Source organism: Varanus komodoensis, unplaced genomic scaffold (genome assembly GCF_004798865.1).
Source record: "Varanus komodoensis strain SLA01 unplaced genomic scaffold, ASM479886v1 scaffold43, whole genome shotgun sequence".
In the NCBI taxonomy this organism is placed as follows: Eukaryota; Metazoa; Chordata; class Lepidosauria; order Squamata; family Varanidae; genus Varanus; species Varanus komodoensis.
This window is the reverse complement of record NW_025335985.1, coordinates 1,419,078-1,541,519: the sequence shown is the minus strand read 5'-3', so window position 1 is coordinate 1,541,519 and position 122,442 is coordinate 1,419,078. Positions and strand designations below refer to the sequence as shown.

Here is a 122,442-nt window from a genome sequence, read left to right as displayed (position 1 = left end):
AAAATTTAAAAGAAGGCTATTCAGTGGTTGGACACCATGTCTGTTGCTATTTTTCTGACAAAACACCATCTCTAGGCAATTTCCTTTCCAAAACAGAAGCGGCAGTCTTACTCAGAAGTTGCTTGGCCACATGGTATGGCCTATGTACATGTGGATATTTGCCACCATAGGCATAGAACATTGTCTGATTCAGAGAAGAAAGCAGGGAAGTCCTTGTGCGTGCTCTAAAGCTGCTGAATTGCAGCTTTTCAGAGGAGTATTTTGGGTACAACCAAGAATCATTGGGATGCTTTTTTTTTCCGAGGGGGAGATAAAACAGTTTTTCAGCTCCTCTATATTACACAAAACTTGGCATGCACAGAGTTTAATAAATATGGCCATATCCAATCAAAGGGAATTTGCCTCTTTAATTTTATTTTGTACTGATAGTTCATGTAGGAGGGATACTTTTGAGATTTAATTATCTTAATATTCTTGTTCCAAAGATCAGTGCTCAGGGAAAAATGGGTAGCCAAAAGAACTATCTGTTACATTTAAGTATTAATTAAAGTTAGTTTTGACACTAAAGTTACAAGAGATTGTTATCATTTATTTAGTTCTTTTGCTAACATTTCCTTCAACTTTTAGGAAACATTGTTAATTCTAGTATGTACATTTTTTCATATTTGTGAGAGGTATTACACACACCAAAGGAGAATATTTTAGAAACAGACCCTGCCCCCACCAAAAAAAAAAAAAAAATAGTCAAGTCCTGCTGCTACCATAATCACTGGGACCAAGCTTGCATGTAAAAAGAGGGAATAAATAACAGTTAAGTATAATAATTAATTTGAAATAGAAGAGCCTAGTCCAGCAAAAATGTAGATGTTGCTGATGTACAACCAGTGCCACTAAATTTAATTAATGCATCTGTTGTGCAGTTGTGAACATCAGCATCAGAGCTGCTGATTTTCTGGCATGATGCTTCTGGATTCAAATAACAAACAAAAATTAGTTGTGACACTTTAAAGTGTAACAAGTTTATTACAGTGTGAATTTTCATACTTCTAGGTTGCGAAATAGACAGCTAAGATGATGAATATAATATGTTCCAGTGAATATCCACAGTTTGGTGAATGGCAGCATTCACACAGGAATATTGAAATAATAAGAGTTAGCATAACTGTGTTAATTAAGTTAAATAAACCAAACTGATCCTGCAATCCCAAACCAATTGAGTAAACCCAATTGAACTCAGTGAGACTTAATTCCAAGTAGATGTGTAGAACTGAGCTGTCAGTTACTAGAGACTGACAAGGGTCTCAAACTCAACTTACCTGGGGGCAGTCTGGGTGAGGCTGGGCCGCATCAAGTACTCCACCACCGTGGTGGGGGTGGGCCACTCATCCCGCGTCGCTCCCGGAGGCCGGCCTGGGCGCCGGCGGCGCTTTGAAGACCGCAGGGCCTCTCCCCCATGCCCCTCCCATCCCGGCAATTGGCCTGCGGGCCGCGAGTTTGAGACCCCTGGTATAGATAGTTATGGGTCCAGCTGTACCCAACCCTTCCAGATGTGGTACTAAATTTAAATGCACCAATCTCAGCTTTTCAGTGGATGCATCTGATGCAGTAAATTAATCCCAAAATAAATCTTAGTACTCAGTGTACTACGGCTTAGTCATTTAGGCTGCAGCAGCATATATTACCCCTCTTCTAGATTTAATTTGTTAGTGGGGTACCAAAATATGAGCATTTTTCATCTGAACAGATGTGAAAGGGAAAAAAATTAAAAGATAAGCTGCCACATCTCTCTCAAGTGCATATACAATTTTAGAAATATTAGGCAAATTAGCTGAATAAACCATGCTTTTATAATTTTAAGTCATAAATCTTTAGGTGATTAATCTTTGTGGTGAAGTAAGTGTATTTAATAATTTCTCAGTGAGAAATTTATGAGTACAAAAAAAAAGAAGGCTCCCAAATATCATTAAATCATCAGTTAGTCATTTTAGCAGCTTTTTTTTTAATCATTGCTATTCATTAAGCAATAATGTTAGAGCGTATGTGAAAAACTTTCTGTGATTAGCTTGAAACTAGGCTGTTGGGTGGGGTAGAAATAAACTATCTGGGGAAAGCACTCTTGAGCGTGTTAATGTAAATTTCTTCCAAGTAAATATGCTGAGGATTGCAGTCTTCCTGTGCAATCCTATACATGTTTACTCAGAAGTAAGCCTCACTGTGTTCAATGAGGTTAGGCAAGTATGCAAAGGACAACAAATTGACTGTGCTTTTTCACAGTTAACTCGCATAATTTGAGTACACCGAGTGAGGCTAAGGGCAATCGTTGAATGAAGCAGTTGATCTGCAACATTTATCAGAGCTTGTTATATCGACAAAATAGCAAAGAGCTGCTCTGGTTATTAAGTGGAATCCCCACACCTTAGGTCAACTGTATAGAAAGGCCTTTAAAATCTTGCAGAGATACCGACTTTTAGTTGGTTTCTAGTCAATGAGATTTTTAATTCTTCATCACCACAAGAAACTTTTAGTATTGTTTCTTCAGAAGGAACAGTCCAGTGACCTCCATGCTCAATGCATCCAGTGGGCATATCCCCAAGCCACCCCTTACACCCTGCCAGTTTTGGCTATCAAGATGACATGCATGGAGGGAGAGGGAAGGAGACCGGAGCACTATTTAATACAGCTTCACCCATTTGCCCCCGACCCCTGCCCCCCACAACATGTCCCGTCTCAGGCCAATTTCTGACTTGGGAGAGGTTCTTTCCACACTGGTTGCCAGGGTTGGAGCCGGGACACCCAACGCATCCTTTGTTGCTGCACCCCCAGTAATGTTCGGAGGTCTCGGCGTGCACCTGTGGTCACCTTTCTCTTTAAAAAACATAAGGCATTTGGCAACACAATGAAAAACTTCACATCTTCCAACTCTAATTGTTACGATTTTTTACTGAATTAAATCTTGATTGAGGAATTATGTACATGAATTTTAATCAAGTCCGCTTAAGTTTACATAGGTAGAGAAAAAATACTTTTGAAAGAAAAAAAGCAGATTTCCTTTAGTTGCGGTGGGGGGGGGATGTTTTTGTCACAGCAGGACCATCTTAGGAGAGTGAGTCTTTGCACACGTGGGCATCTGTAGAGAGGAGAGAAAAGCAGGGGTGTGGCTTTTCCCAGAGGGGGCCAGTTGTCCATATTATTTGTAGATGTTTGCCTTTTGATTGCAGCCTGGTTAATTAGGAGTACCCTGTTAATCAGTCTAGTAAGTTAATTGGCAAAATGCTACAGCCCTTATAATTATATTGCTAATTCTTCAGCCATCTGTGTTAAAAGCCCGCGTTGTATATATGCGCATCTATGCTACGCTTGGGGCTGTGTGTATCCTGTGATTTCACTCAAACACAGGAAAGCCACAGTTTTGCTTTGGCTGTCAGCCTGAGAATCCTCAACTTGCACATTTTCTGTCCCTCATGATTGCTGCAAAAGACTGTAAGGCAAGCATGCCACATGTTAGGCCTGCAGAGCTCAACAGGGTGATTTGCAAGGCTCCAGCCACTCAAATTGGTGGTGTCATGATGAATCCAGATGGGATGGATGCTTTTTAATGCCCCACACTGCCAGATTGGGAAATCTGGCCCTCCAGCCTATTGCATGGACACCCCCTCTCCTCACCGACACCTTTTAAAATACATTCGTATTTTAAGCCTGGGGAAGGCTGCAGTCGCAGTGAAGCTTAGTACAAGGTTGGGGAATTGGTCTTCTGCACAGTTCACTGCTTTTCCCAGTGACAGTGAATAAATTATGTAACCTAAGCTAGTATTGGCATAATTTGCACAGCTCACAGAGTATGCATTACTTTTATTTAAGTTTTAAGTGCAGACTACCCACTGTCCTGTTATTCAGACTTAGTGATAAGTATAATCATGACTGCAGGCGCAGACCCAGTGCCCTCTACGTCTGGGTGTGTATATTTGTGCATGCACACGTGTGTAGCCATAAGGAAGCCCATGGTGGCAGCCTTTGCTGCAGTTGTGCCAGATCTTGCATATTTCACCACATCTGTGAAAACTGGATTTGACATGGGTGTAAAACAAGAACAACTTTCTATTTGGTAGCTATTTATTCCTGATTTGCTACCCTCTTTAAACAAGGTGGAAAAGAAATCGAGACAATTAGAGAGAAGAAGATCTGCTTTTTTGCAATCCCAGGTGCCTTTAGTAGGACATAAACCCCTCTGAAATCAACAGGACATGAAATTTGGATTTGAATTATTTGTGGAAAATGATACCAGCCTATTAACAGCTCAGATTTTCACACATTCCAACAATTTAGGCTTAATACAGTAACCTATGTTTTGCATTTTAAATTGTGAAGCTTCATATAAACCTTTTTTGAAAAAGCACATGGGATGCTGGACAACAAGTATTAAATTAGTTATTGCTATTATTAAACTGTACTGCATTGTAGGACTTCTCTGAATCACCCAAACATACTTTAGGAGATAGGTTTCAAATGTAGAAGTCAAAAGAGCTTTTGGAAATTCTTTATTTGGCTGTAAAGTCCAAGTGCCCAAATTGCAGGGGAAGTGGATGCTAATATATTGCTTGGAATTTGGGAGATCTAGAGTAAGCTCCAATGCAGGGTAAAAACCTAGAAATCAGGAGAAAGGATGTGCATGTGGAAGTATATGGGTGCATGCTGGGAGCTCACTGCTTTCAGCATCTGTAATTAACCACCAGGAAACATTTCCTTCCTTTAAAAAAAGTTGATGTGATTAAGAGAATCTTTCTGCATTTGAATTTAACATATATATATGACAACCTTTTCATTGTTTTTGCCACTTGGAGATTGATACTTCAAAATGCCATTCATCAATATTGTAATTTTAGGATCAATAAAACATTTTAAAGCATAGCATTATCCTACAAAACAGCTTGGTGCTTTTCCTTATATCTTTACTCCTTTTGGAAACTGTGGGTAGTTAAGTTATTCTAGGGAATATAACACTGACTTGTCTTCTGCATTGCAAATTGTGTTGTGTCTGTTTTATTTCAGCATTTGCTGTATGTGTAAGCCTCCACCCAAGCTGTAAAGCTCTCCAGTGAATTCAGAAGAGGGCTGCCTAAATAAATTGAGAAATGTTAGGTAGAATCGTTAAGACATACTAAGGCGTTACTTTGCTGAATCAGACTAAGGTCTGCCTAGTCCAACATTCTGTTTTCAGCCAAATGTTTCCGCAACATTCAGGAAACCTCAACAAGCAGTGCATGATGGAGTCAGTGCTCACCCTTTGTCTACGCTGCCTGATATTCTTAGGTGTTTTTACCTGTGCAACATTCTTAATTAGGCAGGGGACCTATGAAATTTTGCTGATTTTGCATTTATTTCCTTTCATTGTGTTCCTTATCCATTCACTCTCATCGTCTCTCTCACACACATACACATTTATTCACACTGTTTGCATATCTTTCACATATTATTCTCTCAAGCGAACCCCCATTCATTCATACTACTTATCAGTCCCATTCATTTTACATTCTTTCATGCACACAAGTCTGATCACACTACAGAGTTCACACTGCCTGATGAGTACTGAGAGTTCAGTCTACTTTGGCTCTTCTTCACAGCCCCGTCTGTCCATAAATCTTGCATGCTGAGAGGTTTTATTTTTAAAACTTCTAAGCAATGAGAACATTGATTCCAGTGGAGGCTTTTTTCTTTTCTTAAACCTCATCCATGCCTTGGGGAGGGGGATTTCAAGCAAGGAACAAGTGAGGAAGGAGCTTTAATCCTTCCTGGAGCAGGCTGGTCCTGATTCAGATAAGGAATGTGTGCAATTACACAGGAGTAAATTAAATAATGAGTCTTGGCCTATACCCACACAATGAGAAGAATGTGCTGTTTGGATAAATATTCAAATATCTCAGCAACTGAGCCACTGGTATCTTTTTTAAAAAGAAGGCTAATATTAGACTTTGAAGGAACAGAAGGCAGATACCGCAAAAGGAAATTTTAAAATGAAAATTAGCTAGGTTATAATATTGGGGCTTCTTGATTTATTCCCTCATTCAGGACTTATCCCCCTCAAATCCCTTCATGGTCTCCCTTATAGACATATACCTAGAATGAGGCAAAGCAGCAGGTTGTGAGGAATTCTGAGTTGGAGAAATGAATGGTGAGAATAAAAAGATTAAAAATACCTTCCATACTACTAACTAAAAGCCTCATTTCCCCCAAGGTTTTTTATTTTCATTTGTTGGTTCTAAAATACTCATCAGAGCCTTCTTAGATGGCATTTATCTTCTAGAGCTAGATGGCTTCTTGCAAAACAGAAAGCTAAAGATGGTTCAAACAATACTAGCTATATTGACCTCAGATGTCTCTTTCTTGATTTTGATCTTATTTTGGAAGATAAATTGTCTGAAAATTGGTGCAACACTTTCATACACAGGCACAGCAGCTCTTGTCCAGATAAATTGTTATAGGATCAAACAGTGCATGGAAGGGGTGATATGAAAGGCATGTATGGACATCCCATTTCCCATAAAGAATGGGTGCAGAGCCTGAACAAGAATTGGAGGGCAATAGACCTCTGTTACAACCTTCCTCTGCTCTCCCTAAGGAAGAATCATACCACAAGTGTCCTATAATTTTACTCGATACCTTTCAGACTACATTCTTGCCTACCCAATTATCCACAGCAGGCTTTGACCTTAAAAACACAAACTAGTCATCAGCCTAATTTTAAGCATGATTATTACTGAAATTCCAGGCTGGTTTTTTTCAAACCACTTCAAGAGGCATCACTTCAGTCTTAAATACACTTCTTTCGAAGGGGTGTGTGTGAATTTCAGTGGGCTTAGCCAATAAGTGCACTGAGGATCACAGCACATCACAAAGCAATTAAGCTTATGTTTAATTTAAGGCTGCACTCTGGGTTTGCACTCACGATTGCTAGCAGCATTCATAAGTTGGCAGTGAAAAGCTGGGAGACACACCTTTTCACTACTTGGAAGATCAAAGGCAGGGGCTGTCTTTGTTGTCTGCCTTGATCACACAAAACAAAGGGGCAGGACCTGAACTTTATATCCGATGGGGAATACAGCTCTTTCCCCTTCCCCACTTACCTTCTTTTCAGGCATTCCCTTTGCCCCACTCACTGCTATTGGAGTCCACCTGGAGTTGACTGAGAATGGTAAGGAGGTAAATTCAAAACAAAACATGACTACCAAGACTCGATCAAGCATAAACCCTAACACCACTTTTATTGTGTGTGACTAATGTGACAAGGTAATTCATCTGAATTAAAATATGTTAAATATGTAGCTACAGTGATCTGTCAACCATACTATGCCATTTCAAATCCTGACTTTTGAAGTTTCTGAATTTGGAAAAAAATCTACTTACCCCTTCTGAAATTGATCAGTGGGTTCATGCAGGCACCATCAGCCTTTGAAACACAAGCTCTGAAGGACTGCAAGGTCACTTGCAAATATTCCATCCCGAGGCTTAGTAATCTTCTCCATAAAAATTCATACAAGCTATTCACCAGGGGATAATAAACTTTAACATATATGCTATTTGTTTTGCAAATGGTTGGCACATCCCAGAAGGCACTGATTACATATAACTGATTTTCTTCACAGTATGTATTTATACATTTCAGATGATGGCAAAAATCATAGTAACATTGGAACCTCAAAGTCTTCAGCCGCTAAAAGATCCTGGTGTAGAATATCTGATCAGTGCAACATGCGGGACTGTATTTTACAAGGCTTGCTCATACTTCTTCTTCTTCTTATTATTATTATTATTATTATTATTATTATTATTATTATAACATTTCTGTGCCGCCCCTTGTAAAAACATGCAATTGGGCTCACATGTTTGGTTTTCAAGATGACCAAAAAAAGGACGTAGGACTAACTGAGATTTGGCTTTGTTTATCAGTAGCAGTCATTTTTCAAAATGCCTCTTTGGGTATTAGATGAATTTTGAATATTTTTAAATGGAAATCGCCAGACTGAAGGTGATCATTAAAGCCAGCAGACCTAACACAACATCAGCTTTATCAATGGTTATAGCAAACTTTTGGTCTGAAGGTCTTGTGAGTACACTGTAAGTGTCTTGACATGTACATAGGCATGTGCGTTATAATTCATTCTTTTAGCAGGAACAATTTTCAGCACAGGCTGTCTTAAATCCAGTGAATCAGTTCATAGCCAGACTATTCCAGAGTAGTTTCCTCTCTGTTACCCTGATTCTAGCTAAATGGAAAAGGAGGTATTGGTTTGCTTCCTAGCAATTGCTGGATGTCCAGGGTCTGACAGATAGCATTGTACGGGATGCAAGTCATCTGCTCAATTAATCTACTTGGTGGAGACAATATGTCCAGTCAGTGTTCTGGTTGTATGTGAATGTGGTGTTGCATGAACACCGATCAAAATATTTATATTACCCTGGGATGCTGCTATTCCCATTACTGGCAAATGTGCTGTTGCAACTAGTACTTTAGCCTTGGGTACCAGGTTGAAAAAAGCCCCTGGAGTTGTTTCACCTTGTTACTGTGACAACCAGTTACTTCCTCTGCCACTAACTTTGGCCAGACAATGGGAGGGGTGAGCAAAAGGACCAGGAGAGGTCACTGCTTACGTGCTCACCGTGCTCACCGGCTCTCTTCCTGCTAAACAAGCAAATGCTGAGAAACAGGGAGGTGTGCAAGGGCACCTATTAAGGGACTGTAAAAAGGGAGATCCACTGAGGGAGGTGGCCACTGGGGATGTCTTGCCCAAAGGCCCTCAGAAACTTCAGTCAGCACTGTTCGCAGAATTTTGTGTCACATTTTTCCAGAACTAAAGCCCAAGCATCCACCATTGCATGCAGAGAATCCGCAAAAGAAAAATGTCTTCAGCTAGTCCCTCAGAATCACTTACTCCCTCTGTCTCCAGAGTTTAGACTGACTGTGCTGTTCCTTGTGTCGCTAAAATGGCACCACCACACAGAAGAGGGAGCGAGGAGACTGCAGCAGGCTTGCACAAGTAAAGACATGATACTGGTGGAATCTTGGGGGAGGGGACAGGACCCCAAAAACAATTGAATGAGGAGTAGACATGCTCAGTAGCCACAGAATGCTTGCTTTTGTGTAGGGGAAAACGGGGTGGGACTGGGAATGGGATGGTGTGGCTGGAATCATGAAAAGATAGCACTCTGCCCTGCAACATTTTGTTGCTGGTTCCATTTGTATTCTGATCAGTATTCTTGAGCAGTAGAACTTTATGTTAGAAGCATTATTCTCAGTTCTGCTACTTTATAGCTGCATGGACCAGTAATATCCGTGTTGGAAATGCCTAGCCATTTGCAGATGCTAAATATTAATGTTCATCATGTGGATACGATTCATACTAGAGGAAGCAGTGCTATTTTGAGTATCAGGTGTTGCGGTAAAATCTACTTGTGATCATGGTGTGAAAAAGGATCCTTTAAGGTTGATCCTTTCAACCATTTTTATACTTGTTCTCTGTCATCATTTGCATGGGTTGCTGCCACTTGGGGTTCTGGATGTTCTAGTGGGGATGGCTTGCCACTTTTTACAACCATTTCCAAAAACAACTAACAAAAGCCACATTTGAACCTCCTGATGCTCCCTAGTTTGTCCAGCTGTTTCTTCCAAGGACCCTATGCTTCAGCCTAGTTCTAGAATAAAAACAGTGGCACTTTGGATAGTCTTTCCAAAATTCAGAAGATACAAAACTTCAACACCTTGTGAAAATTATGAAGCATAGCTTTGCAACCTTTCAGTTTCCCATGAAGATTTTGTGAGGAAATGCCTTCCAAAAAGAGAAAGGATAAAATATAGATAAATTGCCAATTAAAAAAAAAATAAAAGAATTGATGTGGGGGGCAGAGAGGAAAAAAGAAATATCAAGGGAAGGCAGCAGTCACAAAGAAGTCAGTCTAGCTTAGTTATTTTCCTGACTTGAGTTTCGTGCAGAGAAGATGGCCCAAGAAAAAGAGTATCTTGGCTTCCTAATTTTATGTTGTTTGGAAGATGGGGGTTGAGAGCAAACTTTCATTTCTACAGGAATCCAAGTTCAGTAAAACTTGTCCTCTTTGCAAAGACTGGTGTTCTGCCTATTTCTTATGCTTTGCTTCTGATATCAGTGGTATAGTCAGCACATTAGGAAATTACAGACATGAAAGGGCCAGGCAGTTCTAACTGGATAAACCATTATGCAAAACTGAGAGTTTATGCTTTAGATGAATATTAGGAATAAAAAATGAGATGTGGCCTATTCAGGCTTCTCAGCAGGTTGCGAACTCTCAGGGGTCCTTCTGAGCTACATCAGACTGTAGGGGTTAGTCACAAAGAGGCTTCACTGTATGACTGTAGCTAATCAGGGTTCATGCAGTAAACACAATGATATCACAGCAGCACTGTGCAGCAAAATCAATTTGGTCCTGATTGCCCAAAAATGCACAGACTGAGATAACATTGTGCCAGTCGGTCCATGGATTTCTAGCTTTGGCTGACGTGAGTGTTCGTATTTTCATTTGTGTTGCTCAAACTCAAGCATGGTGGATGGCCTCAGAGTGGTATACCTCTCTGCTTCTTGCTGTTGAAGAACAGGAGTTAAGGTGAGTAGTGAATAGCAAATCCTGCTCCAAGACACAGACACCTTGCATATAATATCAAAGAATGTGGCACAGAATTTTGTTCATGGTTTAGGGAGAATGAGCCACTGGCAGAATTCTGGGGAAATGATGGGCAATGTTCCATCACCATAGCTGCCTCTGCAAAATGCAAACCACATTTCTCTGACCAGAATGGAGAGCTTCTGACACAGCAAAGGATAGATGTAAGAAAGTCCTATTCAGTGTGAGGACCACATAAAACAAAAGTCTTGCACAGGCTAAGGAAGTTCACAGACTGCTAGAGCCCCACCTCAAACACTCAAAGTTGGGTAGGAAAGGATAGCCACTTGTGAATCCACAAAAAAGGAAATGCATCACCAAAAAGGTAGTTTGCATGGTATTTCTATATTAGTATATTTGATATTCTAATTTATATGTATAGATGCACATTTAGGAGCAGTAATTTAAACAAATACAGTACGTCCCACCATAGTGCAGAAGACTTGCCAGGTGACTTACCTGTTCAGGTTCGAAACTGTTTTATAGGCTATAGATCCTGTGGTTCTTTAAGGCAGATTTGGACTCAACAGCCCGTCAAATTGAGGACTGTAGAAGAGGATACTTGGCCATCCTACTTGTGATGCTACCAACTCCTTGGTGCATGGGATGTGGTATGTCCAAAGATGGCCTGTGACCTTCATCATAGAGGGGACATGCTTTTCTCACTCTTTTCCATGCTAGACAAAAGAGACACGGAAGGAAGATTGGCCAGGGATATCCTCAGACTAAGACCACATGCCTTAAGATGATGTATTTCTGCCTCTCTCATAATACTAGAAATGAGGTTGTCCGAAGAAGCTGTCTGGTGGGAGATGCAAGGCAAATAAAAGGAAAAACTTCTTCACACAGCTCATAGTTAAGCCATAGCATTCTCCTGCACAAGCTTTTGTGATAGTCATCAATCTGGAGGGCTTTCAAAGGAGATTTCAAAGGGCGTTCATGGAGGACAAGGCTAGCCATGCCTACTCGTCTTGGTGGTGCCTCCAGTACCAGGGCAGTGTGCCTAGGTAGTCCAGGTGAACATGACGGGAAGTGTGCTGCTGGACCTGTGTCTCGCTTGTGGGTCACTTGTGCTCAGCAATCGTGTTAACAGAGCACTGGACAAGATAGACCCTTGGTCTGATGCAGCACAGCTCTTACATTCCAAAGTCCCTGAGAAAGAGAAGAGGAGGCAAAACTGCTTGCCGGTCCTGTTTTATTTCCAGAACAGGCTCAGAACCCATTGAAAAATAGGTCCCAGACCCATTCCAGAAATGCTTCCTCCTCACACCTGGACTATGGTTCTGCCCCATCCTCAACTGAGCCTACTGTGAAAATAGGCACGTTCTTTGCACGTGCATATCCTGCATAGGATACAAGTTAAGCTGAAGCAATTGCAGATACAGTTTGGCCTTGAGGCTGACACGCTGGTTTGCATTTTAGTGGTGGTGGTTCAAGGGAGGGAGGTGAATTTGTAAGGCACTGGACTAGGAGTGAGAAATGGCATCACTTGCCAGTAAAACGCTACCTGATCATAGCTTCATGAAAACGTTGGCATCTCTCTGTTAAAACTGTTTTCTCTTGATAGTTAAGGTTGAGCACTGATGCCTTCTGCCAGTTTGTCTTTTTCCCACTTCCAGCATAGAAGAGACATTGAGGGTCAACGTGTTTTTTTTTCCAAAACTAAACTAGAAGGTGCTATTTTCTCTAATAGGAATCGTTGAACATATTGGTAAGTTCAATGGCTCACGGTTCTTGTATCCTATGGGATCTGGATGTAATATGGATGACATCACTGAATGATTGATACCAAGAGGTTGAATGGCATGCTAAATTTACTTGAATTCCTGGACCGCTGTTGTTGAAGATTACTTCAAACAGCAAAGCACCAGGCTTGTGGAACTCCTAATATGTGTTCAACATGCATGTACCTCATGTCATTAGTCAGATCGCTTCAGTTTGATCTTGCTGCAGAGTTTTGCATGCTGCTCTCCCTGACAGATCGCACACTTTGTCCACATGATTGGGATGCTGTTACCACTGCACACTTGATGAGTTCGATTTTCTTTACTGCAGTACCATTTTATCTGAATACATTACCTGATCATGGAAGCCACTCACTGGATTTCAAACTGTAAACTGTAAAGAAGTCAGCTAAATTATTTTTTAAAATGCTTGGAAACCGGCCAACCCAGCCAGTTGGAGAAGCCTGATTGTCACCTGTAACAGTAGTCAGTAATCATGCTTGCCAAAATTGTGCAAAGTTAGGATTGACTTCATGTCAGTGTGCTATCATGATGCAGCACTGAACACAGCCAGTTTCCTAGAACTGCCAGTCAATACCCCTGAAGTTCCCTCCTCACTATCCATGACACAGTGGCTTGGAGTGCTAGTTCCAACACTTGCACAATGGAATACTTCACAGAGTGTTGTTGATGAAGTTGTACTTGGGTGGGTTCATATTTTCACTGAGCCGTACAAGCATTATTATGTTTAACTGAATTGTTCACAAAGATGTACTTAATGTCCCCAGGATCCGAAAGCACTGCACATCTGCAGACAATTTTAGAAATACCATCTCTAGTGAGTATATTGCACAAGTCCAGAGTGGGAACTAAAGTACAGCAAACGCTAGCAAAAAATAAGAGAGGCAACTCTATCCACAGCCTAGTCCAACTAAACATAAACAGGGGAAGGTAAGAATAAAGTAGTCTATTTTCAGGGCCTTCTGATAAACCTGCAGTGATGGAGCCTAGCAGACCCCCAAGAGCACTTTTTTTCAGAGGTGTGAAGTTGCTGTAGAAAATGTTCTGCTGTGTGGTCACCCACCTAACTGCTCTCACAGGTGGGCAAATGAGAAGGGCTTTTCCTGAAGTATGGGTAGGCTTGTGTGGGTGAAAATGGGCCTTCCAGTAAATTGATCCTAAACTATTCAGAGCTTTAATGGTCAAAACCAGCACGTTAAATTGGGCTTAGAAGCACGCTGCTGGTCAGTACAGCCAGAATAATATGGGTGTTATGGGATCAAATCATCTTCACAACACTCAAGCAACCCCATTCTGCATTAGCTGGGGTTTCTGGGTTTCCCTAATCCTTATATGGGACATAAGGTGACCCCATATACAGTGCATTACAGTCGTCCAGCCTGGACATCTCTCATGCATAGATAACTGAGCTAAAGTCTGCCCTTTCTAGACAGAACCATAGCAAACATCCCAGCCTCAGCTGGTGAAGGCACGTCTGGGTACCACAGCTGCTTAGTACAGAATCCAGGAGGACTCCCAAATTATCCTCTTGGCCTTTAACAGGGAGCGTAGCCCCATCTCAGACAAGCTGCAAACCACCAGCCAGGGAACTTGGTTGCCCAGTGTACAATACCTCTATTTTCTCTGGCTTAATTTTCAGTTTGTTTACCCGAATCCACCCCAAAACAGTCTTCAAACACTGCAGATTTGTGAGCTTGGCAATCTCCCTGGAATGTGTAGATGGGACACATGAAATATCACTTTCCCCTGGATTATTATTCCCTGGAATAGCAAATATAGATGATTAAATATCTATCGGTTTGGAAGCAATTTTCTGTGTGCTGGGACTTGTTGCGTCCAAAAGAGAACCTTTGTTTTGCTGTGCGGTTCACGCTCAGACCTGCTGTTCACTCGTGATGGGCATTCTTTATGAGGAGGAGCAGGTCAGGAAGGGGGAAAGAAGCACCATGCTTGATACTTTTGGTTACCACTGCCTACTTCTGCTGGTGCCAGAGGGGAAGGACCCTCTCTGGACAGCTGAAAGATTGTATGCCAGGTTAATGGTTAAGAGGCAGAGCCAAACAGTGGATGATAGAATGGAATTTGAAATCTGCTGTGGGGAATGCCACAAAATTTGCTTGAATAGCAAAGTGGATTTGGTGCAAATCATTAGTTGCCCCAGTCTTGGATTTACGGAATAAGCATCTTGATTTCATGATCAGGTTCCAGTCAACACAACTGTCTTCCTTTTTGCCCATTCTTAGAAGAGACCAAAGGATGAACATCATGCAAACAGAGTAATATTTGCATTCAGATGGCCTCGATCATGACCCTGCTGTCGGGAGGTAGGTCAAGTACATTTGCCTAATCTTGGCTGTGCATATTAATATTGAAAATTCTGGAATTATTGTTGACCATTCTAATCAACACTGATTAAAAAGACTGCTAGCCTCTGTGTGTGTGTGTGTGTGTGTGTGGAGAGAGAGAGAGGGGGGGGGAGAGAGAGAGGGGGAGAGAGAGAGCGCGAGCGTGTTACTAAGACTTTATGTTGGCAAAACCTCTGCAAACAATTGCCTGACCTGTTTTGATGCAGCAGTGAGAAAGGAACCTTGGCTCCTCCAGTGGGTGTTGGCTGGGGGAGGGGGGGAGAAGGGGAGCACGCAAACCTCGGGGGAGCAGAGCCTTGGGGGAGATCAGAGGAAAAGGAGAAGACTGGGGAGAGAAGCCAGAGGGCTGTGGTGACATACACACATACCCAGGGAGTGGAGAGATGAGGACAGCTGACAGAGATTAAGTAGACATTAAAAAGTTAAGGGGGTATTAACCTGAGATTATTGACCTGGTCTGCTAAGAGCCCCCGATCCCTACTGCAAGCATCAGAGAACTGCGGCACCCCATAGAGCTGTACAAATATTTTGCTACTCACCATGTCTGCAGGACTCCACTTTGGAGAAATCACAGGTAAAACCTTTCCTCAGGCAGCTGAGCTCACTGGTGGCCGAGGGAGGTTTCAGGCAATCTGCTCCATTGCTGAAATATTTTCAGTCATCTGTTGTACCTGATTAAAATGTATAACCGCATGGCGATGAGTACCGAGAATGCCAGTTAGCACAACACAGAAAGAATATGCGCATCACATCTGTTATATATATAATTTTTAATCAAACTCACTTCTAGGGGGAAACAATTGAGAACATGCTGCAGGAAAGAATATTATGCTCCCAAGAAAGGTGATTCAGATCCCATCCAAAGAAAGAAAGAATGTTCATACGAATTTGATTTGCTCTCCCGAGGATGGTACCTGCCCGCCATTGAGCATTGGCCTTCATTGCCCATCATCCAGCCATCGACAGTGTTGACTGGGGATGATAGGAAACTGGGTAGCTTTGCAGATAATATTGGGATGGAATCGTGGTCCATGTTAAAGGAAAATGTAGTTGTGAACTCCTGGAAGCCAAGGGTAGGTTGCTAGGTAGGAAGTTGAAACGCAGAACTACCAAGATGACTACCTCCTCCATGTCCGGTCCATATGGCTGCAGAGTACCACCAGTATGAGTCAATATGCCTATGTACACCACTTCCTGGGGAAGATGGGTGGGATTGCACTCCTGCCCCAGTTGTGGGTTTCTTACAGGCAACTGACCAGCTACTATGTAAACAGAATGCTGGGATTCATTTTGCTGGGCAAGATTCACCTCAGTCTGCTCACATCTGCTTTCTTTAGACTTAGCAGTAAGTAAGGAAACTTTTGCACAGAATATTTTCGGTTGTCAGGTACATAGCCAGAACAGTAGCACCACTAAATACCTGTGTGAAACTGGTGCAAGGAAAAATGTTAAATCCATTGCCCAAATTCCCCTCAGTACTCCAGATTTAGAATTTTAATCCTCTAGAGAGGTGTCATGGTAATTTCAAAAGGGAATATGACAGTGTAAAGAGTTTTCAAATACCTGTTGCATCCTGTTGTGATTGATTGCACTCTTTAGAGTAAAACTACAGAGTACAAGGCAAAACCAGGTCTGTGTTTATCTCCTAATGCCAAAATGGCACAGAGAAGAGGTGGGGAAGGATGCACAGGAACAGGAGGCATATAAACTTTATTTATCCCAGTTATCCTTCACGAACCCTTCCCCCAGGACTGCCCTACCCCAGCCTGGACAGTTTCTGGCCTTCAGGTCTATAGGGGAGAAAGGAGGAAACCACTCGTGGGAGAAGGTTTCAGAAGGAAAACTGGCAAGCCAAAGAATTAATGACTCCACTGATTTGCTTGCTGCATTAGCAGTATAAGGCAGACTTGGCGCTTGAGAGTCCAGTGTTTGCTACACATGCTATGGCCTGGTTCAGAACCCAGGATAGGAGCCAGGATTGAACTGTGGGTTGTCATTCCATGCAGGTCCTGTAATATGGTTTAACTAAGGGTTGGTAACCACCAACAACCCCAGAAGAGATTTATTGGTTCGTCAACTCTGTGCTGTTCGTGGTTAACCACCTGTAGTTACACCATAGCACATAACAAAAATCCATAGCAATTCAACAACAACCGATGCTCAGACCATACTTGGGGTTGTTAGGATAGGGGACGCGTTAATCCCCTTGGTGCCTGTCAGTTCTTCCCTACCCTTTAAATGCCACCTCTTCTCACAATTTTGGCATTGGGAGATGAACCAGGTCAATGTGTAGTTCTGCCTGAAGACTACTTTTCCTTATGCTCCAAGAGCAAGACAGTAGCGTAGTTCTTTGAAAATACTTGGCTCATCTCCCCATTTCACAGATGAGATTGTATTTTAAAGGGTATAACTGAGCTGCTATTTAGGGAGGCTGCTATTTAGGGAGGATGCTGTACTTGTGTTTCTCTTTCCTCCTCCTGTGTTTCAGGCCACGTGTTTCTTCCTCGGGAGCACCTAAAACTCTGGTTATTATGTAGCATTAAAATGCACAACAAATGCTCTTAAAGTATACCTCCTTGGAGTTGAAACTTGAATAGATTCAAGAACCAGCCTTTGAAGCGGGCTGCTGATCTTGTCCTCGCTCCTCAAAATCTTTTCCTTCCTCTCCAAAATCCAACAGTAGTATCTCTGAGCCACTGACAAAATTTCCAGGAAGAGAAGCAAAATGCAAAGAAGTAATTACTTTTTTTCTGGCTTAGTGGTACACTGCACAACATTAGCAACTATTATTCATTCTAAGAAGAGTAACAATAGCAGCACCAAACAGGCACACGGCTCCCTGAGCAAATTTTTTTAAAAATAATTCCTTCACTCGTCTTAGCAGTTTTATTGCTCTGTGAGAACTGGCATCACAGCCCATCACTGAAGCAAGTACTTATCCTTTCGAGCTTAAAACATACCTGAGCCCTCAACAGCATAACATTAAATACAGAATTGCAACGATCTAGTTCTTAGTGAAGCGGGAATTAGCAGAACTGTGGGATACTCTTCTGAATATCTTTGGAACTGGCACAACAGCAGGAACAAAATGACTTTGGGTCTTTCCAAAAAAGAACTCCTGGTGTATCCATCAAAAGAAATTGTGCCATTATTTTGTCTTTTTATTTTGAATGGATCTATTGTGGAGAGAGAAAAGACAGAAGAAACACTGGAGAGTTCAAAGATGAAAATGCTCTCTGGAACCCTCCAGCCACAAGAAAAGCCCATGAATCAGGCAAGTGATTTCATGACGATTGACTTTTCTGCAAGAGGGAAGGTTTAGGTTAGACTGGGCTTAAAAGCTAACCTTCCTGCCAGATCCTTCTCCCCAATGTTTCTGGAAGTTGGAATTGTTTAATTTACCTTTGCACAAGCCCACAGAGCAATTGGAATGACTCACTTGCTCTCAGTCAGTCACAGCTCCCAGCAACTAAAAGATTGAAGAACACCCTGACCAGTGAGCTATATTTCTTAGCCAGCAAATAACCAGTGAGTCCATTCTTCCTCCATCTGTCTAGGTTGTATTTCCACAAGTCCTCTCTCTTTCTCTTTTATGTTGATGTTACAGGTTAGCTTTATCTTAACATCATAATTAACAACACTCGAACACTCTTTGTCTATGAATTTCATTGGGCATCGCAAAGCCTTGGAGTTTATGAGAACTAACTTCAAACCTGGAAGAAGCCTCACTGAACTCAGTGGTACTTATTTTAAGCATGCATGCATGTCATTGTCCTGTAAGTATCAGATCTCCAAAATATCCACGAACCTTCTCCCTCTTGTTTAGCCTGCTTAAGGAAAAGTGGCTAAATGGGACAGTTTAAATCTCCCCTACCTGCGTGTGGTGCTCTAAATCCAGACTGGGGCCCCATGCTAACATAAAATAGTATGAATCAACTGCAAGTTGGCTGTTTGTATGTCCACAGGATCCCTCTCCAGGTCCTTCTCAGCTTGGGAGGAGCCGTTCAAACTCACCTTAGCATAGAATCTTTGACAGGATTCCAACAACCTGGTAACTGTCGGGAAAGCCTCGATGGCAGCCGCAACACAGAAAGCCAGGTTCAGTCAGGAAAGACCCCTTTTGCCTTGAATCTCAGCAGTTTTAATGAAAGATCACCCAGGCCCCCTGCAGTTACTTTCAACAGCATGCTGCTGGGTGGACCACATTGGCAATCACCCCAAAAATGCCAGAACGGCACTTGGGAGGAACTGTCAAAGACACCCCTGCATCCTTTGGAGCTGCTGAGAGCTGGATTTTAAAAATTAATAATATTTTTTTAAGGTGAAAGCGGCCTGTCAAGGTGATTTTCATGGTGATTTTTGCAAACCAAATCTATGCAGCGCCAAGCTTTGCCCCCAGCTGTACCTAAGGGGGGGCTGCCTATTGGTCACCCCTTTAAAAATAAGATTTAAGTCCATTTTGAGTGCCGAGAGATTATCTCCATTTTTCTTTAATGCTCCCAATCATGTTTGTGCAAGCAGGGCTGACTGGGACAGTGCAATGCTTCTCAAACAAATGGACGTTGTGGAAACATTTGGGTGGGGAGTCGCTGGGGTACGCGTGATTTCCAGTGCTATCGTATTTGCTGGTGAACAGTCTATCTGCATATAGACTAAAGAACCAAAAGAAAACGGAATTAGTGCTAATGCACCCATGAAAATGGAAGATAGAGAGGCAGAAAAAGATATGTAGTAACTCTTGCACTGAGATGGCAAAGTAGCATTTGACATGGAGCCAACCAGCTTTCCTGGAGGCCGGAGTCTTTGTCTGGCAAGCCTAAGGAGCCCTTCAATAAAAGAGGAGGGCATTCAATGCCTGTAATTGGCCGGTCCTTGAATGGCTGCATTGTTTGACTTGCATAATTATGTACTTGTTTATGTTGATGGATATTTTATTTTATTTCTTGCCTGCAAACCAGAACTTTTCCATCAAGGGAGCGATGGGCCTTTTAGAAAGTTAGTCCCCAGGAGGCAAACAGGTCAGCCTTTTTCCATTTTCTCAGAGTGACCTTCTTACCACACAGCAAACAAGATCAATTCTGAAGCAAATGGAATGAGATGGAACCGGTGATCTCCCCCAGACTGCAAATGCAGAATTCAACTGATAGCTGCGCAATTAGAGGGGCGAAAAAGCCCCAGCAGAGTTTGCTTCATTCACCTTGTGACTGCAGCTGTCTTTGCTCTGCCCAGGCGAAGTCACAAGGAGGGACCGATGAGAGCATCCAATGCTGTTAGCTTTTTCCTCTCGCTGGCACCTCTCTTGGAGGTCAAAGAACAGTGTTCCTTGCAAAGGAACCAGAGCAATTCTTCCATTACTGCCTCAATGGAAGAACAACCCTTTCAGGGAATATAGACCTTGCCTCACGAGATGAGTCCCCGCCTTTCTCTTTTATCTAAGGCAGTTAACTCTCAAACTGTGAATTGGAAGGAAGAAACACATTAAGGATGCAAGCCTATGCATGCTTAGACAGAAAAAGCCCAGCATGCCCCATGGCAGGGAGGGGCATGCTGGGAGTTCTAGGGCTCTTTCTGTCTAAACATGCATAGGCTTGCACTTTAAACTACCAAACGCTTCTGTGAAGCCCAAGCTGCAATCCACAGAGCTTGCACAGCTCTGCCCAATGCACTGTTCAGTTCTTTTCCATGGCTGGTGTCAAGGGTAGGCATAGCTGGGGATCCACGAAGGACCCACACTTCAGAGCGATGCATTGACAAAAGTCCCCTCGAGTTGCTCCTCTTCTTCACCATTGCTTGTTTGCCTGCCTCTGGCTCCAACCTATGAAAGAAATGTCTAAAAAGAGGCTGCTTCTTAAGCTGAATTCGGCTCTCATGCATCAGATGCTGGATTTTTTAATTCATTTGGGCATATTTGCCTATTTCACACAGGAGACTGCTTTGTTATTTCCTTGTCTGGCTATGTATTTGCAATGCAGATGTTACATTGTCTGATGATAGAACAGACTACTAAAAACATCTACAATGAGATATCAGGACATTTAAATGAGCCTGGAAATGTCAGATGGAGATAATTCTATCCAATTAACTACCCCAATCTTTTCTTCTGTGCTTGTTCCCAATCATATGCAAAGCAAATTCTTTTTTTTTTTAATTCTATACACATTCTTTCTAAAAACAGACGTTGTATATATGTGAGCCCTGTATTGCATAAGAAACATATATTAAATTTTGGCAAGCATGCAAGATGACTCATGATTTTAGAAAGCATTCAAATCATGTGTCTCAGGTTCTTTATTGAAAACAAAGAGCAAAATCTAGGCAAGGGGAAACACCTTGAAATCCTACTGATATCAGCAGGAGAGCTGACCATAGGTAAATCCCTTCTACTTCAGCCAAGAGTGCTTACCGTTGGTTAGACTGTGTCTAAAACTCATCATTTCGAGTTGCACACATGACTTCCCAACTCAGTACTGCCTTTCTATTCTCAGATGATGACATCCCCCACCCACACACACTGTCTCACACATACTCGTTGCGTTGTTTAGATAATCACATTAGATACTCTCCAATACTCTCCGTGATGCAGCTCTATCATACATTATAGTAAGCTACATTAGGAACTGCCTGTGAGCGGTTAAATTCCTAAACCGGGGGATGACGTCTTTGACTAAGCTAAGAACATACAAAGAGCCATGCTCAATCAGGCCGGCGGTCTATCCAGCCAGGCATTCTGTTCACAGACTGGCTGAGTGCCTGACCGACAAATAGCAATGTCAGAGAAATCTACAAAGGAGTTCAAATTTCTGTGAATCTGACTAGCAGATTCTGCCACAGACCAGCTTTTCCTGAGTCGCACAGATTCTCAAGACATGCGGACCATTTTTAAAAAACATTCTATAATGTAACACAAATTTAGTCACAGAAAAATATGAAAAAAACAACCACCAAAGATACTTATTTCCCCCATAGGCTAAAGTGGGAGGAGGGGGATTTGCATGTATTTTTGGAAGTGTGAATTTATGCAAATGCATGCAAATACATTTGAGCAAACTCTGGTTCCATCCATGAGCACATGATGTAAAAAAAGGCTTGAAAATTCTCAAAGCTCAGAGAGAACGGATTTTACAGGGTCTATAGCTCCCAGTAAGCGGGACAAACATCCAATGGGGTCATTCCGAATGAGCACATCACCTCACGCCACAGTGACTGTGCACCACCTAAACCATGACAGTCTTGAAAAACCCAAATTCGATATGTTCGCTGTATTTCCATGAGTGACTTCATTCTCCCTGAGTTGGTCCACTTGCATCCCTTCCACTTCAAACTGCAAGTGAGTGCTTACGTGGATGAAGGCCTCTCAGGTAGAAGGTCTCTTCTCCCTCACAGCTAATTTCCTGGAAGAGTGGGGAGTTCACATGGAGGACCATTCAGCCATCTGAATCTCCACCTCTTGTCTGGCATAGCACAGCCTAGCACAGATTTCCCTTCTCAGTGAGATTTGGTCCTAATTACCTGGCTTCCACAGCCTGCTCCCTGAATCCACAGAACTTGATAGACAGGTAGGTAAGTAGATGGGTTGGTGCATGGATGGGTGGAAGGACTGGTCATAGATCTGCTGTCTCTAGGATTTGGGGAACTATTGACAAAACATCCTCACTGAGCCCCCTGAACAAGAAGGGGCCACAAGCTGAGAGTTCCCTCATGCTCCTACAGATCTTCAGAGCAGCTCATGTAAAGCAAGAACAGTGACAAAGCCGCTGGGCTGAGTCGCTCTGCCAGCCATGGAGCCCTGAGACAGACCAGAGCAGACCCAACCCTCTGGAAGTGGCCACACAGAGCTGAAACATCCTTCCCAGCAGCTGGTGTTCATGCAAGAGAAGGCGATCACTGGCTAGCGGTCACGATGGCTGTGTATCAGCTGCAGTATCGGAGGGAGGCCCCCTCTCAAGCCCAGTTGCTGGGGAACACAGGCAGGGGGCATTCGTACCTTGCCTCGGGGCTTCTCACCTGGTGGCCACTGTGGGAACAGGTACGCCTTTGGTCAGGGCCAGCATGACTCGCCTTATGTGCTTTTGGAAGCTAAATATTTTCTTCTAAACTTGCTTTATAGCCATGGCTTGATTTCCTCCTTCACCAAATCAATACAAGCAATTAAGGCTCATAAAGATTTTAAATGCAACCGTTTGCTGGCATCAGAAAGAGAGAGGAAAAAACCTCTTATTCCAAGCTTCTTGATTAAGAACCCCCCCCCGCCCCCCCACACACGTTTATAGATATTTATAGTTGTTACTTCTTTTTCTGCATTCAAAACATCCAGCATTCACTTGCACCACATATTCCATCTCTCCAGCCCCCCAAAACCTATATATAAAAGCCTTTGAAAAATATCCAAACCTTTTAGATCCACTCCATCCTTGAAAATGAATGTCATGCCCCTTAGGCTTAGCACTGTCACAGCATAGCTTGGGTAATGCTCATGATTATCACTCGCATTCATTTTTCATAAGAAGCGTACGTCTCATCAATCCTCTTAATGGCTATAACTGTGAGAAATGAATTACTGGAAAGTAAGAGATCAGTACCAGGAATATTGTGTGATTGATGCTCCGTGTTTGTTCATCACATTTTTCTACTTTCTTCCGCATCTCAAAGAAGGATGGTCACAGGTTGGCTTCCCACCATTCATAATTTCTGTGGCATGTTCCTATTTTGAAAGCTGCATCCAGAATAAAGAGAAAGCTCAGGGCTACTTTACGCATTACCTTTTTTGGCATACACTTAAGGATCCCAATCCAACCATGTGTACTGCAGAACCAAGTACACTGAGCAAAAATGATACTTTGGTTCTCAGCAGCTGAGTAGCTGTGAGCATGTCAGGCATAGATGTGTCCTACATTGCAAAGGACAGTCCTCTGTTTGAAGTGCTGTCCAAGAGGATGGTCCTCCCTTTGAGGGTGTGCTTGTGGTTCAGGCAGCAGGAATGCCAAAGATCACTAAATTGCTCTGTTAGTTTGGCTCAACGATGAATCACTGCTTGGACAGTGTTCTCACCAGCCACTTGGTTAATCGCACGTGTTAACCTTGGCATTTCAGTCCCACAGTTCAACCTTTCCTCTTCACCTGCTGTTGCATTATGGGAGAAGTGGGCTGATCTCTACACCCTGCTTGAGGGCTACACAACCTATTTGGTGCCGAGTTCTTAATATGATTCTGGCTTGGGGCCAGGGGTGCGCACACGCACACGTGCACATCCTTGCTGTTCAGAACATTTGCTCCAGCTACTTTTGCCACTCCCCCCAGCAGCACTTGCATTAGTAGATGCTCCAGCAGTGACTCACAGAGGGCAGGAGTCAAAACAGCCCTCGGAGAGAACTGTTGGCGTGTTTTCAGACGGAAGTCGGGTAGGTGAAGGAAATCTGGTTGGTTGTAGCAGATCTGATGACAGCAGAAATGCTACCTTGGTTGTGACCACAGTTGAAGCTTCAGAGGTGGGAGGGGGTCCTACTTCGGAATGGGTCACCACGTTCAACCAAGTCCCCTCACTGCAAATGCAGCGATAGGGAGAAAAGCTCCGTCCAGCTCTTCCGTACTGTACCCAGCAGTACTACTCATTTACTTTGAAAATACTCTTTGAATATGGCAAAGTATTCAGCATATAGCAGCCCCCACTTTCAGTTTTATGGGACCCCTGTGTCAGTGGGAATCCTTTTATTCTGAGCTCTCCGGGAGCGGTCAAACATGGTGCGGATGGAATCACCCACCTCCCCTGCTTCTGGCATGCAGCCCATTCTCCCATCACATTCTGCAGGCAGTGAAGGCTGGCCCCACCACCAGTCCAGGTTTTCGAGGGCCCTTGTGGAGGGCACCCTCAGTGACGCTATCCTCTCACTGATTCTGCCACCGGCTCTCCTCCACCTCCTCCTCCATTTTCTTAGCATTGCTAGCCCTCGCACGCTCGATAGGCAGAGGATCGGTGAGCAAATAGGCTGTGGCCCTAGCTTCTCCTGCTTCTCACTAGTTATGGCCACTATGGTTGCTTTGGCGAAGAGCAGGAATAACCCCAAAGGACTCTTGCCAGTGGTTTCCTCCCCAGCAGGTGCCGGGCTATGCCTACCCCGGTCACCCCCCTTGCCCGACCCTACTGCTCACTGCATTGCAGAGGGAGATGAGTGGGGTGACAGTGTTTATGGTGGAGAAGCTTGTCCTACCACGCTCAAGATCCCCTGATAAGGTCTGGAGGACCCCCAGTGTAATTTCCCCAGAAACAGTGTGAAGTGCCTTAGAATTTCAGTCCTGCTTATTCTACAGGACTGAAGAAGTGTTGTGACTTCAACTGGACAGAAAAACATGCAGTAATTTAATACAAGGGACACATTTTCTTATATTACAATAAAAATGTAAAAGGGGTGGCGGGGGGGGGGGTGAACAAAAGAGCCAGATCTCAAACCCACTGCAGGCATATTGATTTAAGCTCCTGATAATGGTTTTGGAAGTATCAGTTGCATTCTGCTGTACAGCAGCATCCATCCACCCTCCCAAGCTTGAGAGGCAGGGAAGTGCCCCTTTTGGAGGGGGTGCTGCCCATGGACAAAACACGGGCTGGCCCTGAGAAGTCACTTTGCTCTAGCCCCTGGCTGGCTGTTTCCAAGGGAGAGCAGGTAGAAGTAGTGCCATCAGAAAAAGCAGTGGGATCCACAGAGAATACAAGGGCCAATGGGTAAAATATCACAGAAAGAGATCCTAGATGAGATTTCATTCCTCAACCCTCAGAGAGCTAGGGAGAAGCAAAAAAGAAACGACTGAAAATGACCATTTTCTATTCTACCTTTAAAATGCTGGAGCGTATCAGCCTGTCACAGGGACTGCAGAAATGTGTTAATAGCTTGGGGAGAGCTGTACTCATGCACACAAATTGTCTGCATTTTTCATCATCCCAACTCTTCCCCTGAAATTTCTAAACAAGGCTAAATTCAGGAGACAGTCTATTTCGGCTGCGAGTGTGTTTCTCACAGGAGTCTGGTGGCATCTGTCGTTTAATGCCAGAGTGCAGAATCTCTGCCCAGTGGGACAGACCCAGCCTACCTGGGGGCCCAGTGCAGCCCTTCCAAGGTCCACCAGGGGGCTGCATTTCCTTTCCTGCCCAAACCCTCTTTTCCCCAGCCACCTCAATTTGGGGGTTTCCCAGCCTCCCCTGACCCCCATTCTTAAATATTCTGAAATATCTCTTCCAAAGCATAGTTATGGCCAGTAAGAATGCTAAAAACTCAAGAGGTGTAAGCAGTAAGAGTGCTGGACTTGGATCTCGGAGATCCGGTTCTAGTCCCCAACTCAGCTCACTGGGTGACTTTGGGCCAGTCATTCCCTGTCAGCCCAACCCTACCTCATGGGGTTGTTGTGAGGATGAAATGGAGCTATGTGAGCCTCCATGGAGGGGAAAAGGTGGGATGTACATGTGACAGAAGCAGCAGCAGCAGCAGCTAAAATATGCTGCATCTGGGGACTAATGTTTTGCCTTTGGCCCTGCTAAGTGAGGCCTGTGAGGCCTTCTCTCACATGGAACTCAGTGAGAAGAGGCAGAAGAGGTTCCGCACTCATGTGGTAAGTGTCTGAATCAGGCCACATGCCAGTTGCTGTAGGTCTTGAGCCAGAACACGAGGCCCCGCACCAAAAGGACTATTGGACGAAGAAGGAACTGCAGGCACCTCAAGCTCGATCGGCTAACTTCCCAGGCCATAATTCTCCAAACACACAGGTGACCTTGGAGAGCCAACCTCATGCCATTTCCTGCTAGAAAATCCCCACTGTTGCTATGCTCCCTCTGCACGAGTCTTCAGGGATGAAAGAAATCTCTCCTTGTGCAGTGATAAAATGGATTGCTATCAAGCTGTAATAAGAGCTGAATTATTGGGAGGAGAGGCAACTTTATCCCAGTCAGAGTTAATAGCAGAAAGCCAGCAGTGGAAGTATGATGGATGTATGATTGTGTTGCCTCTCTGCAGAAGCACCAATAAAAATTAACAATCCTAAACAACCATAATGAAATTCCTAGGATTTGCAGAGACTTTTTGCCTATGTGCATTCGTGGGCCACTGAAGCAAAAAACACAGAATGAGGTGGCAAAGCTAAAAGAAAGGGTTACATTTAGCTTGCTGTCATGCTAAATGTGATCCTTACAGTGCCCTGTAGCTACCACTTGCAAAGAATGTGTGAAATAGGCAGGTTGTGTTAGATGTGGGACTCAGTCGGACAAACCTTGCCTTGCCTAAAGGGAGATTGGAGTAGAGCTGTGATTTGAACAGGGAACTTGCCAACTTGTAATTCTTCACATCTCGGTTTCTCCACTGCAACAGCCCTGAGCAGGTAACTGAGAAACTGAGCAGGGCTGAATCTGTGGGCTTAGAAGTATTCCTTAATATGAAGAGGACAATTTGTGGCTCTGAAAAAGTTGTAGAACTGCAACTCCCATCTTTCTTGGCTACGCTGGTTAGGTCTGTCTGCTCCCACGTCTAAATATGCAGAAGTTCTACAAATCTAAAAGGAGATTGCTTCAGTTGCATGGGAATTCAAACAATGCTGCTCTAAATTGAGGATGCCATATTTTAGCATCCTTGCCACAAATATCTGTGAAGCACTAGACGCAATGGCACTGCTATGTTTCCAAGCACCATGCTCCAGGCAGTACGAAGACCCAGGGTAAGTTTCCACATGAAAAGAGGCTCCTGGAATCATTCAAAGATCTCTGCAATCTATTTGTTTCCAAGGACACATCTCCAGAATGGGCTGGGTGCCAGCAACCCCCAGACACAGCTGGTCTGTGAAACGGCATCAGTTCCTTCAGTGGTGATCAGGTGTCTCGGATCCTTCCTTCCCTGACTCCTTTCTGCTAGCCAGCTACAAAATTTCCGTGTCCCTTGGGTAGAGACCCAGCTAAATCAACACCAATGAATCTTTTCCTTCAGCAGGGCCCCCACTGAAACAATTGGGGTGCGTGTGCAATAGTTACGTACAACCACCCCACCATCAAGGCCATTGAACAATCATTGAGCAAACTATTCAAATGTCTCGAAGATAATTCTGAATATTACAAGGATATTTGCAATGACAGAATTCCATGCATTTGATGCATTCCCCCCTGTTCTTGACAACCCGTCTCATGACTTTCCAGTTTAAAGATATATAATTTGCTAACTGCAGAATAGCCTATAACTGATTTATGGCATTCTTTCCTCAAATTCAGCAGAAAATGATTTATTCCTCTGGGGAAAAATTCTTATTTCTCTGTAGGAAGCTACCCTGTCCCTTTTGGGCCAGATGTGACCGCTCAAGAATTCTTAGAGGAAAACAAGATATCCAACTGCTTAGGGTGCAGCTTTTCTCCAACTTGACAGCCCCCAGATGTCATGGGGACTGATGGGAGTTTCAGTCCAACACTTCTGGACAAAACTAGATTGGGGAAGGCTGTTGTAGAGAAAGAATTAAGGAGCTTTTGCAGCAGGAAAACAAAAAATACGTCACAAATGTTCATAGAAAGTCACGATTCTTCTGCTGTAAAATTGAAAATTAAATGGCTTTACATTTCAATTAGCAGGAGACTTGCTAAGCTCCTGAAGGGATCATTAGCGTTAGTGATAAAACCAAGACGTTTCAGTGACTGATGACACATTAACCCTCAAGAGTACAGAATAAAATGATGATTTCTGAAAACTTGAAAAATATACACTGCTAAAGGTAACATCAGAAGAACCCATGTGGAATTATTTCAGATTTCCACTAAGGTGGAGGTTTTGTTGCCGGTATCATTATTTGATTCTCAAAGAGATGACAACACCAGATATCAGACCTTACAACTAAACCTCTCCATGCCCTTCATCCCACTCCTACCCTACCCCATTCCCAAAATGATAAAAGTTCCTTTAAACTTTCATGTAATGCCCTCTCTTCCCACCAACCCCCATCCCCAGTACAAAGCAAAAGTCATGGTGCACAAACATCAAACATACTATTGGGACCTCTTAGTGATAATTCACAGATAGCCATTCCTAGGCAGCTGAAGCTCAGGGCTTCTTACATGTTCACAGCTTCTGCTTTCAGTTAACAGCTCAGGAACATCCATTCCTGGGTTGTTATTGTTTTGTCTGGATCTGAAACTCTGTGTTGTTCAGGGGTTAAATTACCCAGACTTAGCTCAGCAACAAATCATAGCCAATTGTTGAGTTAACTCTAGCTTGTTTAACCCCTCAACAGCCCTAGAGTTCCGGGTTTGGACATCAGGATAATAACTCAGGAACAGGGTATTGGTTCCTGGCTTTTTGACTGAAATAAGAAGTGACAAGGAGGTAATACAGTCACGTGCTGTCATGTGGCTACAACAAACCATAGGTTAAACACCCCACATAGTTAGCTATTAGAAACTGTGAACTGTACACTGAGTGTGATCTAATAAACAGCTTGTCTAAAATATAGACTAGTGTGTTCTTGAAAGGAATAGCTGAGAGAGAGAGAGAGAGAGAGAGAGAGAGAGAGAGAGAGAGAGAGAGGGGAAAACCATGAATGTTTAATACTGGTTGGCTGTAAATAAGTCATGTGGAATGGAGTTCATAGCATACAAAAGGTGCATTGGAACAGATGTAAAATAGTGAATGTTGTATAATATAATACAGAGAGATACTTATAATATCCATAGTGGAAAAGACAACAATCCTTAGAAAGAGTAGCTAAATATTGGATTAATGGGCAAATGAAACCATATTAAATTCAGGAGTTCCCTTGATTTAGCAAAAACAGGCTTGGTCGTACCCTCATTATTCAGGATACACAATTATTGCTGAAAATCACTATATTCCTGGCCAGCAGGGTGTTGGAACTTGTTCAGCCCAGAGAAGTTCCCAGGTGGATGGAGCCAAAGACGTCTGTTGGGCAGTACAGAAATGTCAATAATAAATACAGTGAATAAGGGGACAGGACTAAAATTTGAAAAATATCAGCATATGGTAACATCAATATCCTTCCACCAGTAACTAAGCCTTGGAAGATACAGAGAAGAGACCTTTTTAAAGATCAACAGACAAATGCTCAAGGAGATCCTTGAAGAGCTACACACATTCATATCTCTAGGACCTGATGGCCTCCATCCTAAAGTATTGAAGGAACTGGAGCAAGAGCTCTCTGAGCCAATATATATAATATTTGAGAAAGCTTGGCGAACAGGGGAAGTGGCATCTTTCTTCCCATCTACAAAAAAATGGGGAGAAAGATGAACCGGGGAACTATAGATCAGTTGGTCGAACTTCAATCCCTGGGAAAGTATGTACTGGAGGAAATCATTTTAAAAACAGTCTGTACAGACCTTGAAGAAAATGCATTGATAAGCAGAAACTAACATGGATTTCTTAAGAATAAGTCATGCCATACTAAGATAATCTCATTCTTCAGCTGGGTCACCACCCAAATGGACAGAGGAAATGCAGTGGACTTTATTTACCTAGACTTTAGCAAAGCCTTTGACAGCCACATAACAGCCTAATAAATACCAAAATATGGTCTTGACAGAACTACTGCTAGGCAGATCCACAACTGGCTTCAAGATGCATGGATCTACTGTTGATCATCACAAAGCAGGATGATCAACAGTAGATTCTCAACATGGAGAGAAATCATAAGTGGAGGGCTCAGTTCTGGGACCAGTATTCTGCAACATCTTTATCAGTGATCTTGATAAGGAAATCCAGGGAAAGAAAATTAAATTTACAAATGATACTAAACTAGGTGGAATAGCTAACACCCCGGAAGACAAAAAGAAGATCCAGAGTGACCTAAACAAGCTTGAATGCTGAGCAGAAAACAACAGAATGCAGTTCAACCAGGAAACATGTCAAGTTTTCCGGCTAGGCAAAACAGCAGCAGCAGTAGCAGCAGCAACAACAACTGCATTGATTTGAGATGGGGAATACTTAGCTCAAGAGCACTGAAAAAGAAAAAGACCTTGGAGTTGTTGTAGACAACAAGCTAAATATGAGCCAGCAGTGTGATGCAGCTGCAAAAAAGGCAAACACTATTTTGGGATGCAAAAAATAGAGGCATCACTTCTAGCAATAGCCCTCTACTCTGCATTAGTCAGACCTCACCTGGAGTACAGCTTTGTTTTGGGGATCCAGGTTTAAAAAGGATGCCGATAACCTGGAGAGTGTTTGGAGAAGGGCAACAAAGATGATACAGAGCCTGGAAAATAAGTCGTATGAGGAGAGGCTGAAAGAACTGGGCCTGTTCAGCCTTGAGAAAAGACGACTATGAGAGGACAGGATAACACTCTACACGTACCTCAAACGCTGTCACAAAGAAGAAGGAAAGTACCTACTCTCATTCATTCCGGATTGTAGGACACGGAACAATGAACTTAAACTACAGTGCCCCAGGTGCAGGCTAGACAGAAGGAAATACTTCCTCACTGTCAGAGCAGTACGACAGTGGAACCAGCTGCCAAGAGAGGCTGTGTGCTCTTCCGCCCTAGATGTATTCAAGAAGCAACTGGACAGTGATCTGATTGGGATGGGACAACTGGTGTCCTGCACTAGCAGGGAGTCGTACTTTTTTTCCTTTTTTCGATTTATACCCTGCCTTTTTCCTACAAAGGGCTCAAGGCAGCTTACATCCTCCTCCTCCTCCATCTTCTCCCCTCAACAACCACCCTGTGGGGTAGGTTGGGCTGAGAGTCTGTGACTGGCCCAAAGTCACCCAGTTGGCTCCATGGCTGAGCGGGGACTGGAACCCGGATCGCCTGAGTCCCAGTCCCATGCTCTTCACCACTGCACCACACTGGCTCTTGATGGCCTTCCTGGTGGCTCGGCTGTTCTGTGAATCTGTGACCATTCCTCAGCGACTTCGTAATACTCAAGAATGAGCCAGTGCTTGATGCAAGGCAATCGCTCTTGTCCACGCAATGATGCAAACCGGGGGATGCAGCTTGCTATTTACCCGCTGTGACTGTTTGTTTGTGGCTCTTCTTTTACAGAAGGACTTCCCACATTTTTCCCACCCAGAGTTCCGACAGTGTTTGCATGTTGCTATTATCTTCCCACCGAGAAGATTTCTGATCAGTCGCAAAAGCACAACACAAGATGACTTATTTCTGCTGGATGTGGAATATTTTGCAATGCTAAAGCTTTGCATATCTCATCATCATCCATTCTGTGGGGTTCTGCTTTCAGCTGACCAAAAAGGTCTGCCTGTGGAAGGTGCCTCTGCCCAATTTGGGGGGATCCCCCTTCTTAGCCCCTTCTTAGCTCCTTAGCACAGTGCACCCCATTCAGCGGGATCTCCTCTGTGCTGTGGGGAGGTGGTGGTTGGGAGCAGGGAAAACTGATTTTCACCAGCGCAGTCTCATGTGCCTGAATATGGATCCACCCTAAAACATCCCTTTATTTTAAATTCTGACAAACTGCAGCTTTATTAACCCATTGGAAACGGAAGAGGCCTAGCTGCTGAGGAGGAAGAAACAACTTGTTGGCCTTGGGATGAAGGCTTAATACCTCCTTCCCTCGCTTGGTTATGAGGTTATGAGAAGGGCAGCGCAACAGCTAATGGTGGGTGAACAGGGGAACACGGCAGGAGGAAAAACATCCCAGGAACCTGAACTTGAGCAGCATTTCTGATTAGCAAATGGCGCCTTCAGACAAGAGGCCCCCACCCACCCGGTCCTTCATGGTTTTCCACGTAGGCGATTAAAAGCAGAGAGAGGCCCTGCACTCAGCACAGGACAGGACAGGAGGAATGGGGCAAGGAAGCCACAGAGCTGCAGAGGTGGAGCCATTGCTCTGGTTTACGCTCACAACAACAACCCTGTGAGTAGGCTGAGCCATGACTCTGTGACTGGTGAGATTCATAGGCAGGTGGGGAGTAGAATTGGGGTCTCCAACATGCTCGCCACACACCTCCCTGGCTCTCTAGCTGCCTGCCTGCCTGTGGCAATAACAACCTTCCTGAAATGCTTCTGTGAAGAAAGGCACTGCTTGAGCTCCACAGCTCTGCAGCTTGTGAGGAAAAGTGATTAGAGCTGTGAGGCCCATGTTAGGGCGTGTGGGGGAAGGTGTACCTTGAGGGACACAGCATGGGTTCAAAGTCGAAAGCAGGGCTTCCTGCAGAATTAGGGCTCCCTTTGACCTATCCCGTCCCCTAGGAAAGCTACCGAGGGTCTGCTTTTCAAAGGTCGAGGAACAGAGAGGAAGTTCCCCGCCTATGGAATGCGCTCCCCAGAGAGGTCCACCTGCGCTGTTGTTATTTGTTTTTCGGCGCCAGGCTAAGACCTTTTTATTTCAACGATATTTTAATAACTTTTAATCTCAGTTTATAGGTTTTAATAGGCAGCCAGGGTGGATCTGGATTTTATCTGTATTATGTTTTATTTGATTTATGTAAGCCATCCCGAGGCTATGCGATGGGACGGCATACAAATGCTCTAAATAAATAAAGGTATACCTGCATTGCTGCCTATTGAGTCAAGTCACAGTCTTCCCTATAGTCTTCCTCATGACACACTAGTGAGGTGTACCCTCCTTCTTTAAGTTCTAGCCATTTTTTTTCTCAAGTTGTATCAGTATGTATTAAGCAGCATTGGCACCTTGGATGAAATCCAGTGTCCTCTCGGCACCAATGCCTACGGGGCCTCCATGCTGTCCCCTCTCTGGAAACCTGTGGGACCTCAGAACTTGAGACCTAATGCTGGGATGGAAAGGGGAAAGGAGCTGCCAGAGTGTTTAGTACCTCTCTTCTCCATATCTGAGCTAAGGGGCCACACGATCTTCCTGAGCCAGCCATGTCCGATCATTTAAATTTCTGGTCTGAGCAAGATTTTCCTTTGCGTATTATTTCCTTACAAAAGATCAATGCATTTGTTCCATCATGTAGTCTACATTTCCAAATAAAAATTATTCTTATTGGGTTACTGCTGCCTAGACTGCCTCCCACTCCCCAAACTCTGAACATTGTGAAGAGCAGTTTGGAGAGGGCTTTAGGGGCTACCTATGACATGCTGACACCCAAATGCACCAGCCAAGAGTCTCACCTCAGGGTCCCTTGCAAGACCATGACCTGAGCCCAGATTGTGTGAAAAGCTCAGGACCTGGTATCCCCTGGAAAGCTCTGAGTTTGCAATTGCATCATAACGTTTTAGTGTCCCGAAAAAGATTGCCTTGTTTGCATCTCTTGGGTACACTCAGCTTTCTTGAATATCGTGTTTCTGTAAAACTATTTGCACAAGGCAAAGAGATGAAGGCCTCTATTTCCCAACCAATTTTATGTTTTAACAGCTCAAAAACCATCAGCGACTCCCCTTCCATGCTCCCACAGAAGCAAAGTCAAATATAGAAAGCAAGCTCTCCAACCTGACTTGCCTATTGTTTTATTATTTTAATATTGTGCCTCTCAGGCTTTTCACCCCTGCTCTTTGCTAGAAGGGGAGAGCATTTCAAAGCATCTCTTTCAACTTGCACTTTATTTCCAGGAACAGACACACTAGTTCATGTTTAACTTGGTCCTTTAGGTTAAATCATTGTGACTACCATGGCCTTCTCCACTTTTGGGTCCTTTCCCAGTATCTCTGGAAACACAGATTCTTCCTTTTCCGCTTGGATGTGTCTCCCCTTTGCAGGCTACATGAAACAGATTTTTTTTTTCTCTGATCCTGAAAGCAGTCTGGCGGGACAGCCAGTGGCTTTCCTCTTGCATCCAGGGATGTTGAACCTCTGCCAGCCAGATGTTGAGGTTCTGCTTCAGAGATGCACTGAGGGACCGTGCTCCAGGAATGGGCTGGACCAGAGGCGAAACGGACCAAGGACAAGCTACAAGAGCAGCTGGCATCGTTTAGCTTAAAGTTGTCTTGTTGATAGCGACTCTGTCTTCCAGCATTTCAGTCTTTCAAACAGGGAGAAACCTGTGCACAAGCTGGGAAACCACCAAATAATTGTTGATTTAGGGAAAGGGTGGGGCCAGGAAAATGGGGCGTGGCCAAATAGGGAACCCAGGAGGGTCACATGGGGAGCGGAGGCAGGCCAGCTGCAGGTAAATGGTCTTCAATTTGCCTGGCTATTGTATATTTGGTGAGGCTGCAACACTTAGTTGATCAATCTGGCAAAAATAGTGAAGGGTGGGATATAAAAGCTTTAAACATTGAAACAGACCAAGTCAGAAGGGGTCTCCTGGGCCATCTAGTCTAACCCCCGGCTCCAGCCAGCTCTGCCTATCATGGACACGTCCAGCCTGTCCTTGAACAGCCTCACCAATGGGGTTTCAGCCACCTCCCATGGAAGCCCATTCCATGCCCTGGGGTCCTAACCATTAGGAAGTACTTCCTGGCATCCACCTTGCATCTTAGTTCCCTGAGCTTTGCTCCATTGGGATGTGTCCTGCCCTCCACTGCAGGGGGAAAAGGGTCACAACCCACCTCTGCGTGACACCCCCTCACATACCTGTATTTCGCTAACAGGTGCCCTCTGAGTCTCCTCCTCTCCAGGCTGAAAAGACGCAGCCCCTCAGTCTCCTCATACGGCTTACCCTGCAAACCAGCCACCATCCTTGTGGCCCTTCACTGCACCAGTTCCAGCCTTGCTGCATCCCTCTTGTAATGAGGGGTCCAGAACGGAACACAATACTCCAGCTGCAGGCGCACCAGGGTCGTACAGAGTGGCAGTGATACCTCTCTCGATCCAGGAGTCACACTTCCAGCTGTGCATCCTAGGGTAGCATTTGCCCTCTTGACTGCTGCGTCACACTGCTGACTCACGTCAGCAGGCAGGCAGATAGATCATTGCCCACGCTTTGCAAGAAAAAGGCCGCAGGTTCAGACCCTGGCATTTGCGGGTCGTGTCTGGAAGAAGCATTGGTGAGCATTGCGGAGCACCACTGTGCATCAGTGCTGAGCAGGCAATACTAAACTCAAGTGAACAGCACTCTGATTCAGTTTAAAGCAGCTAGTGAGACTAAAGTTCAACTAATAGCAGCTCTAAATAGTGAGGCAGGATCAGTATTATCATCTTCATATTTATATGCATCATCATTTCACAGAACAGCTGGATTATTTTTAATCTAAGTATTTGCAGAAACTAGGACTGGGTTTAGACCACACAACACCCACATATGCTCAAGGGTTGGGTGTGGAGTGTCATGGAACCACAGGCTGTTGTCATGTTGCCTGAACTCAGCCAAGATAACAAACCATGGAGAACCACCCACAGTTCACAACCCAGCAACAAGCCATGGGTTTTCTTCCTGGGTTGTTCATGGTTTTGAACCGTGTTTGTTAGCGTGGTGGGTTGTGGGCAGCGTGCTAACTCTTTTGGCAATAATCCAATAAACAAAGCTATCTTGATGGTTGTCACCTCAAAAAATGCACTCTAAAATACAGATAACAATAAAATGTCATGGATTCTTTTCCCAGAAATTGTACAAACTTGTCTTTGCCTTTCAGGGAATTGTTTTCACATAGAATACTTAATTGGCTTTTCAGCCAATTTCTCATAAAAAGTAGGATTTATACTTCAGTTGTCTATAAAGCTGACAAAAACCATTAAGCAGGCATCTCCTAGCTATTAGTGTGCTTTAATCAAGCATATTTAGCTATTAACTAAAAAAAAGCAGAGGAATTACCCTCTCTTTATTTGCTGCCAGAAAATAATATTTCTGCCACGCCCCAATCCTTTTCTGTCTGAAATAGTTGATTACTTCTTGTAAGGTAACAAGATTCTTTTAAGGGCCCACATCAATCAACACTTGTGTAAATGGAATAAGGTTGTGTTGGTCCACCCAGCTGGCAGTTTATGTCACATGCTTTTGTGTACATTTAATGCATTAAAAAGTATGGTCAATGTTCACTGAGCAGGAGAACATATAAATATTTTTTCCTAAGTACCACCTTGTGTGTTTAGCATTGCGTCTCAGTTTGTAACGTAAAAGCCCCATTTAACATTGAGAAATCCAAATGAAACTTGATATGAACTCTGTTCAGAACAGAATTTTATACTTTAAGGACAAATAGCAGCTCAACTCACATTCCTGTTTTCAAGCACAGCAGGCAAAAAAGAGACTAAAATGTACTGTAATGTGCTGGCACAGAATTTGGGTTTCTTCAACTCATAGGTTGATTTTATTAAGGCAGTGTGTTTTGTTTTATTCATTTATTTATTCTTGCTAAAATGCTATACTGCACAATAGCTAAAGCTTTCTGGACAGATCATAAAAACAAATCTATAACATACAAAAATATAATGTCCACAGGGAGATGTCAAAACACCAAACTTAAATATGATCAACAGTCATGAGGGAATATTGACAGATGTTCATGCTGCCTAGTACATCTGAGAACAAAACAATTGACCAGCATTGATCATTCTCAGCATTTACTAGTATGGCTTGACAATTTCAGAATTAATCAGGTATTTCTCTTGCAGAATGAAGGATTGTTCAGGAAGTTCAGCTGAATATCCCACCTTTTTTTTCCCCTCTTGTGAGGACCTCAAAGTGGCTTGCATAGCTCCATTTATCCAGGGCCGTCTTAACAGCATGATGGGCCCCGGGCAAGCAGTGCACTGGGGCCCCTACGACAACTACAACGACTGTTAATTTTGGAAGTTTTTCAATTTTCCAAGGGTTAACATACACAGATTAGTATGGGGCTCACAGGCAAGTGCCCATCAGGCCCATGCATTAAGATGGCCCTGCATTTATCCTCACAACAACCTGTAAGGTCGGTTGGGCTGAATGTGGGCCCTCTTCTTTTTTAAAAAAGCAAGTAAGTTTCTAGCTATCATGGTTGTGGCAATATGCTTGAAACAATGTGGGGAGTGACCTCTCAAAATCTCAGCAAAATGGTTGAGACGGAGGCACCCATGCCCTTCACAGTTTCCTGCCCTTTTCCAGAACAAGCTGAAACAATAACTTATGCAAAATAAGACACCCTGCAAATTTGCCAAGTTTGCATTCTTTATACAGGCCACCAAACCTTGCTTGTGCGTGCGGCTGCATGTGCAGAATTTGGTTAGCCTAGAAGCACAATTTAAAATTTTAATTTCTCAGTTTTTAGCACACAGCAGGGGAACTGGACGACCCCGCATCCATTTCGGCTTTTCTTTTGCTATGGGAGCTTTTTAGGAGCTATCCATGGTGCTGACCTCCATCCCCCAGATTGATTCATCACCATGGGGCATCGCTCCTATAAGGTGGGAAAGAATTGTGTGATGGAGGAGGAGCCCCACAGAGTTGGGAGTCGTCCTCCCCCCCCCCACCCCCCAGCAGCAAAAAGTACTCACAGCCCTGATCACAATTCGTTGGCAGAACACATGCTCTGCATATGTTAGGACTCAAGGCTCAGACTCTGCTATTTCCATTAGAAAGGGCCAGGGTGCTGGGAAGGACTCTGAGTGACATGATTCTCCAAGCAAGCTTCCCATCATTTTCTACAAGCAGCCTAAGCTCAGCCATTCACTCCTGCTGACTTTCACGCACCCCTTGCCAGATTGATGGGGACTGGTCTGGATGGCCGGAAGAGCTGCCTCAATGAGAAGACGGCTGTTTTACATCTTCTGAGACAACCTGCCACACGGAGAGCCTCCAGTCCTCTGATGCACTGCCTGTTTGCCCCCACCCCTCCTGGAGCTCCTGGTGCACCAGCTCCCGTGCATCCATGAAAGCACCGCAGTGGATGCCTCGAGCCAGAGGAGCGACACCCGTGGATGCTGGTAGTGGAAGGAGCAGCATCCATGTGGCCCTTTGCCATATGTGCACTCTGAGTGGTAAGGGATCAAGCCCCAGGAGATGCCTTCCATGTGCCTCCACAGGAAAGCACCCATGTGGGGGAGCCAAAACGCCACACACCATATCTGAGCAGGCCATACAGAGAGAGGAGCGAGAGAAGAGATGGGAGGCACAGTCCCTGCAGGAGTCGTGCTGTGTCATTTCTTCCTTTCCCATTCATCCTTTTTCTTGTAAGTTGTGGGCAATGCTGGGAGGAATTTTTGCCCCCTCCCATGGGTCAACATCTTCTCTGCAGAGGTGTGTATATGAACACACACACACACACACACACACACACACCATGGCATCTGTTGCGGCTAAACAGCACCCAAAGGGCATAATTAGCTTGCTTGCAAGCTAGTTTTGAATGTTTTGGTGCTCTGGAACTGCGGCGGAGACAAATTGAGAGTCAAAGGATTCAAATTAACATGCAAACAAGGTAATGTTGACATTTTTGGCACTTGGTAGCTGCTGTGAGTACCTTGAAAAAAATTAATCAAATTCAGGTAAATTTGGGGTGGGAAGTGGGAGGGGTTGCTGGAGATGTGCGCCGCTTGCAGCCCATGTGCTGTTCACCCACTGTCGATTGTACGCCTGTGGCCAAGGACTGATTGCATTTGAGCTGCTTTGGGAGACGTTTTTGTTGAGCAGCAGGCCAAAAGAGCTTCAAATACAATTAAATGCATATTGTTGCATCCTCATCAAAGCTTGGCTACATGCAAGAAGCATAAGGGCATTCTGCGTCCCAGAAGTCCAAAAGCTGCCATTCCCATCTCTCTTCTGGGCCGGCCAGCCCATCCAGGTGTCATGGAACAGAATAGAAGGATCAACTCGTTTAATTTTTCTTCCCCATCCAGGCAGCACAAGGGCTTGCAGCGTGAAGGAGAGGCCGACAGAGCAGTGGCTTGCAAGGAAGCAGTTCAAGAAAGCGAAAACCCAGCAAGGGCTCCCTAACGAGGAATGACTAAGCACTGAGTCAGAGGAAGCAATTGGCAACAGGAACAGACTCTCAAGGGCTGCAGTGGAACGGAGCTCCCTTTCAATCAATACCTCTTGCGCTGCCGATCTCGATCTCGTTCCCTTCCGGCTTCATTCCACTCCCTATTCGTGCCCCAGCTTTATTCTCATCCTCTTCCAAGTCTGTATCCCTTCCCCCATCATATTCACAGTCATTGGTTGACTCACGGCATACCAAGCCCTCGTCTTTTCAGTGGCAAAGTATCTGGGTGAACTTTCCATTTTTGCCAATCCTCCGGTCCGTCTTCGTACATTAAAAATGTGAATGTTTCCCACACTGATGATAGGCCAGTATTGGAAGGCTTATGAACAGCTGCTGCTTCCAGTGTTACCAGCTATTTTGCTTCTAACTGGTCAAATCTCCATTGTTAGAAGATGTGAAGCATGTCTGGAAAGACAACCCGAGTGTTGCAGGGGGTTTCCAGATAAGAGATCACCTTTGCTAGTGGCCACATCGTTTGGGGTCAAGCTAGCTAGCCTGCATACGACTGCTAGAGCTAACCTGCATAGTTGCACTCGCCTGCATAGCTATACATCAAGCTAACATCTCAAGTCCCCTTTGCTAAGCTGGAAAGGCCTGGGGCTGCAGGCAGATGGGTGACCACATGTGGAAGCAGGAGCATGGGGTAGGACTTGATGGAAGGCCCTTCTAACTTCACTTCTATTCTATTTCATGCCTGAGAATGAAGGCTTTATCCTCATCACAATGGTGTCCACAAGCAGTGTGCTCTACTTTCACCCCGTACGAATGAGTGGTCATCTGTGCAGATACATCCTGCCTAGAACCAGCTGCCTGGAGAGGTGGTGGGCTCTCCCACACGAGAGGCATTCACTAGAAACTGAACAGCCATCTGGGTGGGATGGTGTAACTTGGTGTCCTGCAACAGCAGGAGGTTGGACAAAATAGTCTTCGTGGCCCCTTCCAACTCTACTATTCTATGATTCTGTGATTCTATGATATCCTAGCCTAAGCACTCCATGCTGTATCTCTGGCAGTAAGCAGGGGTGTGTGACTCATGGCCTACCAGATGTTTTTGTCCTGTATCTCCCAGTATCTCTCACTCTTGTCTATGCCATCCAGGGCTGAATGGAGTTATAGGCTAAAACATCTGGAAGGCCATAAGTTGTCCACCCCTGCAATAAAAGCTTGGCTCTGCCATTTTACACACACACACACACACACACACACACACACACCTGCCTATCAGGTACTTCAGGTTTCCCGCATCCTCCATAAACACAAGCATGAATTCCTCCACACACTGGTTCTGTCTACCAGGAACACATTGGACACCCACCCCCCCGATCTCACTCTTTACACCCCTCTTCCTGCTTAGTTGAAAAATACCCATGACCCATCCATCACCCCCCGTGTTCCTCTACACGGATGAAAAATCACCATCTCCTGGTGATGGGTGAGGAACCTGTGGCTCTCCGGGTGTTATCAGACTACAGTTTCACCAGTTGAGGTCTCTGGACCACCCCAAGATATGCAGGGTCTTTTTTTTTACCACTCCAGGGTCATTTTGGTTGTGTTTAGGATCATTGTCCCGTTGGAAGGAGACCCTCTGCCTCCGCCCCATATCCCTGGCAGGCCGAAACTGGCTTTCCTCTTGAATTGCCTTGCATTTGACTCGATCCATCGGGTCCTCAATCAGAGTCCCTGCTAAGGAAAAAGAGCCACATAACATGGTGCTGCCACCGCCATCATCTTTCACCATAGGGATGGTGTTTGTTCTCAGGGCAACAAGCACTACTGGCTTTGCATCACACCGAATGATTTTCCATTCAAGCCACCACTCCGATTCCACGAGTAAACCCCACATAGGACCTCTTCCCTAAATTAAATGCAAGAAGAGGACAGAGGAGAATTAGCAGCCGAAGAGGCCTGCAGAAAAGTATTTCTACATCATCCAGCTGAAGGCAAATTTTGCTGTATCAGACAGAAGTAAAAACACAGTTTTCTGGCTGGATTTGGGAGAGCCTGCCCACATAGCGCACGTGAACACCAATGCATCCACAGCTCTCTATCCAGCAGAGGCCCAAGAAAAGAAATGCGGGCTACCACCCCAGTCTTGGTACTCTGCACATTTCCAAACAAGCACGTCTAATTTCCCCCCTTCTTACAGCAGGCAAAGGAGGCCAGGAAAACACATGCATACAAAGGCTTCCTGATTGCACAAGGCACTGAAGAAAATTAGCAATTAAAAGCAATTACATTACAGTGTGAAGTTAGAGGAGGTTTCATTAAGAGCAATTTGGCAATTTCCATATCAGTTCATGGCATTCATTAAGACTGTAAAACATGCCTTTTCTAAAAAGCTCAAGAGACCCTAATGATCCAGTCTCATTCTAACAATCACCATCAGCAAGGTGAGACTGAGCCATTATTAACAAGCTAAAATTAACATGGGGGCCCTGTGGTCTACTTTGGCGTCGGGTAGTCGAGAAACAGGCATCTGCACCAGCCTTCCCAGACCTGGCATCCTCCAGATGTGCTGGGCTACAGCTCGCCTGACTCCCAGCCAACGTGATCCCTGGCCACACTGGGGAATGTTGATCTGCCTGCAATAAGGGCACAAGGTTCAGGGTGACGTCTCGTAGGCAACCCCGCAGAAGAGCAGAACGTCTACCTAATCAGATATCCAGGTGGCAAGTATGCTGTGCCTGGAATCTGTTTCCAGATGATCCCGTGTCCACCACCCACCAGACTTAAAAAGAACAGCTTTCCAACTATGGGGTTTGTGGAGTACATTCTGGCTTTAGTATTGATTTATTATATTTATATCCCCCCTTTCTCCCATTGTGGAACTCAAGGTGGCTTCAAGAAGGTTCCCAGGTGGTCTCCCCTCCAAGCTCAGGCCAGCCCCAGATCTGCTTAGCTTCCACATGCTTTGCGCTTCCATGTACATACTGCTGCTGTCCCTGCTAGCAAAAACGGTGATGCAAAAGGCAAATATTCAGGATGAGTTTAGCCCAGCCAAGTTCAACCATTGGACTCCTGCAGAATCTTCAAGTGGACACTTGCCTGTATGAATGACCCATCACAGAGCCGAGCCAAGGGCTGGAGGCCTCAGGATGCCTTCCAAGGAGCCTCCAGGCATTCATATGGATGGACGGGCCACCCGGCTGCATTATTCAGGCAGCCTTGTCGGACATATGAGACAAGGCTTCTCTTGGGATCTTGGGCAATAATGTACCCATTTAAGTGGAAAGCTGTCTCGCCTCTGAGTCAGGCCCCTGTCAGGCAAAATCTATAGCTAAATGCTAGCTTATGGATATGGACAAACATGACTATATATCCACAGCTGGGGAACTTAACGCTCAGTTTAACATCCTGCCTTCCATTCTTTGCATTCCTGTTTCTCCTTTTAAGGAAAAGTTCTGCCCTATATGGACAGGGCTACAGAAACTTTAGCCAGTATCTTTTTAAAACATTTCAGTATAGGAGGTCAAGAAATGATCAGTTTCTATCCTAATCAAGTGTCAAGGTAGGACTTTAGAATATCATCTGATTTACATGCTAGGAGATGAGAAAAAAAGAAAGAGAGAGAAACTATAGCAAGAATTTATTCACTTGCAAAATCACATGAAGCAATTTACTCTCAGACAGACAGATGATAGATGGATACATATCCCAATTTAATTTATATCCTATATATTTTGGTTCACATATAATCTGGTGGGCCATATATCACAATTTACAGATTTTAATTTAACATATTACATTTTAACCGCATAATAAATATGGGGGGTCCCCCCCCTTGGCTTCGTGACTGTCAAGAACAGGGGTCATGACATGACATGGCAGGCGTAACTAGTACCAGTAGAGAGATCTTCAAGACCACTTTGGTTCTCCAACCCGTGGTAGACTTTTGGGGTGTGTCTCGGGATAAGTGATACACTGCAGAGCAAAGGTATTGAACTGCTGGCCAAATGCAGCCGACTGGGGGTGCTGAGACAGGCTCCCTGTTCCTCCAGCTGATTTTTTGGTGGATGCCTGGCTTTTGTACAGTTCTTCAGTTCTAGAAGGATTCAAGGCCTAAGGCTGATTCATGGGCAAGAAGGGCTTTCAGCTAAAACATGCTACTTTTCAAATATTTCTTTGTCTTCAGCCAACCACCACTGGAGTGCTGCCCCAGAGAAAGTATCCAAACTGAACTCAGCCCTTGGGAAATAAGACCTTCCACACTCCTGTTATTCCAAAACCACCACTCATATTCAGGGATTTATATTAAGTTTGTGGTTGTGCTTTCCATATACAGTATATCCAATCCTGTATTTAAGAGAAAAAAACAACACACACACACACACATCATCTTGGGCCACTGATTTTTCTTTGCTCATCATCAAGTTGATCCAGTGCTCCAGCCAGAGAAACCTGAGATGTAAGAAATTTCCTCAATCAAGACTACAGTTGCTCATCTTGCTCTGTTGATCTGAGGATATAAGGCCACCTCCATCTGATTGCAAGGAGGCCCTGGAAGTGCTCCTTCACCCAACGGGTAATCAGCTGGCAGAATCTGGGGCCACCCTGCCCTGATGAACATCACAGATGGGGTGAAAGAGAGAATCAGACGGCAACCAGAATGATTGCATGGGAGGCAGAAGGGGGTCAGAACAGGGCAGAAACTGGGAACACACAGAATACACCCCCAGATAAAGATAAGCTCAGAAAAAGAGTATTAAATTTGCATTAGTACAATGCATCTATCACTAGATGGGACATATCAGCTGTTTTAATAGCTCTTCTTTATGCTGGAACTGCCAAAATTGTTTTTAACAGTTGTATATTGGAATTTTAGGTTGCATTTTGTTGCATTTCTTTTGCATACCACCCAGAGTGCTTTGAAATGGGATGATGGCGATGGTGGTGGTGGAGGAGGGGAAGGAACTTATCTGGTACTAATGTCTAATGCAATTCATGCGCAACGATTACAAAAAGGGAAAAACATCTCAGAAACACATACAGCACATTATTAGAAATACCAAATCTTGCACTCCGACATGGATAAAATGTTTAGGAGGTCCATCAGTGTATGCTTCCTCTTTCAATAGTCTGAAAAAATCCCAGTGGGAGACTTTATTTAGTTTAGGTGATCTTTTTGCACGAGAAAGATAGCATAAAGGAGACAAACATCTATTGGAAAGTCAGTGGCACATCAGGACATTCATGGCTTGGATGCGAAGCTACAACCGTCTGCTGGTAGAGAGAAATCAGCAAGACTCTGCACACAACACAATTAAAACGAGGAATAGACTCTCTACAGAAGGAAATTCACCTTCGCACAATCTACTAAGGTCATAGACAGACTCAGGCAGTTATAGATTTTTTTCAAGTTGAATCCTGTGTACAAGTTTCAGCTTGAAAAGAAATCTATCATTGCCACAGTCCATCTCTGACCTCACTATACAATCACAGGCACACACAGAGGAGAGAATGTATCTTTTATATATTGAGTGCATTGCTCTTAGATATCCTGAGAGGTGGCAATACACATCTGCCATAAGCAGAAGTTTGAAGGAACTACAGCGTTCCTACAGTGTTTCCCAGGGCACCATCTTTATTACTGAAACCATCCAAAATGGATCAACAAACCAGCCATTTATCAGGATTCGTGCAAAATATTAAACGTTCTCGACTGCACTGATGGCTTTATGAACTTAATAGCAACGTTGGAGGGCAGATATGCCTTCTAATAATTTGCTTCCCAATAATATTTGGACCCAAAAGTGAGATGGATAAATTCTGTTAAGAGAGCCCCAGCCTTGAGTTTAAAAGAGCCAAGCGGGGCTATGAAGGACAAGGTTTTTTGGAGGGTATTCATTCATAGGATCAGAGAGGTCAGCATGTAGCAATTACATATACGGGCATTTTTATTTCCAAATATTTCATCTGTAAGTGAACTATATTACGGATTGTCACTGTAGCCTGTCTTTCCACTTATGCTGCATTTGCTATTCTTATAGTTCAGTATTATTTTTGTTACCGGCATATAAATAGATTTCTGTGCTTCCAATGTAAACAAAGGGATTCAACAAACCTAGAGAGGACAGGCCTCTTCAAAACGATTACCCAGTCCACCATCCTTTCATAATCTTTCTCCTTCACTTTTCCTGTATTCTCAGTTATTGTTTTCCGCTTGATCAGCTGTGGATTGCAGCTCCTCTGTCGCGCTTGCATGCAGCAGCTTCGGCTGTCTCTTTCATGTGCAGGGCCATCAGCCTGCCGAGATCCCGTCAATTTAGCCTCCTCCAGTCACTTTAGCACAGACTTGTTTCTGTATACTGCAGTGCCTCTGATGCAGAAACAGGATAAATTTTTGTGAGGCCCATGGTGGAAGGCAGAGGCTGTATGCCTTTAATGCCTCTTGTGGAAACCATAGGAAGGGCAGCGCATCAACAAGGATTCCAGAAACCAGAAGTGGGGAACCTCAGTCCGGGGACCAATTTGTCTCCAACTAGGAGGGCAATCCAAGAGTAGAAACCTCTTCCCCTGGCTCTACCCTCCATTGCTTGCTTACCAAATACTCAGTGGTTTCCTGACTTCGATGCAGTGTTTCCCCTTTTCTCAAAGGTGGTGGTGGTGGTGGTGGTGGTGGTGGTGATTATCATCATCTTTTACATTTCTATGCCACCCATAGATGGAGTTCTCTGGGTGGCTCACAAGCATCATAAAATCATACAGTTGGAAGGCCATCATGTCCAACCTTGTAGGACTCCAGTCTCACATCCAAATTCTAGCCAGACCTGACCCTGTTTAGCTTCCGAGATTAGGCAGGATCAGGCACCTCAGGTGAAGCTAGGTTGAAATGCCTCTCCTAAATTTAAGATGGCGAATGCTGGTATTTTCAGACCTACTACTAGAATGCAGCCCAAGAGCATCTCTGAAATTGAGTTGAGCCTTTAGGCTCAAAGAGCTTGCTAAATAATGCCCAGAAGGGAGCAAGTGTGATGCAACGTGACTGAGACAACCAAATCAGTCAATAGAAAGCTTTCTTTAATAGGAGAAATAACTAATAAAAAAGGAGCCCCTCCCGAAAAATAAGCGTGAGTGGAAGCATGGGCTAAGTAAAAAGGAGTGGGGCCAGAAGCTGGGAACAGAAATTAAGTTGCTGGTGCTGGCATGCTTGTTGCACCAGTCCCTGCAGCACATTCAGGCCCCTTTCTGTGGCTTAGGGGTTGTCGTTGCCACCCACAGACCCAGCCCAGATCCCTTCTGCTCTAGCAATACTCTTTCTGTTCCCAGCTTTCCAATTCCAAGGCTGCAGTCCTTTGAAAAAGCCCCACTGAAAGCACGGGACTGCTGCATTCATAGGCATGGAATTTTTGCTGTCAGGAAAGCCAAAACATTGACCCAAGCATCAACTGGAGATGCACCAAATCAGCAACCTTCAGAGACAACAGTGACTCTTCCAAGATAAAAACATCATCTACTAACAGTGATTCAAGTTTTCCAAGTGCTGACTCTTATGTGGCTGGAACGAAATGCTAAAACATTAGGAGAAAAGACTCAGAACACTGTCCAGTGAGGATGGACTATACTCAGTGGGACAGACTGATCCTTGGGTGTGGGGGAGAATAGAAAGCCAGTCTGTGTGCATGCAAGATGGAATGAGTGGCTGGAATCCTGACAAGAGTCATTCCAGAGGGCAGCATTTCATTGCTGATCCCAGGTAAATATCATCGAAATCCCAGTTTGGTTTGTTACTCCTGAACTAGGGTACATTCCAGACTTGGAAACATCTAAATACTCCCTCAGATCAGTCCTCGCTCCTTCAGTGCTTGAATCTCCATTTTCATTACGATTAAGCTGCTTAACACCTCACACCTCCACATCAGAATTCTAAGTCTCTCTTAGAAGCTCTTCACATTTAAAAAAAAAATGAGAACAACAAAATTTCCAAGTCTGTAATCCCAGATTTTGTTTCCACGGCTGGCTTTCCACAAGTGATCATTCCTTCATAATATTCAACTTCAAGTCCAAGGGATGCATTCCATTAGAACCCACCCACACAAACAGCTCATATATTTCCCACCCTGGTCTTTCTATTTTAATTTCTAGAATGTCCCACAACAGAAAACTAGTGTTTTAGGGCCAGGAATGTTAGCTGTTCTTTTTAATATGCAAATTATTTTTTGCTTTGGGAGAGCATGCAAATAATGACTTATATCCAGCAATCAGACTTCCACTTGCACAACCAGACAATGTCGGCAATTTCCATTCAACCAGTAGATGATCAAGATTGGATGCAACCCTTACAGTCCCCTGGACATTCAACTCACTAACAATTGCACCTTTAAGCACTGCAGTCTAGAAGAAATTTTCGTACACAATTCTCCTGACTGCGTAAGCTGGACCACATCTCCTATCTTAGTTAAGTGGGCCTTCTCACTGAAATGGATCTTTTCAAAACCAGTGGAAAACTGGAACCACAAAGCAAAAGGGACACAGAAAGCAAGCCTGGTCCTAACTCAGGTCTGAACTTCAAAGTTCACATGGAAAATTGTGTTGTGACCTGAGGAATGCACAGCACAGCTACTCAACAGAATGTCAAGAGGAGGAGGAGAGATTGTATCTTGCAAAGACTGTAGAGTTTCTGCAGTAGATACAATTGTGCAAAATAATCACACTCCTCTGCTCCTATCAGCAAATTCAAAGGGGCAGCCTTGCTCTTTCCTGTTCCCCAAAGGAATTCCTCTGATAAACCCGAAGCCCAACAAGTTTGCATTACGAGCCTCTTGGGAGCAGCAAGTCTCATGAGCGCAAAGCTAGTCAAACAACACTTCAGTCACTGGAAAAGCTGATTTTCTTACATTCATTCTAAAGCTAAGTCCACACACCAGAGACGTAAAGGGCATTAGATTTTATTCCAATATCTGCTTGAGACACAAAAGCAAAGCCCAGGGATAAAAAGCCATTTAAGATCCGCTGGTGAAAGCTCCGCTTAGGTTTACCTGAAGATTGACAAGACTGCTGAATTTTAATGAAAAAGTGGCACCTTGTGCAGACACCTGACACTATGTACGTTCTTCTTATCTATGTCAAAGTGTTACATCTGCATACAGGGCTGATGTCAAGGGTAGGTGTGGCTGGGCACAGGCCAAAGGCCCAAACTCAAATTGAGCCCCCGTGAGAGGAACCCACTGGAGTCCGTCCTCTTTGCACTGCTGCCACCTGCTTGTTCACCTCGCTCTCACTCTGATGTGTGCAATGGTTGCGGCAGGAAGGAACAGCACTGGATGTCTCAACCTGCACGCTCCCCGGCTCTCTACCTGTCAAGCAAGCAGTAGCGACGAAGAGAAAGAGGTGGAGGAACAAGAGTAGCTGGCGAGCACAGTGGGGAGAAGGCAGCCCCATGGAGGGAGGGAGGATGTCTTTCCCGAGGGCCTACAAACCCTGTCTGAATACCTTAACCATGGTTAAAGCTTGGCTATAAATTAGGGTATATAACCTTGGCTTGAGCTGGGTTTCTTAGCAATGGTTAAAAAGCCAGTCCTGATTAATAGTTTCCCAGCCCCACCTGCCTCCTCACTTGGCAATGTAACAAGCAGCTGTTACCCCCAGTGGGGACATATCTTTGCCTAACAAGTTCAACAATGGCGCAGCTGTACCTTCGGAGCCTTCTTCAAAGCAGAGCCAGACTGAAACATGCACAGCACGAGCTATTGGTGGAGCTCAGACACCAACACAGACAGGCGCTTTTGGGGAGGTGTCTGTAGGGGTACCGTGCGTGTGGTCAAACTAAGCCATGAACAAAATTGGACTGCATAACCTAAGGTACGAAAGATGTCCCATGTATGCAAACATGCCACATGCTGACTTGTTTCTCTTAACTTGTTCTGAAGCCAAGCCTTCCCTGTTTAAAGAACAGCATTGAGAAAAATTGAATTAAAGCTGCTCTCCCAAGCATACTTTCGTGCCGAATTAGTGGAGATTCCTTTGGAATACATATATATTTACAATGGCACAGAAGCTGCTTCTCTTCGTCTGATCCTGGCCCTTTTCCTAGCAAAGCACTGGGATGCTTCTGGTTGGCTGGCTCCCAGTGTGACTCAACTAGAAGGGCTGTGCTGCTATTTCATCTTTCCCTCCTTCACAGATTTTCTGTGGTAAGAAGCTTGAGTCAACTGGTGGGAAAACCCTGGAAGCTTCCAAGTGGAAGATACCATCCAGATCCCCTGTACAATGTCATGTTTGAGGCAGGATGATACCAGTTAAAGCTGTGCCTGAAATTACCCTTGGCACCAGCAAATCCTGATAAAATATCGAAAGCACAAATCCAAATGCCCAATAGGTTGAAAAAGCAAGAGTAGATCAGTTTAAATCCAAATGGTTTAGTAGTTAAAAAGGGCTAATTTACAGAACATGGATTTATAATCAAGCTTCCGGTTTTGCACTTCATATATTTTCTGAACAAGGAAGTGTATTGATTTGCTGTTATAACAATTAAACCTAGTGATTTCTAACTAAATAGAGTCTATGTATTTTCTAGGATCACATAGCCCACCGCATGGCACTAACACAGTATATATACATTACTGCAAAGGGGAAATCAAGGATTTCTCTTTGGCTCTGCCTGTACATAGATAAGGGTGCTATGCAAGATTGCATCTCATACTTGAAAATGTAAGTGCTCCAAATTTTTGGAAGCAAGGACTGATCATTACCGGGCAAGAATTCTCCATGGAGATGGAAATACACATACTCTTTGATTGGCTATCTAAACATTCATTTAGCTAAATGCAGTAATGCATGAATTTTTGAAGACAGAAATCTATTGTCCGGGTACACTCCTTTCACATAGAGAACCAGTGTGGCACAGTTAGAGTGATGGACTGAGACTTCGGAGACCTGGGCTTGTGGAATATAAATGTAAGAATAGTAAATGAAACTTCAGCTCATTGGCCCTATGGAAATGTCTTATGCCTGGCCTAATGAGCCAGGCCTTTGCTTCCTCTGCCCTTCATCTCCCTGGCTTAGTGCAAGGTTATCTGGTTTGTTAAGCCAGAGTTTGCCATGAACCTGTAGAGTTGACACCACAGTTTCTTAAAGAAAATGATACAGGGGATCTGGCTTTCATTTTCAACCATGTTACATATCAAACTAGATGCAAGGAAGACTTGGTGACGGAGCCCAAGAACTTAACCAATCTGTAGTCCACCGAAGGGGAGATTCAACGCAGTTGTGTCTGACTAAATAACACACACACACACGTTATTTGCCTCCTTGGGAAAAGGTTATAGGCATTTCTGTTTTCCTCCACAGAAAACGCAGTGGTAGGGAAATAATTCAGGGGGACACTCTGCCAGCAGTGGGGTCCCAACCAATTTCAGGGGATGGCACTGCTTTGCTGGGAAAAAGAAAAGAAAAGCAGGTAGGTGATTGGATTTCCTGCATCTCATCCAGTTTGACTCCAAGGGACTCTTAATATCACTAAAATCAAAACAAGAAAAATACAAAGATTTTTTACAATTTATCTACCCTGTGAAAAACACTGTGCCTGAAGATCCCTGGTATATTTCAAATATTCACATACATACAGATCAGAAAGACGAGCTAGACGAGCTCAGTGTTATTCAGACATAGCAAGATTAATTTTTTCTCATTATCTGTTTTCTCAATAGAATGGCTGGATTGGGCCTTCGGTAGTAACTCAAACAATGCGCTGCAAAACAAAAACCAGCAAAAGGCTTCTGTGGGCCTTTTGCACCTACCTGCCCTGCCTCTACATGCACGCTTGGATCCAAATGTGAGCGCCACATCCCATGTCCCTTCCATTAAACCTCTGCCAGCTGCAATGCCACAATCTGTGGTCGGTGGCTGTGAGTCTCCCAGTCATTCCAACTACACACAATGCCCTGGCAGAGCAATGGGCCGAAATGGCAGCTCCCCAAGGCTGGCTCTGCCAATTGGCTGAATTGGGTGGCCACCTCAGGCTACCGGTGCTCTGGGCAGAGGACCAGGCTGCGTGTGTCACACCGCCTGCCCTGTGTCCCCTGAGCTAACTGCTGCCTCCAGGCACGCTGTCCTGTTGCCACGGCTGAAGCGAGCGTCTGTACTTGGGAAGGACCCGCCACTCTGACATTTGCCTCAGCCAGCACAGCATCTGGGGCTGGTCCTGCAGCTTCCCAACCGCCGCTTGCATCCCCTGAGACCAGGCCCAAGGACGCAGGAACGCTCAACACTAATCAGTGCCAGAGACTTGCAAATGTGGCACTGCTGCCTGACCACCATACGGCTCACTGCCCCGTGCTTCATTTTATTGGTTGTACATGACCCAGGAGCACAACCAATATCTTAACTGCTTCTGATGGCTCTCTGCCCTCCACAGAATACAGGAGCACAGATGATCAAGCGTGATTTACTTGTACATGGGCTTTCCCCTAATCCTACAACTTGTTCCTCTCTCTCTGCAATCTGAGGATGGGTCACAGGGTTGGCTCAGATAAATGCAATACATTCCTGTCCAAACATTAAGCACTTGAGAATTCGGTTCAAGCTCGCACTCGTACCACATTGATTAGACTCTTGGAAAAAAGCTAGCAGCTGATCGGCCCATTCTGGAAGGATGAGGTCTGAACTCAAGAGAATAAAAGTTGCCACAAAGAGCATACCACAATCGCTCCTTTTTAAAAAACACAGACTTTACATTATAGTGTTATACAAAGCTTGCTCTCAGTTGCAAATGTACCAGCATGCTTTGATAGGTAGCAATTTATATAATTACATATGTAATATGTAGCATTTCCTTGCCAAGATGCAGCTATCAAAAATAATGAAATTAGTAACTTTTACCAAGAAAACAGTCCATTAATTCTCATGAGGGATTTCATACACATTTTCAGATATGACAGATGTTTAAGCCCACCAGAGCTTATTTGTATTCCTTGACTGCTATTTGCAGAAATAACATAATCAAAGCAAACTACAGGAAATTCTGCGAGCTGTGTTCATAGAAGGGCTGTGTGTGTATTACGTTACTGATCCATAATTTCTTGCCACAGTGTGAGCCATCACGCTGAGAGATTACTGAAGGAAAGGCAGGAAGGTGGTTGTAAGCTCACCAGGCACTGCTCCCCTGACCCTGGGGCCTGAAGAGGGACGTGCTGTCTCTCTGGCCTTTTCCCCTCCTTTCCCCCACCCAGAACCTGGTGTTGGGATGCACTGGCTCCCTGCATGTGATTTCTATCCCCACCCCCATTGCAGGCTGGACTCCCAGTGATGGGGAGGCATTAAGAGATGGCATGGCTTAGAAGTGAATGAGAAACGGCACTGCCGAGTAGGGCAGGACGAAAATTAGCACCCCCACCCTAAACTTGCATGCATTATATCGAGTGATTCAAACACAGTGATTCGGATCCAGGATTTGCCTTCTTGCAAATGGTCCCTCTGCCCAATATGGGCGGGGGGGATCTCCCTCCACCCCACCCCACCCACCAGCAGGGTCACCATACTCTGTGTGATTTTGAGGGAGCCCTAGGAGCCACCAAGGGGAACAGTTCACTTCTGCCATCACGGCTGGCCCAGCCTTGTTCAGGATTCCACCTGTTGCACTGAAATACTGGTCTCTCCGCCTTAGGGGACTTCTTCAGAATCTCAGTCTCTGAACATGTCAATTGATTTTAACACCCATTATGCTGATATAATGCTGCATCTTTAACTCTCCCCACACCCCAGGCCCACATAGCCAAAACCAGAGGGAAGTCAAGGTATGCTGTTTTGAAACTTTTACATAAGGGCCACCAGCCAACAGTCCTCAGAGCTGAACAAAGGCATTAAACATCACTTATTAAAGAGATGATTAACCATTAGTAAATGAGAAGCAGGGGACAATGCTGCAATGAACAGCAACAAAAAAGTCTTGGCAACAGACGCAAGTCCCAGTTCTTCAAATCTAGTAAAGCCTGGTAGATTTTCATCTGCTAGGGAACAGGTCTGGTATGAAAGAATGAAAACGAGCAAGAATTCCTGAGGGCAACTCCTGTCCCGATGCCCCAAAACAGACCCGTATGAAACTTAGTGCAAATGTAATAGGGGTGATCTCTCAACTGCAATGAAAAGGTTACAAGTAGGCTGTGATTTCACTCTGCTCCAGCATCAATTTACCCTACCATAACCATAGTTACATGGCCAGCATGCATATTAACCATATGCATGCTAACCATTAAGGTTAGCCAAGTGAGCCCATGTTTAACCAGCTTCAAACCCTAGTTAAGGATCTGAATCAAGTGAACAGCCTTTACTGAAGTTAAGATCCATGGTGATGTAATGCTCGACTAAGGTTAAACTGGTGCTGGAGGCAGATGGGGGCGGGTGAGGCCTCAGTTTGTTCACAACCTTTTAACTGCTGTTTAGTGATCACCACCATTTTCTCCATAGCAGCATTTCTTTGCAACATAGCCGATATATAAAACATTTGCTAAAATCAAAATAGATTGATTTTTAAAGTTCACTGGGCAATTCAGAAGCAAGAATCTACTTCCCACAGCAGAAATGCCGTCACAGGGTAGAATATATGTAAGTTTCGGCCTGAGAGTTGCTTTCAGTCTTGGACTTGGCGCAAGTGGTTCTGGTCCATTGCCATGAAGAAGGTGCACACTATTGCAGTGATGAAGAGATGTGTTCCTTCGTAGAGAAGCTTTGGCGAAAAGACGCTCCAGATGAAGAGATGGTAGCGCAGACCTGTGACCAAGATGATGTACACCCCAACTGGGATGGAGCGTAGCAGCGCGTAACAGAAACAGCCGTGCCCCAGTGCGGCAGCATTCCTGGCAAGAAATTAATACATTAATAAGCCAATGATACAAAATGCACTCTTTTCAGGTTGCGCATGTGCCTTAAGGCCCCATCCTGCAATGTACTTTGTGTCAGTTTAAAAGTGTGCCAGCATCACAAAAAGCCTCTGGGATCAATGGAAGGTGAAGAATGTTTAGAAGGCAAAGACAGACCTGTTTCTAATATTCCACCCTGCATAATAAAAAATTATACAGGGCTATCATGTGGATCACAAAGTATAATATATGCAGAAAAGTGGAAGATAATACTCCAGGATGCTGATCCCAGGGTCCCCTACCTTTCTGTGCCCCTGGGCACATTTGGGAATTTGAGAAACTGCTGCGGGCACCACCACAAAAATGATTATTTAGGGACTCACCCCTTTGGAGTCTATCGGTCACCCCTATGGAGACTGTAGCACTGCTTTAATAGGGGATTGTCTAATTCAGCCAATTGCTTTTCATCTGAAGAGGATTCCTGCAAACCTTCCCCTCTTATCTATGGATTGTGTCATTCTGACTATGAGAATCTGCAGATGGATACTGAGTACAGTATTTGTATATGAGATATAAATTTATAGCAATAAAGGAATTGTGTCTGACTGTCCATTGTGCGAGGGCTATGAAACTGAGACAACTGAAACTTGGATACTAAAGCAGCCTTTCCCAATCTGGTGGCCAGTTGGACCACAACTCTGAATTCCCATCTAACAAGGCCACTGACCAGGAATTCTGGGTGTTGCAGTTCAAATATGTCTGGAAGGCTCTGGGTTGGAGAAGGCTACACTGAAGGGATCCTAGGTACCATTCCAGGGTTGTTTCTTAAGGTGCATCAATTAATTTTAATTAATCTAAATCTGTCCATATGGTGGAAGCCTGAACTAACACTTTTGGCCACTAGAGACAGATTTCTCGAACCAGCATGCAATGTGTAGTCCATTCAGTTTGAAGTCAGGGAAAGTTAGTAGGCTGAGGAACAGAAATAGGTTTCCATCTTCTGCCACGAGGCAGCTTATCCCTCAGGGGAATGGAGCAGACAGACCTCTCTCTCAGGGGATAAAGGTGTGCACCTTCACAGGGGCCTGCCTAGAAGTGCCAGTTGGTGCAGTTTTACTCAGACTAGGTGGGACAGTGGATACCAAATGCTTCATTGAAACCATCTACAACTTGTTCCAATGCATGTGAAGCAGCAGCTGGCAGAAAATAATACATGTCTTAAGCATTTGTACTGATTAAGAGCCACTAAGTCTCTCCATGCTTCTGGCACTTGAGAGGCTGCATAGCGCTTTGCTTCTCAGAAGCTTGTGACGGAGTTGCTGCTGCTTCTGCTGGTGAGTCTCACAGCAGGCCCAACAGTTTGAGAAAATGCTTGGCAGATGTCATGCGACAGTTACCAAAGCGGTGCCACGACTGCCCCCGCTGCACACCCACAGACTGCCACACGCCAATGCTTCCAAAACTGTGCATCTATCATTGTGGAGAGATATGTGCATCACAGCACCATGTAACCCACACCAGAAAGAGAAGGCTTTGATTGTTGCAGCAAGGCAAACCAGAAAGGCAAGGAGTAGCAGCCTGTGCATACACACACAAGGAGGGTTCTCACTGAATTGGGGAGCAGGCAAGAAGCAAAGGGAGCTGCCACCCCACAGGAAGAACATTTTGCAGCAGTGGGTCTCCCAGGAAGTTCCAGGGATACCATTGTTTCCTTGAAGGAATGTCAAGGGTTTTACACTGAAGAAAACCATAATGGCAGCCCAGCTTCCCTGAATTATTCAGTATTGCCGATATTACCTGGCAAAATGTTGCTACAGAAAGTATTGTCTGGGTTTAACTGGGTTAGGCACAGCCCTGACACAAATCTGATTTGTTAAGTGAGTAGGCAAGCAAAAAGTCTTGCTTTTTATCCCTGGTATCCCTGGTTGGGAAAGAAGAGCAGTGCAAAGCAGGGTTTTACTATAAGAGGGCAGCAACCTCAAGTTCAGCCCAAAGAAAAGAAGTGCCACGGTACCAGGAGCTGAAAAAGCGATGCTTTTCTGGCAGCTAGCACATACCAGGTACAGCTGAAGGATTTCAGAGACTTCTGGAAGAAGCCCTCATGAGCGGGGCCCTGCTCACAAGAGGCCCTTTACTCACGAACAGCCTTCCTCTGCAATTAGGCACATCCCACCGAAAGAGTTGTCATGTCTCTCCCGACACCACCATGCGCAAGGGCCAGGTAGCTGCTCAGCCCAGTTCAGATGTGGACTCCCCTCTCTCTCACAGGTACAGAGCCACAGACATCCCCCCAGCTACTTCAGTCCCCTCTTGTGCCAGATTCCATTCTCCTTGCTTGGGCTGCTTCTCCCAGAGAGCTACCTCCAGAAGCTTTGGCTTTTCACCTGGAGAGGATTCCTTCCAGGGCACCATGCCAGCTGTGTGTGCCTGGGGTGCAGTACCGGTTTCCATATGGCAATGCCACGTTCCAATGGTGCTGGAGTGGTGCTTTGTATAAACTCAGTGCTGAATCTGCCCCAGAAACCTCTGCAATATGCTAACACTTCAGGGCAGGCAAGCTAAGGCTCTGCAGTGGACAGGTCAATTATGCAGGAAGCACATACCTATATAATATGATTTGGATGCACTCTATGGCCTGTGTAATGCACCAAGATGCTGGTGCATTAACTGCAGATAGTAGAGCACATTTCAAAAGGTAGTAACCACAGGGACATAAGAATTAGCACAACTCAAAGCTTGTTCAAGCTCAAATTCCATCCTGAAGCTTGAGTCCATGTCAGATCGCAAGCTTCATTCATTCCTTTGTTTATTGCATTTATATACTGCCCACTAGCCAGAAAGGCTCTCTGGGCAGTTAACCTCTTCCTCTTTGCAAGACAGTCTGTGCATATTTCCATGTGTGCATATACCTATTTAAATACATGCATTCATCCCCCATGATCAAACTGTGTGCGTTCATACATTTCCAAATCTATGCATGCGACCGAACAAAATTCCTTTGGGCCACTAAGCACACTGCAAGCTCAAAAATGGATGATTTGAACCTCAGATTACACCTGAACAATAAAGAGCAGGTAAAACAAACAGAAAGAAAAACTTCTCAAGCATCCCTAAGAAACCTCAGAATCACCTTTTCTACAAATCCCCTGAATTCATTTCCATATGCCTTCCAATATCCAAAGTTTCAAATTCATGCAAAGGCACAGACACAATCACCAGAATGCTGTTACCAAAATGGATGCTGAAAGCAATGCGGTGAAAGAATGTGCCACATTGCTAGCCACATTCTTCCCCCAAGCTAAAGGCAGTGCATGAGGGCCTGCTGCCTATTATTTCCACAGCAGTCCTGGGAGATATTTTGGGCTGAGAAACAAGAGCACTGCAGCATATAGGTGTATCTCCCAGGCTCCCCTGTCAATCCCAAGCTCCAAAACTTGCTACCAAGGCAAGCCTGGGTCAATGGACCCTAACCCTCTTCACTGCCTCTCCTCTAGCTGGAAAATATATATTCAGACAGGCCTGCAGCAGGTAAGCCGGTTTGTGAAGCATGGTGTTTTAGCAGGCTAGGCCCTGTTTCTCTCTTTTATTCTTGTGCTGTTAATTGATCTGTTTTAATTAAGGCTCTCTGTTTTAATCTGGATCTTTACTATTGTTGGTCCTCTTAAGTAACATTTGTGGCAGCAAGGCAGGAAATAAACAAACCTTGCAGAGTTATTTATTATCATTAAACTGCCAGGGGGCCTGCAAAACTGAACAATTGCCTGGTGAGCTTCATGACTGTGTGGGGATTTCAACCCAGATCTTTCCACCGTATCATCCACACAACAAACGAGCTTTCCAAAGAACTGAGCTCTGAGGACACCTGGCCAACCGAAACCCTGTGGCCCATCCAAGGCCTGCAAGAAGGCACACGTCCCTGAGGCAGCCTCCCACTGGATGGGAAGCTGCCAGCCCGGCTCTCCAGCTGGGAGAAACCCAGCATGTCCAGGAACAGACTGACTGACCAGGGAGCATCTTTGCCTGAGCTGAAGAGGCTGGTTACTAGTAGCTTGGGGATTCCAGTGGAAGTTACTTCGTAAAATATGAACATGAAATGTAGTGTGGCTCTTTACTTGGACTTTAGGAGGTTTCCTTGGAGCAAGGATGTTGAGCCTCAAGCTAGTGGCCTTATTTGTGCCACTCACAAGCCAAGTTCAGCCTGCAGGGTTTCTGGGATTATCAAGCGCCGTCCCCTGGCCCCACCCACTTTCCTCCAACTGCCAATCATTTGGTGTCCTCCTGGCTTTTGTGCAGCTCCCCCCACCTGCTTCTCAAGTCTGGCATGCTTGAGGCTCAGTTCTTGGCAATACAGGCCAAACTAAGGATTTCCCCCTATTTTGTTTCACAACACCAACCACCAGAAGGCAGATCCCCAGAGGGTGTCTCCAAACCTGAACACAGTCCTCTGGCTGAAAGAGCCTCGCCAGCCCTGCCCTGGGACTGGAACAATTTGATTGTGGATACTGTTGAGGAGAAAAGTATGGCACGTTATGGGTTTGAGCTTCTTCCCTCCCCCTTTATGGCTTGTGGAGTTAGCAATACTACTCTGGTTGGTGGGGTGGCAGGGAAGGGCTTGGAATCAACAGTCTGGGGCAATCCCATCACACTCTGTAGCATTCTAAGCTGTCCTGTTGGTGTCCTCCTGTCCCCAGCTCCTTCACTGCTTGTCGCAGCTGACTGCAGTAGCAAAAGGGGCTTTCTTAGGGAAGGGACCAAAGGGAAGGCCCTGTCAAGGCTTGGTTTTGGTGATCCTAGAAAAATTCAGCATTTTTCCTGTTCACCTTCTCCTTTCAACACACAGCTTGGAGCTTATCGCTGGAACCCTTACGACTTCAATCTTCATCTAGGCTTAATACACTGGCTTGCAAGTGACTTTAAAAAAACAAAACCCTGCCATGCAATACTGAAAATTAATCTAGGTTACTGGGTTCTGGTAGGTTAAATAGTCTTGATTCTTTTAACTATATATTCTTTTAAAAAAGCTTAATTCATACATATTGCAAACCCAAGTACCCTTCACTGGCTGATGGCATCCAACCAGTTTCCTTTGCTCAAGCTTTGAAACTGGAAATGGGTAAGAATGGTGCTCCACATGGGTTGCCAGGGAGATTTCATGCAAAGTTACTGGACAAGATTTTCAATTTGATACATAAGGCCAAATAGGAAGAAGCCAAAGAGAACCTGCACTGCTTTTGGCAACAGGCTGCACTGTTTCATGGCAGGAATTACTTGGGTTTCTTTGCCAAAAGGTGACAGACCAATCCTACTTCATTAATAAAAGGCTAAACAGCTAAGTTCGAGGCCACCTAAGCTGGCAGAGAAGCTGCCCTTTTCAGTTTGAGCCATTTGGCTCCCTCCTAGCCAGTAGGCCGCTGCCAATTTGTTCTTCAAGGGCTGAGAGGAAATAAGCTGTTTTCTCCAGTTGCTCAGCATGACAGTGCCCCCACCCCACCCCGCAACACACACACACCTCAAAGAGCACAAGAGGATAGCTGTGAAGGAACAACAACTTCGTAACTTTGATTCGCTTCACAGCTCTAGAGCTCATCCCCAGTTGTCAGCAGGGAGACTGCCACCTGCCCAAGCTCCTTAGCAACTGGTGTACGTAGACACACCACTTCTGATAAGGGAGACAGTACCTGGCCAGCAAGAACATCCTCCTCCATAAATTTGCCCAATCCCCCTTTAAAGCCATCCAAGTAGGTGGCCATCACTACTTCCTGTGGCAGTGAATTCCATCATTTAGCTGTCTGTTGAGTGAAAAAGTACTCCCTTTCATCTGTCCTAAATCTCCTAAACTGGTGCAACTAACAGAGCAGGAATATAAAAGGACGCTAAATCCATTCACTCAATTGCTCTCCAATTGACCAATTCAACTCATGCTGCTTCTGCTTTGACATTGTGGGGACAGGTCTTGCTCTGGCTTAAAAATCAGAGGTGCATATCACTGTTGCACATTTCCCGAATTCAAAATATGTGTTATGCCATTTCCTGCCATGGCTCTTGGAGAAGCTTTCAAGATACATGTAACAAATGTTTTCTTGGTTAGCTGTCACAACAATGGAGAGGGCTTCTTCTTTTTGGGGGGCGGGGGAAAGGAAAGATGTGAAACACCGAGCAATTGAAATGAAACAAGACCTCTTGGATGCTGTGCTTTGCTAGGGTTCCCCCCCCCCCCCCGCTATTAGCCTACTGATGGGCCTAAGTCAGCTAAGCAGCTCTCCATGTGCGAGACTACGTGAGAAGCATTCACACTGGAGTGAATGAGAACTTGGAATTTGGCGGCCGCTGCTATGGGACACTTGACAATACCGTCTCTGCATCCTGGGAGAACATATTTATGCAAGCTTTGCAGCCAGAGCTGGAATTGTGTACTGCAAAGAAACCAGCTTATTAAGAATAAAAAAAATGGAGGGGGATGTACAGCAGAATGAGCTGCTGTTTTTGTAATGCAAAACAGCTTTACAAACTCACACAGGCAATCTGTCTGACGCACGGTAGGTGCCCAGTAGTTCTGTAACAATGAAACACCAAAGCGCTCAGTAACCTAAGCAATGCATCACTGAACATACTGGCCATCAAATTTAATGGGAAAAGTATAAACGAGGAAAGGTTGTTGTAGGCCTAAAAATAGAGTTTTATATCAGCAATAAAGTGAAGAGTCCAGCTCTACTTTGTGATCAGCTTTTATAAGAAAGAGTTAGTGCAACCCGCAGTAATTCAAAGGCAGATTTTATTCTCTTGCTCTAAAATGTGAAGAATATAAAGTAGTTCTAAATTGCTGCTTTCAACTGAACTGTGAGCCAGGAAGCCCCTCGTTCAAATTCCGTTTCATTCTGGCCATCCAGTCATGCAGTCTGCAGTATGGCGATCACAATGCCCAGCTGTTCACGCTGAGATCACTGAGATTACCCAGACCGATTTCATTTTGGATTCCAAGCTGGATCTGGAAGAAAAACTGGCTGCCCTAACACAGGGGTTGACATCTGGAGGGTCAGATGTCGCCCACCCCTTATCCTGATGAGATAATCCATACCAGGCAAAATAAGAATGGGAAGCACAACTCTGTTGATTCTAACATATCTCTGGCAGTCAAACCCATCAACTTGTGTCCTTCTGACAGGCCTTCTGGATTGGAGATGGGAGGCTGGAAGCCAATTCCCAGGGAAGGCATTAGGGTACTTTCCTGCAGCCCTGTGACACTTGTTCCACAGCCCATAAGGAACCCTTTCTGTCCTCCATCTTGTCCCACATTTACCTGAATTTATGTGAAGCCACCCAGTGCTATCTTTTCCAGTACAGCACAGAGACTGCTGATAAGCTTTCTGGATAAAAGAGTGGATGAAAGACAACAAATTGAAACTCAGTCCTGACAGGACAGAGGTACTGCTGATGGGTGGTCTGTCTGCACAAACAGATGACATTTAACCAGTTCTAGAGAGAACTGCAATACCTTCACCTAAAAGATGGGATGCACAGTTGGGAGCTGCTCATACATCCATATTTATCACCTGAGGCTCACGTAACCTAAGTGGCATGAGGAACCCCCCTCTATCACTTGAGGCTGATGCACTGACTGTAATCACTCCTGGATAGAGATGGCTTGACCACAGCCCCTTGTGGCCTGCGACTTCACGGCTGGATTGCACAAGATGCTTTACATGGGGTTGTTGCTGAAAGCAGCTTGGAAACTGAAACTGGCCCAGAACACTGCAGCTGGGCTGCTAACAAGGACCTGTTGAAACATCTCCACTGGCTTCCAATAAGCTTGCGAGCTCACCTTCAAGAGATGATCTCAAGTTTTACATGGCTTAGGACCCGAACAGCTGTGGGGTGGCTTTCCTCTGTATTAACTCTGCTCCTCTACGAAGATCATCATTCAAGGCCTTTGTCAGTGTGACAGGTGGCACCTTGCCTTTTGAATCAAACTTGCTAGCCCGCTCACTTTGCTAGTACCATTTAGGCATCAGGTAAAACATTCCTGCGTTCTTACACCTTTAAGAACTGCTACTATCAGTGGTTGCTGGTGTGCATTGCGAATGGTTGGGCCAGGTAGAGTCCAGGCACTGCAGCAGGCAAAGCCAGCTACATCCAGTTGCAGGGGTGGCAGGAGGCAAAAGGCATGTCCGCGTTGCTGGAGCACTGAGCAGAAGCACACCGCACTGCAAAAAGTGGGCACTGCAAAGCCCACTAGTCCAAGTTTAAGTATGGGGTATTCAGACAAAAACCCATTTCACACAGCGGCAAAGTGAAATAAGCAGGCATGTCTTCTGAGTAAACACGCATAGGATAGCATTGTAAATCGGAACTTTATGCTAGTGAAGGAAAGCCACTTTGTATCTGCTCAGTGGCAGTATTTCACATAATGAAGGACTGAGCCCTGCAATTGAAAATAATGTTTAGTGCCAAATCATGGATCCAATTCACTGCATATTCCTTTCCATAGATTTTAACTATGTAAATCAGGCAAAGATCTTCATTCAATCAATACCCAGTCAGTCAGTCTGTACAGTCCTCACAAATCCTTGCAAAAAAAATGCCTGTTAGCTTAGTTTTCTGGCCAAAGGCATAAACACAGCTGAAAAATACTTCTTCTCATGCATTTGCTGGATGTATTATGGCATAAAACAGTCTAAGGTGTTCCAACTAGGAGCATTATTGCCTACAATTCTACATATATTTATCTGGGCATAATTAAGATTTGTATTTATTTAAGATTATGTGAACATGTGGAAAATGCCTGTTCTTTATGACGGAGCAATCATTCTCTCATACATACAGATGGAAAGACTCCCATCCTGACCTGAAGGCTACTTTCCTTTCCTTTTTAAAACTTTGTTAACAGCTTGTATGGTTGAATACAGTCCCTTTCCTGCCATGGAACTTCATTCCAGATGTTTTAAGTCTGGGCTGAACCTGATGTACTAATACACGATGCTGTCATTAAGCATGTGCAGAGTGCCTTGCCACTAAACAACTGCACCACACTGCCCCCCCTTACACTTAAGAAAGGAGAAAATAAATGCAGGAGAAGTATCACAGCTAAAACATAGCCTATTTCCTACCTATCATCCCAGAAAAATCCACTCCACTTATTTTATGTTGCTCTTCCAAGTCTGATTAAGGACTAGTCCTCAAGGGAAGGGGAATGCCTTGCCTTCCTAGCCTAGGTCCACAACTACAGCACAGCCTCTTTCCTCTCACCCATGTTCCTTTCTCCTGCAAGAGGCTCTCCAATCCATCTGCTTTCTGACGCAGATGTACCGTCAGCCCTACTGCCAGGCTCCTTTCTCTTCCAAGGCGCTCTCTGCAGCCCCAGCTCCTCTCTCTACTCTTGGGAAGTAAGGAGCGAGAGATGAATAATAAGTTTTTGCAAGCTTCCCGTACAACACTGCAGATAGAGAAACCTGGCTGTCACCTCCAGCCACTGCAGCCAGCTTCAGGTAAACCTGAGAGGAATGCTTGTGCACCACAGATGAGGAGTTCCTCCCAATATGCTTAGATACACCCTCATTCTCTCCCACATCTCCAGAACATCAATTCTTTTAAGAACTGGGGGTGGGGGAATGGAACCAAGTTGAACAAGTTGAAAGCATTTCCCAGGAAACCTCATGTTCTCAAATCCAACAGGTAAAAACCAACAAAGAAGCTCCGCTTAAATAAAATAGCAAAGCAACATACTTGCTAGCCACTTCTTTTGGGGAGTTGTCTTTATGTGCATACCTTGCACTATGGTTTATGTATTGGTTGTTTACCAACACCCCTACCCCCAGGCTCCACAGCTTTTACTCCTGGGTAGTTCATAGTTAACCTGTACGTAAACCATAGTGCAAAGTTCACACATAAGAACCAACAATTCAACAACAATCCATACTTAAACTGAACTGTAGATTTTTGTTATGTGTGAATCAGAGAAATACACAATTCTTCCTCCAGTTCTTTTTCTAGTTAGCTATTTAAAGGTTTTAGAATGAAAGGCGTTCAGAATTGGTGTACTGTCACTGAAAGAACTGAATTACCTAGTCAGTGGAAATCTGTAGGGAGTGCTTCAACAAGGCATTGGCATTTTGTTTCCTAAAAAAGGTTTTGAATTATACTACAGATGGTGGAATTCACCCCATTTGGTGAGGTTTCAGGGAGGGAGAGAGAACAATTAAACTGAGAACCTATTTTAAGAGCTTGAATATTTGCTGTATATTGGAACTCAGAGAATTAATCAAGCAGTCTAGGCAGGAACTTTATCACTCTTGTATAATTAATTAATGCCTTTGCTACATTTTTGCTCTGTGCTATGAGTTAGCAATAGGAAGAGTTTATTTTAACACAGGCAGATATAACATTCAAATCAAAACACTTTCATTCCTTAAGAGCTGACCCAATTTTTTCCAAGAATTGATACCAGTATATTTACAAATTATTCAAGCTAAATCTGAAGTATTTCAAATTCGTTTCTCTTATTTTTGGTAAGTGACCCTTGAGTTATTACATGGGCAGAACAATTCTTGCCTAAGCTAAGGCAAGTCACATCTGCAGGTAGATTTGTGGCTGTAGGCCATTAATCTAAGGGCAGTATTTCTGCCAGTGGAGGAGTCCGAAATAGGGTGTTCCACAATTCCTCCAAAAGGTTCAAGCATCGGGACCTTTGCCTATGCCCACTGAGATACCAGCATAAGCCAGCAGGGCTTGAGAAACAGCACAGGACGGGTGACTTTGTTCCCAACCCTTCTTAGGGCTGCACTGCAACAGGCTCTGTAATAGGCTGTAAAGAGATGTTACTGATCTTATAAAAATTCTACTGGATATTTGTAGATGGCTAAGGAATATTGTCAGGTTTTACGTGACTGCTTTTTGAACTGTTGTTATGCCCTGTTTACTGCCGTGTTTCATTGTTATTTTATTGTCTTTTTGCTTTTAGAGGTTATTTTAAAACTGTATTTATTTGATGGCTACAGTGTAAGTTGCTTCTGATTCCTTATAAGGTAGAACACTATACCTGCACACATTATGTATGTGCACATATTTAATTATTGCTTTAAATGAGCAAAAGAATTGAAAAACAAAAAAGCAACAGTGCCCCTTGATTTCATATCTGCACAGTCCCTGCCAAGCAATCAACCAACCAACCAACCAACCAACCAACCAATCCACATTAGCTCACAGATTAATCATGCATCTGACCTGAGAGTTCCCTCTGTCATACACAAGAGATAGTCACCATTCACAAGAGATAGTCACCATTATGCATCAGCAGCAGCCCTGTGATGCCAGTAAGACTCCTTCCTGGGAATCAGGGTGGGAATCCAACTCATGCATGACCACCTAACAAACAAATTATGCTAAGGCTACTGTCAGAAGGTGGAGGACAAATACTTGCAGCAAAGCCATCAGTGAACCACAGGCTTGCCAGGATAACTCAGTGCTGGGGAGGTGGCTGCCATAACCACCTTCGAACAATTCAGGAATTCAACTGGAGGAGGTTTCAAAAGAGGCCTTACATATGCCTTTGCACTGGAGAGTGGCATGCCCACCATCCTTGGCTAAGCTGGAGAGCATGGCATGCAAGAACTTTATACAGAAGTAGACTGATTGCATGTCCTTCTGTAATGGTAAGGACTTCTGCTCCAATATATCTCAAATATTCTGAATCTGAAAGCACCTAATCAGAAGGTGTGAGCTAACTCATAGGCAACACCACATGCCTTTGAAGCAGGGGAAACACCTGCAGGTTGGACAGTAACCCCTGCTGCCCTCATCCTGTCCTACAGAGGAAGGCTTGCACCTGTCTTTCTTGCTGAACCAACAAACTGCTAGCTGGTGAAGACTCATTTACAATAATCCCTTGGGCTCCTCCTTGGTGTAACTGGAGAGTAATTGATCTCTCTCATTTTAAATGCACACCTTCAGCTTTTACTCCCAGTAGTTTAGATTTGCCTGTGCTGAATTCGTTTTTTAAAAATGCACCTAAGGCAAAAGATTCCAGTGCAAAAGCTTTGAAGTCAGTGATCAATATTAACAGCTGATACACATTCTGCTGCAAGCCCCTCACCACACACGCACACACACAGGGAGGGAGGGAATGCATGCACGCAAGGCTGCAGCTCTACTAGCCTACACACACACACACACACAAATACATATACATAGCGATAGGAACATGTAGTGCTAGCCTTAAGGATGGCCTAAAAACATTTAAAGTAAGTACACACACACACACACACACACACACACTATAACTATATTTATATGTATCAGGGTCAACAAGCTACAAGTTGAAACTGTCATCCCTTTTCTCTCTGGGCAAATCCACCGCCACCCCGCTCACACTGATCTTTCCAGAAGGAATGGTGGGTGGGCAGTGCAGCTAGTTGGGCACCACTTCTTGATTATGTAGGGTTCTAAATTACAGGAAGTCACCCACAGATTCAGCCGGTTTACATGTAACAGCCCCAAATCAATGGCTCAATCACTCACTCAATCCACAATCCACCACAGTGTGTGCCAGACACATTCCACAGCTGTTTGAATATTCAAAACCAGAGTGTGGGTTATTCTGTGAGGTCTGAACCTGGACCTATAGGTTCAGATAGACCTATAGACCTATAGTGACTGAGCTTGGATGTTAGGAAGCTACTCCAAATCAGCCTGATCAGCATCTGAATGACTCAAAAGGCTGCAGAATACACCTGGCACGTGCCACAGCAGAACATGGCTGTGTGCTGCCACCATCATGTGTAAATGAGCACTGCTGCAGGAGTTATGGAGAACACAGTGAGAAGAGGATGGACAGAAGGAATGCCTCGACTTTGGGTGCAGGGCTAGAAGTGCAGCCCTGCTGCCACTTTCACCGTGGGTATTCACACAATAGGCTGATATCTCTGCCAAAATAAGGCTGAGGCCATCTAATTGCTGGCATAGGAGGGATGTATGAGAAATTAGTTTCAGTTTGGTTCTGAATTACCCCCAGTCTCAATAAGGACTTTATCATAATCAATGGTCCATGTCCACAACATTCTTTTACTTTATTTGCACTCACTGTGGTACCAAAAGAATGACACTCAAGGTGGTTACTAAACATAAATACATTTCTGAGCTTGCAATGTGATTCACAGACAAACAATGTGTTTACTGATATGAAAGAATGATTTGAAACAAGGAAAGAGGAAGAGTAAAAATGTAACAAAGATACTCCTTAACCAAAAGGAGTAGAGGGCTGAGATCAGATAGCAGGAGGGAATTGTCAGGTAGACAAGAAAGCAGGAAACTTGCTCAATGACCTTGTAACTATTAGCAAACACACCCTGCATAGGAAATAAGTTCATTATAATACACCTGGGAGGGACAAAGTAGGAGGGAAGAACAGGTATTGGAGCAGAACAGGATAGGCAGATGGAAAAAGATTTGTAACCTCCCAGTACCCTGCCCAATGAGGGAAAAGAGGAGGGAAGAATCAGTGGAGAGGGCATAAAAATGAGGTGAGAACATGTGCTTGGCAAGCTGGCAAGGGGAAGGAAACTCTCCACTCCCTTTGCTGCAATAAAGTTTCAAAAAGAACCCTTTGCCTGCTTAGAATATTTTTCTCTTCCAAAGGAAAGGAAAGAGTATTTCTAACCTTTGCAAACATGCATGCACTTGAAAAACCCATACCTTTGCAAAATGCACACAAACACGCCTTCATCAATGAAAGATTGTTTACCATGAAAGATGTGCACAACTGAAGCATACATTTGAAAAATATGCACACACATTAAAAAAACAAAACCCTACAGCTTGAAATCTAACACGCACATAAGACAGGATAGGTTTCTAGGTGGAATTTGGAGAACTTGGCAAACATGTTTGTTCCGATGTACCCTGCCCCTTGTCTAGCTTGCTAGTTCACTGGGCACAGAGAGAATGACATTAAACAGTTAGATTTATTCTAAGCAAAAGAACTACCTGTGAATTTCAGAACTCAAATAGCACAGCAAGTGAATGGCCCACAGCACAGGCCCAGAGTACATGGAGAATCCAGTCAGGAAGACGGCTGGGACTGTCACATAGTTGTCAAGCCCAACAAATCCAGCTGAAACATCCACAGAGGCAATACTGTTTGAATTACCCTGGAAGAAAAGGAAACCACTGAATTAAAAAGGATCATCATCATCAATTTCATTTCTATACCACTTGTAGCCAAAGCTCCCTGGGTGGATTACAACAAAGATGTGAAGCACTAGAAAAGGGGAAAGGAGCCAGCATCATTTAGCAGCCAGCACAGGCCACTAACACCGGCACATGTTCCAAGGAACCCTCCATTATTCTGCACCCCAGCCATTTTCTTAAGCTGACACATAAGCAAAAGGCTCTTCAGCCCTGAGCAGCAAGAAAGGCCCTTGAGAGCTAAGCTAGAAACAACTTGAGCAGATCAGGTAATGTTTTTCAAGGTTAAAAGGCGGTGGGGATGAGACTCAGTTTAGCACCACAGGAGTTGAGATTTAATCCTTTGTTACAGGGTTCCAATCCAAATTCACCCCCCCCATGCTCGCGCGCGCGCGCGCTCTCTCTCTCTCTCTCTCTCTCTCTCTCTCTCTCTCTCTCTCTCTCTCACACACACACACACACACACACACACACACACACACAGCATATTCTCCTGACAGAGAAAATCAAAAAGGTGCCATTGAGTTGGCTTTTCCTTGGAGTGGTAAACAGCAGCACTAGTCTACCATTTGGCTCTAATCTCTCCAAGAGCAATCCTGCCCTGCTCCACACAGCCATTTGCCTGGGTTTAGGCTCACAACGGAAGTCACTCGGGAAGCTGATCTATATGCAAATATATGACCCATATGGAAATTAGTTTTCAACACAAGTTGAAGATAAATATTGGATACTTCTGGTTTTAAAAAGCCATGAAAACCAGGCATCATTAGATAAAGAAATGTGTGCTCCTTGTTTTGTTTTTCAGTCTTTTTTATATCCAGATTTAAACTACTTCTCTCCTTGAAAGAAATCTGCTTTTTATTCCTCATTTGAGTTTACAAATTAGAACAAGAAATATCTTGAAGTAAAGTGTTCTGTACAGATATTCCAGCTTAAATATTCAAGCTCTGCTGTGTCCATTCATCTCCAGAAGCATATCAGTTTCACAAAGCCAAGAACATACACAAATCTTGCCTTCAGATGACAAACTACCCAGATGTGAACATGGCATGAAAGCGGCTGCCACTGCAATATCTATCTGCTACAAGAGCAGGTTCAACTGGGCAGATAAATGCTTTCTTTTGTTCATTATAAATGTTTGAATGTGCATTACAAATACAATGAACAGAACAGTAATTTTTAATGAAGACTAGAGACTATCCAGAGATAGACCAAAACAGGCTGAAAGCAAAACATATTACACTGTGTAGTGACGAATACTCACCATCCACAGTTAGGTACAAATCAGTGCACAAGAATTCAGCATCAGACTATACAGCGCAAAAAATGCACGGGGGGTACAAAAACAAACATAAGAGTTCAAAAAGCAGGCAGCATGTTATGGCCATAAGGTCAGACTTAAGTTTCCAAACAGAAAGTGCAGGAAGGTGTTGGAGGTAACAAATCGCAGCTAGCATTCTGAGATGGTGAAGCGATGGCTGACCCCCATTTCTCAAAGTATAAGGGCTTGCTGTAGCTCCAGTTTTTATCTCGCCTTAGGTGACATGCAGACAGTTTCTGGGAAGCAACAGCAGAAGAGAAATCTTTGCAATGCCCAAGATTACCCTTAGGTGTTACACCAGGTCGGGGTGAGCAACGTGATCCTCCACATGTCTTGGCCTACAAATCCCATCAGTTTTGGCTAAAAAGGCTAAGGATATCTAAATCAGTCAATTGAAGCCAAGTTGTACGTGACTATCTAGTGGCTGGAGGGAATGGAACCCATAGAACGCAAACTCCCTCTTCATCTGGTAAAAATCCCCACCCTCTGGTATCAATATTACACTAATGAGTCCATTCCTTTTAACCACTAGACAATACCAAGTCAAGGCTATGGTTTTCCCAGTTGCAATGTATGGCTGTGAAAGCTGGACCATAAGGAAGGCTAAGTGCCGAAGAGATGAGGCCTTTGAATTGTGGTGCTGGAGAAGACTCCTGTGAGTCCCTTGGACCGCAAGATCATCAAACCAGTCAGTCCTAGAGGAGATCAACCCTGACTGCTCTTTAGAAGGCCAGATGCTGAAGATGAAATTCAAATACTTTGGCCACCTAATGAGAAGGAAGGACTCCCTGGAGAAGAGCCTAATGCTGGGAACAATTGACAGCAAAAGAAGGGGATGGCAGAGGATGAGGGGGCTAGATGGAGTCACTGAGGCAGTCGGTGTGAGCTTAGGTGGACTCCAGGGAATGGTGGAGGACAGGGGAACATGGAGGAATGTTGTTTATGGGATAGCAATGGGTTGGACGCAACTTTGCTAAACAACAACTGGTTATTTAGACCCAGTGTGGTATAGTGGTTAAGAGTGTAGAACTGGGACTCAGGTGATTTGGGCTCTAGTTCTTGCTTGGCTATGGGGTCAACAGGATGACTTTGGGCTAGTCACAGAGGCTCATCCCAACCTACCTCACGGGGTAGGTTGTTGTGAGGATCACACTTAGAGCAGGAGGAAAATAATATAAGCTACACTGAATTCATTGTAACAAAAAAAGCTGGATATAAATCTAATGAATAAACAAATAATAAATACCAGCTGGCTTTTAGTAGACACTCTAAAACAGATTTAATACCTACAGAATAGGCCAGTGCAGTTGCTCTATTCTATTCTACTCTACTCTATTTTATTTTACTTTACTTTACTTTACTTTATTTTATTTTGGCTTTGCTTTTGCTGGCTTGGAAAATAATCTACATCTCTTATCATTTTGAGAGCCAGCTCACAGAACAAAATACCCCAGTGGGGTTGGCTGTACCAGGTGCTTTGCTCCTCTTTCTGCCTGAGAGCTGGCTGAATTTAATTTTGGAGAACCCCCCAGCAGCTGCATTCCATGGATGGGCAAAGCCAAAGACAAGATTTGGTGAAGGGAAAAAGAAAGGGGACTGAGCCAAAAAAAGTGATGTGGCCATCACATCACTTATTTTATCATTTATTTTTCTTAAAGCTTTTGCTGCCAATAATAGCAAAAAAGAGCCTTAGTTAATGTTATATGCAGTCAAGTTATCCCGGACATACAGCCACCCTAACCCTTCAAAGTGTTGTGCACATGATAGCCCTGGGGTGTGGCTTTCTTTATGGAGTCAACCCATCTTCCAATTGGTAGTCCTCTATTTCTGCCTTGGGCTTTCCCTGGCATGTCTGTCTTCTCCAGTGAGTCTTGCCTTGGAGAAGAATGTCCAAAGAATGACAGCTTCAGTTTTGTCATTTTTGTTTCCAACTAAAGTTCTGGCTTGATTTGAACTAGGACACATATGTTCATCTTTCTGTCATTCCAGGGTATTTACAAAGCACTCCTCCAGCACTGTATTTCAAATGCATCTGTTTTCTTCCTTTCAGCTTCCTTCACTATCCCTCTTTATCATATAAAATGAGGGAGGATGCAATAGTGTGGAAGATCCTGGCCTTTGTCTCCAGTAAAATGTCCTTATATTTGATGATTTTTTTTTCTTGTTCTTTCACTGCTGCCCTTCATTTTGCTTGTATGGGAAGCTAGTGCAATGATCCTATAGTCAGCATCTCCTTTCTTAGGGACTGAAATGTATCTTGAACACTTCCAGCCTGTGAACCTTATTTCTGTCGCCTTTTGCTTCTGCTTCTTGCCTCTCCTTGGTAATTGTGTTTCTTCTGCCACCTATCTAGACCTTTCTTTTTGTTTCAAGATTTGTCTTTTTGCATTTTTACCTAACAGTGTCTCTGGTCTCAGTCTACAGTTCTGGTTCACAGTCAATTGAATTCAGTAAGATAATTCTGTTCTTTATGTGGACTTTAAATTGCCCACAAATGTTAAATTGTATTTGGGCAATATGCTCCTGTTAGTGATCTTTTACCCCGATTTTTTGATATAAACTGTTTATGGTCACTACCACAAATTGCTCCTGGTCTTGCTGCTACAGCAAGAATACAGCTTCTTCCAGTTAAAGAGTTTATTTAAATTTTGATTGGTTGCCTGAAGATGCATTTGTGAGAAACTGATGGTTGGCTCCACAGAATTGAGTCATTCTCCTGCTTCATTTCTGACCCCTAGGCCACTTCTCCACAAAATTGGACTCTGCTTTGTTTCCCACCTTCATGTTCTAGTTACTATTTTCAGCATGCCTTGTTTTGGTGCATTATCAATTTTCTCTTGGGCATATGCATGAACATTTCCAATATCATCTTCTTTGGCATCTATTGTTGGAGTATAGACTTGAATGATGGTTATGTTGATAGGTTTTCCACACATTCTGATTGATATTATTCAGCTGGACTTTGAATGAGAGTCCCTTACTGCCTGCTACAGTGCTAAGAGTCTTTCTGTTTCTTCTGAGTTTGTTATCTCCAGAGCAGAATACTTTGTGTTTGTCTGACAGAAAATTCCAGTCCACTTTCCTTTCTTCACACCAAATACTGTGATCTTAACCTTTCAATTTCTTGCTGTATGCGCTCCAGTTTGCTTTGATTCGTATGTCTCACATTTCGTGTTTCAATTGCATGTGTTGTGCAAAACCAGACTTTCCTTCACTTCTGTGCATGTCAGCCACTATTTCTGCTTTCAGTTTTGATCTAGCTGTGTCATTAGTGACAGCGCTATTCCTACTCATCCTTTGCTTTTCCCCAGTAGCTGACTGGGTGCTTTCTGACCTGAGAGTTTCATCTTCAGACTCTTGTTTCAGTTTGGATTGTTTCATCATAGGGCTTTCAAGACAGAAAACATCCAAAAGTGGTTTACCATTGCCTTGTTCTGTTCAGTACTAACCAGAATTAGCTTGACTATAACTTCCATTGTCTGTGCAAGATCCACTGCCAGCATTGCCTTCAACTACCACTGGTGCCCAGAAGCTGCCCTTCAGAAGGTTCTCTGTCCCCAAAACTGCCAGAGATTCATTCTCTTCTGCTGATGTGACTGTCACACCTTAAGAGGGTGGATGCAGTTTCGTCTGCTGTCTCAGCCTTGACCATTACACCTTAGGTGAACCTGCTAGGAGACCAGACTAATGAGAAAGTCCTGGGCCTTAGGACCTTAAAAAAATGACAAACAGCATGCATAAGCCAGGAAGCTACTAAACAACCCAAGAGGCTACATCCAGCTCACAAGCCTGGAAAAAACAAAAAGTCTGCAAGGCATTGGCTTAAATGATGTCTCCTAGAAACTCAAAGTTCCTCAGAAGCTTATCAGGGATTTCTCAATTGATACAATACATAAGCATAGATAAGCTTTCCTGGAAACACAGCTTGCCAGAGGCTATTTCTCTCTCTTTGCAATGCACTGTCCATTCAGTGCCCAGAAAACACTTTCCTATCACCTGAAGCAAAACTGAGGTGCAGAAGTTGGAAAGTCATTAATCCACAAGAAGAGTGAACTACTTGTGGCCTTCCAGATATACAGGCATATCACTCATATCACAATTGGCTAGGGTGATCAAAGCTTATGGAAGCTGTAGGCCAAAGCATCTGGAAGGCCACAACTTAGAGAGGACTGGGGGGCAAGAACAGATGGCATGCTTTCAATAGTATATTTTAAAACCCTCCCCTTTAAAGATACTCTTACTGGCTACCTCAAAACTTCAGGGTCACTAGTCAAAATGTCTACAGGAAAGCCGGGCAGTCTGTAATGAAGAATTCAATTAAACCCAAAATATGTACGAACAATCTATATGGTCTTAATAAGAAAGGGGGGATCCATAATTAATAAAGATGCAATCTACATACATGTCGACACAGCTCAATTCCTAACAGTGTAATACAAGAGCACTAAGAGAAAAGGCAACAGAGTTTAATTTAATAGTATTCCAAAAATAGTATTCCCAAGGCTGTTAAAGTTTCAAGTTTCTACTACAGGACTGATCACATGAACTCTTTTTTTTAGAGAGAGATTGCCTGTTAATCTGTCAAGCTTCTTTTAATGCAAACACAAGGGAAGAAAGCTTAATTGCTTCCATGGGGGTGGGCTGGAGGATGCACTTCTATTAATAGTGAAGCAATATCAAGAGAGCTTATGCCTACCAGTGCCTCAGAGAATACCATATTTAGCTGTTCAGGGAGGAATCTACCACCTAAGCAAGATGATTTTCTACTCACTTAGAGGAACTTTTGAGTGTTTCATTCCTTTCAACCATTCTAGGTAAAACTAGTTTGGCTTTAATTTTACAGCACCTTAAAAAATATTCACTACCTAAAATTAAATCTCCAGCTTTGCTAATGCAGAGACTGCTGCCTTTGCTTTTTACCTGTGTTCTCTGCCTACCCAAGAACATATGTACTTTGACCAGGACAAGAGAGATACCATATTTTTCACTCTATAAGATGCACTTTTTTCCCCCTCAAAAGGGGAAATGTCTGTGCGTCTTATAGAGCGAATGTGTGTGTGCCTGACGCACGGGACGCTGCCGGCCCGCCTGCACCACGTGGCACCACCTGGCTGGCACACGCTCAGTGCGCACTGCTCCGCCCCCCCCCCCCCCCGCGCAGGTGAGAGCTGTGCTGCTCAGGGGGAGCGGTGCGGAGGAGGGCGGCTGCACTGAGAGATGGACTGCTCACCCCCACCGCCTGGGAAGACCTGCCGCGGAGGAGGAGGAGCCACGGGCTTTAACCCGCCGGCCGCACAGAGAGACGGACTGCTCACCCCCACTGCCCGGGAAGACCTGCCGCAGAGGAGGAGGAGCCAAGGGCTTTAACCTGCCGGCCGCATGGACTGCTCACCCCCCCCGCCCAGGAAGACCTGCCACTGCTGCGCCGCCTGGAAGACCACTGCCGGCATGCTGCCGGCCTGGCTGCACCACACCTGGCCGGCATGAGCTCGGCGCGCCCTGCTCCGTCCCCCTCCTCCGGCGTAGGTGAGAGCTGTTAATCACAGGTCGGGGTGTGTTTTCAAATGGCAACCCATCTTTTAATGAAGCCCATGGGGAAGTGATAAGGAATGTGCCTGTGATTATCAGGAAGCTTTCCATGGACCCCTCCTCTAAAAACTAGGTGCGTCTTATGGTCAGGTGAGTCTTATGGAGCGAAAAATACGGGAACTGAATGTTTTCACAAACTGGGGTCAGTCATTTAATGTCCCAGAATGTACTGTGCTCCAGAACTTGATGTCTAGAGAGGGAGTCTAATTGGCAGATCTCAGGGCCACAATACCTGACCTAATTTTTGGACTTTTTCATAACCCCTCCTCAATGTCCAGCCTCATGTTCAGTTCTGAGGCTTGCATGCTGTTTTACGACAGTCTGGCTGACACTAATAAAAGCATTTCCCAACTATGGAGTTTCGATGTTTACAGCTACAGGGACAGAGACCAGGACAGGTTTTAAAATAAAGCAGTGCGCATCACCTTAAGTGGTTTGTTTCCCTTACAAGAGCTATTAATGCTGTAGCAGGTATTATAAAGTCAGCTTGGACATGTGCTTTGCTGGAAGCTGTTCCAAGTGCCTCCATAAAGTAGATGGGTGGGATACAAGTCTCTGCTTTATTTTAAGAACATGTAGTAGTAAAATGACAGGCAAGAAGTTACCCAGAGAGTTTCCTTATACACCCCACCACCAACACCAGCATGTTCTGCACAACAATAGGTATTTTCTGTTTTTTAGGATTTTCTGTTCCTCAGAAAAAATGGCCAGTCACCACAAACATTGTCTAAATTATCATCAGAGAAATACTTCACGCCATTTCCCTCCTTCGCATATGAGGATACATTGCAGCAGCACTGCAGTTAAGCTTTGCAAAGGACTCCATCCAAATGTCTGGAAACTGAAGCTGATAAGATCTGGTAATTTTCCCCCTTGCAGAAATCCCCTGCCAAGTGGTTTTAAGAGATCATGGCTGAAGCAGGTCATGGTTTCACTAAAGCTTGCCCAAAAAATACTTAATGCTCCCACGATGATAATCAAAAATGTGTTTTCATAGGCTCCCTTTTGGCCCTAAAAATTCCAGCTTGGGAATGAAAAAGAACAAACAAAATTTATCAGATAAACATAACTGACAAACGTGTTATCATGGCAGAATCCAGAAGCTTGCTAAAAAATAAATTAATAAATGAAAATGAAAATCACTGCAACTGTCAAGTGTCTTTGAAAAGAGGATGGAAAGCCCAGAAACAGCTGCCAAAAGACTTCCTTTCAAAGCCAAGCCAAGATTTGGGGGGTATCAGCCTGTTCTGAATGGGATTCTATTCCAGCTTGAGGGTAGTTTTGGACCCAGCATTGCTCCTAGAGCCGGCTGGCTGCTCTGGCCAGTGGCACCTTTGCCCACATTGGGCTGATGCACTAGCTGTGCCCCTTCTTGGAGAAAGTGGATCTGGGCACAATGGTTCATCAGTGCACCCAATACAGGGCTACCACTGAAGAGTGTTTGAAAAGGACAGCTGGTAGAAAATACAGCAATTAAGCTCCTGCATGGCCTATAAAGCATACGCCAGGCAACAGTGATACTGGCTTCTCATTTGTTTCAAAGCTCAATTCAAGGTGCTGATTCTTACCTGTAAAGACCAAAACCTTTATAAATCCTGTATTTTTAAAATTGTGCAGGGAACCTACAGGCTGCCCCATTGCAGAAATTCTGCTGCAAAGCAGGAAAGATCATGGAGATGAGGAAAAGGGTTTATGACAGAGCAGTTAGGGCCAGCTAACATGTTTCCACTCTCATGTTTCCACCCTCTTCAAAGGCGGTTGGCGAGAATGCCCAAAGAGCCAGAGTTTCAAAGGTTCTTTTTTTCACTCTCAAAAAGATCAAGACTCTTGACTCCCCTCCTCGAATGTGGGTGTATTGGGTCATATGTAGGGGAAAAGATGTTCATGATTCTGACTCAAAATTGGTTAAGGATGGGAATGGCAACTGGAATGGACAACCGGCCTCTATAATTGCTCCCCCACCCCCGAATATTAAGGCCAAAGAGAAGTATGGAAGGAACGGCAGTTGTAGTCATGGGATCTGCCAATCCATGGATCAAAACCTTTTTCAAAGGCACCCTCTGACAGAACTCTTTGTTGACTCTAGCCCAAACCTTTCCTAAGTTGTGAGAAGCTAGGACAAGGTTGGTGAACCTGTGGTCCTCCAGATGTTTTGCCCTACAACTCACATCATCCCTCACTGTCAGGCATGTGGGCCAGGGCTGACATGAACAGCAGGCCAACACAGCCAGAGAGCCACAAGTTACCCACCCCTACTTCTGAAGTAAGCCTCTGCACTTTGAACTGAGACCAGGAACTGCTTGGAATCATGAACTGGAAGTTCCTTCTAAAGACAGCCTTAGCTCACCTGGAAAAAGAAGAAAGCTTGACCAAACCAGTAGTGGATTATAGTAACTTGAGCTGCATCAAACTCCAGTGGCTTCCAGATGTACTTTGTCAACATGGCTTGAAAGAGCAGACAGAAGACCAAAATGGGCAAGTTGTGAGGCCTTAAGAGCAGTGCTGCCAGCAAGACCAGTCCACTGTACATTTCCCACAGACCTGCATAGTTTATCTTTGTGTTTGCGGAGAGAACCTGAGATTTGAGCAAGTCTTTGGCGCCTGTGAAGATGATGCCAAGAACAAAGACATAAACGAATCGTGCTTCAATTATGCCCCTAAGAGAGAGAAAGAGAATGGACATGATGAATGTAGCATGTGACAAGCCTACTATTGAACCTAGAGAAGGCATCACCACAAAGCAAGGTAAGACAGGAGGTTTGGAACACCATTATTGACAGCAAAATTGTCCCATGAGGTACATTCCATCAAGAAATACATTGCTATGATAGACATAAACCAAGGCTACGCATCAAAAGCTTCCTGGTGGGCCATTGCAGGCAGCACAATTTTATAGGCCAGTTCCAGGGAAAGGGGGGGAAATGGATTAAAGTAGCAATCCTAGACCAGAAAATAAATCACATTAAATTTAGTGGAACTCACTTGAGTCCACATGTGTATAATTGCACTATAAGTTTAGCAACCTGGTATCAGGCTTGCTTCTCTGGTAACTCCAACAGCAACAAACTCATTTACACTCAGATAGGAACACAAGCAATCCTTCAGAGTTCATGGGACAGAAAGTTTACAGTGGTTTATTTATTTATTTAAATAAATGAGCCGTCCTGAGGCTATGTAGCAAGGGGATGGCATATAAAAACTTTAAATAAATAAATTAAATAATAAATATTTGGGATATTTCTAGCCCTTCCAATCACTTTGGATCTTTGGGCGGCTCACAACAGAATCAATAAATACAGCAATATAAATATCATAAATACTCCAAACCAAATAACCCACGACTGAAATAAAAATAATTAGCATCTATTGAACATTAAAATATTGGGTGAATAAAAAGGTCTTGACATGGCACCGAAAAGCATATAATGACAGTTGCAATTCTAATAAATGAGTAGTTCAATTAGGAGTACAGACAGGGTCATAAAACTCAGCATTGCATTTCAAGACACAATCCAAACAGAAAGATTCTAAAGAACAGTGCTATAATTCTGCCAGACCCCTGAGCTGCAGGCATGTCACTCAGCATTAAATCTTGAAGCTGGCATAGAGTGGCAGCCATCTTTGGCCTGTTCTCTGCTGAGGCAGAGTTGGGCCTTCGCCCTTCCTACATTCCAAGGCTTGAAGCAGGTTCTTAATCTGCTGCAGGCTGCAAGGCCTAGAATAGGGAGACAATGGTGTCAAAGACCAGAACAAACAACACTTTGAATCTGTATCTCATGGCCTTTTTTCATTTTAAAAGTAGCTAGGCACCGAGTCTGAACAGGAACCCCAGGGCAATATCGGACAACCAGTGCAGAGGGAGCCTTTAAGATGCAAGTTGGGCCTCTTACATCTACTCTGGAGGAGTTTTTTTTTAAACTGGGTGTTACACGAAGTTTTGAATTAATGTCTGTTTTAGCCCCTAAAGGTTCTAGTCAAAGGGCATGTGGTGCTGTTACATGAATAACAAAGGAGCAGGTCTCTGTCTGGTCGGTGTCTGGAAGTCCATGCTGAGTTTCTCTGAGGAAAACTGGGATAGAAGGATAACTAAATAATTCAAATGCTTTTAAGAGCAAAACATAGACTCTTTTGAGACACTGTAAGGAAAAGAGCATATGTTGCCAGAACACTCATTGAGCTACATTATATAAAAGCTACCCAGCATCACTTGCAAGAAGGCCAATCCACATGGCAATCCCAAACAAATAGGAGCCTCAGTGTTATCCCCATACTGAGAACTGCACAGGGTTAGACACTCAGGCAAGAGCAGAACTGGACACTTCCTGGTCCACAGCTTGGGCTCCACTCCCGCTACACACACCAGGCTTTCCCCCATCCACATGATGGTTGCATGGGTTATTCAGCTATAGGGAGTTTTACAGGAGAGCCAGCTCCTGTCATGATACAACCCAGTGCTGAAGTGCTAATATTTCTGTTGACTAGGGACTGGCTTCTATTGAACTCAGTAAAACTTACTTGCAAGTGTAGTCTTAGGATTGAGGCTGTTCAGATGTTAAATGCATCATTGTCTGATGCTGCAGGTTTGGGCTTGTTTTCCCACCCTACCCACACCTGATTTTTGTAATCTGTCACATCTCTGTGCATACGGTTGAGAAATGCTGCTTTTTCTTAATAAAAATGCATTTTGAGAAACTTGGCAAGATATCCCTACTACAAATGGTGAATGCATATACATGCATAGACACAATGAAAATTGCTAATATTTTAATTTTAAATATATACAAAATATTTGATTTTATGGGTAAACATACTGTGGCCCATGGGCTCAAATTCCAGAGCCACATTTGGGCATCCTATTTCAGTGGTGTCTTTCTCTTGAGGGGATGTCCAGAGCTGCCTTCCAAACAGAGAACTAGGGAGGAGAGTCGTGGTTCTCAGGTCCCCATTTCCTGCCTCCTCTCTTGAAACCACTTCCAGGAAAGATGAGGCATTTTAGATCAATCAGTCCCCTGCCAAACTCATTCAAGTATCTCAAGAGGGAGGAGAGGCCTAAAAATAAGAGGAACGGGTTGATGGGACTGATTTACACTATTCACATATCTTTTGAGCACCAGCAGGAATGTGGGCGTCACGCACAACAAGGATGAATCAAAGAGTTGGTCTGCTGTAACACACTAGGACTTGATGAATTCGACTTTCTAAGGGTTTTAAGAGAATCTGAGCTAGAAAGATGACAAGCGCTTAAACTTTAAATAGCTACACTTAAAGAAAAAAGATCACACTCTGTTTTCAACAGTGGCTACAGCCAACTCCATTAGCAAGTGGTTTTCAAGCTTTTTACCTTGAGGAAAAGCTTTCTGCAGCTTCTCATCTGCTGAGGAAGCCAGAAAATCTGCCATCAGACCCACCCCACCCCACAGACACACACACACACAGCCTAGGGCTCACAGTGTATTCATAAGCAGCACTGAGCAGACTTGGTAGGCCTACACTTAGGGTGGCCAGGTATCCCAGAGAATGAGAGAGCAAGCAAAAACAATATGCAGGATAAAATGAAAGACCTGAGTGACCACCTGACAAAAGGACTAATAAAAGCTTGTGGGCTACCTCAGCGCTTTTGGGGGCGCACCCTGTCCCTGTATTTTACTTGTTTGTTTGTTGGATTGTTTGAGTTCTATACCGCCCACTAACTGAGATGGATATTATTATTTTATTATTAAACACACCAGGCCTTGCTCAGTTTTAAGAAATACGTGATATTTAAGGCATTTTCCATTTCAGTTTACAGCAAAACTGTCTCTAGCATTTCCATCAGAGACCTTTAATGCACTGTATATGTCAAGCGTAAGGCAACTTGGTGCTGTTCAGATGTTTTGCACCCCAACACTCTGAATACTGGCCAGGGTGGCTAGGGCTTATGGAGTTACAGTCCAAAACATCTGGAGGGCATCAGTTTACCCAGAAATAGTCACTTAAACTAGTCCCTATATTCAAAAGGGAAGATAGGGGCAGTATTTAAAGCCTTGTTCTGGAGTTTGCCCCAGCCTTCCCCATTTTGGGGTCCTCAAAATGCTTCGGACTCCAATGCCTGCCAGCCCCAGCTACCATGGATGCTGAGAGGTGAAGTAGCTTCCAGAAAGGAAACGAGAAAAAGAAGGGAGACACCTAGGAGGCACCAAGTTGGGGAAGGCTGGCTTCAACTAATTGGAATTAACATGCTGATGGAGATGGAACTATCAGAGGGAACTTTATATAGCTGCTACGCATTTTGTAGGCAGCTGTCAAAATGGCCTGTCACCAGAGAGCTTGCCTGCAGTTCCGTCCGACACGAGCCATCCTTGCTCAAAGCACCATCCCCATAAGTGTCAAGTAAAGCTAACTCTTCTCCCTCTCCCCCAATCTGCCCTTTTTCCAACTTGCCAGCCTGCAGAAGAAGATTGCCTTACCAATAAAAAAAATGACCACTGGAAAACGAGTTCCACTTTCCACAATCAAATGGTGCCAAGTAAGTCTATTAGATGAATACACTGCGACTGACATTATTTTTATCCCAGACCTTGCCCTTCTTGTCTTGCCTGCAGCTGCCTATGTAAAACTAAGCCAGCTTTATGAGACAAGCAAAGCCATGCAGAAGAAGGGGGAAAGGCGGAGGGAGTATCAGCAAATGCTGGACACTTTCCTGGTGAAAAATGACTCGACTGGGGACGAACAAGAGATTTGCTCTTAGAATGTGATCACTTCATTAGACACAATGCCTCCCAGTCTGAGCAGTTGGCATTTTAAAGCAAATGCTCACTGAATCTAGCTACAGAAAAACCACTTATTCTAGCCCATCTCCCAAATGTCACAGGAATCCATTCTGGTCGGGGAGGCCAGCAACGGCTGTAACAGTGGAACTCCGCATCTGTTACTGATCTTTTGCGCTTTACAGGGGCTCTCCAAAAGGCTGAGCACCACTCCCCAAAGAGGTTCAGCACTAGGGATGACTCCCGGGAAGCTGAAAAGAGAAGCTGCTGCGGATGAGAAGCCCGAATGACACAGGCATCACTGATTCTAGTGGGCTATTCCATACTCACTTTTACTCTACAGACCCAAATGGCTTCTGAATTCAGCGGTCAGAATGAATGCTTCAATGAACTTACAAATGTAGCATTGTCAAGCTGTACTTCAGAAGCCTCCCGGTCTCATGCATCCATGACCTGCTTTTCACACCATAACGGCAGTGTTAAACCAGCTGCTCCAAGGGAGGAAGAACCATTCTCTGAACTACACTTTTGAAAGTTCAGTGGATTATGCGCCAGACTTAGAAGTCTCCCCAAAGTCATTTGTCACAGAGCTGTTAAGCTATTGACCAGATAATGGAGAGACTTCTGGAACCTTCCTCCCAAAGTGATTTTTAACCATACACAGCATTGTCACTGAACACTTGGCTGGTCATCTATGATGAATAGCAATACCTCCAGGCGATTAAGTATACCTTCAATGCTACAGGGTGCAAAGCTACATATTATGGACCGACCTCTCTCTCTTTATCATCATCATCATCATCATCATCATCATCATCATCATCATCCTAGGCTTGGAACTACTGTGACTGGGTAGAAAGGAGAAAGAGTGTGCCAAGCACATAGCCTCAGGAATTAAATATAACCTTCATACTGAGAAGCAACTCTGAATACCTGATGCTGGAGGCAACCAGCAGAGGAGAGTTGCCATCTTCTTGCCCTGTTTCTAAATTCTCAGAAACAATTGACTGGCCACTGTTAGACACAGAATGTTGGACTAGACAGATCTTTGGTCTGCTCCAGCAGGGCTCTTCCTATATAGCAGCTGTAAATCAGCCCCTTCATTCAACAAAGCACATAGAATGTTCCATATCCGTTAGCAATCTGGACAGGTGTGTTGCAGAGAATGAATGACAGCGGCACAGCAGGGCTAAGCAAAAGCACTAAATCAGCCCTTCATTTCCCAAGAAGTCCTTTCCATTGGCCCAAGAACTGCTTAGGAATAAGTCAGCTTGTTAGGGGCTTGACAAGAGCCACAGTTCAACGAGATTGCACAAGGTCATCGTCGCTGTGTGCTTCTATTTGGAAGCATGCAGATTAAGAGTGGAGTTCATGCATAATGCTTCAAGGGTCCACTGTGATAAGCTTTTATTAACCTTTTATCTATACACAGTTCTTTTAAACATCCCAATAACCATCATTCTCAGGGTAACATACAATGCATTAAAAATCTGAACAGTGGATCTCAGGGATTTAATAAAAATGCAAAGAAGATCCCATAAGTAACAAGTATACGCAGCACTGTTTTAAAGCACATGCCTGAACTGGCACAGACCAGGCTCAGAACATCTCCTTTAGACCTCACAGTGTTAAGTACATTTACACTGCTGCTAATGAACTTACTTTGAACTTACTTTGAAATACTTTCTTGTTGCCATGGAAATTCCACCATTCCAGTGGCTGCCCGGTAACTGTACACTCCCAAGAGTCCAAGTGCCATGGCTATTTTCGAAACCAGAGAACATCTCTGCTGAACAAGAATAAAGATCAGAACTAGGGAGACAGATGCCAGAAGGGAAAGTTCAGCTTTATGCTCAGAGCTGTAAAACATAAAATAATAATTTCAATTAATTCCATTGTAGATGATTCTGCTACAGCAAGTTCATTTATTTGTGGCCTCCATCAACCTTATAAAAGACTCATGAGAAGGCAGAAGAGTTGGAGAGTTTCGATTCCTGGAAAGAACAATCCTCATACCCTCAATTCTCAGACCATTTTCTGCCTTTATAAAGTCCCTTGACTGGCAGCATATTATTAAATATAGTGTAAAATAGTTCATTATAAGAAGGCACCAAACAATTGATGATGCCAGCTTTCCAGAACCTTCACAATTAAAAACAAGTTTGTTTCTTACTGTCAAACCTTGTAAATCATGCTTTAAGTATTCATGTACTTCTTTGTCTCAAGAAACCCTGAAATGATTTTCTTGATCATCTCAAGTCTCACACAATACATTACATCAGGGGCCTTTCAACACTTATTTCAGTCAGCACCTTTTATTTATTTATTTCTTATTTCAGTCAGCACCATTTATTTGTTTGTTTGTTTGTTTGTTTATAGCATTTGTATGCTGTCCCATTGCATAGCCTCGGAACGGCTTACATAAATAAAATAAAACATAATACAGATAAAATCAAGATCCACCCTGGCTGCATATTAAAACCTATAAACTGATATTAAAAGTTATTAAAATATCATTGAAATAAAAAGGTCTAAGCCTGGCGCCGGAAAACAAACAACAACGGTGCATTCCATAGGCGGGGCGCCACAGCAGAGAAAGCCCTCCTCTGGGTACTCTTTGCCTCCTAATGTCTTTCATGGAGGGTTCCCGGAGGAGGATCTCTGCTGCCGATCTCAGGGGGCGGGAGGGCAAATATGGAAGAAGGCGTTCCTTTAGTCATCCCAGGTCCCAAGCCGTTAAGGGCTTTATAAGTAATAACCAGCACCTTGAATTGAGCCCGGACTTCAATGAGAAGCCAGTGAAGCTGGTAGAGGACTGGGGTTATATGAAAGTAACGCCCAGTCCCCATCAGCAACCTGGCTGCTCTATTTTGCACCATCTGAAGTATCCGGGCTGTCTTCAAGGGCAGCCTCACATAGAGCGCATTACAGAAATCCAACCTGGAGGTAACCAATGCATGTGTCACTGTCGCTAGGCAATCGTCCTCCAGGTAGGGACGCAGCTGATGGATTAACCGAAGCTGAAGGAAATCGCTCCTCGTCACCGCTGTCACCTGAGCTTCCAGGGACAGCTCCAGGTTGAGGAACACTCCCAAGCTGTGGACCCTGTCCTTTAGAGGGAATGCAACCCCATTCAGGACAAGGTTCAAGTCACCTACTCAGGAGCTCGAACCACCCACCAACAGGAGCTCCATCTTGTCTGGATTGAGCTTCAGTTTACTGGCCCTCATCCAGCCCATTACCTCGGCCAGGCACCGGTTCAGTACAGCCACTGCCTCACCTGGATCGGTTGAAAAAAAGAGGTAGAGCTGGGTATCATCAGCATACTGATGATTTCACAGCCCAAACCTCCTGATGACCTCTCCCAGTGGTTTCATGTAGATGTTGAATAGCAAGGGGGACAAAATGGACCCCTGAGGTACTCCATGGCATAGCTGTCATGGCACAGAGCCAAAGTCCCCCAGCACCAGCTTCTGGAATTGGCCGTCGAGGTAGGAGCAGAATCACTGCCAAGCAGTGCCTCCTACTCCCAGTTCTGCTAACCTATCCAGAAGGATACCATGGTTGATGGTATCGAAAGCCACTGAGAGGTCCAGGAGGACCAACAGGGACGCACTCTCTCCCTGCACAGGTCATCATACAGGGCGACCAAGGCAGATTCAGTACCATACCCAGGTCTGAAGCCGGACTGAAATGGGTCCAGATAATCAGTTTCATCCAAGAGTGCTTGGAGTTGTCCCACCAACACCCATTCCAACACCTTGCCCAAAAACGGGATGTTGGCCACCAGTCTATAATTGGCGGCCATCTCTGGATCCAGGGACGCCTTCTTTAGGACTGGCCTGATCACCACCTCCTTTAGAGAAGCAGGCACCTGGCGTCCCTCAGAGAGGCGTTAATGACCTCCAGGATCCATGCACCAATCCCGTGTTTGGCCTTGGTCAGTTGTCACAACGGGCAAGGGTCGAGTAAACAGGTGGTGGGATGTACTTGTCCAAGCACCTTGTCCACATCATCAGGCCGCAATAACTGAAATTAATCCAATAATATCTGACCAGATGGTCATGGCTTTGATCTTATAAGCAACCTGACATGCTTATCAATTTATAAACTGTTAATGATTAACACTGTACATGTCCTGGGACCCAAATCCACTGAGCGAACAACCCACTCCAGGAGCTGAAGCAGAGGCAACCTAAAAGAGCTCTTTCAGTTATGGCGTCCCGCATGTGGAGCCCTCTCCTCAGGAAGACTCACCTGGCACATTCACCTCACTCTTTTATGCAAAGAGTTTCCCTGACTCTAACTTTTGATGGCCAATTTTACTGCTATTTTTAGTTACATTATTTTGTAGCTTATATTTTCTGCTTATAAACTTTCCTGTAAAATCACCTTGATTTTTCTAAGCTAACGAGTGGCATACAGCACTATTCACATTCAATCTTCTACTTAAGCCTTCTATTAACACAAGCCTTCATAATACCATGAAACCCCTGCATGTTGCAAAGCATTCTGGGAAGCATGTTGCTCAAGCCCACCAAGCCTTAATATCATCCATTATAACCGAAGGGGTCCGCTAGAACATGTCCCAAGAGACTCCCTGCCACGCCACGTGGCAGGAAAAGGAGGTGGACAAGCGGTCCTTCAGGGATACTTTTCTCTTACACCTGATATTAAGGGATTCCTGATAAGCTTGCAAGGGAGAAAAAACATCTCACTGCATTCTGGCCTGAGCTGCTTTCACCCCAAGGATAAAATCTATTTCAGAAAAGCTCTCTTGAGCTACATCCCAGTGGTGGGTAGGGCAGAAAGGGAAAAGAGCAGGCTCAAGAAAGAGAAAACCCCATTTAAAAATGAGGGAAGGAGAAGTGCGAAGGCCAAGAAAACCCCTGATGATGAGCAGGCAGAAGAAAAGGGAAGGGGCTTTACTAAAGCCGTTGGCTTGTTGTAAGCCATCCCGAGATACCGAGGCATGAGGAGGCAGCATATAAAAGTTTTAAATAAATAAATAGATAATAAAGGCCCTGACCCGTTTTTCCTTCTTGGGAACCCCAGAAGGCCAGCCCTGAGGCTTTGTAGTCCTGAAGCCAATGTTCCTACTTTCTTGTGCCCCTACACCAATGGAAAGCCTTCTGCAGCCAGTTTGGCTTCTCTTGTTCTAAGGAAAGTCACCAGCTACCAGATGCAACTACCTGGAAAGCACTGACTCTCTTCTATGATGAGACATCAAGATCAGCTTCTTACCAGGGAGAAAAGTCAATTGTTCTCAAAACCTGACCAGATCCATCAAGTCAGCAGAGAGGTCTGCATTTTCCAGGGCTCTGCGTTGACCACAATTCATCAGGAGCCCAGCAGAGCAGCAGAAGTGGCATTACCCACCATTTCCCAATAATCCTAGCTTTTCTTTTAAAATAATAGCAATTTTCTAGCCATTAGGGCAACAAAGATATGCTTGAAAGTGCATGGGTAATACCTGATAAAACCTCAAAGTGTCAGCTCCTTCCGCCCCGCAACTAGCCGTGGTACAGAAAGCAATATGAAAATAGTATCAACCGCAGAGTTACAGAATTATGTAAGGCGAGAGACAACTCAAAAGCTTACACCATTTACACAAGCAGCAGAATTTAGCTTTTTGCATCACAGAAGTTGGGTTGCCTTGCTGCATCCTTTTCATTTTATTTTTAGCACAGAGCTCACACAACTCAGAACACCCTCCATCTAGACTCTGGTGGGCTGCCAGAAATGGCTGGCACCCAGCACTCATGGCACAAGATCACAAACAGCGCACATTTGCTCTATACAGCACGTTTCACAAGCTGAACAAGCCTGCTGTCAAAATGTGCGCTCCAGAAGAGGGAAGCTTAAGGAAAAGATGCAAAACCTGAAGATCCACATCTTTAAAAAGGTTCAGCCTGAACTAAGTCCCAAGTAAAAGTTTTCATAGATCCAGGGCCCCTCTCAGCCAGAAGGCTGAATTCATTTTCAATAAAGCTCTAGTGAAAGGCAGGGCCGAAAGGCAAAAGCAGCAGGAGCAAAAATACAAACATGTATGTATTAAACATGCCCTAATGTAAGGTTCTCACAGCCAGCAACAATGCCCACCCTTTAAAATAGGAAGTAGAACCACACAAACTCAGGAAACCTCCACAAACAACTGGCTGTCAGGAGAAAGGGGCACGGGCACTCCAAGGAGGCTGAGTTTTGCCTCCAGGCCTGGTTTGCTCACCAGCTGCTGGAGTTAGCATAGCAGTGTGATACAGCAGTGATGTCCAGATCTGGTCTCTGTCCTGAACTTAACCTTAGGCAAGGTACCAAGGTAAAAATGGAGCAAGTAAGAATGGTAAGGAGAAGACAAGCCTAGCTTCAACCATGGGAAAGAAGAGCGAGAGCTGCTGGAAGTCTGCTCCCGCTTCTCTCTTCCTACCCCTCCAAACTATGAGCACAGCTTTCCTCACGTGGTGCCCTGTACTCTGAAATACAGGCCCAATTGGTCCAGGACCCAGCTAGCATGGCCAACGCTCAAGAATGCCGTGAATTCAGTTCACAACATCTGCACATGGTATGCTCAGCCTTGAGTGGTCCACCCAGAGAGATCATACTAACTCCATCTTCCCTGGGTCCTTTTGCAATCAGTTGTAGATCTCTGGTGACGTGAAAAGTCAGGTCACCTAGCACTGGCATTGCAATGCTGAAGACCTGACTGAGATCATCTGTGGACCATTTAACCAACCTATTCAGTAAAATTGCTAGGTGCCTGAACAACAGGAATCTTCCAGCTCCCTTCTCAAAGATGCAGATGAGCCATTACCCAAAAATCAACAGACAAAAACAAGAGATTCTTCTGGACTATCCACCCAGACAATGTGGGAGGGCCCAGTGGAGGATCTTTCTCTTCCAGGCGAGGTGCCAAGAACAAATTGGAAATTGAGAGACTGCCCACAATCCTTCTAGTACAGGTGCTCAGGTGTGTACAGGTGCCCATCCTCCAATCAAATGCAAGAAGACTTGATACAGGCACCAGGAAAAGATTGTCATGGATGTAGCAGGTCTTCAAGGAGCCATGCAGGCCACTTAGCACAGGGCTGTGCTAGCTAGACTGTTTTAACCCCTTTCATTTGTTTGTCACAGTATTTGCTACTTTTTTCTGCAAAATGATTTGCCTCTTTTAAGCATTTGTTGCGTGCTCAGAATCTGACCAGCCTTTTCCTCATTCAATACTTCTCCCTCATTCTTCTACCCAGTCTTCCCCAAATCCAAATTGTTTGCTTTGCTGCGAAAGTGAGGAGGCTCACAAAGAGGTACGCAACGCTTTTGGGTTGCGCTATGCTGCTTCAAGACCAAGGTTGCATGCCCATGCTGAACTCAGAAGAGCAGAAAGGAAGCCCAAGGCAAGGGCTTCAGTGGGATCACCGGCCAATCATTCCCAAGGGGCTGAAGTGCTTGGGACTTCAGGGACTGGGGTTGTTTTAATGCCAGCAGTGGCACTCAGCACCAGCATGAACCACCATACTGGACCTTGTGCCGTCAGACAGGGTTGCCTGCAGAAGCCAGCGGGTCACATCAGAAAACCAGGATTGGGAAGGGTTAATTCAGTCTTAGCCTCCAGTCTGCTTGGAGGCTAACACTTTTCATCAATGACTTTTCTCCCTTCACGTTCCCAGTAAGTCCCAAAACAATCAATGGATGGATGGATGCAGAAGGGGCAGGAAAAAAAATTACGATAATAAGAAGGATAAATTATAGAAACATAGAAACAGAGTGAGTCAGAAGGGGTCTCCCGAGCCATCTAGTCTGACCCCCGTCTCCAGCTGGCTCTACTCACGACATGCCCACCATGTACATGTCCAACCTATTTTTGAACACCCTCACCTATGGGGCCTCAACCACCTCCCGTGGAAGCCCAAGAATAGAGGGGTATCACCTTTTCAGAAAGGACAGGAAGGGAAATGGAGGGCATAGCTTTATATGTCAGGGAAGGGATAGGATGCAGTAAGATAGAATGCAGCACAGATGGGGATTTGGTAGAGGCAGTCTGGGTGAAACTTAGGGGTTTTGACAGGAAAAGAGACCGGACAGTGGGGGTATGTTATCGCCCTCCAAGACAACTTGAGACCCTGAATGATGTCCTGCCAGACCAGATTCTAAGGATATCTTGGGGGAGAGACACAGTAATTATGGAAGATTTCAATCTCCCAGATATTAGTTGGGAGACTCACTTGGTGGTGACAGCCAGATCACGTCACTTCCTAAAGGCTATAGAGGGAGGGTTTTTCACACAGAGGGAGGGTTTTTCACACAGAGGGTCCGAGAGGCGACAAGGTGGGGGAACATCCTTGACTTGGTCTTGACCAACAGGGAGGAGCTGATAGATGAAGTACAGATTAGGGGAGCTCTGGATGCGAGTGATCACTCCATCCTTTGCTTTGAGATCAGGGAAAAAGGGATGTGCAGCAGGTCGAGCACTAGAAGCTGGGACTTCAACTGTGGCCAACTGAAGGGAGGCAAAGGAGAGTGCCGCCATGGATGCGAAAGGAGGTGGTCAGTGGGATTAGACACAAGAGGGACCTCCATAGGAAATGGGTACTGGGGCAAATAGACAAAAGGGTATACCAGGAGGAGGAGGCCCATTGCAGAAGGATTTTTTGCAAGGCTAAGGCTGATTACAAGCTGAGACTTGTCAAGAATATCAAGAGCAACAAAAAGGGCTTCTTTCAGCATGTAAATAGGAAGAGAGAGGGGAGACAAGTAGTGGGACCACTAAATAAGGAGGAAGGAGATCCAGTGACCGATGCGAGGGAACAGGCACAGATGCTAAATGAGTATTTTGCCTCTGTGTTCTCCCCAAAGCAGGATGGGGGAGATTCGCATAGGAGATTAGATGAGGTCAGGGACTCAGAGGCACAGATTAGAGTCACCACCGCCCCCTAGAAGTCAAGGGGCTTCTCAGGGCATTGGACATTATAAAGGCGCCAGGTCCTGATGGGTTACACACAAGAGTACTTAGAGAGTTGGCAGGGCTTCTCTCACGCCCGCTGGCCTCCATTTTTGAGGCCTCGTGGAGAACAGGTGAAGTTCCAGAGGACTGGAGGGTGGCTTCAGTGGTCCCAATTTTCAAAAAGGGTAGGAGAAGGGACATGGGGAATTACAGACCAGTTAGCCTTATGTCCATTGTAGGAAAAACAATGGAATGGCTCATAATAGTGAGAGATCTAGTGATGCTAGATAGGGAAGGGAGGCTGGCAGCCACACAACACTGTTTCCACAAAATCAGGTCCTGCTAGACAAACCTTGTGGAATTCTACGACAAGGTTTCAAGATGGCTAGATGGAGGGGATGCAGGGGATGTGGTTTACCTGGATTTCAGCAAGGCCTTTGACAAAGTGCCCTATGATATCCTGGTGGAGAAACTGAGGAGTTTTGGGATAGACCAAAGCACTGTCTGATGGATTAGGGCAATGACTGACTGAAAGCAGAGGGTAACCATTAGTGGGGAATCACTGGGGGATGGTGGCTAGTGACAAGCGGGGTCCCCCAGGGCGCTGTCCTGGGGCCGATCATGTTTAATCTTTTCATCAATGACAAGGAAGAAAGGGTGAACAGTCTGCTGATCAAATCCACAGATGATACTAAAACTGGAGCAGTGGCCACAACTGAGGAGCAGGTACTCCAGATCCAAAAGGATCTGAACAGACTATGGAAGTGGGCAGGAGACAACAGGATGGCGTTCAATGTGGGTAAGTGCAAGGTCTTGCACTTGGGCCATAGGAATAGGTGTCAAAAGTACAGGTTAGGGGACAAGTGCCTGGAGAGCAGCAAGGGTGCTGGTTGACTGCAGGCTAAACATGAGTCAGCAGTGTGATGCAGTGGTCAAGAGAGTGAATGCCATCCATGGTTGCATAAATTATTTGTGTAATCTGCTCAGGACCTTTGGGAAGAGCAAAGCAGAACTCCATGAATATGTGAGACTGACCTATCTTCCATGATTTTGGGGACTGCTGAGAAAACTTGAAGGAACTTTCAAAAGCATTGTACAAACATCGTGTATTATAAATACTTGCAAATAATTAAAGCGAAGAATTATCAGCTTTCCTAGCTACATGTGCAAATTTAAGTGAGAAGACATTAAATAAGCACCTTCCATTATGCTTCCCTGCTTGGTGACCTGGAAAAGGTCACTCCAAATGAGTAGCTATTAACAAAACTTAAATACACCAATCACAGAATAAGTCAAATATTCACCTTGTCAACCAGTGTCCCAAATCTGACCTATGAGCCCACTGAATTCCAGTCTGATTTAAGGAACGAAGGAACCGGCAGCTAATAAGAATGACCCATGGAGTTGCTAAGGCCATCCACTTCTCAGAACCTCTTGCGCTTTCAGAGGACATGAACTTGCTCATTTTCCAATCAGCCTGCAGGAAGTCAACGTCACCCTTGTGGCAGGAAGGGACTCCCTTGCTCTCTCCAGAACTTGATCTGATGGCAGAGGGAAGCTGAAGATCACGCTTTTTGGTCAAGAAATAGTGTCCGTAGACCTCCTGGCACAGGGCGAGGCAAAGGGTATTGATGAGAAAGTACCACGTCTGGTGCTCTTCTTCAATGAAGCTGCTAGCAGCCAGACTTGACACATGGCCAACCGTGCCTGCCAGTATGAGCAGATCTAATTCAGACCAGCTGGAAGTGGAGGCAGCTGGATTCTGTGAAGAGAAAAATGTGTTGGTGATATAATTTGGAAGAATCCAACATATCATTAGAATCGTCGGCGTATAAAATTGCTTACAGTTGCTGCTTCAATGACAACTGTATTTTGGTGGCCTTTAATGTAATTCTCCTATATTCCTAGTCTGAAACAAGGTTAATTTCAACGTAATTCAGAATTACTGTCAACACTCCGTTAATTGTGCCATTGAAGCGACAGCACATTCTCCTTCAAGGACGGCACGCAGCTTCTCCCTGAATAACCAGTGTAACATTTAAAGTTCATATTGTCTCTAGTCTTGCATCAGAGTAGGAAGTAGCTTGTGTGGAGCTAAAAATAGAAATCTTTCAGCATTTGGAAGATTCAAAAGGAGTTATGGAGAGAGTTGTTTTTGAATCTCCATCAATATAGCCACCTTCCAGCATGTTGCAATGCAAAAAGAAAAAGGTAGTAATAATCTGCATTCATTAATTCTTCATTCATGTAGCTTAAGAGCCACTGTAAACAGAATATTGATCTGCTGGTTATTATCTGGCACACAGTGAAATCTTCATACCTCCAAAACAGATAGGGTATATATTAAGAGCTCTAGAGCTGACTGATTTAAAAGAAGTTAAACCCTTCAAAAACCCTTGCATGCCATTTTCAATAAACTGAAGAACACTTGGTTGCACAGAAAACATGACAACTCTGGAAAAACACAGCCAAGGAAGATGCAGGGATCACATCTGCATAATAATATTATACAACACAGGGAGATGAGCAACTTCAGAAGATTCACAAATGGCACTTCAGTCCATCCCAACATCATCAGCTGCATCACTCAACAGGAAGCCTTCATAAAGACTTAACCCCCCGAGGCCCTAGGTAGCAAGACCAATGGTCAGAGACTGTGGGACTCATAGTTCAAAAGATGGAAGGCAACAGGTTACCTACTAAGACCCATAGACAGCATATACAGTGGTATCTTGGCTCACGAACTTAATCCGTTCCAGGACTCTGGTCATGACCCAAACTGGTTGTAAGCCAAGTTAAATTTCCCCATAAGGTTCAAAGTAAATAAGGTTAATTCATTCTGTAACCATTTTTTAAATCAGAAAAATGTGAAGCAAAGTGACAACAACAAAGATCGCGGCCATCTCCCCCCCAACCCCAAGCACAAGCGCAACCATCTCCCCGCCCTCCCCAGCACGACTGAGATGGTGCCTGTCATTCCTGTACGTGCCTGTCATCCCTGCAGGCGCCCGTCATCCCGGCATGCTGGGGGGGGGGGGGGGAGACGGGCGTGATCGCGGGCGCATTGGGGGAGGGAGAGATGGGCGCAATCACAGTTCCATTCGTGCAGGGAAGGCGTGCCTGATCAGAGGCACACTCCTGCAGGAAAGACAGGTGGAATCTCGGCCATCTCCCCCACGGCTCTGCTATGCTGCTCCCGTCTTTGCTGCAGCAGCACGCCTCTGATCATGCATGCCTTCCCTGCACGAAAACAACTATCATGGCCATCTCCCCACTCGGGGGGGGGGGGGAGGCGATGGCTGCAATCTTGGTCACCACCCAAAGCGGTGCTTGAGACCCAGGTCAAATTTTTTCAGAAATTTCTGTTTGTGACCCGATCTGTTCGTGAACCAAGGTGTTTGTGAGCCGAGGTACCACTGTACCAGGGTGGTCAAACTGAGGTTCACAAGTCACACGTGCCTCTTAAACTCAATTTTGCAGTTCATTGCTTGGTGCCTGCAGGCACCCACTTGCTGCCCGCCACTGCTGCCCACCTGCGGCTTTCAAGCATCTGACATTTACCATATATGGCTCTTCCACTGAGCAAGTCTGACCATCCTTGGTATATATGAAAAGAAGGAATGAGCTTCTTGCTAGGATATTGCTCTACATCAGGGCTGCAGGCACTGAAAATTTAGTCAGCCCGAAGACATCAGCTAGTAACTAAAGAACCCATTTACTTCCAGTCTTTGTTCATGGACACACAAATTTTATAGCTGATCTTGTAGGATCTGACACCCTGCATGAAAGAAATGGGGAGACTATTTACAGTTCAGTCTCATTTTCTACAGAGACACTGTAACTCCTGCCCTGGTTCTTACAAATCAAATCTTTTTAAATCCGGTATACAAATAGGAAGTACCAGCTAAGGATGTGGATTCTTTGAAACAGTCACAATGCCATTGACATTATTTCTCAGTTTGTGTGTAAGACAACCGGGGCCTTGAGAAGATCTGAGCATAAAATCAGAATAAGGATTAAGAGTGCTTCATTGAAGTGCAACATTCAGATTCTACAATATCCTTTCTGAGAACAGTCCATAGCATTCTGCACAGAATCCTTCAGCTTTGCTATTATATAAACAGGGTGGATTTATTTGCAGTGGATTATTACTGCCAAAAACCTCCTGGGAAACAGCATAGAAAGGTCTGGAGTTGTGGGTCTTTCTCAATTGCTAGAAACTATTATATTCAACAGTTCTCTCCCTTCTGGATATGTATTTCCTACTTAAACCTCGTAATTAATTCAACATTAATCATTTGCACAAATTGCAAATAAATGTAATTGCACTGAAACAAAATACTTTTATCTTAAGAAAAGTATTCTCACTTGTGTTATATAGTATCTCAGCACCAGACAGGTCAGTGTTATGAGGCCATTCTTGAATTAATTATGCAGACACAACTTGCATAGAAAAATCTTGCTCACAATGAGAATAAACTCAAGTAACTCTTCAATAATTATTTATCGAATATTATTTTGCGACTCATTCAAGATTCTGTGCACTTGCAATAGAACACATGTTGCATAAACAAATACATTCTGCAGGCCTGCATCTTCCCTAGATGGTAGGCATGCCATGAGCAGAGCCAGCTGGAGCCAGGGGTTAGACTAGATGACCCAGGAGACCCCTTCCAACTCACTCTGTTTCTGTTTTTCCATCTCCTGGAAATCACCAGACACTAGATGTTTACATCACTTTTGAAAGGCTGCAGCATGAAGAGCAACATGCAGCCTTAGAATACTTGTCAGACAGAGCACCAAACACCCATCCTTCAAACAGCATCACTTGGCCATTTCTGAGTAGAATTCAAAGTGCTGTGCTTAACCTTTAAAGCTTGGGATCCAAAAGGAGAATTTATCTCCTCTTGAGGGCTTTATTTCTCTTCTGCTGTAACACATAGCTTCTGAGTGTCCCTAGAATGAAGCAGCTACTGGACTATAAAATTTACTGGAATACAAAGTGCAAAAAATATGTTGGTTTTTTTGCACTTTGTTGTAGGGGAAAGAAAACTACAATTGCTTTGGTCTAAAAATAAAACACACATACATAATGCACACTAGTGCTTTATTTGAGCAAGATTTATATCTGTCTATCTCTCCTGTGCAGTTCTCCAAAATACAGTATAGCCTAGTTCCACCTTCTTCTTATAGCACCAATGTAGATTTGTTCATGCATTCCTATTCAAAGAATATACAGGACATCAGACATGATACAAGATGGGACATTTCAGACATTCCAAACAAGCTGTAATAGAAAAATGGGTGTGATTCATGTCTCCTCTGCTGCCATTTCAGATATCACAGGTGTTATCATCTCCATAACGATAAGGCGTGACTCCTTCCCTGGTCCTTTTACACGAGAACCAGAGAAGCAGGGGCGGAAATGGAGAGAAGCACGAGCTGCTTATCATTCTCCAACGCAGTTTAAGAAGCCTCAAGAAACCCAGGAGAGGCTACCTGAAGGTTTGATTTTCATTAGTTGGATCCAGCCAGTTACTTTTTTTTGACAACTGCTTATCTACCATTTCACTCTCCACATTATCAGAGCCTCAATAGCAGACACTGAAAAAAAAACCTGTAAGCTATCTCACAAGGCAGGAAAAATGTTCAGAGGGGGGGGAAAAATCTTTAATTTTTTCATTTCACTCTTTTCAGTTTTCACATTGGAATTCAAACAGCCTCAAGAAGTTTTGAACATCAAGAATAGCTTCAATCCTGTGCATGTCAGGATAGGAAGAAAAGTCTAACAAGCCTCTGTCAGCTAGCATGGCTGACTGAGAAATGGAAGGAGCTGCAGGGCTTCGTCTGTCTTAAATGTATAAGATTGCCCCTTCAAACATGGATTCTGGTCCTGACTAATTAATCCACCAACTAATTATTGCAGCCCCCTGGTTTTTATATCTCTGCCCACACAGATTTTAATAGGTTCAAATTCAAGCTTAATAAGTTTATTTTTCTCATCTCCCTTAGTATATTCCAGTTTATGCCACGGAGGTTTGCAATAAACTGCCTGTTACAGCAACACATATTATCCAGTTAAACTTAATCTGAAAATGCTACTTCAAAACCAGGATTTCTATTATTGCTCTATTATAAAAATCAGATAATGTGGATTACTGGAAGAAGCGCTTTGCATGCAGTGATTTTCAGAGATTGAAAGTTGCCTATCAAACAGCCAAGCCAGCAACTATCCTTCTCCACTAATCTCCCTGGACTATGCTCTTATGCTCTGATAATTTAGTCATTATAACTGAGAGCACTTAACCTTTTAGGCAGCTATGCTTCCACAATAACAAATCCATGTTCAAAATTTGGCATGCTCAGATCATTTCTAATAGCATCAGAGTGCAAAAAATCCCAGTTTAGCATGTTTGGGGTACTGTGCATGTGTTTTAATAATAACGACCCAACTGAATAGGAGACTTTTTAAGGAGTTTGCTTCCCAGAAAAGTACACCTGGCACCAACACTGTAAGTGTTCCAGCGCCAGGCAAATACATTTTTATTCGCTCAGCATTTTAATGTTTAAGCAATATATTGTTAATATGTACAGCCAGTTTTTCACTTTATCTTCTGATCTGGTTCTTGTTTTCATTTGTTTTTAATCAAAATTTTGTATTTATTGATTTGCATAATTACATTATAAATTCTTTTGTTTAGTTTTACTTATTGCTTAATTGGAATGTTTTATTGATTGTTAATCTGTTTTAATATATTGTATTACATTTGGATTTTACTGAGTGTAAACCATTCAGAGAGCCAACACAGCTGAGTAAATGGTATACAATTTTAAAAATAAATAAAGCCGAAAGGAACAAGGAACCACAAGACAACCACCCCATCCACAAGTTCATGCTGTACCAGCATACCATATACTGCATGAAGGTTGACACAACCTCACAGCTAGGGCCCAAATTAGACCAGATGACATTGGAGCATTGCTGTTCCCAAAGATAAATGTGTAATAGCAGAAGTGCATGTGGTCACAGTCCCATTTCTGTTTCTTCAAGAAGCAGCCAATAAGGAAATGGAAGTTCACAGCATGACAGCAATGCACACTTCCTTCCCTGTAACGTACATGTTACAGGAAAAAGAGACAGAAGGAGACACAGGCCTGCCATACTCAGTGGTCCCCCCATGCTTGCCAAAATATCTGCTCTAGGCCCCAGTCTCCTCCCATCTCAGCAGCACATTTCCACTTTCAGGGAAGCAATTGGCATGGCTCTTCCTGCATTGGTTGTGGGCAGGGCAGGGCAGGGCAGGGGCTTGGCCATGGTCATCTGAGCATTGAAGTAGGAGGGCCTCAGTGCTGGGACTTGGAAGAATCCATGGTCCTCCAGATGATGTCTGGAGACCACAGAACTGTGCCCTCAGTGAAGATATTGGATGTGCACTGGAGGAGGAAAATGGGTTTAGAAAGTATTAACATTAGATGCTATGGACTATGACAGGTTACACATCTGTGGGGCAGAGTGTGAGGTTAAGCTGTGATTTGATTGAAAAGTTTCAAAGACAAAGCTTCGTCTGTTTTACCATTTCAGTTTTAGTCCCAAATACCACTGCCTCAGAGCCAAGTAGATAGCTATGTAGGGACTGGTAGGTAGCAGAAATGGTGCTGAGATGGCCATGCCAACTTCCAGGGCAGGCAGGCATGCAGGTTGATGGGTTGTGAAAATTTAAATGAACATTTTACAATAAATTGTTAAACGTGACAGATTTCAGGATATATCAATGTACTGACTCAAATCCTCAGTGAAGCTCATTAAGTGACTGTGGCATCTCCCTATGCCCAAACCTTAAAAGAGAGACAAAGACTGACTGGAATCGGACTTCAAGAGGAAGAAAATAAGACATCAGCAGAATATGCAAATTCCAAAAAATGTGTTCTGCTGAACGGAGACCTTTATGCTGGTAAAGGGATGTACAATCAGTTTGCCATGGTTAGCATTCTAAGTGAGGGACAAGTAATCTGGTATATTCCAGATAATTTGGACAATTCCCAACAGTCCCAGCCAGAATAGATGTTCTTTTTTCCCCTTCTTCCAAGCAGACCAAGAGAAAGCCTTTTGGGTTGAAAGAATTTATTTTAAAATTGACAAGCTAAGCTGTGCTACAAATGAAAAGGATTTTAGCAGTTAATAACAACAGAAACAAGCCAAGTTAGAATACTGCCCATTAGGGAAATGCAGCTTAAGGACAAGAAGTTGACTCCAAGTGGAATACTCCTCTTCCCTTCTCAAATGAAAGGAGCAAACCACCCCTTCAAGAGAGGCCCTCCTGTTTCAGGGCCAAGCACTGGGCACATCTGAGGCTTCTAAACTGGTCCTGCCTCTTAACTTGATGCCACATCCTTGAATTAATGACCTTAGGTCCTCAAGGTCCAAAGAGAGCAAGACAACTTTTTTCTGGGGAACTGAGTTCTAGGGAGAGGTCGAAGGCTCACGACTTCTCTCAATGACTGAACCCCCTCCCTGAACAATTAACTATAGCACCTCTTCTCCAGGGGACAAGGAAACGAGATTCTCTGGATGCGGGTTTCTGATTCTGGTCCATGACACTGCTCTAAGCAGTGCTTCCTCTTACTCTTTTTACATCTTGGAGGCGGGGGACCATATTACATGCAGGTTTTTTTTCAGTTTTTTAACACCGGGGGAGGGGGGAGCAAGCGAACAAATGCACCCACCAATGACTGTGAAGCATAAGATAGTCTGGAGTGCGGGAAGCAACCTAACACTTTTTCCAGTTTCTTTTCAAAATCTCCCGCCCTCCCCCAGCAATTTTTATCCACACTGCATGTGCACCTGGCCAAAACTGAGGAAACCTGTGGCAATTTTCAGGCTAACTAATATTACGACAGCAAAGAGTTAATGTGTAATGCCTGTCTTTAAACAAAACTGAGCTTCAGTACAACAGGTAAGAACAGCTAAAGTTACATTTCCCACACATCTTACCTTCAGTGCTTGTGTTGGATTCACAAACGCCTTTTCCATAGCAGCCAGAATGACACATAGGAGCCCAGAAATCATCACGATCACACCAAATGCTGTCAGCCATGAAATGCGGCAGAAATAGCACAGGCTTTCCATTGAGGTGCACACGACAACATGAACAGCAGAGAGCATCAGGCACATCAGGAAGAAGAGCAGAGAACACAAAGGAGAGAGGGGCACTTCAAATTCTGCCCTGTTGCTCAGTGCTTTGGGGACGTTCAATAGAAGCAGCAAGAGCACCTACATGGAGGAGAAAAGAACAGATAATAGACAGAAATGATCAAAATCAGGGGAGGAGGGTCTGTTAAGACTCTCACATCCTTGCATGTCAGTTGCAAACCGAGTCAAATTTTCTAACAATTCAGTGTGCCAAGTAGAAGTGTTAGTGAACAACAGCAATCTTCCTCAATTTAGTGCCCCCTACATTGCTGCCGCGATTAACTTTCAAGGAGTGAGGGCTACCTGTCTTTTTACATTATTTGCAGCCACAGATAATATGAACACCAGGAAACAAGAGAAGAAAATTTCACAAAATGAAGCAGTGGGGAACAAGCAGTTCCACTTGTCCCCCAGAATTCTAGGTTTATGATTGACAAAGAGCACGATGATGGTACAGTAAGATATCCTTCAGCTAGAGTGGAAAGAGTTTGCAGCCCTGCATATGTTGTCCAGGAGGGGGTAAATCAAAGAAAAATCAAAACCCGCATAGGTCATGCCCAAGCCTCTTGACGCACCCAAAGTCACATGGACTCTGGGCTCACCACTGAAAGACCACCACCTACTTCTGATACAAGAAGTTCCATCAATTAATTTCAGAGCAGGAACAGAGTGCTTGCAAAGAGGGCCAGTGCAGTGCATTACTAAACTGAACTAATACACATGATGGCTGCAATATTTGATTGTTGTTTCATTTGTTTTTAATTGCATGTGCTGTGAGCCGTCCCAAGATGCTGAGGCATGTGTGACGGCATATAAAAGTTTTAACTAAAGAAATAATAAAACACCCATTCATACCTCTAGAGCAATCACAGTTCCCATGATCATTGAGTACATGTCATACTGCACCACTTGCTTGCTTAAGGAAGAGCTCAGGATCTTGAGAGCCTCCAAATATTGCTTCAGGACTTTCTTGCCAAGATTGATGAGAACCTCTGAGGTGTTCCTCTCCAAATAAAGCTTGATCCAACTTCCATGAGATTTTTCCGCCACCTTAAACATTTCAAAGCTGGGATCTAGTAATACAAGACATTAATGCAGATCAGAAAGTTATCCAAGGCCGCTAAAGAAAGACTTCTTCCTACTTCCCTTGATGAAGAATTGTGACAGAGTTACATAGTTCCCCTGCAACTATGGACTCCGACCCACATTTGGAAACCAGAATTTGCCACATCAGTGGATAGCCTGGGGCAGGCTGCATTAACCTCTGCTGGAACTCAGAGTGTGACACACCACTCTCCTGGAAATGACTGCTCTGCCAAATGCGGCATTCTCAGCAACTCTGCAGATTTCTGGTTGGTTTGGGGGAGTGCAGAAAACCCACCCTGTTTCCAGGCAGAATCACCGAGAATCCGGCACTGTGGCAGCAGGGGTTGCAAAGCAGAACACAAATATCCTACAGAGCAGGATGCAGTCCACATTTGCTCACTAGCCTATATTTGGCTTCCTTATATAGGCAAGAAATGTATCCCTGCATATGTGAACTGTAAGTCATGGTTAACAGTAACAAGGAAAAGAAAGCAAAATCACCCCAAGCTTGGATCCCAATTTGCAGTGAGTCAGAATTAGGTATGCACTGGGCCAGAAACTGACATTCACAGACTGTCAGCAGATTCTGCACTACCTGAATCAAACTGAGATTTCTTCACACTTTTAATGAGCTTTCGTGTTCACTGTGTTAGAAACGTGACCAAAAGTTTTGCTTCTTTCATTCAGATTTGACATCCAAATCTCACATACTGTAAAATGTATCCTGATTCATGGTTCCATCTCTCTTTATCTGTGCAACACAGAATCTATTTCAATTGTCTAATGATCCAAAGATTAAATCTGGCCAGGGCAACTTCTTCTTCCTTCTCTTTTCTCCTCCTATATTCTTTATTTTATACTGTTAATTTTAATTTTATATTATTGTATTCTCAGTGTATTTTTTGTATTTTTGTATTTCGTGGTAATTTATTATGTTCTATTGTATTTCAATGTATCTTGTGTTGTAAGCCGCCCCGAGGCTTCGGCAAGGGGCGGCATAGAAATGTTATAACAACAACAACAACAACAACAACAATTCCCTTTACTAGTAAAAATACATAGAGAATGTTCGTGAATTATCAGCACAATTAACTTACTTGCCTTTTTCATAGGAAGGCATATTCTCTTGGAGAAGTCTGCTGAGCTGGAAGCCATTTAAATGCAAGTACCGTAGTTGTTCTCTTATTGTTTTCTGTTGTACAACAGGCAGCAAAATCCTCCCAACACTGCTCCTTGGAATGGGCAAGCCCAGACCTATGGCCAACGTGACTGCAATGTCAGTCTGCTGAATCAGTTCTGGACGTTTCAGAGGACCTAAGAGGAGGACAGAAATGTGGCTTAAGATTTGTTCACCTTCCCAAAACTATGATCTTTTGAAGAGGCCCACTGTAGTTCAATTTTTTATGTTTCCCCCTTTCATGGTCGCACTTCAATGAAGCAGCCCTCCATTATAACTGTTTAAGGTAGAAAAGTGCTACAGTGGTTCACAATCTATGGCAACATGTCATGGTCTGGGAGATCACACACTGCTTGGAAATGACAACACTCCAGAGCTGCCTCAGTTTTAGAACTCCACCTGGCTGGACCATGGTCGTTATGAAGAAAACCTTTTGGCTATTGGGCAGTACAGAAATAAGTACATAGATAAATAAGATGCAGATTTATATTTCTGTCCCATACTTCTTCTGGAAAGCTGAGCACACTCTCTCATCCTGAAACCATCTTGCTTAGGTTTTGCAATGACACAGCATAGTGTGAGCATCACTTTCTACTTCCACATATAAAAATAAAGTCCTGCAACACCTTAGAGATGCTGGGGATGGGGGCCAGGCTAGAGCAGCTTTAGGAAACCTTCAAGATACCCTGAAAGATTGTCTTTAACTCCACTTCAAGGTAGCTTTCCTGATCTTAGGAACAGCCAGCACAATTCTTTCCACTCCAGCTGCTGGGGGGCACAGGGACTTCAATTCCCAGAGATCTCCAGCCTTGAATCTGGCAATTTAAACTGTCCTATGACCCCTTCAAACAAGGTCTAGGAGTCATAGGATTGTTCCCTAACACATTTAGGATGCAATCTTATGCATGTTTAGACAGAAAAAACCCTACAACACCGAACATAGGATGTTGCCTTTATAGAAGCAAGAGTTCCATGGTTCACCAGATGCATCGGGCCCACTGATTTTTGATACTTAGTTATCTAAAATTATCTCCTCCTCTGTTTCTATGAAACCTGTCTAGCTTCTCTCTGCTTCAGTATTCCAGCTATTGTCCATTTCACCTCATGAAAGAAATCATTCTGAGAAACAGCTGGATTTTGTCTGTAAAAAAGTGGGGAGATCAATTATTGTTTTCCTGATTCTTCCCAGCAGCCCCAAGTGCAAACTGAAATCATCACATTTAATTTCTAACACTTCTATACTGCCCAACAGCTGAAGCTCTCTCTGAGGTTATTAAAATCTTAAATACATTAAGAAAACAATATACACACAAACTTTTAAACATACAACACACACACACACAGAGAGAGAGAGAGAGAGAGAGAGAGAGAGAGAGAGAATATTTAACTTAATCCTGGATTATTTTTTAAAAAATTGGCATTTGGCAGATCAGTTTTGTACCCTGGGCGCAAAACTGCTGCTGGCACTGCAAATGCCCCAGATGGAAGGCCTCCGTTTGACAGAATGTTTTCTCCACAGGTTACAATCAGTCTAACTACAAATTTCAGGTTTCAGCTAGTACAGGCAACATCAGACAGAATCTTTCCTGTATCAGTGCACCATCAGAACAACCACGCTTTGTCCTGTCAGCTTACAGTTGGAATCCCAATGTTTTCCTCCCATGGATTTCAGCTTTGGGCTGAAGGAGGGGGTTGCTCCTTTTTCTAGCACTCAAAACAGACTAAGAGGACCTGTTCTGAAACTCACATTGTGCCCTAATACATCTACATTGTATAGGGTCACCAAAGAATCCCAATGGCCAACTGGGCAGATTAGGAGGTAATATTTTATGCCCTAGGCATATTTATAAAAGGCAGGTGGCTGAAATTTGGCAATGGCTTACTACCACGCATGTGACAGTGAGTCAGAAGGAATACACTAAAGGCCTACCGATGTGCAAGTTACACAACAAAATGTGAATCTGCAATGCAAAAATTCACCTTAAGATCTGGATAAACAACTGATCAACAAGAAAAAAAATCAGAATCGGCTTAAAAAGCATGTAGTAGAGTATAATTTGAATATCTCTGCCCACTTCCTCTTCCTTGCCCATTTCCTCTGAAGGATGACCAAGTAGCCTTCCTGACCTCAAGCATCACATCAGCCTTCACTGCCTTCCCCTGTTCCACTCCCCTCTAGCAATCTTGATTTTTGTAAAGTTTCCTATGATGAAGAAAACTTGAACAATTTTCTGATGGACCAATAAAGGCACCACCCTATCATTAGGCTAACAGTTACTTTTCTAAATAAAACAGCTCACAAGGCTGTGTTCTCACTATGGTGGTAAACCTGCATCTGGACCACACCACTTATGACTTGCCATAGTTTTTTAAAAACCCCAGAAATCTAAAATAAGCATATTAGCCTGCTTTTCTTTCTGACATTCAGGTTTTTTTACATACAGGGATTTGGGTGGGTGTTTGTGGAGGAGTATTTAATCATGCCTGCTTCTACCTACAGTCTGAAGTCACCTACTCTTTCAGAACGTTTTTCAACGTAGCAACTTAAGAGTGCAATCCTAGGAATGTTCAGAGACAGAAAAACTGCTGCAGCTCTGTTTGCTGGGGGATACTAAATGAGTTTTTCCTGTTTAAATATGCATAAGACTGTACCCTTTACCCCTTTTTTGCACTGCCAGTACTGGGCAGAGAAATTCTATACTTACCACTCTTCCTGTCAAAAGCAGAGGCGATAAAAAGCAAGGGCGTGTGCACTTCCCCCTCCGAGGAACCTCCATGACTCCCCATCTCAGACATCCCATGGTCGCCACACACAACAAGTAAATGGGGAGAAGCCACTTCTCCCTCCTCCTGAAGAAAAGGAAATTTCCAAGGACTTAGGGGGTTCCACTGACAGACTTGGCCTTTTTGTTATTTCATCTTGCAGAGTTTAAGATTGGAAGGCAAAGGTTTACAGGAACAGTTGTCACCCATCCAAGTCTTACAAAAAGCACCAGAGCATAACAGAACCCGAAGAGTTTGGCTCATCACATACATATGACCATATGAACACACTTCCCCAAGCTAACATCCCCAAATTTGCAGGAGTGGGAAATACATAAGCTATACTCCAACGCATCTGGTGGGCTTCAAGTTGAGGAAGGTTGACGCAGCACGCTCAGGCAAACAGCAAGGCAAGGCGGATCTCGACACACTAACATACACATTTGCATTCAGCATTCTGCTACCAACCCAAAAATACGTGGATCCAATTTATCCCTCACTAACTTTGCCTCCTCTTCTCCCATTTGAAATTTGCACTGCAGGCTGCACAAGGCAGCACCCTGTCCTTCCTGCTCATGGCACTCCAGTGGTCACTCGGCATTTTACAGTTTTACTGGAAAAAGTGAGGACTACAATGAACGGGTGCATCATATACAAGCCAGCGCACTAAAGACACACAAGGGGATGCAATGCCACATGGAGACTGTGCCCTGATCTTCCTAGCTGGACCTTCTTCCACTCAGTCACTGATCTTTCTAGCATTTCCAGGTGTTTGCACAGTTCCCCCCGGTGCCATTCTCAAAGGCCAAAATGTGCCTTCTGAAGCTTGGTGGTAGCAGCTTTAAGACAAATATGTGAGTATTTTTGATAGTCTGGCATCACCCCTTCAGCTTCATCTGGCCCTGGCATGCTGCCCTCAAAAGCTCCTCTGAAAAGCAATTCAAATCTTGCACTGAAAGAGGTTCAACACCTTTGTCAGAAGGTCTGGAGCCCACAAAACTCCAATTCTCACCATCGACCAGATTCACAAATCAAAATAAGCATGTCACCTTGGAGAGGAAGGACGCATGAATCTTCTTGATTATGTTATCCATTTCAGAGAGCTTCGGCCCCACTAAAGGACTGTGCGGCCCACTGATGTGACCAATATGGTCCAGCCCTAAGTAGTGAAGGATAAGCAAATCCCAATCTTCTCTTTTCAGCACAGTATCCAAGTGCCTCGTGACATTATCATCAACCTTGGAAGAGAAAGGAAAAGAAAGGTGTGTCAAAGCTGGCACTGAACAGTTCATACTTCCAGTCTATACTGTCTGCCGAATCAAGCAACAAAAATTTTTCCTAGTCCAAGGATGTATATGCAGCATGGTTTCTTCTGGAAATTAAAGTTTCCTGCATAAAGGGAAACAAGCATGTTTTCAAAAGTAGCAGTGACTTAAAGCATTGCTTAAGAATGCAGCTGATCCATTCGCTGCCATACAGTTTGTTGATCTTTTAAGACGCATACAGATTAAATGCTCCTGCCAATAATTATTCACACACTGATCAACATACATCAACCTGAGAGCCAGGATGATGTAGCGGTTAAGAGTGCTGGACCAGGATGCAGAAGACCTCGGTTCTGGTCCTCACTAGAGGACCAGTGAGCATGATGCTCACTGAATGACCTTGGGTCATTCACAGACTATGAACCTAACCTACCTCACAGGGTTGTTGTGAGAATAAAGCAGAACCGTGTAGGCCACCATGGGTTCCTTGAAAGAGGAAGAAAGGCAGGATAGAAATGCAATGTAATAATAATCATAATAAAAACATGCCTACATGACTCCGTACCTCAGTGAAGTCCGGGACAAAAAAAGAGGTTGTTCCATCATATTCTATGAAATGCTTTGGAAACAGTCTAACCCAAGTCTCGTCCCCATAGAAAATGATCTTCTTTCCAGCTGCTTTGGCTTGCCATATCAAGTTATCATCTGGTAAAGCTTGAGAATCAAGGTTCATCATGATTTCAGTGAAACCAGGGATGCTGCCAGTTGTTAATGCCTGCAAAACAAGTATCCCCCCAAGAAAGGAAAAAGATGTTGATAGGGTTTGAGAGGAGGCGCTAGGCTTGGGATAAGGACATGGACATATGCGCATGGGTGATAAGACAATTCTGTGGCACTTCCATGAAAGAGTCAACAGGTTAATTAGAATGCAACTGCACAAGCCGGTCCTGATCACTGATCTACCACAGCCCTACATCACCAGTGGGGAATGTGCAGCCCAACCACTATTGCACTACAACTCCCATCTCTATGGACCATGCAGGTCAAGGCTGATGGGAGCTGGAGTCCAACAACCTCTGAAAGGTCATACGTTCCCCCACCCCTGCCAGGGCAGCAGTCAAATGACCCAACAAATGCTGGGTCCATGCTCAAATACTGCCAGATATTCCACATAATCAAGAATTCCAATGTATCTTTTCACTAATAGCACTGTCTCCTGACAGCAACAGAAGGAACGAGTTAAATCAGGTGTACTTTGCTCAACAGAATTCTCCAGAGTACATTTACCCTTTCCAGGAACATTTTAGGAATTAAGCCATCTGGCATGGGGTCTTCTTGACATCACCAAATGGAGGATCTGGATCAACTGGTAGTTTTCTGGGTGATCTGAAGTATATTGCCAAGGAATTCTGATTCCCAGTTTTTTTAACAGCATCAGTAATAGTATAATGCTCTAACTTTACTGCTGAAATGAAAGCTTTGGGTAACATGGAGTAGGTTTTTCCATGAAAAGACAGCACCTTTCTTTGAAATGGGTGTTTCATAATAGAGTACAGCTGGATTTTAGCAAGCGTATCCACCCCCGACACTTGGTCTCATGGCAGTCATACTGGTACAGCATCCAAGGTGTTCCCAAAATTCCAAATATGTTTGGAATGTGAAGAACAGACCCCCATTCATGAAAATAAAATAATTCAGTACTTAATGGATGCTATCCTGATCTGTCTTTTCTAAAACAGATAGAAATGTGTCTTCATTAACATCTATTTTGGGATACAAATTGCGATGTCTTATTTTGGGAAACATGCAGAAACTTTTAAGGGAATAAGGATAAATTAATTGCATCCGCTCATTAAGTGCTAAAATAAGACACTTCTCAACATTGGAGTACTTAATTAGAAACCCATGTAACGGTAGTACTGAAGAATTAACAGCTGGGTACACAAAACTGTTTCTTGCTATAGGCATCCCAAGGGCTGCATGTATGTATGTATGTATGTACGTATGTATTTAAAAGGATCAGGCTTGTATGTTTTATTTCATTGTGTTTGCGCATTCCTAAATTCTTCCCAGCCCTGTAAGGCAAACATCACAGCAACCTCCACTCTGAAGCCTGTCCTGATGGTGGAACTGGCTGCAAACACTGTTTGCTTCATGCAGCAGTGTGCTCCGTCAGGCTTCTCGTATGTTCTCTACATTGCAGCACAGCAGACCCTTGCAGAGGCGTTGGACCACAATGCTCATCATCCCCAGCCAACATGCTAATGGGGTTTGTAATCCGGAAGGTGCCAGGTCGGGGAAAGTTTCTGCTGCAACAACTTTCTAGTAGATCGGCTATAATGTTCTGTGATGCAGATTTCTCGAGGGTGTGAACATATTTCCAAGCAAATGAACCATTCATTCTGCAAGCCTAGTTCCTGACTGTCAGTGGCACATCCAAACTCGAACAGGCAACATGCTTCCTACGTTTCCATCCCATGGGAGACTTACGCCTACCCTCTGCTCCAGGTCCACCCCCTACTGGGAGGTAAACTTCATGCCCCCCTTTTTTACAGTTAAGGACTGAACCCTACCCATATATGCCATGCTGTCAGGGTCTGTTAGGAGTCAAAATATCCTATTTCCAGATGTTTCTAATACTCCAAGGGTTGTATCAAATGTTGTCCAATGAACTATATCCAGTGTTCACTGAAGTCCCTCTTCAATGAATCTGCTCCAAGCAGAGCAAACATCAAGTTGTTCTACTAGTCATCCTGAGCATACAGGACTACGTATTTTCCAGATTTCAGTTTTCTGAGTCATCAGCTTTTGCCAGTGCGGTGTGGTGTGGTGTGGTGAAGAGCACAGGTCTGAGACTCAGGAGATCCAGGCTCTAGTCCTGCTCAGTCACAGAGACAACTTGGTGACTTTGGGCCAGTCGCACACTCTCAACCTAACCCACCTCACAGGGTTGTTGTTGTGGGGATAAGATGGAGAGCAGCAGGAGGAGAATGATGTAAGCCACTTTGAGTTCTTAAAAAAAAGAAAATGGCAGGATATAAAACCAATAAATAAATCAAGAAGGTTGTTATTATAAGTAGGCTTACTGAGGGTCTCATTTTAAGGCAGAAATGCATAGGCCTACCTCCAGACTTGTTACTACCACTAGGAGTCTCAGTACCAAAATCCACACAAAATAGCTTGATCATTTGAGGATACAATTCTAGTTTTCTGCTTTGGGAAGAAGTTTAAGTATCCAAGAAGCTTTCTACAAAATCTGATCATACCAGATTTCAAGGCCATAGCTGAGTGCAGACATCCCCATGAACTTCCACTTCCATGGCTAGCTTTGTTACACATATATACAGCAGTCCCAAACCATGAATGAACTCTTGCATCTAAAACTCAGTATATGAAATCAGGTATTTTATACACAGACATGTGCACACCAAACAAGGGAAAAGTCAGAGAAAACTATGGAGATGCAATATCAAAAACAATTCTATTAGCAGCAATGTTTAAGAATTTGGTTAATAGCAAAGCAACATTGGATTGGATCCAGATTTGGTAATGCTTAGACAATGGGACTTATACTGGTTATTTTGGTTAACTCCAGCAAGTAATTCATCAGATCTACCAGGAAGTGTCCTTATTAAAGGACATTTGATTATCAAAATTGCAATGAAATGGCTTATGAAGCAGAGGTTTTACCTGATTGATAAGGACAAAGTCTTCCCATGAGTAAGCCGCCTCGAGGCTTTGTTGCGATGGGGGCGGCATGAAAATGTTTTAAATAAATTAATAAATAAATAAATGAGTAAAATTCTTTAAAGAAGAACTCCATTACCAAAGATAGCACAGCATAACATCTACCTAAATTTGTTCTTCTATATTTGGGCATAAGTAACAATCCCACTTCTAAAACTGAATGGCCATGAATAATGGCCATGAATGACAACAGGAAAGTCCAGAGGGAGAAATGAGAAACAGGCTAATTCCGCACATTCAGGGCCCCAGCAGGTTACATATACCTGTTCTGCCAGAATTAGGGGCTGCAAGGGCGGGGTGAGGTAGGGAGAGAGAGAATAGCAGGAACCAGGGCCCTTTCCTTCTTTCTCCTTCCACCCACACACAAAGTTCTTGCTGTGGCACAAAAGTCGTTCAGAAAAACCACACAGGCAGTGCAGACAAATACCAATTATTTGACTGTGTCTCCAAACATAGAGTGGCATGTATCACAACACCTGGCTGGAGCAGTTTGCTTGGCCATGCACGTAAACAAAGCGGGAGCTCACATTTATATTCCTTAGTTGGGAGAAAATACTACCTTTTGCATGTGCCTTCACAGAACTGGTCTTACGCCTTATGCTTACTAGGTTGTATAGCAATAAAAGTCTTAAGTCGCTGCTGTCTCAGTAATCAAAACACCACAATCACATATGGGATTAGTCAGAGGTTTGTCTCCTTGAAGCCACCCTTGACCCTCAACAAGCACATCTTTACACCATGGAGCTAGTTCAATACTTAAAAGCTAATGAAGTATATTTTCTGGCCTTTATATGGGCAGCTTTTGTTTACTAGCTTAGGCAAGCTAGCTCAGCCATGATTCTTTTCATATGCAAATCAGTTCCAGCATAGAAACAGAGCTTGCTGTAAGCTTTCCTTCAATATTTAACCATGCAACCAAACCATTTCTTTCCTGCAATAGCTGTTAACCAAGCTGCATCTTCAAATGGATCTGCACACCTTAAAATCTACAGCTTCCTAGTGCTGTAGGACTACAACTGCCATCATCTCCAGGCAGTGCAGCAAGGGTTCATGGGGGCCATAAATCAACACCTGTAGAGGATACCAGGTTCAGGAAACCTGGAAGCAGAACCCTGAAAAGCAACTGGATGTGTGTCAGAGCACACAACTTCCCAAAAATCTGATTTTTGCAGATTTTTTTAAACACAAGTTTCTAGTCCTCGTGGTTGCAAAATCATGCCGCAGGTATAAATTAATAAAACAAAGAACCTGTTATATAACATTTCCAAAAGCAAACAGCATGCAGTCAGGCACACCCTGAATGTACACATACTTAGCAGAAGATAGCTATCAGTAATTCTGCTCAAGATGCATTTGTTTTACAAAATAATGATCCAGCACAGAACTTTAGCAGGACTAGAATACAAGGTTTTACCACTGCTCTAGCAAACAGGCACCAGAAATTATTGAACCCTTTCAGTAGAATCCAAAAATGATCATCCAAGACCCCAAAAAGAACATCCAAGCCATGCAGGCATACTAGTTTTCCTCTGAGCAGTTAATCTGCTTTCAGTCAGAACCGAGATTTTCCCTTTCTTCAACAGCACTGTTCCTTCAGTAATGGGAATTACAGTAATGGGAAAGAACTAGCAGAACTCCTGTCTCTGCACAAAAACCCACTCTTGCAATTTGGGCCTTCAAGTGCAGTAGTTCCAAGCCAAAAAGTCCTGCCCAGGAAGCAGAACAGGGCAGGGGAAACTGTAGCCTTCCACATGTTGCTGAACTAGAACTTCCATCACCCCTCACTGCTGGCCAGATTAACTAGGGCTGATGGGAACTGGAGTCTACCAACACTTGGAAGAGTAGCGGTTACCAAGCCTTGAAAGAGAAAAAAAATCCTCCCATCCTAGGCCATTTATCAGAAGGCAAAGGCATCAAAAAAGGGTTAGTTCGTGTTATATTATGCTTCCCAAATATGAGAACTTACTTTAATTCGAGGCATAGTGACTGTGGGCGGCTTGGCTTCAGCTATAAAACTATGAGATCTTCCTTTTTCCACCAGCTGTGTTGTATAGGGCATGAACTGTTTACCTTTCGGACCAAACACAAAGTCATCCCGCAGGGCATCAATTAATAGTATGACAGCTCTTTTAAAGACAGGAGATGGAATCTTTGTCCAATTGGAGGAGAAACCTAGAAGAATGATATTAAACATGTACAAAGCCAACAGTTATTGCCCAACTAAAATACTAGCCTCAATGTTCACTTACTTCTTACACACCCATTTAGAGACAGGTACAACCAAACTTAGTCACTATAATAACAAGAGAAATTATTAATTTGATTCTGACTCAGAATTTGGGCTCTGGTCTCCTGCAAGGATGATGTGTGCTTTTGTTTTGGTGCTTCTCCAGCAAGGGGCTTAAACACTGCCAGAAGACCAGAAATGGATTTTCAGTTGGTCCTGCAATGCTTTGCTCCTTACTTATATGCGGGGATGAGCCAAGCTGCAATTGCTCAGGAAACAGAAACAAGCTGCCAGCACGCTCAGTGCACTTCTAACAGAATACCAGAAATACAAGCAGTTACCCAGAGCAACTTCTCATGGGTCCCAAAACAGGAAAGAGATGTTAACAGATTAGCAAGCATACAAATCAGCAACACAAAGGAACTCTGGTAACTGTCTTGACAAACTATGGAGAAAAAGAGGTATCAATGCAGAGAAGCCCTATTACATAGAGCCAGTGCCCTTAACAGGGATGGGTAATCCCTTCAAGCCCCTAGGTAACCAACTAAGGCTTCAATGGCCTCAGCATGAAGGGCTGTCTTAACCTTGTCCCAAAAGGATGACAAGTCTGGTGCCAGGCAGACTACAGTGGAGAGATAGAGAAAGCCCTCCCCCTTGTCACAACCCTCCAAGCCTGCCTTGGAGTTGCACTCAGAGGAAGGCCCCAGAGACTGAGTGTAGTGCCCAAGTACGGATTGTGTGAGGACAGTCGCTTCATCCTCTCATGCCCTCACTTGCATCCTCCCTCGGAGTTATGAGGCTCCTCTTGTTCACTTAGGGCACAGTCTAATTGTGCCCTCCATGCCTCTGAACTTGGAGGCTTACAAACATCCAAGGCAGAGTGGGAGAAGCAGCACACCTTCCACTCTGCATTTTGCCAGACAGCCATTCTGGCCATCTAGCTGAGGGATTTCAGAGGGGAGGGGGAGGAGGATCAAGCATGATTAGGTTCCTTATATCCTGGTAGCCCCAATCTCCTCCCCTCCCTCCAAAACTTTCTGATTTCCCAACCTCAGAAAGGCTGCCAGTGTAAGTCCTTCCACACCAGCTGCACAAGGATGGGGTGATCAGAGCATGGATCTCACACTTCAAGGCTGAAGCAGTTTTCAACCTCAGATCTAGGAATCTGAATTCTCCAACAGGCACCCTCAGGATATCATGTCCTACCTGAGGAGGATTCCTCAAATAAAGAGAGCCAGCACAGCTGGTCACAGTCAGATTCAGGGGCTGAGGCTACAGCCCACTGTCCCCCTTTAGAGGAGCAGCCAAGCCCCTCTTGGGCAGTCTCTGGAATTCCTCACAAGCAGGAGCCGGAATCAGAGGGAATTCACACCATAGAAAGAAGGCATACGAAGATTTAGCAAAAGTTCATGAAGCTGGGTGAACATCGTGCCTCTCCTAAAACTATTCATTTACAGCTGGCTATACATTAGATCAGCCAGAGCACTGCTCTTTGCGGCAAACAACAGGAATTATTGGCTTGTTTGGCTTTGTTTAAAATGAATCAGATTCCTAAACATTTGGCTTGCTTCCCGGACACTTGTTTGGACTCCCCCACCTGACATAAACTCTGGACAGACAAACCATACAGCCTTGATCTTTGGGGTGAATTGACTATTTCTTCAAAATTTACAACAGGGGCTTGGCATCTGTGGGCACAGAGCAAGAGACAGATGATGCGTAGGGGCCATAGGATCACTTTCTCTCTCACACACTCTATTGGCACTCCCAGATGGAAGGTCCCCTAGCACACCCCACTAAAAGACACTGTGCAGTTCTTCTGTCTTTTTCCCTTCAAGTGGATCTATTCAGGCAAAAGGCAGTGATGGGAAAACACAGAGGGGTTACAAACAGAAGATAATGCTTGGGCCTGCCAAAAAAAGCCCATGAATGAGGCTGGGGGGGGGGGTAATACAGTAAGAAGCACACCTGGAAGCACTGCTGGAGGGGGAGCCCACTCACCCCAAACCTCCCCACCCTGCTACCCAGAGGACAGTGGGCAAGCAGGAGACAGGAAGTCACTGGAAGCAGCAACTAGCTCTGCCCCAAACCTCTCTGACAAGCTGCTCCATGAGGGTGGAGGGGGACTGTGGCTCCCCCTTTCTCCTCATTCTGGGGAACACAGCAGAGAAGAGTGGAGTCACCAGGCCCAGTTGCCACTGCTGTGATGCTGAAGGAGCGAGCACATGCAAGCAGAGCAGAGGGCAACTCCTTACGAAAGCAGCCACCTCAGGTCGCTCACTGTGGGTGGCGGGACCTGGGCCCTGCTTGCTCCACTCGAAAAAGAGGCAGGACAAGCGGGCCGAGGCAGCATCACGGGGCCCCAGTCCTCTCCTCAGAGAAAAAGCTCTCCAAAGTTGCCAGCATTTTGAACAAGCTGCTAACGTGGCTCTGTTAAGCAGGACTTAAGACTGACACTGGAATCATCCCAGAAAGAGCGAAACCGAGAGCAGTCATCGCATCAGCTTTAGACCTTCTCCTCGCCCTCGTGGGGTGACCGGGATCGGGCCCGCTGGAGCGGGGGAGGAGAAGGGCGAGGCCCGCGCGTAACCTTGGAAGGAAGGGCCTGCAACCCCCCGGCAGCTATCAGCAAGGCGGGCTGGCGAGCAACAGCCCGCCGCTTCCTCTTGGGCCAGAGCAGATCCGCGCCCGGCCAGGGCGGAGGAGGAGGCGGCGGCTGCCTGTACCTGCGGGAGGCGGCTCTGGCGGAGGACCGGCGCTCGTGCCCCTGCCAGGCTGCGACCGCACCGGCACCGGGAAGAAGCCCCTGAGGAACAGCCCGACGCCCAGCGCCTGCACCAGCAGGCAGGACCAGGTGAAGAATCCCGAGCGCAGCCGCATCCTCCAGCGGGCGACAGGGGAGCCGGCCACAGGGCAGCAGCGCGCAAGCGGCCGCCGCCGGAGGAACAAAACGAGCGGAGGGCAGGCGAAAACGACAGGCCAGCCAATTAACGGACGCGTAACCGTCAAGCCTCCCCAGCGATTGGGCGAGCGCGCACCAATCCCCGGGATCCGGCCTGCGGAACAAACCAGAGAGGCGAGAAAAACCAATCCGAGAGAAGATTGAAGGGACTACATTTCCCAAGAGAGCTTGCGGCTGGCGCACTTACTGCTGAGGAGGCTTCGGGCATGCTCGGGTTCTTCCGGTTTTTAGTGGGAGCGGTTTGGAGGAAAGTCTTGTGCATCCTCGCACGCCCCTTTCTGGAACGACAGCCCCATTTTTACTCATGAGTATTATTACTCCATTGCATTTACTGTCCTTCCTCCTTTCCTCTTGTCAGAATCCCAAGACAGCTTACCTGTGTTCTTAACTCCATGTTTATCCTCCCAACAACAACCCTGTGAGAGAGGTTTGGCTGAGAATCCGCGACTGGCCCAAGGTTACCCAATGATCATGTCTGAGTGGGCATTAGAACCCGGATCTCCCAGTCCAACACTGATCAGCACATGATATTGGCTCTCATGTGTAAATGCAAAACACAGGCAAATAGGATCCAAAGTTCAGTGACCTACTTTCCTTCCAAGCTAACCCTTCCATCTGTCGAGAGTCTGTCAGTGCCTTTCATTTCCTGCACACCATACTTATTTCCTACAGTTCTTCACATAGCTCCTATGGTTGGAACTCAAAACCGGTCATGTTAGGACATCCCCTATACTCTGCCTCACTTTATACTTAAGTGGGAAAAAACAGAGAAACAACATGCACTCGACTGAGAAGAGGATATAAAAGGGATTATGGTTATTAAAACAATTCCCAACTGTGATTTTCCCCTTTAAATAAAGTTTTGTTACCTGTGTTTTTGCATCATGGATAAATCTTTTCAAAGACTGGATTAGCACATGTTTTTATATCCCATCTTTTTATTTCTTGACAGGAACTCAAGGTGGCTTACATTGCTCCGTTTTATCTTCACAACAACCTGTGAGGAATCATAGAATAGTAGAGTTGGAAGGGGCCATGAAGGCCATCAAGTCCAACCTCCTGCCATTGCAGGACACCGAGTTACATCATCCCACTCAGATGGCTGTCCAGTTTCTTTTGAATGTCTCTAGTGTGGGAGCGCCCACCACCTCTCCAGGCAGCTGGTTCCACTGTCGTATTGCTCTGACAGTAGGAAGCTTATTCTGATGTCCAGCCTGAATCTGGGTTGTCGCAACTTGAATTGACTATTCTGTGTCGTACACTCTGGCATTAGCAAGAAGAGATCTTGACTGCCCTCTTTGTGACAGCCTTTGAGGTACTTACAGAGGGATACCATGTCCCTGCTCAGTCTTCTCTTCTCAAGGCTGAATGTGCCCAGTTCTCTCAGTCTGTCCTCACAGGACAGTGTTTCCAAACCCTGGATCATTTTTATTGCCCTCCACTGAATCCTTTCTGCATCTTTCTTAAATCTTGGTGCCCAGAAATGGACACAATATTCCAGGTAAGGTCTGACTAGTGAGTGACATGATCTTAGGAAAAGCTTTAGAAAAAGTCAGAGTTTTTGCCTGCTAATGCAGAGATATCTGTGGACAGATCTCCCTGGGCAGTGCTCTGCAGGAGGTAGGCACTGTCCCAGAAAAGGCTCACTTGTGTGCTCATACAGATGGCGTTCTTCTCAGTAAAACAAGAAAGCACAAAGACAGGTGCATGATATGAAAGAGAGAGAGAGAGAGAAAGAGAGCATTAGTTCTCACATGCAACAGCAGTCAAAGTACATCATATACATGCAAAGGCTCAGAAACTCTTTGAAGAGAAGTCCTCTCTGGTTCCAGCAATACCCTCTGCTGTTTCATCAGATTTCTGGGCACGGATACTGAACCACTGCTACAGAGGGGTATTCTAATCAATCAGCTCGCTTCTAAAATCTTAGCGCACCATTTCCCCAGGGCTGGAATTGATCTTTTTCAAAAGAGAGGCTTATGTAGTAACAAGTGCTCCAATCCTTGCAAAGGGGGAATGGAAATCCTATTCAAAGTGAGTTATATTATGTAAGCAGTACTGCAAAAACATAGACAACTTGAACTTTGGTGAGTGGTATGTTGTTTTGAGATTTCTTCTTCTACCCTTTGGCTTGCCTTCTGACAAAACAGAATGTAGAAAGAAAAATCCTAAGGGAGTGGATATAAAACTGTCATATTTATGGCACTCCAACTGTTTTTTTCCCCTTTATACCCAGGCTGCTGTGGGCTTCTGTTCTGATTTATAAATATCCCCTTTTGCTAGTGGATATTTTATAACAAGTTTTTTTATAGTAGAGTGAACAAGAGGAGGGGCTGCAGGTGGTGCAGAGCAAGAGGAAGCTTGCTCTTAGAGCAATGAGTATCTGCTGGTTGTTGGCACTCTCTGGGAAAGTACTAAAAGAGGTAGACTTTTCATCTGATCTTCTGGGTGCTGGTCCAAGACGTTTTTGTGTCTGAAGTACAGCACCAGATAGCACCTCACATACACACAGTAGGGCAGCCACTTATACAATAGCTGCCATCCCCCCACAAAAAGAACACAAGGTGGCAGTGATTTGCATAACCAGCCCTGCTAACAAACCATGGTTTGTTAACAACAGACATGGCTGGGTTTGCACAACACAACAACCCATGAGTCAATGACAACCCACACTGAGTTTGTATTGCATGTTGCTTTATGTGAAACGGGCCACCGCATCTCACCACAGTAAGGAAGACAGCAACCCATGGGCCTACTCTTTGCTCTCTGGGTTGATGGACAGTTTCAAGACCTCTGCTTGACCTTTTTCATATGGTTCTTTGTCTTTAAACTGGACTTCAACTGGACAACCTTTCAAGACACATCTGCAACATCTTCTGACAGCCTTTCAAACAGAAGACCATTTCCTGTAAAGCAGGGCATGTGGCCTGAAACACACACACACTTTTAAAAGGCTAATTGGCACTGCAAAACATCAGTTTCCACCTTCACCCATCATCCTAAATTCCTCCACTTGAGGAAGCTTGGTTCACCTTGCTTCATGATACAGCCAGTCCTGTACGGAAGAACGACTTTTTAAAAGCAAAAGCCATGGTTCCAAGCAAGGCTACTTTTATGCTGATTAGTTAGTTATTACACCTTAATGCGTGTGCATATTTGCTTTATCGATCACCGGGAGTCAGTTTAAAATAGACTATGCAGGACTGGTCAGCTTACCTCAGACACTTAGGGCCTCCACAATAACAGTGTTATTCAGGAAAAGACACTCTCAACGTGACTCTCAACAGGAATGGCAGCATTTCAGCAGGCAAAAGAGGAACCCGAAAAAACATCCAGGTGTACTTAGATGAATTGGAATCCAGGGCCAGGGTGGGATAAAACAGTAGAAATGGAGTAGAAAAACCTGGGTTTCTATTGCCACTGATCCATGAAGGTCATGGGTAATTCTGAGCTGATTATTATCACAGACCACTTTATTACCTGTTTTATTTCTTTTATAGTGCAAGGATAAAAATGGAGAAAATGCCACATTGGCTGCTCTGAGAAACTTGGAAGAAATCCAAATACAAATGCAATACATAAAAGTGCAGTGCAATTCAGAGTTGAGAAACTGAATGCAAGCAGTACTATCAGCTTTGTGCATGATATTGTGGAATGGAACATTCTTATTTCTCCTGATGTTCTTGACTGTCTTGGAAATCTTGCAGCTTTGCCTTTGATGGAGCTGATTATGTTTTGGTCATTTATCTGGCTAGTCAAGGCATCGGTCAAAGGCTGAACTGATGTTGACTGGAGATACTAAATCTTACAGTGCAATTTCAACAGTGCCTACACATGATTACCTATTTGAGAATACCTATTCCCAGAGACTTCTCTCAAATGACCAAACTAAATTTGAGTAAGTTGATCAATGACATCCCGTGGAATGTAAATAGAGTACCTCTAAAGTGAAATTTCTAGAGCAGGGTTAACAGACTGAAGATGAATATCACATGTGGGATTGTCTATGTTTTCCATGGAATTCCTCCATTTGTACCTGGCAAATATTTTTAAAAATGTAATGGTCTGTTCCATAAATTTCTCTGGAGTGCCTCCCCACCACAAATTTATTTTAAAAGGCTGCACTTTTCACGTAAAGATGGTGGGTTTGACCTTTCAGTGCTTGCTTTATATTATAAGGCTTATTTGTTGACCAGTACTAAATTTCACTGAGATTGCCCACCTTTGTCAGTTTCAGAGTCTTTATGTCTGGATTCTCTCTCCAAACGGTTGGCATTATGTTCTCAGCACACTAAAATAGATAGGATTCTTCCTGTTAGTTAGGATAGAAATATTAATATTATTATTAATAATAATACAGCTATAGCTGCCAGAGGTATAGCATATATTATCACTTTAATTATAGTTTGATCCAGTCTCTCCAGCTAAACTGACTCTATAGAGAAATCTTGATTTCAACACTGGTAAGAAAATGTTCATGTAGCCAACACGGACAAATAATTCAGTTTTTGAATGTATGTATTTAGAATGGATGTCTTGAATCCTCTTTTTTCTTTCCTTTTATTAATGGCATTGTGAACATTCCTTGTGAGTGACTTTTTGTTGTGCTGATAGTCTTGCTGCTTTTTCTCCCTTTTTCTCTCTTGTTTCTCTGACAAGTGCAAATCAAAATGTTTAAAAAACAGTCAAATGCCCACATCTGATTTCAGAAAGCCTGGTAAAGGTGTGGTGGTGCATACAGGTGTGTGTGTGTGTGTGTGTGTGTGTGTGTGTTAAACAGAGATGAAACCAACGACATCATGAATCTAATAAAAGGATAGTTTTTAACTATCCTGGTCATTTAGGCTGCAACCCTTCAAGCATTTACCAGGAAGTAGGACTGAGTAAACACATATAGCATTGCCCTAATAGCCACATCCAAATTCCCAGAATACATTAGGAATGTGAGGGTCAACCTGGACGTTTAGAAGACAATCAGTTCCATGGGCAATTATCCTTCCATCAAGTGTGACCATGTGGCTTTTGCCACGCCTCCAGGAGCAGAGCTTGGAAAGTGGGGACAGTGCATGTCCACTAATATGTACATGGAAAAGGATGGGGAAGAAGCCATTCACACTTTTCAACAACATAGGAAGGTGGTGGAAAATGTAAACATTGGCAAAGATTTTGCTTCAACTGTTAACAGGCAGGCAGAACTGTCAGGATCTGTGGATCACCTGAGCTGGAATGTGGTAGGGAGCTTGCTAGGAAATGGAGAAGCAACACTGAGTTTGGTCCTTAATCTCCAGCCTCTCCCCAATAATATCTCTTGTTCTTCAATGTCCTACTGCTAGTCCACACATAGGTAGGCACAATCCATGCTTCTCCCCATAATCCATAACTTGGGCCCTTGTTTAACAAAGCTCACTTGCAGATTTTCACCATCAGAGGCCTCCGAGTGCCACTTTGAACCAATGAAAATCTTTTACCTTCTGTCCCAAGTTAAAAGGAATCATTACAACAGCTCCTTTCCATCCCCTGCCCGCCCCACCCCTGCAAACACTTATCTGTTAATTCTCACCATGACAGTTTTCTTTAGTCATTGAATGGGGTCAACAATCCTTTCCAAGATCTTCACAATTTCAAAGTTTGAATTAATTTCTTGAAAATCTCACTTAAGATTAAGGTTCCATCTTCTTACAAGAGAAATGCTGCAGTGAGAGAAGAAATAATGGCACTAGGCATTGCGTTGTAGAGCATTCTCCTTTCTGTTTCGCTTTCATATTCAGATGCTGACCTCAAAGGTGAGTATGAGGGCATCGGTTCTTTTTGATGTTGGAGCTTTGGATCAGCACCAAGCTTTGAAGAGGAAGCTGCTGGCACCTGCCACGGACGGCAAGAAAACTTCCTCCTTGGGTCACTCTCCCTGGGGACCAAACCACCTCGTCTCATTTATTCAATATGTAGCGGGACAGGTATGCAACCCGGTGAGGTGAATGCAACTACCTTCTCACCCTGCACAAGTCATCATCCCAAGCAGGGCAAAGAAACCAAGGTTCTTCCTCAGGAGATGCCAGAAAAGAGGATAATAGTTCCTGCAAGATTTGCATGTGTTAGTCTGTATGCACAGAATGAAATACATCTCACCACAGTGGTCTTACACTTTGGGTTACAGCCAGTGTTAGTCTAAGTCATATCTTATTCACTTCAATGGGTCTAACTCTAAGATGGAGAAAAACTGGATAGACAATCCATTACCTGCAACATGATCACTTCAACTAGGAATGAAGGGCTATTGGACCCAGCATCCCCTGCTGGTGAAGTTTATGCTTGCTCCCTGAGTTCGGCTCCCCCTGCTTCCCACCACCATGCAAGGTGAGCATGGATCCCAGAAGAAACTGGGGTGCTCACCGTTTGTGTTGCCTCTCTCACTAGTTAGGGTTCCCCAAGTCCTGTGCCAGGCTTTGATGGAGAATAATATTCTCGGGATCATTCTGGTTTTGCATGTACATTTGGCCTGAACCACAAAAAGAGTAATATGCCCAAGTCATTTATTTTACCACTAGGTGACCTTTCTCCAGCTGTGGTGGGGATGCGTACCAGAAGGAAAGCAAAGGTTTTACTCACTCCCTTCTATAGAACCCCCTGGCTATGAGAGCAAACAAACCCTCCATAATGTTTTCCTTCTCCCTGCAAAAGTTTTGCTTGCTTCTTTGTTTGTTTAAAACTGTTTTTAGACTGTCCCTTACCATAGTCTTGGGATGGATTAACAATAAGACAAAACAAAACCAAACAGAGCATTCTAATTATCCTCTGTCCAAAGGTCAACATTGTTTGCTGCCAGGCCCAGAACCTAGGATTGGGCCCACCTGCAGTTAAAACGGGGGTTTAAAATATCTGGGTGGCATTTAGTCTGCTG

At 44.3% G+C, this 122,442-nt stretch overlaps 1 protein-coding gene across 6 annotated transcripts; it reads right to left on the bottom strand.

Moving 5' to 3' along the window:
* Positions 1-47,691: 47,691 nt before the first annotated feature.
* PIGG (phosphatidylinositol glycan anchor biosynthesis class G) lies at positions 47,692-115,466 on the bottom strand. Of its 6 annotated transcripts, XM_044443925.1 has the most exons (13): positions 115,309-115,466; positions 112,322-112,527; positions 107,174-107,383; positions 106,393-106,581; positions 105,286-105,430; positions 102,505-102,717; positions 101,173-101,390; positions 100,120-100,398; positions 92,432-92,889; positions 83,866-84,051; positions 77,794-78,103; positions 68,336-68,499; positions 47,692-54,358 (listed from the first exon to the last, which is right to left on the bottom strand). In XM_044443925.1, exons 1-13 carry the CDS (start codon positions 115,460-115,462, stop codon positions 54,133-54,135), a joined length of 2,958 nt encoding a protein of 985 aa, XP_044299860.1. In that variant the 5' UTR covers positions 115,463-115,466; the 3' UTR covers positions 47,692-54,132. The 6 variants fall into 6 exon arrangements, with proteins under 6 accessions (XP_044299860.1, XP_044299864.1, XP_044299861.1 ...); XM_044443926.1 differs by lacking the exons at positions 47,692-54,358; positions 68,336-68,499 and adding an exon at positions 69,886-70,093; XM_044443928.1 differs by lacking the exons at positions 47,692-54,358; positions 68,336-68,499 and having other exon boundaries at positions 78,003-78,103; positions 83,855-84,051.
* Positions 115,467-122,442: the final 6,976 nt, after the last annotated feature.

Excerpts from the sequence above, each read along its gene's own strand:
- PIGG (XM_044443925.1), bottom strand. The coding sequence starts at position 115,462 with ATGCGGCTGCGCTCGGGATTCTTCACCTGGTCCTGCCTGCTGGTGCAG. Across the intron at positions 102,718-105,285 it reads TGCTTTTGACAGGAAGAGTG|GTCCTCTGAAACGTCCAGAA; the intron begins GTAAGTATAGAA and ends TCCTCCTCTTAG. Across the intron at positions 84,052-92,431 it reads TTGGGACACTGGTTGACAAG|CTCTGAGCATAAAGCTGAAC; the intron begins GTGAATATTTGA and ends TATGTTTTACAG.